The sequence below is a fragment of the Cololabis saira genome, chromosome 8 (assembly GCF_033807715.1).
Source record: "Cololabis saira isolate AMF1-May2022 chromosome 8, fColSai1.1, whole genome shotgun sequence".
Taxonomy (NCBI): domain Eukaryota; kingdom Metazoa; phylum Chordata; class Actinopteri; order Beloniformes; family Belonidae; genus Cololabis; species Cololabis saira.
Genome location: NC_084594.1, coordinates 26,408,527 through 26,542,011, shown reverse-complemented (window position 1 = coordinate 26,542,011; position 133,485 = coordinate 26,408,527). Strand labels below are relative to the sequence as shown.

At 39.5% G+C, this 133,485-nt stretch overlaps 11 protein-coding genes and 4 non-coding genes across 23 annotated transcripts; 4 read left to right on the top strand and 11 right to left on the bottom strand.

Moving 5' to 3' along the window:
• Positions 1–16,219: 16,219 nt before the first annotated feature.
• zgc:113184 (uncharacterized protein LOC553745 homolog) lies at positions 16,220–20,592 on the top strand. The gene is made up of 4 exons (XM_061728290.1): positions 16,220–16,452; positions 17,903–18,031; positions 18,110–18,468; positions 18,570–20,592. The coding sequence occupies exons 2-4, from the start codon at positions 17,920–17,922 to the stop codon at positions 18,753–18,755; spliced, it is 657 nt and encodes a 218-aa protein (XP_061584274.1). The 5' UTR covers positions 16,220–16,452; positions 17,903–17,919; the 3' UTR covers positions 18,756–20,592.
• A 1,072-nt stretch (positions 20,593–21,664) lies between these two features.
• On the bottom strand, positions 21,665–28,628 carry nab2 (NGFI-A binding protein 2 (EGR1 binding protein 2)). 2 transcript variants are annotated; one of them, XM_061728568.1, is made up of 9 exons: positions 28,505–28,628; positions 28,101–28,177; positions 26,813–27,751; positions 26,545–26,678; positions 25,338–25,389; positions 25,138–25,252; positions 24,862–25,041; positions 24,021–24,092; positions 23,109–23,222 (listed from the first exon to the last, which is right to left on the bottom strand). In XM_061728568.1, the coding sequence occupies exons 3-8, from the start codon at positions 27,701–27,703 to the stop codon at positions 24,067–24,069; spliced, it is 1,398 nt and encodes a 465-aa protein (XP_061584552.1). In that variant the 5' UTR covers positions 27,704–27,751; positions 28,101–28,177; positions 28,505–28,628; the 3' UTR covers positions 23,109–23,222; positions 24,021–24,066. The 2 variants fall into 2 exon arrangements, with proteins under 2 accessions (XP_061584549.1, XP_061584552.1); XM_061728565.1 differs by lacking the exon at positions 24,021–24,092 and having other exon boundaries at positions 21,665–23,222.
• A 4,920-nt stretch (positions 28,629–33,548) lies between these two features.
• dnajc14 (DnaJ (Hsp40) homolog, subfamily C, member 14) lies at positions 33,549–47,197 on the top strand. Of its 3 annotated transcripts, none has more exons than XM_061727451.1 (7): positions 33,549–33,800; positions 36,178–37,675; positions 37,815–37,921; positions 38,212–38,331; positions 38,451–38,611; positions 39,327–39,429; positions 43,183–47,197. In XM_061727451.1, the coding sequence occupies exons 2-7, from the start codon at positions 36,389–36,391 to the stop codon at positions 43,475–43,477; spliced, it is 2,073 nt and encodes a 690-aa protein (XP_061583435.1). In that variant the 5' UTR covers positions 33,549–33,800; positions 36,178–36,388; the 3' UTR covers positions 43,478–47,197. The 3 variants fall into 3 exon arrangements, with proteins under 3 accessions (XP_061583435.1, XP_061583434.1, XP_061583433.1); XM_061727450.1 differs by having other exon boundaries at positions 33,549–33,897; XM_061727449.1 differs by having other exon boundaries at positions 33,549–34,036.
• Positions 47,198–47,626: 429 nt separating this feature from the next.
• Positions 47,627–56,053, bottom strand: inpp1 (inositol polyphosphate-1-phosphatase). Its single transcript, XM_061727452.1, has 6 exons — positions 55,848–56,053; positions 52,271–52,516; positions 52,120–52,180; positions 51,828–52,028; positions 51,560–51,734; positions 47,627–49,652 (listed from the first exon to the last, which is right to left on the bottom strand). Exons 2-6 carry the CDS (start codon positions 52,472–52,474, stop codon positions 49,166–49,168), a joined length of 1,128 nt encoding a protein of 375 aa, XP_061583436.1. The 5' UTR covers positions 52,475–52,516; positions 55,848–56,053; the 3' UTR covers positions 47,627–49,165.
• Positions 56,054–58,886: 2,833 nt separating this feature from the next.
• LOC133448682 (bile acid-CoA:amino acid N-acyltransferase-like) lies at positions 58,887–69,777 on the bottom strand. 4 transcript variants are annotated; one of them, XR_009782976.1, is made up of 12 exons: positions 69,542–69,777; positions 68,803–69,015; positions 68,347–68,446; positions 67,849–68,039; positions 67,527–67,702; positions 67,293–67,409; positions 67,040–67,125; positions 63,443–63,536; positions 62,391–62,471; positions 62,040–62,175; positions 61,782–61,943; positions 58,887–59,308 (listed from the first exon to the last, which is right to left on the bottom strand). XR_009782976.1 is itself a non-coding variant. In XM_061727446.1 (12 exons), exons 1-11 carry the CDS (start codon positions 69,645–69,647, stop codon positions 61,843–61,845), a joined length of 1,401 nt encoding a protein of 466 aa, XP_061583430.1. In that variant the 5' UTR covers positions 69,648–69,777; the 3' UTR covers positions 58,887–59,308; positions 61,804–61,842. The 4 variants fall into 4 exon arrangements, 2 of the variants coding, with proteins under 2 accessions (XP_061583430.1, XP_061583431.1); XR_009782977.1 differs by having other exon boundaries at positions 58,887–59,305; XM_061727446.1 differs by having other exon boundaries at positions 61,804–61,943.
• On the top strand, positions 59,235–61,081 carry LOC133448683 (protein S100-B-like). The gene is made up of 3 exons (XM_061727448.1): positions 59,235–59,320; positions 59,442–59,585; positions 59,908–61,081. Exons 1-3 carry the CDS (start codon positions 59,315–59,317, stop codon positions 60,058–60,060), a joined length of 303 nt encoding a protein of 100 aa, XP_061583432.1. The 5' UTR covers positions 59,235–59,314; the 3' UTR covers positions 60,061–61,081.
• Positions 69,778–75,638: 5,861 nt separating the features above from the next.
• On the top strand, positions 75,639–81,004 carry sys1 (SYS1 golgi trafficking protein). 2 transcript variants are annotated; one of them, XM_061728563.1, is made up of 4 exons: positions 75,639–75,779; positions 76,844–77,104; positions 77,204–77,271; positions 79,056–81,004. In XM_061728563.1, exons 2-4 carry the CDS (start codon positions 76,943–76,945, stop codon positions 79,294–79,296), a joined length of 471 nt encoding a protein of 156 aa, XP_061584547.1. In that variant the 5' UTR covers positions 75,639–75,779; positions 76,844–76,942; the 3' UTR covers positions 79,297–81,004. The 2 variants fall into 2 exon arrangements, with proteins under 2 accessions (XP_061584547.1, XP_061584548.1); XM_061728564.1 differs by having other exon boundaries at positions 75,642–75,799.
• Positions 81,005–84,372: 3,368 nt separating this feature from the next.
• trnat-ugu (transfer RNA threonine (anticodon UGU)) lies at positions 84,373–84,446 on the bottom strand. The gene has a single exon. It is a non-coding gene; the product is annotated as a tRNA-Thr (tRNA).
• Positions 84,447–87,565: 3,119 nt separating this feature from the next.
• On the bottom strand, positions 87,566–87,639 carry trnat-ugu (transfer RNA threonine (anticodon UGU)). The gene has a single exon. It is a non-coding gene; the product is annotated as a tRNA-Thr (tRNA).
• A 2,081-nt stretch (positions 87,640–89,720) lies between these two features.
• Positions 89,721–89,794, bottom strand: trnat-ugu (transfer RNA threonine (anticodon UGU)). Its single transcript has one exon. It is a non-coding gene; the product is annotated as a tRNA-Thr (tRNA).
• A 1,717-nt stretch (positions 89,795–91,511) lies between these two features.
• trnat-ugu (transfer RNA threonine (anticodon UGU)) lies at positions 91,512–91,585 on the bottom strand. Its single transcript has one exon. It is a non-coding gene; the product is annotated as a tRNA-Thr (tRNA).
• Positions 91,586–107,391: 15,806 nt separating this feature from the next.
• On the bottom strand, positions 107,392–112,100 carry LOC133448680 (MAP kinase-activated protein kinase 2-like). 2 transcript variants are annotated; one of them, XM_061727443.1, is made up of 10 exons: positions 111,733–112,100; positions 109,765–109,904; positions 109,138–109,202; positions 108,970–109,049; positions 108,747–108,873; positions 108,512–108,587; positions 108,298–108,422; positions 108,001–108,086; positions 107,823–107,903; positions 107,392–107,723 (listed from the first exon to the last, which is right to left on the bottom strand). In XM_061727443.1, exons 1-10 carry the CDS (start codon positions 111,949–111,951, stop codon positions 107,508–107,510), a joined length of 1,215 nt encoding a protein of 404 aa, XP_061583427.1. In that variant the 5' UTR covers positions 111,952–112,100; the 3' UTR covers positions 107,392–107,507. The 2 variants fall into 2 exon arrangements, with proteins under 2 accessions (XP_061583427.1, XP_061583428.1); XM_061727444.1 differs by having other exon boundaries at positions 107,823–107,900.
• Positions 112,101–112,845: 745 nt separating this feature from the next.
• On the bottom strand, positions 112,846–120,751 carry uroc1 (urocanate hydratase 1). Its single transcript, XM_061727441.1, has 19 exons — positions 120,550–120,751; positions 119,733–119,863; positions 119,179–119,272; positions 119,026–119,085; positions 118,807–118,935; positions 118,658–118,719; positions 118,503–118,569; positions 118,225–118,368; positions 118,035–118,123; positions 117,159–117,221; positions 116,879–117,058; positions 116,683–116,780; positions 116,522–116,594; positions 116,187–116,376; positions 115,990–116,088; positions 115,780–115,879; positions 113,917–113,998; positions 113,717–113,816; positions 112,846–113,612 (listed from the first exon to the last, which is right to left on the bottom strand). The coding sequence occupies exons 1-19, from the start codon at positions 120,673–120,675 to the stop codon at positions 113,472–113,474; spliced, it is 2,028 nt and encodes a 675-aa protein (XP_061583425.1). The 5' UTR covers positions 120,676–120,751; the 3' UTR covers positions 112,846–113,471.
• Positions 120,752–121,520: 769 nt separating this feature from the next.
• Positions 121,521–124,162, bottom strand: LOC133448681 (mitochondrial intermembrane space import and assembly protein 40-B-like). The gene is made up of 3 exons (XM_061727445.1): positions 123,956–124,162; positions 122,617–122,715; positions 121,521–122,494 (listed from the first exon to the last, which is right to left on the bottom strand). The coding sequence occupies exons 1-3, from the start codon at positions 123,975–123,977 to the stop codon at positions 122,157–122,159; spliced, it is 459 nt and encodes a 152-aa protein (XP_061583429.1). The 5' UTR covers positions 123,978–124,162; the 3' UTR covers positions 121,521–122,156.
• Positions 124,163–126,898: 2,736 nt separating this feature from the next.
• Positions 126,899–133,445, bottom strand: sec61a1a (SEC61 translocon subunit alpha 1a). Its single transcript, XM_061727440.1, has 12 exons — positions 133,325–133,445; positions 132,655–132,722; positions 131,752–131,817; positions 131,162–131,240; positions 130,954–131,085; positions 130,755–130,864; positions 130,303–130,456; positions 130,030–130,190; positions 129,737–129,934; positions 128,562–128,753; positions 128,383–128,459; positions 126,899–128,028 (listed from the first exon to the last, which is right to left on the bottom strand). Exons 1-12 carry the CDS (start codon positions 133,329–133,331, stop codon positions 127,842–127,844), a joined length of 1,431 nt encoding a protein of 476 aa, XP_061583424.1. The 5' UTR covers positions 133,332–133,445; the 3' UTR covers positions 126,899–127,841.
• Positions 133,446–133,485: the final 40 nt, after the last annotated feature.

Here is a 133,485-nt window from a genome sequence, read left to right as displayed (position 1 = left end):
AGGGCTCATAGAAGGGCACTAGGTGGTCTCATAGACATTCTCGGGTGTTTTTAGGTGTGTGTTTGAGTCATTATCCTGTTCTATGACCTGCAAATGAGACCAAGCTTTCTGACACTGAGCAGCACATTATGCTCTATAATGCCTTAATAGTACCAAGATTTCATTGTACCCTGCACAAATTCAAAACACATTGTCCCAAACGCCTCAAAGCAGACCCAGAATATTGAACTGAGTGACCTTTGAGCTGATGTGACTCCAAACAACATTCTCCAATAAGCTTTGTGGCTTGTCAATCTGCATTTTTGGAAATTTCAGTCTGCCCTTTTTTTTAATGCTTTGCAGTGATGGCTTAAGAGAGCTGTACTGTTGTACCATGACCTCAGAGTTCACTTTGAATCTCTTTGGAAACCATTCTGGGCTCTTTGGTTACCATTTGTATTATCCTTTTCTTCAATTTGTCATCAGTTTTCCTCTTGTAACCACATCCAGGAGCTTGGCTTCTGTCCCATTCAAAACTTTTGAATGAAATTTTACAACTGTATTCACAGGAACATTGAGCTGTTTTGAGATATACCGTAGTCTTTACCTTTAATGCATTTGTCTATAATTTTCTTTCTGATCGCCTCAGAGAACTCTCTTCTTTGATTTTTCTGGTCCATGTTCAGTGTGGTGGATACCCAGATGTCAAGCAGCGGCGTGTTAACTTGTCAACTTTTAAATAGACAGACTGACTGAAAGATTGATGACACTTATGGTGCTAATTACAGGACACACTTCAACAAAGGTCTTAGAAAATGTGTACATCTTTAGCACAAAATTCAGGAGCATATTGAGGCTTTTCTCTGGGTTTGTGGGATGGTGGAGCCAGCAAAAGGACGTATATGATGTATATGATGCACTTTTCCTCTAGTTTAATTTAAGGTGGGTGGCAGATCATATTTATCATTCCTTTAATCAAGTTTAGCACTTAGATAAAGGTGTAGATTTCTTGGTCAAAATGTATTTAACAACTAGAGTCTATACTAATACTATAATACTTTTATTATATTTCATTATATATTGATAAATTATATTGTACAACAATCTCTGAACCACAAACCAAACAGCTCATAAAGTAGGCTATTCTAGCTTCGGAGTCATCCAGGTTATATTTATCATAATAAAACTTGTAAAGAAGGCATCTGGACTTCATTTGTTGTCTCTTAAGGATATTTTACCTCTCACCTGAAGAGCCCAACTGTTGAGAAGTTTTAAACTTACAGTATATGATGTTGTCCTGGTATTCAAGTAAAATATTAATCACTGACTCTCTTTATATTCATCTATTATCTATTACTTTTTGTCAGTGTATGTTGTTTACCTGTTTAGCATATGATATGATTTAGTTACACAAGCCAAGATCTGCCTGGCTGTGAAACACCCTGGTAATGAGAGTCATGCCTGAATTAGAAGTAGATGCCATGTCCTAGCTCTCTTCCCTGAAGGTATTGTTAGGTTTGAAATGCACTAGGATATTTGGTTCAGTTCAGTTTTGCTCAGATATTCCTGCCACATATCGAATGACTGTGTTATATCGTATTCTGTGTTTTCATAAACTGAATCACCCATCAAATACATTGGTAAAGATAACCTCAATTTATCACAAATCTATGAGTCTATCCTCTGTGTTTGCATTTGACTCAAACCACAAATATGGACTTAATGCTGGCATTACATGCATCCATTCTGCACGCTCCTTTCATCCTGTCCAAGCAGCTTCTACTGGGGGCGAGAGGGAGTGTGCAGTGCACACCAGACACATCACTAGCAACACAGAGCAATATCATGTCATCTTTTGGATTTTGAAGAAACTCAGCACCATACAGTTATTTCTTGATCTGACAATCCATGTATAACAGCGCTACTGTACAAATTAGCAGAGGTGTGAAAGTGAGAGTGTATGTGAGGTGTCTACAAAATACTAATGAAGACCTCCATAAATATTCAGGCAGTAATTCAGTAACCCCATGGCCATCATTTGAGGATGACAGATAAGATAGATAAGATTGAGGTCCAAGATCAAGGTCATGTGTCAGTTGTCCTTCACATAAATCTAATTAGCAGAGTGATGTTGTGAACTTGTACATAAATGGTAAAATGATAGAAAGAAAAGCTAATAAGCCATTTTAATGTAATTGAATCGTTTCCCACATGTTGTTGTGTGTGTGTTGGGTGTGTGTGTTGGGTGGGTGGCCGGGGGATGCAGGGGGTGGGGGGGGTGAGGTTGGCGCTGGGAGAGCGTGCTGATTGCTGGAACTTATTAGGGGGAGGAAAGCTAATAAGTTTGTTTGTGAGGATGCTGCACCTGCTGTTTGTTGATGGATTGACCTTTAAATAACTCAGTAAAGCTGTTTAGTGGTCTGTAGGGAGTGTGTTTCTCCAACTTCTACTCTTTCCCTTACACACACTTGCAGATGTGACTCAGCAGCTACACACACACACACACACACACACATATATATTGGTGTGTGTGTGTATGTGTGTTTTTGGGTAATTCAACAGAATGCATACACATGAAAATGTGGCTGTGATGAAGTTGCGTATGTATGTTTGTGCAACAGTATTAGGTTGTATGTGGGTGTGTCATTCAGTGTGGAAAGCCCTATGAGTGTATTTATAGCAGGCAATTGTTAAGCCCACAGAACCTTTCGTAATTGGATCTGGTCTCTCTCACTGAAAGTGTGATAAATGAGAGGGAGGACGTCATTGCTCATCCTTTTCCTCTGATACCTTGATCCCACATCACTGACTTCAGATCTTATTCCCAGCTGGATTTAATGTATAAGCGAATGGTGAGCTGGCTGAGTTATCATTCTGAAGTGTGTGAGTGGACGGTGGAAGATGGTCTGTGATGTGCTTTAAGCATCATTGCTTAGACACCCATGAAGTGGAAAGACTGATGTGTAAACACATATCTGATACCCTTCAAATGCTCAGGAAACACAGAAATAAGAAGACTACACCCATAAGGCTTATAGATTTTCATTTTACCTTGAATGCTGTGAATCATCACCTATTCTTTTATACATTAGAATTTTTGGTACTCAGGAGATGCTGTAGTTTGAGAGTGAAATTCTTGAAATGTATTGCTCGGCTGAGCATTTCAGCTGCTCAACACTTCTAGGCATCTTTTGTTGTATTTTTGGTTTCACAACGTGCCAAATGTTTTCAGTGAGTGACAGCTCCTGACTGCAGGTGGGACTCTTTAGCACCTACATTCTTTTATGGAGCCATGCTGTTGTAATATGTGCAGAATGTAGTTTGGCATGGTACTGCTGAAATAATCAAAGCAATCCTGGACACGCTCTCATACCAATAAGAGCGTATGTTGCTCTTAAACCTTTTAGATCTTATTAAAAATGAATGGTGTTTCAGTGATATGCGACGCAATCATTTATATGTCACTCATGTGTGCACACATATACCATCATCCATGCTGGCATGTGTAATTGTATCTAGCCAGGTGCTTCCTCGCTACTTTTGCCTGAAGGACAGATTGCCCTTGATGTCAGGTTTTGAATTAAGAGACTCCATGTATATATTGTATTTAACTTAACTGAAGCATTTTATCTTGTTTAGAAAATTAGCTAGAAGTTTAATCACATCCTCTAATTAAGGGTTATTAGGTGGGTCTGTCTAAGATTTTTGCCAGTATTGTTTATATATATTTATTTTCACAGTTAAGTTATAACTTGCATTTGTCAATGCAGTGACAAACTGTATTCACATGTTTTATCAGCAGTTTTCTGAACTTTTCAGTTCCCAAGTCTTTTTTGTTTGGAATTCTGTGCTCCCTGAACGCAGAGAGAGTACAGCCAGTCATTAGTTTCCAGCATCAGCCTTTCCACACATGAGACGATTAACCATATACACTCACACTCACTCCTACATTCAACTTAGATTCAGCACCAAACCTAAAGGCACCCTTCTGGAGTGCAGAAGGAAGCTGGAGTGCCCAGAGAAAAAATATTCAAACACATGGTGAACATATAAAGTAGACACAGAAAGGCCCCATCTGTGATTTGAACATCTTGATGTGGTGGAGCAGGAAGTTTACTCAAAGTCCCTCCAGAATAGTGAAACTTCTCACCCTATCTCTAAGGGAGAGTCCAGCCACCCTGCAGAGGACTTCATTTCAGCCGCTTGTACTGTATCTGCTATCTTATTCTTTCTGTCACTTCCCATAGTTCATGACCATAGGTGAGAGTAGGAACATAGATTGACCAATAAACAGAACATGTTGCCTTTTAGTTCACCCCTTTTCACCACAACAGACCAGTACAAGGTCTGTGTTCTTGAAGATGCTGCACCTATCCACCTTTCGCTCCATTCTCCCCTCACTTGTGAACAAGTCCTTTAGATACTTAAACTCCTCCAGATGAGGCATCACTTCATTCCAACCTGGAGAGGTGTTCCACCTTTTCTGACTGAGAACCATTGTCTCAGATTTGGAGAGGCTGTTTCTTATCCCCACAGCTTCATACTCAGCTGCAAACAGCTCCAAGGAAAGCTGAAGATAATTCAATTCAATTCAATTTTATTTATATAGCGTCTAATACAACAAAAGTTGTCTCTAGACGCTTTCCAGAGACCCAGAACATAAACCCCCGAGCAATTATTACACAAACAATGGCAGGTAAAAACTCCCATAGTGGGAGAAAAACCTTAAGCCAAACAGTGGCAAGAAAAACTCCCCTTTAGGAGGGAAGAAACCTTGAGCAGGACCAGGCTCATAAGGGGGGACCCTCCTGCCGAGGGCCAGACTGGGGGTCGGGGACGTCAAAAGCACAGCAGGCAGGTGGAAGCAGCAACGGGATGACCGGGGGTGGGGACCGCAGGCCAGCACGCAGCTCCCGAAGCTCCGGCCCAATCAGCAAGTCCCAGGTTGGGGTGCAGGGTCGGGGAAAGGTTGAGAAGGGGCAGGGCCAGGGAGAGGAGTCTTGACGGACAAATCTCTCCCCCGCCTGCCCGGGCCGATAACAGCTCAATGAGGCTAACAGTACCACATAATCAAAAGCACAGATGCAATCCTTTTGGCCTTCAAACCGGATCCCCTTGACTGTGCCAAGAAACTGTCCAAGAACTTTTATGAACAGAATTGGTGACAAAGGGCAGTGCTGACAGAGTCCAACTCTCACCCAGAACAAATCCAACTTACTATTGCCAGTTCAGACCAAACTCTTGCTCCGTTTATACAGCAAGTGAAAGGCCGTAGCAACAGACTCAATCCCATACTCATGGAGATAAGCCCACAAACTATCCTGGTTAAATGGCTTCTCCGAATCCACAAAACACATGTCCACTGGTTGGGAAAACTCCCATGATCCCTCTGGTATCCTAGCGAGGGTAGAGAACTGGTCTAGTTTCACAGCTGGGACAGCACCCACATGGTTCGTCCTGAATCTTAGGTTTCAACGACTAATTGGACTTTCTTCTCCTCCTCTGCGTGGACCGTACCAAGGTGGCTGAGGATGTCTCCCCATCTTAAAAAGGGGAACCATCACCCAAACCTGCCAGTGCAGCAGGACTGTCCCTGACCTCCACACGACTTACAGAGGCTTGTTAACCAAGAAACCCCCACAATAATCAGGGCCTTAAGGAACTCAGGGAGAACATCATCCAGTCCCAGAGCCCTGCTTTTTAACAACTTAAGAAACTTTAGCTCAAACAATGGGAAATCCTAGACTCCACAAACTCAGCCTCCTCTAGAGAAGACGCGTTGATTCGATTGAGATGATCCACAAAGTATTCCTTCCACTGTTTAATGACATCCCAAGTGGAGGTCAACAGCACTCCACCCCCACAATACACAGTGTTTCCCAGAATCTTCTCGAAGGCACTCTCCATGACCTCAGCAATTCTGTCTCTTCAAGGCTGCAGGCTGCTCGGCCTGCTGGTACGTGTCAGCTCTTGGAATCCATCAGGCCGACCGAGCTCTGTAGGACTCCCTCTTCAGCTTACCGGCCTCGCACACCTGGGCGTCCACCTGCAAGTTTGGTGATTATGGTCAAGGGAGGCACCGATGCAACCATAGTTCCTGGTAGCTGCACACTGAGAAACATTGTTCTCTAACTGTGTAACTGGTGTCCCACTCTTTGACAAACACCTATAAATCTTTAATTGTCGGTTTCTTGGATATTAAAAAAAAAAAAATCGGATCATTTTACTACTAAGATGTTGTAGAATAGTCAGTTTAAGTATTATGGGTGTTTCTGTGTGTTTTACAAAATGTCCAGTCTATTCTTGCTAAATCTTTTGTTAGCAACAGTTATTAGTTAGAAAATAAAAAATATCACTGTCATCCCACAACAACAAGGTTCCTGGCTGCTGCTGTTTGTCTTTCTGTGTGGAGTTGTTTGTTGTACTTTTATCCTCATGGGTTTTCTCCAGGTATTCCAGCTTCCTCCCATAATCCAAAAACATGGCTATGAGGCGTACTGGTGATTCAAATGTGTTTGAGCTTCTTTCTGTCTCCATGGCCCTGTGTGGACTGGCATCCTGTCCAGAGTGAAGCCTGCCTTTCGTCAGATGACAGCTCGGATAAACTCCAGTGACCCTGAACTGGTTGAAGGGGTTTTAGAGAGAGGATAAATTAATTTATGTTGCATTAAACATGGTTAATTTCATTTCTTGCATTCTTGTTTGTTAACCTTTCAAACTCTCTGATTGAAACAATCTCTGAGAATATCTGTTTTTATGAGACTACAGTTGATGTGTTTGTATTTGTGTGCTTTTTTAATTGCAATGTTTAAAATCACTTATACAAACTTATTACACAAATTACAGAGTAATGCTTGAAAATATTGGGGGATCACAGTTGGCTGTTGGTGCATGTGTGTGTGTGTGTCTGCGTGCGAGTGTGTGTGTGTGTGTGTGTGTTTATGTGTATGTGTATGTGTATGTGTGTGTGTGTGTGTGTGTGTGTCTGTCCGTCTGTCACTATGTTGGAAACTTCTTTCTGCTCAGCCGGAGAACATGAGAATGTTACAATTATAAAACAAGATTGACAGGATGGATAGTGTTGCACTGGCAGATGACAGAGACTGGCTGCCTGCCTGGAGGAAGTTATTCACAGCACCCCCTTACCACCACACACACACACACACACACACACACACACACACACACACACACACACACACACACACACACACACACACACACACACACACACAAACAAAGACTAACAAACACTTCAGAGAGCCCCCAACTCAAGGATCAAAGTGGTGAGAGAGGGGGCGGTCCTGGTGGATAGGGTGTGGTGTGTATGTGTATGATGTTGTGTGACTTCAAGGTCAGAGCAAATGCATGGTGCAAACAAGTAAAGGCTGTAGCACATGCAGGTGGTATGAGGTGCTATAAAGTACCAGAAAAAAGTATAAACAACTACATCAGTCAATAAATCACATTCTTATCACAGAAAAATCGATAAAGTGTCTTTAACTTTTGAATGGTTTTAAAATTATTGATAATATTTATTGAACAGAACTGAAAACATTAACAGCTTCAGGTATAAGCATCGACAACGTGAGGAGCCGTTAAATATTGGTGTTAACATACGGGTGTTGGATCAGTTTTGAGACAGCAGCTACAGATACTTTAGTCCAGTGAATTCATCACTGTTTGAGTCATTCACGGCTGACTTGAAAACTACAGTAGCTGCATAGTTACTTCATCAGTTTGTTTTCATACTTTCTGATAATCTTGCATCATTAACAACTTGTCTTCACTAGTAGCTTTGGCATTAAACCAGTGAATGTTGCACTCAGGATTACTAGAGTGATATAACATGCAAGGAAATACCCCTACTTCCATTCTCACTGTTGGATGAGCAGCGTTATCGTAGCTTAGTAATAACACTAAAACCGAGAGAAACAAGTATCTCTGTTTAGAAAATTTTAGAAGTTTAGAAAATACACATGCTTTTTTTTGTTTTGTGTTTTTGAACATTCGTTTTATTATATATTTTTTAAATTATACATGTCCAGTGCAGTATGTATACAAACAATTTGAAATACTGTATGTGGCAGATCCAGAATACATACACAGCAATGATTCCTAAGGTCCTCAGTGAATCCAACAGGTACTCCAACACTTTGCCAAATCTTGCTGTAAAAAGGCACCTCTGACCACTAATTCCAAATCTCAGTCTTTCCAGAGACATATAGTTCGCTATCAACGACTTCCACAAATGTGTTGAGGGAGGTTTTCTCCCACCCACTTAGTCATAATAGCCTTTCGGCCCAACATAAGCAAAAACTGTATAGTGTTTTTATGCCGTCTTAGTGATTCAGGGATACATCAAATAGGCATAGTAGTGGGTTAGGCTGTAATTGTTGTTCGATTATCACACTAACCTCATCACATACAGTTTGCCAGAAACGTTGAATCTTTTCACATTCCCAAAGACAGTGCAATCTTGTTCCTAAAGTAGTCTTACATTTTTGACAGTTTGGAGAGGGCCCTGCTGTATATTTACTATACATATATGGAAATATATAGACATTTTGTAGAATATTATATTGCATTTCTCTGAGTCTGTTGCATATGGATATTTTCGAAGGTAAGAGTAAAATTTCCTCCCATGTATCACTGTCTATTGTTCTTTTCAACTGAGTCTCCCATGATTTCCGTAAGACGGATAGTCTGCCTGTAGTCAAGTGTTGCAGCTTGGAATAGAATTTTGAGACAAAGTGACCTTGTTTAAGACTATCTAAGAGTGTTTTTTCTAGTAAATGAAAGTCATCTGGAAGACTGAGAGTATTCATTTTTGTATAGACATAATGTCTGACCTGTAGGTATTTGTAAAACTCTTTTGTTTGTAGTTTGTATGTGGCCTGTAATGATTCAAATGTTTTGAATCTTCCCCTATCGTAAATGTGGTGAATTCCTGCTTCATACCAGTTTTGGAAGTTATATCCAGCGCCCCCATCGGTTAAATCGGGATTATCTGTCATTGTTGTTACACAGCTCAATTTATAGATAGAGTTCCAGTATAGAGTTCCAAGAAGTACTCACATTAGTAATTACAAAAATTGTCTCTCGCCATGATTGGTTGTTCACTCTTACTTTTATCAGGTAAATTGACAGGAGAGTACAGTTTGGAGAAGGTTGCTTCAATCTCGAATCATGGTGGCTTTGGTTGATCAGTTGCCCATATTGAGATAATCCTGGCTTGCATTGAGTTTGTATAATTTGTAATATTGGGGAGGCTGCATCGTCCATGCTCTTTCGGCAGTTGTAGTGTATAACTAACTTAATTTTAGGCTTTCTGCCAGCCCATATGAAGTCGGAGAGAGCTTTATTTATATATTTAATGTTGTTTCTCTTCAAAGATATAAAGAGCATAGATAAAAAAAAATACACATGCTTTTAACCTTGTACACAAATAGAAAGATGAATTAATTAAGCCAAATTGGCTTTCTCATAAACGAGGAACTATTCTGTCATATGATTTTAACAGAAGATACACAATATATGACATATTATAACAATTAAATCCCAACATAATGAGCAAAAAGATGATAATTTGTATGTGATCCTCTTGAAGAAGAGGAGACGTGACACAGACAGGCCCACACATACAGCTGCTTAAGCAGCCAAAAGTAGAGTTAATGGACACACCACTGATATCACAAGATGTTGGCTGTGAAGTGTTGGCACTGAGGGCGAAATCTGCAGCTCCTCTTTTCTGGATGGATGAGGTGGAAAGTAGTCTGCTGCCCCTTACAGCTGCTGCCTTAATGTTGATCTATTTTTAAATCCATATCAGGCACAGCACATGACTGAAGCCCCACAGTGCTTCACATGCAGTGGAGAGACATAAACATAACTGAACCAAGAGATAACTTTAAAAACCCTGCATGTGACCAATGTAGCTATCGTAAATTCTGTAACGGGACTGGTTTAGTTGAGCACGGTAAACACGAACTAAATCCATGAGATGACAGAGTCATCAAAGCTAAAGTTCTCCTTGAATATGCTAATGTTTGTTCAGGACGGGGATTGCACCAAATATAAGATTTGTAGATCTCTGCCTGGTTCCTTAGCTAGACTGTTTTTTGTTTTGTTTTGTTATGACATGACAATGGGGGAAATTTGATTTTGGACTGGGATTGGATTATGAACTGCAATGAATTGTATAATGCATGAATTTCAATGAATTGGAATACAATTTGGACTTAATTCTTAATTCTTAATGCTCAGTTCAAAAAGGCGTAAAGGGCCTTTCTGTGTGGAGTTTGTCCTCCCCGTGTTCCCTTGGGTAGCTGATGTGAGCTACCCTCACAAAAACATGCAGCAGTCCTGGGCTGTACACACTGTACTGTATATAGGCGCCCAAGGGGCGTCTATATACCGGTACATCTATAAAGGCGTCTATAAAGATATCTCTTGGATCTGGCTGGAATAATGTGATCTATCCACGCGCTACGTCCAGCCGGGGAAGCCCCACCCTGTTGGGTGAAAAGAAGGACCTGCTCACTCCTCAAGCAAGAAAGAGGCTTGAGCTCAGTGCGGGGCCCTCTTGGGGTTGGCAGAGGGAGAGCACTGCCCAGGATTGTTAGATTGTTACTTATGTGGGAGCCCTGGGTGATAAAATGGGAAAAAATTACGGGATAAAAAAAAAAAACTGAGTAAAAAAAAAAACAACTAACTATTTTATAGTTCAGTCTAGTCTTTTTTAAAGGCTTAAGACAATAATCCATGGTCATTTCTTTCAACTGCTGATTTACAAAAAGTTATGCATGCTTCTGTCTACTTTCGCCTTGCCTACTGTAGTTCATTAGGCACCAGGGGCCTGTACTACGAAGCGGGATTTGGGGTTAGCGAAGTAACTTCAGGTTTAACCCTGGGTTTTCAGGACTACGACGGTGGTTCACTTCTTACCGGGGTACATCGCCATGGTAACTTATGCTGAACAGCTAACCTGCTCCGGAGCAGGTTATGTTCGAGATACAGATCGCCGGGTATAAAAGCACCGCCCGCTGACCAATCAGCTCTCTTGGAAAATGGCATGCCCTTTCGAAGAGAATCCAGTGGAGCTCGGTGCGCGGATCGTGAGAGGAAAAAAAAAAAAGAGTGGGCTGACTTTCAACAAAAAGAAACTAAGCAATTCCTTTCATACCCAAGTATCAACACTTTATCATTTCTTTTCTCCTGACAGAGAGGTATGCGAGTACGTTTGTCTTTGCTGTAGATACCCTCAATCCGTCTTTCTAAGAAAACTACTTTTGCAAATAAACCTTTAGGCTATGTACAAACTGTAAATATACTGTAGAAACAAGGTATGAGTCATTTGAGAGAGGATGAAATGTCAGACCTCGTTTAATTTGAACACGACATTAACTTTTAATTTCAAGTCTAAATATTAAGTTAAATCACAGTGTAATTTATCCTTTGCTCTTCGCTACTGAAATAAGCGGCTCTGACAGCGGACTTCTCCATGCTTGCGATTGGTCATGCGCTGAAAACACCGCCCCTTTTATGTGCACGCGCTCATATCCAGATTGGAGAAACCTGGGTTGATATACCGAGTTGATAACCACCGTCGTGTGACCTGTTAGCGTGATTGCAATTGTCCGGGTTAGTGAATCTGGATAAGGAAAAGATATCCTGGGTATGTTGAACTTGCTTCGTAGTACAGGCCCCAGGTATCAGACTGGAGTCCTTCTGTTATCTCCATTTAATTCAAAATGCTGCTGCAAGACTCATAACTGGTCCAAAAAAGAAGGAGTACATCTCCCGAGTACTTGCTTCCCTCCACTGGCTCCCTGTTAGATTCTACTGATCACCTTCAAAGTCTTACATGGCCCTGCCCCAACTCACATCTCAGACCATTTGACCTGTTATGTGCCCTCTGGTCCTCTGAGATCCACAAATAGTGCCCTTCTCTATCCCCAGATCATGGATGTCACAAAGCAAGCATGGGCTTTTTCCATTCGGGAACCCACCATATATGGACAGTAACAAGTATATGTGTATATGTATGCTTTAATGCGTGTACAAATATCTATATGTGTATATGTATGCTTTAATGCGTGTACAAATATCTATGAGTAAGAATGCTTGTAATGAATAAGATTGTACAGCGGTGTATATAAATTCACATCATAAATAATGTATGCTGCTTTCTTGTATAGATGAATATAGGGACATATAATTGTACATGGCAATAATCACTCACGTATCTGCTAATTTATGCTCAAATACACCACAATTTATATTTAGATTGTGTAAAATTCTTACTATTAATTCATGTAACTTCTCAATACCTCAAGATTTTTTATATCTAATAACAATGGTCCATCTGAAAGAATATTATTGAATCGAAGTGATAGGAATTCATACTTTTTTTAATTCTTCCTTCCCCCTTTTAAACAGTTCAAGACTGCTGTTGCTGCCAAAAAAATGGTTTATCTTGCATTCATTGTTTAAATGTTCAAGCATGTCTGTTACCTTACACTATCGTGTCGAAATAAAGACTTGAATTGAAATGAATTTAATAGAATTAAATTGAATTGTATTGTATTACATTTAATTTAATTGAATAAAATAGAATAGAATTTAATTGGATTGAATTTAACTTTATTATTTTATCTTTTAGGAATTCTGTCCTAGAATTTCTTCATATCATATTGTTTTTTCTGCTGTCTCAAGTTGCTTTACTGGTTTCAATTCTCCAGTGCTATGTAAAGCACTTTGTAACATTGTTTAGAAAAGTGCTATCTAAATAAAGTTTTCTTTCTCTGCTTCTTCGTTATCCCCTCAGACTTATCTCCCTCTTTTTACTTTTTTAAATGTTTTGTAGCATCTGTTCACGAATTTTGAACTTTTACTTTGAAGGCTGTCTTGTTAACAGGAAATTACACATTTGAAGGTTTGCCTCGACATGCGTGCCTGTGTTGTGTTAAGCCTGATTTATGGTTCCGCGTTTAATCGACGGCGTAGCCTACGGCGTAGGTTACGCGACGCCGCGGACCCTACACCGTAGGCTCTGCGTTGGTGTAACGCGGAACCATAAATCAGCCTTTATAGTGTTGAGGGAGTGTATTTACTTACTGCAGATCCATACTACCAAAACACCGCTCCACAATCGTCTTCACCTGCATTTTGTTTAAGAGAGCTCGAGCTCTGTAAGAGTAAGTAAACGTAAACTTGTATCATTATCCAACTTACTTCAAGTGTTTTGGCATTGATGTATTAATATTACATTTTTTGGTTGGTTTTTATGACAACACGAGAAAAACAAAATTAATTTTAGTTCCGCATTGTTCAGAAATAAGGGAGCCAACAAGCACCGCGTTTCCTCAGTCAGGACAAGTTACACAGTTACTACTTATGTCAAAAGTTAACTTTGTTAGACCATTTGGCCATAATGTCCTCAGATGAGTTCATAAACAAGAAAATGAGTCCTGTTGAGTGAAGCAAAAATGAAAAACCAAAGTGACTATATGAGAAAGGGGTAGATTATTGTTTGGCACTGATTGACCTGCCTGTCCAGGTGTTGACCAATCATGAATTACCAACTGAATGACACCAAAATAAATGTTATTGGAGGATATACACACACACACACACACACACACACACACACACACACACACACACACACACACACACACACATATGTATGTATGTATGTGTGTATGTATGTGTGTATGTGTGTGTGTGTGTATATATATATATATATATATATATATATATATATATATGTGTGTGTGTGTGTGTGTACTTAAACTTACCACAACAAGTAAGGACATTTGCCTCTGGTAGATGATTTATTTGTTGTATGAAATGCTTCTTGGTAATAAATCTTATACTGTTGGAAAGCCTGTTTGTTAAAAATGTTATTTCACTCCATCAAAATATTATTTTAAACTAGAGAAAGCCTTTAGATGAAATAATAAGTATTTCTTATTGGTGTACTGTAATAATACAACTTAGCTTTGATTATGAGGAGTTGAGGTGATGAGTCACATCAGTGTTCTTCAGTCCTGGTCCACAGGGTCCACTGTCCTTCATGTTTCAGGCATTGCTCCTGTCCAACACGCCTCATTTAAAAAGTTGGATTGTCATCAGGCCGTCCCGAAGGTTTACACTAGTCTGTTAAAGCAGCACAATGTAACTTTCAGCTTTTGTTGAGTTTGGCGACTCCTTTGGATAAAAGCAGTAGTGCTTTACCAGAAAGAACACTACGTTTCCCATGAGCACCAGCGCGTACTGCCGGAAAACTCCTGTCCCCGTCGTGTGCATTTGTTTTGATAGTGAACGAAATAAGACGGGACAGACTTTCAAAACTACTTTTCTGTTTTCAGCGGTCGTTGGCAGGATGGATAGCGAAGAGGTAATGTATCTATTTTTGGCTAAACAATATAATATGACGATGTTGGAAGGTGGAAAAGTTACATAGTGCTGCTTTAATGACCCACTAATTTGAAACATGCAGGGCTCTGAGGACCAGAACTGAAGAACACTGGGGCACATGATAATTAAGCTATTCAGCTTAATCATGGCATAAAAAAGCCTAAACTGATATCTGGTCTGTTTTATTCAGTTTATTTATTGATGCAGGACCTGAAACATGAGTGTGGAATATTCAACCAACAAATAAATTCACTGTGATGTGACATCAAATAGGAAATAGTGGGTATAGATGATGTCCATCCATCCATTTTCTATACCTGCTTTATCCTTTGCAGGGTCACGGGGGTCTGCTGGAGCCTATCCCAGCTCATTACAGGTGAGAGGCCGGGGTTACACCCTGGACAGGTCACCCTTCTATCACAGGGCCATATACAGACAGACAAACATGCACACTCACACCTACGAGCAATTTAGAAACATCAATTGAGGTTTACACTAGTCTATACATGTTTTTGGACTGTGGGAGGAGGCCCACGCAAACCTGGGGAGAACATGCACACTCCACACAGAAAGACCCCCACTGGGCCCGGGAGTCCAACCAGGGACCTTCTTGCTGTGAAGCAACGGTGCTAACCACCAAGCCACCGTGCTGCCGGTGTGAGTACCAGATTGTATCGGGCTGAAATATTTTCCCCGGAAGTGTGCATTTTTTCCCCGCGATGGTATTTTTTTGCCATGTTAAGCTAGGAAGGTAGTTTTTCACCATGTCTTCACATTCAAAACATCTTTTTTGGCAATTGCGGATTAATCAGTGAGCGCTTAGTTGACGTTACATTTTTTTAATAATATTTATATAATGTATAATGACTATTTTGCTTAGACATTTACAGATTCAACAATGATAACATATAGAGACATACACTTCTGTAAAGTCAGAAGCAGCAGATCATAGTGGAGGTAAAAGGGAGAAGAAACATATAACTGCTGTTCACGACACGACCTTCTTTCAATGACTTCTCTCTCTCTCTCGGCTGCTGTAGTCACTCTGTTCCTGGTCTTTTCACGCAAACGGTCAAAAGCCAATCACATGACGGAACGTCATCACGTACGGGAGACCTCCGATTAAAAAAAAAGCAGGTGGGAAAAAAAAGCACCGACACCGGTATAGATGATAGATGGTTAGAATATTTGGTGTCAAAAAAAAGTTAACATAAACAAGTGTTTATAAACCACTGTTTCAGTTAGTGATGAGCTGTGAACATGTTTGATTATCTTAACCAGTTCCACTTAAAACAAAACAACAAAAAAAGAAAAAAAATCTCAGTCTCCAGAATCTGGGACACAATATGTTTGTTTGTGTTGGCACTTCTCAGTGATGACAACTTTCCAGAATTAAAACGTTTAGCCCAAATGTGGATGCCATATTTGACAGCAGACACCATGAGTCAAAACAAACTCAAGAAAATGCTGCAGGACAAGAACGAGCTCAGAATACACCACAACTGAAACACACCCACTCCCAAGGGACAAAAAAAACTCTCCCTTGATAATGTTGTCCTTTAAGTTAGATCACACCAGATACCTGGACTTAATTGTCTCCTTTACAAGCCTGAGACTGAAACTGTACTTTTTGCTCTTTTACATTGACTTAGTGCAAACGTCTGCTGTGTAGATTCACTTTTAACCTTCTCAAAGATGGCTCTATTCCTCTTTATACCAAAGGAGTTTCACTTCCCTGTTTTCAAGAGCCACTTCCTTAAAGTTTAACATTTTTCATTTTCAGTATGTATGCTGTTACTTTAGAGAAGTAAATGCTTCACTGGTCAACATGAATAGAAATGTTTGCGGATGGGATTTGGATTTGCTGCAAACGAAGAGTGGATTAACAGCAGGCTGTGTTTTTGTTAATGGACTACAAGTCTGGATTTAAACTTTTTAAAAGGGCAGCTGTTTCTTGAAGTTAACTGGAAACACGAATGAGGTTGAGGCCTGAGGGGAGAAACGTCCGATTGTAGCTTCTCTCAGGACGGACCAGAAGTGCCTAGTCTTGTGAGTATTGATATCTAAGATGCAGCAGGGTCAAATAAAGTATTCTAATTACTTTATTGAGTGAGAGTGAATGAGAGAACTGGTGGGAAAATGCAATGTCACAACATTATTCATTGTTTCTATCCAGACATTTTTTCCAAACTGATGTCCAAGAGGGTACACTTGGACTTATAACACCACACGACCGTTTCCATTCCTTAAAGTCCAATGTTTATGCTCTTACTTAGGTTAAAGACAACAAAGGCCAGGCTGTACAACATTGAATAGTTGAATAAAACAGAGTAATTCATAATAATAATTGAGGTTCTGTTTGGGAAATTGTTTTTAGAGCTGCAAGATGTGGATCTTGTTTCTTTTCTTTTTTTTTTGTTTGAGGTTCAAATTTTGAATAGTAGGTACATGACTTCACATCCTGCTCTTTCTAAAATAAATAGTTAATGTGATGTCACACAAAGGGGAAAAATACATGCCAGACAAGACCAGATCACATTGAACATTTATTAAACCAAATGACTTTGTAGTAGTAGAAGTGTCTGGGTGTCTAACTACCCCGCCTGCAGTCCAGACTTCTCACCCACGGAACCATTTAGCACATAATATTAATGAAAATAGCAGGAACTAGGCACGGGCTGGTATGAGAGGGTTTGAGAACATAACTACTCTATTTATTTTACCATTCCAAACAAACATTTATCTTAAGACAGTACCACCTTAAATTTGGTAAAAGAGTGATGAGTGGTGCTCACATACATGCGCGTTCATGTTGGAAGTGTTACCTCCTCTGGCAGCAATGCTTCTTAAATATGACTCGCAGGCCTTCATCCTCAAATCAAGTCCATCCGGGTATTTTTAGTATTTGAAGCATTATTTGTTTTTTCCAGACGGGTGAAAATACGATGGTGACTTTATCTGTCAACCACAAGAAAGCAAATGAATGCTCACAGTTCACACCACGAGGCACGGAGAGGTTGTGTTCCTCTGCGCTGCACATGGTTAAAGGGATCCTTACACCTTTTAAGACAAAACAGTGAGTTTTGGTTTTGGTTTTGAAACTGTAACGGTTTCAAAATCGCAATATACTGTGATACAGATAACTAGTCATCCCTGCCAGGGAGACACCGAAGGGTTGAACAGGTTGGTAAGCTGTTTACTTTCAACTTTACAGAAATTGATTTTGTCACTTGACAAACTCTAAATCAGTGGGTGCAACACAGAAACATGCTTGTTGCCCCCTCCCCCCTTTTTTCTTCTTCTTTCTGATGCGGTATGCTGCCTGCATCAAATTCCAAATTATCTTGGATATTGAAAAAAAATATCGCTTTGCAAATGTTTTGCCATGTTTTTGTGCTATTTTGAGTTGGATTACAAGTTTTGATTGTAATAACTGCTTTCTGTATGGTTTTGATTTTTTTTTTTGTTTAATTGCCTTTGTGATGTATACTCACAACAGGTCTCTGAGTTGGTGAGATGGAGGAAGCTTACAATGAGCTGTACCAACAATTTCTTCTCCTGAGGTCGATTTGCTTGAGGCAGGCGGCTCTATTGCATCAACTCACAGCAGCTCCGCAGAAACAGCAAGGTCTGCATTTGAAAATCATATGCTCACTATAAGTCTCTCAGTCATGATGCTTTAAACACATTTTTTATTTGTATTCAGGTGCTTCTGTAACTAATGGAGAAGTGAGTGATATGAGTTCCATCCCTGTCCAGTGCACCAATGAGATCCCCGTATGTCTCTCTGAAGAGCCTGAGCTACTAATGCCTGGAGCGCAAGACCCTGCAGCACTGTGCAACACTGACCACCGCTACAGAAACGTGGAGACGGGTTTTGGTCTCCTCACTGAAAACATGTCCAAGCTCAATGTGGAAACGAGTAGTCAGAGAAAGCAGGATGGAAAGACAGAGAAAATAAATCCATTGTTTTTGACTTTGGGCTCCTCGAGGTGCAACGGAGCCTCGTCCACCCAGTCAAAACCCCATCATCCTGCTGAAGGCTGGGCCCTTTATAATGTGAAGGTGATTGTTTTCACTGGATGACAATTATCCTGTCTCTGGCTTTAGTTTGTTCTCTTGAAACTTTTCCCTCTAATTCATGTTTTTATTTATTTTTTACTCAGATGCCTTTGACTCACAGCCCCCATGTGGCCTGTGACTTCCGAAGCCTGTCTGGTACCATCACAGCACCACTGATGTCAGAAGTTGCACTACAGTCTCACGTGTGTGAGTTCTGCCAGGCTGTTTTTCCTGGAGACGCGACCACAAGGGGAGAGTTCGTACGACATCTCTGCACTCATGTCACCTAGACCACACACACTCTGGTGCATGCACAACTAAGTTAACATATCCTCTGGGAACAATATTGGTGGGGGGTCTTCTTTCTGATTCGCTTTTTGGCTACGAATAAACTGTGCAGATGTTGACAGAATTTTTTTTTTGTGCCAAAGACGAAAAAGTGATGAGTAAAAAGGGAATTGAAAGCTTTTACTCTTTACATTATACAATTGTGTTTCCTTGTTCTCAAGTTCCACATGCATCAGCATCTAATACTACAGTATGTCTATGATTGTATGTCTCCATGGGTCTGGCTGCAACACGTGTGCTGAAAAAGTTTGCACAGTATTGAAAACTACGAAAAGAAAAACAGTAATTTTTACAATAGTTTAGGGAGACTGAAATAATCCAACAACACTGGTTTTTCTCATGTTAGCTGATGAGGGTTTTAACTGAGAGGTTGCTACAGTACATGTGCAAATCAATGGTATTTTATGTGATGCTCACATGGACTTTCCTCCCAGGGCTGCATCCTTTCTCTTCTTTTATTTATACTGTACACTAAAGCCGATATGATGGGCATCGGCTTATTACCGGTATGTTTGCTGACCACCCAGCCATTGTGTCTGTGGACCTTGACCACAGACCTATAGTATGGATCTTCATAGACGGCTGTGAGTTTGATTTTTTGAGGGAAAATAAGTCTCCTGAAATATGGAGATGATAGTGGGTTGTAAGAAGGATCCTTCTGTTGTTTCTCCATATTTAATTAACAGTCTGTTGAGCTGCATCAATATATATGTCTGCAATATAATTGATCATTTGACCTTCAATGCTGTGTGTATTAAAAAAATACAGTTTTTATATTAGGCTTCTTAGCAGCTTTTTACTCTTGTTCTATTGAATCTGTTCTTATATTTTCTTTTATTTCCTTTTTTGGGTCCCACACCCTCAAGAATAAGAACTGATCATTAGACACAAGGTTATTGACTTTGATGAAAGCTCAGTCAGACTTTGCTGATCTAAACAACATTGTTTTCAAACCATTTTATACAGCTTCAATATGGTCATATATGGTCTACCAAAATAAATAACAGACATAAAAATGCAGTTGTTCCTGCTGTCAGTAACACATCTTTGTGATGTGTCTGGTATTAACATGTTATACTTCTCTGTACGTGTGTCTGTCACATTTCCTCTTAGGGATAAGAAAGACATCTAAACCAAGATACTTTGAATTGTAATTCATGGCAGACGAGAGGAAGCTAAGATACTACGTGCTTTGTCTGATCTTAATATGGTGTGGTGGTTAGCCCTCAAACCAAGAAGGTTCCTGGTTTATATCCAGCTGGAGACTTTGTGTGGAGCTTACAGTATATGCTCTCCTCATGAAGGCATGGATCTTCTCCAGGTACTTCCTTCCACCATCCTAAAACAAGCATGTTAGACTGGGATATAGTCCCAGTGTGTCTGAACAGGATGAAACTGTTGTAGAAAATGGATGATTGGTTCCAGGACACGTGGAAACGTACAGAGACAGGAATCAATGATTATAGGCGTCCTCAGATGTGAAAATGGTCAGTCTGGCTTCCATTACCATAAAAAAGTTTAGTTTCTAAAACCAAATATGAATACTCAGGCAAAACTGGTCAAATATTATAGGTTTTAATCTGAATGTTTGAATTTGATTATCGTTCCTGAGCCATAAAAGCAAACATTTTCCAAGGTGTTCATTTTGGCCAACACGTAGGCTAATGCAATTTATTTATATATGTATGTATGTACCGTATGTATAACTTTGTGTGTTCTATTCATGATGGAAGATGCGTGTGTGAGATTGTTATCCGATGTAACTGATTCAAAAAACGTCTAGAAGTATAAAATAATAATGAGTTCAAACCAAATAAATCCAACTTGATTCCCTCCCTGATTATCATTTTATTTTATTTTTTTATACTTTTGTTTATAAATGTTTTAGATGTTTATTTGGCAGGGACTTTACTGACACTCCTTGTGCTTTTAGTTGCAAATTCACTTAAACTGAGAGGATCCTGGAAATAAAAGACTTGAGGACAGATAATGTAACTTCCTGCTTTCATGATATCTAACGATCATTCTGCTGTTTGTCGTCAGATCAGCTGTGTGAAGCCTGACCCTGTTACTGAGGAAAGAGCCAGCACTAAGAATAGATGCAAAGATTTAACTCCCCAACAAGCGGAGCTGATAGTTGACTGATGAGGACAGCTCCCACTATCTTGCTTGTTGCTATAAAATTACCCTGAAGAACACCAATCTGGCTGCAAATGTTGTTGTATAATCTTGATTTAAATGCATTTTTACAAGAAGTTCACCAGTAACGCTGTAAACACAAATACACCTCAGGCTGAAGGCAGTGTAGATAAATGGATAATTTGACTTAAAGATGGTTTGGTGAAGGAATTTTTCTTTTGCAATAGCCTACACATTAATCTCAAATGAACATTAATGCCTGCACCAAATTCCTTTGAATGCATCTCATAATGGTGAATACATTTCAGTTTGCATTTACAAGCTTACTCAGGTTGTAACTGCAGTGAAATAAACTAAGAATCATTCGGTTCTGAAACTATAAGGCTATATTTAGATTGTCCGAGGTCTCGTTTGTGTGTCTTGTCTCTAATTGTCTGTGTGGACGAGCGCCTATGGCGTCACAGGCACCGGTGACTCATGGCAGCATTGATGCCTGATGCCTGAAGCGTCAGTGCCGCCAACAAGACGACAGCAGAGCTGTCACCGGCTGTGTGACGCAGCTCAGCATCTTCCACACATCGGAGCTGCCAAGAGAAAAAAAAGTGACCCTTTCTCAAAAAAAGAATGCAACGCGGATTTAAATCAGTAAAATAACATTTATTAAGATGTAACAAAATAAATTATCTGTTTTGCAACATAATAAAATGAGGAGGCAAAGAATGCTCAAGAGATGTAGCTGATGCACAGTTAGGTACCTCACTGTTATGATCTGTGATAAGTCAACAAAAACTGGAACGTTTCAATCAACGTGAAATGACTGAGAAAATGATTAATCCTTCTTATGAGCAGACGAAACAGGTTTATGAAACTTGAAGGAGCCGTTGTATCAAAGTCAAGCACTGTAGGTTTCTTTCTGTAAACTTCAGCATGTGTTTTCTTTTGCTTTTCTAAAATGCAATAGGGACAACAGGACTGTTTTAAAATAATTATTACCTTGTTAATCTAGAACTACTGAAATATTATGCCATCATATCACAAGTTTTCATGTCACTAAAGAAAAATAAATATTGTCAAAAATCTACAGTTATCACTCCATTTCTAAAAATGACATGGTATTTTCTTTTTTTTTAACATTGATTACATGTCAAAAGTCTTGCAATGCAGTTTTGAATGCAATTTCTTTTAAACGCTATTCAGTGGTACCTTTAGTACAAAAAAAAAAACATCTCCAGGTGGGAGAAGAGCCAAAGTCAGCTGAAGAAGACTTGCCGTCACCAACAATGTGTTTTTACTTCACGCAACTTGGATCGTAAAATTAGCATAGTTCATGAAATTAGAAAATAACAATATGTATCTGATTAGAATCCTGAAATATCAACAATAAAACACTACATCAGCTGTTTGTGCAGCACATAGATGAGAGCAAGTGGATGATGAAGACCCACGTCTTCATATCTTAAAGACCTCAGTCTGTTCAGATCTGATGGCCTCTGGTCCTGATGGTGGTGTTTATGCATAACACTTCCTTAAATCTATATCAAAACATGCTATAGATGTTCTTTTTACTACGTCAATATCAAACATGAGTTCGTCTGATTCTACCACACAGAACATCGACTTGTTTCCTGAGCTTCAAGGTATTATATTGTAACTTTCTAGAACAGGGTAAAAACACATTTCGTCTACCCAGCAACAGACTGCTGTTCAAAGCAGAGGACCTGCAGAGAGCATGTTCCCAAAGTTGCAGTGCCCCCTGCTGTGTTGAGCCGTTTCATCTGAGGCAGGTCAGGCCTCCAACAGACAGTGATGCTTCTAGTTATATAATCCAGGTTTCTCTTCATAGAATCAGTAATTATTTATTTTAATGGCTAAGCACTGCAAGACATGTAAATTCATGTGCTCAAAACCCAAAAAAACAAAAAACATAAAAAAGAAATTGATATCTGCAATATTTGGAACTGTATTCACAATTGAAGTGTTTAGAAGTCACAGCAGGTGTACAACATCAGTTGCTGGTAAATTCTCACATTGACTGCGTTGGTTTTATAGATAAGAAAAATCCTCTGTCCATCAGGCGTCAGTGAAACACGTGTGACCTGTATCAGATTGTGACAGGAGTCCATTGGCGTGACCAATCACAGTTTCCCTGAAAACCGCGGTACTTCATTTCCCTCTGTGGTTGGAGTTGGCGGCTGGATCTGTGGTGACACAGGGGCTACTGCTTCTGCATGCTGTTATCAAGCTCTGCCGCCCCGCTTTACTGTCGTGGTCTGTGGAAATACGTAAAATTTCTAATGAGACCTGCTCCAAAAGTGAACCTAGGGATCAACAGGAAATGTTAATCAGCTAATCAAAAAGAAGTTTATGGAAACCACCTTTTGTTTTGTTTTACTTTAAGGCTTCCCAACAAACTCTGTCATGTTTAATCTGCTCTGAATGTAAAGTTAGCAGCACACAGTTTTACAGGGATGGGGGCAGACTGAATCATAGCGAGACTGAGGATAAATAGCTGCTCAGATCCACCGGTAATGAAGTGGTGATTTAAGACCTTTGAATGATAGTTTGGGGAATTCTTGCAGGAAACTCTCCCACTTGCAGTGAAGTCATTGTGTTGTATATGACCAACCCGAACTGTTGAATGAATAAATATCTCCAGTGCTGCCGTGTTAAATGTGTGGTTGACTTTAGATGAAGCAACGATGAAATTGGAAAATCAGGTGAGCAAGGCAGATAATAACCAGAATTTAATGTTGATTGTGTAGGGACAGTTGCACTGCGATTTATCATTACGTTTCAAAAAACGCGGAACAACCACAATGTTTTACAACATTATCTTAACGTTTGAGATCCAGATTGCACCCGAAGTATTTCCAGTTGTGTTTAAAAGCCAAAACAGTTTCCATTACATTGTTTAACAAAATAAACATGATTGATGCTATTTTTAAGAATCCCCTCACTAAAATGATCAGCATTATCAGTTAGCAAGTTTAGATCAATGAGTGTTCCTGATCTGTGATGACTGTGAACAATATCTAGACGACAGAAGGTGACAACAGCTGATAACTTACAGCTGAATGTGGTGACGCTTAAAGGAAGTGGCGATGAAAGTTCAGCTCAGTGAGTGAGACGCAATGAGGAAACTTGGATGAGTGAGAGATAGGGAAACAAGAACACAACAAAGTGAAAGAGATCAACACCAGAGATAAAGCATATGTCATTTTTTTATTATTTTCGCAGTCCTTTTGGTAGCGGAAGAAGATGTATAAAAAAAGACTGTGCCATTTCCCTGCCCACAGGTTTTATTTTTGTACACTGTCGCTTGGTGAGTCAATGCAACGCCCCTCCAATTACCTCCCACTCCACCGCCCCCACTCCCCATCCATCACGCCCTTCAGCCCACGCGCCTAACACACTCTGACGTCAGTCACTGCTGAGGAGTTGGGGGGGTCCGATTCCGTCGCCCACGGAGTACTTCCTATACCCTCCTCTCCCTGCCCCTCCGTGTCTTTGCTGGTTTCCTTCACTTCATCTCTTCTGCTGGTTATAACAGCTCAGATCACTTGTTTTTTCTGTTTTTTTCTTTCCACGGTTCTTTTTGTGAGAAGCTGCGATGCATCACAAAAGTAACACAGCATTAAAGAAGAGCTATAGCAGTGCTTACCCCCGCCCACCCCCCCTCCACACACTCTTCCTCTCCACCTCCCTCTGTTTCCCCTTCTAACGTCTATCCTCTCTAATTTACAGTCTGGTAAAGATCAGCTGCACATGGTGGGAGGCGTCACCTCAGAAATATTATGACTCACCAGGGTTCAAACTCTAGAGCCATGAAATATTCATTGTTGGGAGACGTTGCCTCATTTACTCTGAGTTCATTACGAAGCACATGCAGTCACACATAGGTCAACTCACCTGTAGAGTGCATTCCCTCTGGTATGAGCTTTGCCGCCCGATCATGTGACACCATCCGGGCCAGTCGCAGCCCTTCGTCCATTAGAGTTTGCTGTATGAGATGCCGACTCCAGTTGGCTGGATTGGAGGTCTCAGTGTGGGGACGGGGGGACGGAGACTGGTTGCACTGTGATCTGGTGTCTAAGAGGAAAGAGAGATCTGATTTTAATGCATGTCCTCGTGTGGATGTTCATATACTGTACATACATATATATATATATATAAATAAAACATTACCATGTGATACACTGTCAGGGCTTTCCGCAGACAGGCTGTCATCATCTCCTCTCTGAACCAAGCTCTCGGATCCCTCCGCTCCGAGAAGTGACGACACGCTCTCGTGCACAATCACCTAAAACACATGACCATTACAAATGAAAGTGCTGAAGGTTTGGCCAGATATTTGTTCATTTGTGGCATCAGCAGTGAAAACTCACCTCATGTCTTGCTCTCTTCTGAAAAAGGCCGCCGTTATCATCTGGATTTGACCTGCAGGAGGAAAATAACTGCAAGTGAATGTTTGCACCTGTCGCTTTAAATAGTATTTTGACAAAATAAGTGAAAAAAAGAGAACTAAAAACCAACATGCACTCTATTCACAAAATATACCTAAAAGGTCTGGATTACATTTTTTTTTGAAAACCAGCACACAAACCTCATGTTTCACAATCAAGAGACAATGTGGTTTCATAAAAGAAAAGAATTTACGAAACAACTTCTCATTAAACTTTACCCCTGTCACAGTTTTTACTTATTTAATGCAGCTTTTAAACTACATGTTCATGTGATATAAATTACAAGTGAGTCTACCAGTCATATTCTGATGAAAATGAGAGATGAAACAATTTTATTTTGAATCCCCAGAATTAAATAGAAATGCGAATGTCCTGTTGTCCATCAAATCACAGCAGGACAATGAATGAAATATGACATCTTCAAAATCGTATTACCACACTAAAGCTGTGTTACGTCAACATTGTTCTCAAAATAAACAAAAAATAATATTTTACTTAATTTGGCTCAAATAGTCTGATGCAATAATGTGAATGAACTGGGATAGATTTTTGTTTTAATCCATTGAAGATTAAGACAGATAAACATTTTTGAATCAGGAACAAACATGGGCTTTTTAAAATGTATTATAGGTTCATACCTTGAAAATCTAATGTGTACCTTTATGAAGTTAGACGAAAATGTTTCTTGCGGGGCAATGATTAATCTGTACAAAACTAGCTATTTTTGTTGTCCGTAATGGCACACAAAGGACAACAAAATAAATATATCTATGTATATATGTGCATATGTGTGTGTATATATATATATATATATATATATATATATATATATATATATATATATATATATGTGTGTGTGTGTGTGTGTGTGTGTGTGTGTGTGTGTGTGTGTGTGTGTGTGTATAACATGCTAGATATAATTAATCAAATCCCCTTATTAATCCCCTTATTAACATTTATTTCATTTATGTCTTTATCTGAAGCCTTGGATGTGTATCAGGCACAATCTGATTGAAATTCAATTTGAACCTTTAAAATATCTTCCTTCTGTTAAAATTAGCTTTTTTATGAAGGCATTGATATGGCCCATCAGGTGTGAGGCGTCATGGGTTGCAGCAGATGCCCTTACCTTGAGTGTTTTAGTGTGGAGGTGTACGCACACTTTCTGGCCACTTGGCGAGCCAGAGAAAAGAGCTCCACCCGTCTCAGTAGAAGGGCATTGTCACGCATGCAGAACTGAGCTGCAGCCTCATTGATGATCAGCTGGGGAAGCAAAAACAAAGATGTGAATGACATCCAGATTTTAAGTTATTTATAAATTGAGAGTAAAAGCTTCCCACTGGCTGATGTAATACATTATAAATCATGAAATCAGTTTGTGTCCTTGATGCTTTTACCTCATGATGTGTGAGCTGCTTGCCCTCTCTCCGCTTGGAGTCAAAGCGTCCATATATAAGACTATATTTCCGGATCTCCTCTTCCTTGTTCACATCCTGGGACCCCATTCTGAAGATGTGTCCCACAGTCTTAGACATCTTCTTGTTCATCCTCAGCAGAGTCTTCACCTCTGCCGGATCTGACCTGGGCTGGGTCTTGAAGAGCCGCTCCACGCTGTCCACCACTGCCCTGGCCGTCTCCCCATCCAGCTGCCCTCCAGGCCAAGCTGACAGGGCCGTTGGGGCAGAGGATGCGGAGGGGACTGGAGATGTGGAGGGACCAGGGGGGCTGGGCGGCTCCTCTTCCATTCCAGACGCAGAAGCCAAAGCGTCGTTCCCATCGGGATCTGGGCTGAGCCAGTGGGAGTCCATGGGTGACAGTTTTTCTCTGTAGTGTGTGTCCGGTGGCTGTGGAGAGGCTTGGGAGCAGGGGCTTCTCGGGCTCCCACAGTGCATGGGTGTAAGACAAGCCCGATCCTCTCTTTCACAGGGGGACCCTGGCTGCCCATTACTCACAGATTTTCTGTGTTCACCAGATGATCCACTTGTCCCCGTCCCATCCACTTTGAACAGTGGGATACCCCCGAGAGGAACGTTAGCGACGGGCTGGCTGAAAAGGGCAGGGTTAGCCGCCCAGTCTCGGAGGGCCTTCTGCAGCCTACGCACATGCAGCGGCTTAGTGGCCATGCCAACTAGTGCCATGATTTCCAGAAACTCCTCCTCCGCTGCCTCGCAGAGCTGCTGCACGTCATCACCACCCTGCTGGATAAAGGTTTCGTAATAGGCCAGCAGGTTGGCCCTCTGCAGCACCCTGTAGAGTTGCAACTCCCCAAGTGTGCGTGGCAGAGACATGGCACACACCTCTGGAAAGTTTAGGCAGGACGAAAGAAACACGTGAACCTGCAGGTGGAGAAGATTTAAATAAATAAATAAAACACAAAATAGACACACTTTTCCCACCTGGTCCAAAACTACAGTTCTTGCTTTCAAATGCAGTTGACTAGTTTTTTTTAAAAATAATCTTACGCCTGTTTTGAAAAGTATTCCTCTAAACACAAAAGAAAAAAAAAACACCACATCATCATGCAAGCTCTTATTAACTATACACATACTTATATTAAAAAAAAATATATATATATATATAATACAAAAATATAATATAATAAAATATAATAAAAAATAAATAATACAAAAATATAAAAATGTATATATAATATATATATATATATATATTTTTTTTTTTTTTTACCTTCTTCAGATCAGTAGGTGGATGAACAGAAAAGAAACAAATTTCTTCAGTGTCTTCAACGAATTCCCGGGTTGAGCCTGACAAAATAAAACATTTGATCACTAGTCAGCGTGGTAGGTTTGACAGGACTTCAGCAGAAATACTTGGATGACTCTCGGCTCTAAATAACACCGTAAAGGCTGATTTATGGTTCCGCGTTACACAGACGCAGGACCTACGGCGTAAGTACGCGGCGACACGCACCGTACGTTGCGCGTCGCCGCGTACTTTACGCCGTAGGCTCTGCGTCGATTTAACGCGGAACCATAATTCAGGCTTAATCCTGCTACTCCTGAGCCAGATGTTAAAGGAGGACACTCTGCCCATCCGTACACCGCGGCTTTTACCCGATTCCTTTCTCTTACCTCTTGCCGAGAGCCTCCACGCCGCGGATTGCCGTAGTAAATCCCCTTTGCGTGTATCTCCTCGTCTGAAATCACTGGCAGAAGTCCTCCTCCGGCGCAGCGCATTGGCTGCTGGCTGCCTTGCGCCGTCTGTGTGGGCTGGAGAATGACGGGGGCGGACTGCAGCACGCCATCTGACCGAAAAAGAGCCTTCCTCTCCCGGTAGGGAGGCGGCTTTCTAACTCCACTTGTGGGAGGTGATGGTGGGGGCTCGAAAATTAACCCTCTCTACATCTTCAAGATGAGTTGTTTATGCAGAAGCTTTGGGGGGATTCCCAGGGTCTCACCTTCACTAAGACCCTCTACGCAAGCGAGCAAGCGATGAGACACTGTAATGCAGATTTAGGGAACAAATAAAGGATGAAGGAGTTTAGCTGACGTGTTTTTGATTTCTCTAATTCGCTATGTGGGTGGTCGTAAATTATTCCGAGGTAGCCCACAGGTAAAACTTTTTTTTTAATTGCTGCTTGTTACAGTAGTTTGCAATTTGAGTGACTGATGGTTCTTTGCCTGTTTGTATTGTTTGGTTTAGTTGCCTATAATGACTGCTATGCAGATTTAATTCTACACTGCAAAAACTCAAAATCTTAACAAGAATATTTGTCTTATTTCTAGTTAAAATGTCTCATTTTTTGTCAAAAGAATCTCATTACACTTAAAACAAGACTCATCACTGGAAAAAAAAAAAAAAGCAACAATTTTCACCTGTTTTAAGAAGGTTTTCACTTAAAATAAGTAGAAAAATCTGCCAGTGGAACAAGATTTTTTTGCTTGTAATGAGAAGATAAATCTTGTCCCACTGGCAGATTTTTCTACTTATTTCAAGTGAAAATGTACTTGAAACAGGTGAAAATGATCAAAACAAATTATTTTGCTGGTAATGACTCTTGTTTTAAGTGTAATGAGATTTTCTGACTAAAAATGAGACATTTTAACTAGAAATAAGACATATTCCTGGTAAGATTTTGAGTTTTTGAAGTGTAAAAACAGACATCTATCCCTTCCATGAACTTCATCAAAACATTTATGAAGTATTACTTACTACACAGGCAAAAGCATGTGTAAATTATACATAGCCTACCGGTAAATGGATGGTTTGACTGAAAAATGTATTTTGAAGACTGTCTTAATGATATAAACAACATTTCAAAGCTGTTAACTGACAACGTCTGTTTTGTTTACTATCAGCTAAAGATTACGGTAGTTTATAAATAATGCTTAATTAAAGCCACTCTATGTTCCAATGTCCCCTTTGGCCACATGGTGGCAGCATATCACAAGAAAGCTCAAGTGTCAGCCCTTGGAGAAATGACAATGAAGTGCACCACGCAGTGGAATTACAAGAAGTGCCGGACAATCCCGACTCATTTGCACAAAATTGTCAGCGGTTCTTTTCTCAACATGGTTGATCTACAGTATGCCTTCATGTGCTCAGAAAGGCTAGAGAGTGGCTTTAATTATTAGTTACATATGAAACCAATGAGGTAAGAATCGGAGATGTCTTACCTCAAAATAATTTTTCATGTTCAAATATAAGCATCAGATTGAGCTTTTTTTTACTTTATTTTTAAATATTTCTATATTTCAATATTAGGCCTACAACAAAAACGGAACAGTGACATAAAATCAAAAGCAAAACAAAAGAAAGAAAAATAACAAAAGTGCATGGACAGGGACAACAGGTCAGGTCAGTGAGCCACTCTGATATCAACAGCAAAGGAAAAGCCACATGGCAAGCATTGGAAGTGCACCTCCATCAAAAGTCCCAAACATAAATCCTAGGCCATCAATTAATCCTTAGGGTTATGTTACAAACTTAACAAATCTGTTTTGTTTTTAAATCTCATCTTAAAACTCATTTTTACTCACTAACTTTTAACTCACCATGATTGTTGCTTTTCATTTATGTGTTTTATGTTTTACGTTGTCCTGTTTTCTTTTTCTTTTTCTTTCACTTGTAGCAACTTGGTCAGTTGTTGTTGTTTTTAAGGTGCTTTATAAATAAACTTGAACTTGAACGTGAACTAGCCCTCAATTTTTATATAATTTTCTGTGACCCTTAGGGTTATGTTACAAAATTAAAAAAACGGACATGTAATTTGAACTGTATAAAATTAGAAAGGCACAGACTGCAACTTTCAAATCGCATCTCAAAACTCACCTCTTCCGAACAGCTTTTAATGTGTGATTTGTTTCTTATCCTTTATCTTATCTTTTATCGCCTATCTTTTTTATCCTGTATATTTTAATTTTAATTTTCTTGCTCTCGATGTTTTATCTTTGTGTCTGTGAAGAGTCTTTGAGATCTTTTAAAAGCGCTCTATAAATAAAATGGATTATTATTATCATTAATATTATTACAGATTACTGTACGCAAAACCTCCAGACACAGAGACAGTTTCTTCCCCCAAGCTGTTGCTCTGATGAACTCTCATCACTCATAGAGTCTCAGAGTAATCAATCACTGTGTAATAATAATAGTAATAATAATAATAATAATAATAATAATAATAATAATAATAATAATAATAATAATAATAATAATAATAATAATAATAATAACACACTGTCTGGACCTTTCAATAACCATGTCTACCTCATACTGCTGCACCTTTCACTTTTTTAAATTGTATATATTTTGTATGTATGTATATATATATATATATATATATATATATATATACCGGTGTATATATATATATATATATATATATATATATATATATATATATATATATATATATATATATATATATATATATATATATATATATATATATATATATACACATATTATATATATATATATATATGTATATATGCGCTACAGAAGGTCCTTCCTCCCTGCAGCTGTGAGACTACACAACCAGCACTGCTCCCAGTAGACCACATACATAACAACCTGACAATAAATGTACATACTGGAAAATAATGTGCAATATCATTCACTGCAACGTGCAATTATGTAAATATCCGTCTGTTATCTATTTTATATACCAGTATTTTTTATTATTATTATTATTATTATTGTATATTCCAGTACTGTTTATAGTGTGTCATACTCTGATATTATTATTGTATTATTATTATTATTATTGATGCCTCTTGTTTTGCACTATCCCCTTTGCTGCTGTACACTGCGAATTTCCCCGCTGTGGGACTAATAAAGGAATATCTTATCTTATCTTATCTTATCTTATCTTATCTTATCTTATCTTATCTTATCTTATCTTATCTTATCTTATCTTATCTTATCTTATCTTATCTTAATAAGAGCTGTCATTTTTCTATTTACTGTACAGTGAGCGAAAAATAACCGAGTCAAATATCCTGTCTTGTTTGACCTGACTTGGCCAAAATAAACATGATTCTGATTCTGGTAAATGATCACATTTCAATCTGGCCCCACCCTGGACGGAGACAGCGAAGTGTTGTTTGTTCACTACTAGGTGGCAGTAGCGCCCTGCTCTTCATCCACAGCTCTCTGGATAAAACCGAGAAGAATAGTTGGAGGAGGAAACGGAGTCAGAACCTTCTATAATACATCCATGGTCAGAAGTTCCTGCCCATGTAGGGATAGAAGGGAATGAATGAAGGAGTGGATATTTTGGCCAAACAGACACTTAGATCACACATTGTAGATACTGAAATTCCATTATGTAGGGCAGAGGGAAAATCAATGATCAAGAAGCATGTGGGGAAAGTGTGGCAAGAATACTGGGACTTCCAAGACACGGGAAGACACCTTTACAACATACAGAAAACAGTTGGGTTGGGAAGAAGGAGGGGCAGGAACCGGAGGGAAGAGGCAATCATTACACGACTCAGGATAGGGCACATAGGACTGAACAATACACTGCAACAAAATAGGTAAACACCCTGATGGCAGATGTGACCAATGTGGGCAGGCTGAATCTGTTCAGCATGTATTGTTGGATTGTGAAGGATATAAGGTGGAAAGAAGGACACTAGCAGCAGCAGCAGAGGAAGCCAGGATGGCTTTAAATGTGGGGAACTTGCTGGGAGCAGAGTCAGGAATTATGCTCGAGCACTTGATGGCATATCTCAAAGATACAGGGTTACTGGAGAGGATTTGATTTCCTCATTTAGTTTTTGTTTTATTTTATTTGTTTATTTTTATTCTTATTTTTTTTTTATTATTTTGTCTGCTGGACTACTGTTCAGGGGCGTCAATTCAGTATGCCAAGGTATGGCAGCCGCCACACCTTGGCTTCAATACATTTATCGAATTACTCTTTTACTCTATTTGTGTCTATTTGTATTGATTATTCTATTACTTAATACATATAGAATAACTACAAATGCAAATCAGAACAACATGATTGATTTCACTAGTTATTATACACTGCAAAAACTGAAAATCTTAACAAGAATATTTATCTTATTTCTAGTTAAAATGTTTAACTTTTAGTTAAAAAAAACTCATTACATCTAAGACAAGACTCAAAAACAACCATTTTCACCTGTTTCAAGTAGATTTTCACTTAAAATAAGTGGAAAAATCTGCCAGTGGAACAATATTTTTTTGCTTGTAATGAGAAGATAAATCTTGTCCCACTGGCAGATTTTTCTACTTATTTCAAGTGAAAATTTACTTGAAACAGGTGAACATGGTAAAATAATTAATTTTTCTGGTGATGACTCTTGTTTTAAGTGTAATGAGATTTTTTGACTAAAAATTAGACATTTTAACTAGAAATAAGACAAATATTCCTTTTTTTTGAGTTTTTGCAGTGAGCGAGACTGCATTTGAAAAAGTTCCAATTTTCTTGACCACACAGATAAGCTACATAGCAGACTTCTGTGATGAGTATTTGCTGGATGTGTTGATTGATACTCTAGTTAAGTTCTGTGACTCGTAACCTTGCCATACCGACTGAATTGACGCCACTGCTACTGTTCCACACTCCAGTCCAGTAGGTGGCGGTAATGCACCTTAAAGTTGGTTTGCCAACCGCCAATAAACACCATTGAAGAAGAAGAAGAACAGGGAGCAGAAGAAGAAGTGGCTATAAATAATAATAATAAAAAAATAAAAACACGGACATTTACCTCTCTGTCGGGAAATTGGATCATACAGTTATTTCAAATGCAAATGTAGTTTGTGTGAACAGAAAAGGGCAGTGATATGCCCAGTGGACGGACTCGTCCTGCCCACAGGAAGAGGAAACTCGTCCCGCTGCTGTCACTGCTAACAGCTGTTTATCTGTGAGCTGAGGCGTCAACGCTGGTGCTGGTGTGTGTGTGTGTATATATACATATATATTTATATATTCCCAGTGGTTTATCTGTTTCCGAGCCCTCGCGGAGGACGTGTGTCCAGGTGGACCAGGGTGAGATAAATGTAGTCCTGTCTGTCAACCTGCTTCCTCATGCTAACACCTGCTAACACTAGCCCCCGCAGAGACAGAACATTCACACCAACCTGAGCTTTTAACCCCTAACATGAGCCCTGGCCGCAGATACACCACCGTGAGTACTGGGTTTATTTTATTTATCGGTTTCAAACTTTATGCCGTTTGCTTGAGATACTCTTGTTGCTCCCGTTGGGGAAATGCTTTACAAATAGCAAAGTCTGATCTGTGAAGTACTTTTGCACGTCTCCCTGTTTAACCAAGATTAAATGGCTTTTTATGTGTTATGACTGGCGACAGGAGCTGGACAGAGAAAGTAATGTACAGAGGTGTCAAAAGTATTCACATTCATTACTCAGGTAGAAGTATAGATACTAGAGTTTAAAAATACTCCTGTACAAGTTGAAGTATCAACTCAAGTCTTTTACTCAAGTAAAAGTATAAAAGTACTCGTTTCAAAACTACTTAAAGTATAAAAGTAAAAGTAATGTAAGGGGGATAAAAGCCATTAAGGACAAAAGCCATTGAAAATGAATGCATCTTAGTATAATGCAAATATATTGAAGAACCATAAATGTGTACTATTGAGCATTAACATGTGTTTCAGAGAGCAGGAGATATGATGACTAGTTGCCTATAAGTATTGTAATGGTGCGAAAAGTCAAACTTCAGAGGCATGTTATCATTTATCCTAACCTTTATTGGAATGTACATCCAAGTTTAGTTGCAGGAATCTGAGGGCGACGGATGTAAGAACAAAACTGGACAAGAACATCTGAAACAACCACAACCAAATTCACTCTATCCGGATGGAGCAATTTAACTGGATAGTTTTTTTTTAAAGGCCGTAATGAAATAAAGTAACGAGGCTGCTTTTAAAATGTAAGGAGTAAAAAGTACAGATAATTGCGTGAAAATGTAAGGAATAAAAGTAAAAAGTCGTCTGAAAAATAATGACTCCAGTGAAGTAAAGATAACCAAAATTTCTACTTAAGTAAGGTAACAAAGTATTTGTACTTCTTTACTTGACACCTCTGGTTGGGATTGTAGATACTCTTGTTGCTCCCTTTGGGGAAATGCTTTAAAAATAGCAAAGTCTGATCTGTGAAGTACATTTGCACGTCTCCCTGTTTAACCAAGATTAAATGGCTTTTTATGTGTTATGACTGGCGACAGGAGCTGGACAGAGAAAGTAATGTAGCTTCAATAGATAAAAGTTAACCATTAACCAATGACACATTTCAGGTTCTTCCTTTCTTTGATTTAAAGAAGTGTCTTCAAAATAATTGTTTTGCAGTAGTTCACCTTTACTTTGCTTAACAATTAATGCCACGCTGCAAAAGTCCTGCATCTAAAACGTTGTGTAACTTATCACTCGGTACTAATAAATAGTAAAATGCACCTTGTCCCTGGTAAATTTAAGTTTATTATCAGTGATTTGTTAGCGTTAAAATGAAAAAACTCTATTTTCAGTCTCACTGTAGCAATAACTGTCATCAAATAATCCAGTCAGTTCTTTATATTTGTTTAGTTTGTGAAAAGTGATCTAAAAAGATTGTAAAGGCTCTGAACCATTGGGAAAATAACTGACACATTTCAAGTCAATACATTTTTGACTTGTATAGCATTAGCACTTACTGCTTGCTCGTGCAGATTTTATTATTTAATATTTAATATTGATTGTGTTTATTAAAAACAAACCAAAAAAAAAAACAGCCTACTGTATATTCCTCTTAGATGTAATGAAATGGAGTGGCAATAAAGAAGAATTAGTTCCGATTTATGGCTAGTTATATTCTACTACTTCTCTAGTCTCAAAATATTTGACCCAGAAATAATTACCTTGTAGAAGCTGTGGTAGCAGGGTTGTAAAATCAAATATTTATTACCTATTTCTCTTCAAATGTTCACAGGGCTGTAACCAACGTTCATTTTCATAACTGATTTATCTATCAGTTGCAGACCAGCTCTGCTCAGATAGCTGTATCCTACTCTTGTTATCTTATCAAATGTAATATAATGTGATGCAAAACCATTAAAAAGAAAAAAAAATCCAGTTAAAAAAAACAAAATTCTAAATTTTGTCATCACATTGTGTCATGAAGGAGGCGGGGGATAAGATGAGAATTATTGTTAAGAATATTTACTACCTTGTAAAACTTACATTGAAATTACTACTACTCTTAACATTTTTTTGGAAGGTGGAAAAATGTGTTGTGGGTTACAAGTGCTGATTTAAATACATTTTTCCTTTTTCAGGTGACCTGATGCATCACGAGAGTGATGTAAAACCATTTTAACATCTCAAAGTGGCTGCTGGCATGGTGGACTTGAGTCCGGCTGTTATGAGCCCCCAGACTATTTTTTCTGGGGAAACTGGATAAAATGCTTCCACAGATGATGGATTTAGGATATCTACTTTCATGAAATTCCTCCTTTACACTTATTTAATCAGACAATTGTGAGGAAGATGGAGAAAGAAGCAGCTGAGAAGGAGAAGGATGACGGGGAGATCCCTGATGGGGATTCTGTGCCAGTGACTGAGTTCATTCAGTGCCCCAGCAGAGAGGCAGGGGATGGTCGCAACTGGGAGGATAAAACAGCCTATTTCAAATCTCAGGAAACCCCCAATCCAGCCCCTGCAAAAGACTCTGGAGCTGGTGAAGCACCGCATTGTGAATCCACAGAGGCTAAAGAAGATACTGAGGAGGTTTCAGATGGGTATGAGAACGGCAGGAGTGCAGTTCATGAGAACTCAGAGGTTACAAATCAAGAAGATGATGATGATGAGGAGGAGGAAGAGGAGGATGATGAGGAGGAGGATGAGGAGGAGGAGGAGGAGGAGGATGATGATGATGATGATGAAGCTGAAAAGGAACAGCACATGAATGGGGAGTCTGGCTGGAGGAACATGGGAAGTGGAAAAAGGTGCAAATTAAAGAGCAGTGGATCAGTGTTGGAGCAGAGCAGTCAGAGCGTGTTTTCCTCCTTCCAGAAAGCCAGTGTTATGTCAAGTGGTGCTCGGCATAAACAGACCCGCAGACGAAACCACCACCACCATCAGCAGAACCGGAGTCGCAGGCGGACAGGAAACCAACTTGTCTTGGCTTTCAAAGAGATGCTGTCAGAATCTCTGAGCTTCTGGTGCATCTCATGCATTCACATGTTGATTGAGATTATTGTGACTTTAACTTACAATTGTGGAGTTGGAGTGGAGATGGGTGTTGTGAAACTTTATAACTTTGGGCAGCAGGTTCTTGTAAAAATCACAGATATACCTGGAATGAAAGCAGATATATGTCGAATTCTGAAATGGACAAAATGCAGAGGAGTTGCACTGGTGGATAAAACTTTGAGGTCAATGAAGTGGGTTAAGACAGCTGTCCTATCTTGTTTTAGGCTTGTCTGTACTATACTTATTCTCAGTTTCCATTGGGCAAGGGGGTTGTTGTGCCGCATCGGTGGAGAGAGGGGAAAACATTTGTGGACAGCATTTCAAGAGTCAAATTTTTGGAAGAGAGTCGCGTCCCTGCTGGGCAGACTTCGAAGCATGTTCAGAAGGGATGTCCATACTCCTCCATTCTTCCCTGAGTCCCCTGGAAGAGCAGGAAGAGGTGAGCCAGGCCAGGAGCTGGAGAGACTGCTGGCATTGGCTGAGGTCCCAGAGGAGGAGCTTGACCCCTTTTCAGTGCTTGGTGTGGAGGTTCATGCCACAGAGACAGAGCTGAAGAAAGCCTACAGACAACTGGCTGTCCAGGTGTGTGCGCTGGACACGAGAGGATCAGAATTGCTGCATACTGAAATCCTTATTTTGGATTCATCTAGTAATGACTAATAAATGGCATGTTTTTCATTCTTTACTCAAGCAACATTTTCCTTTGTCCTTTCTCTTTCAGGTCCATCCAGACAAAAACAAACACCCACGAGCTGGAGAGGCATTTAAAGTACTAAGAGCAGCCTGGGATATTGTCAGTAATCCTGAAACACGACGAGAATATGAGTTGTAAGTACACAGAAAACGTGTACATTTGAACACCACATGCAAAATGACAGCAGAACTAGAAAAGAAACAGTACCATTATACATAGTTTCCCCTTTTTATTTTAGAACTTTTTTCATTTGCTCGGATATACTCATCATTATTATTTTTTTGAAATACTCAGTAAGCCCTCAGTTTTCTTTTCCAAGATTATTTTTGTTAATAGGCTTAAGATGATTCATGGACTTATATTATATTGACCTATATTACTTGTCTATTTTGCATAAACAAACTCTTCTTTCATTCCTGTGCAGGAAGCGGATGGCAGCGACTGAGCTGTCGAAGTCCATGAATGAGTTTCTCACTAAATTGCAGGATGACTTGAAAGAAGCGATGAACACCATGATGTGCACCAAATGTGAAGGCAAACACAAGTATGTTACTACATACCCAGCATTATCTTCACTGATATGTATCAGTACTGTAGCCAGATAGTCTTCTGTTACAGTTTAAATTTGCCCGAGTGTTATTTCTTTCATGCCTGTGTGTGCAGACGATTTGAGATGGATCGTGAACCTGCTGAGGCTCGGTTCTGTGCTGAATGCAATCGTTGCCATAGTGCTGAGGAAGGGGACCTGTGGGCGGAGTCCAGTATGTTGGGCCTACGCATCACATACTTCGCTTGTATGGAAGGAAAAGTATATGATATTACAGGTGAGCAACTTGTACTTTTCAGAGGATAATTCACTATCAGTATCTGTCCTTGTGATGTTTTTAGAGGTCAACGAAAAGCTTCACCAGTTGTTTCCTTCCAGTTGTTGTTTAAATTTAAGTTAAACATTTGAAGTGCCACCTCAAAGAAAATGTGTGCATGGTCGATACAATCCTTTACCCAACCCAAAGGTGCCATTATAGACCCATGTATACATGTTTGTAGATCAGTGGGTACTAAGTGTAAACAGAAGAGGAAGAAGATTATTTTAAGACTGCACTAGACTCTTTTAGTTGACTCTTTCTTGAAACTTCCCTCTTGGCTTTAAGATGACAAGAAGTTGAGAATTCAAATATTATTGAGCTCAGGAAGAAATAAAAAAAAAATTCAATTTAATTGCATTGTTAGGATTAACATAAACCCAGATGTGTCAATAAGTAGGCCTAAAGTAAATTATAGTGTAAAATTGTGGGTGGGAGCTGATTAGGTCTCCACCAATCAGCAGGAGCAAACTTCCACCCTTGTTTTCATTTACTGAAATACAAATGATATTTTTCACAAAATAAAAAAACATTTGTATGGAAATATTTACATAATTTCTGAATTATACAGTTTCCATGAAAACCTTGTTTCATTGTATAAGACTAACTAGTGTCAATGTTGCTTGTTTATTTTAAACTCAGTCCAGTGACTGTTTATGTTATTGTCATATTTCAGAGTGGGCAGGCTGTCAAAGAATAGTAATTTCTCCTGACACGCACCGTGTACCATATCACATCTCCTTTGGTGCAAAGAACAGCAGCAGTGCCACACGACACAGGTACGTCCCCTCAGGTGTGAGTTTGGGCACTATGGACAGTAAGAGACATCTTTTACACACTACAGAGTTGTGCATGACGTCAGAGTAATGTAGTGTGCTAAATTACATTACTTGCTCTTGCTCTGATAACCAACTTGCACAGTTACAATTTAATGAGTAAGTTGACAAGTGAAGAGCTCACCTTCAAGTAAAACACTTTAAGAATGCTTAAAAAATTATACAAATGATCTGCGGAGCCAGAAATTCACAACAGTTTTTTTGTTATTTGTCATGTTCACACAACTCATTAAATCCCCCAGTGGGTGGGGACACAGGAATTATAGTTTGCTGAGCTTACAGTACTTATGTTATTTAGAAATGTATCAATTGGATTTGGCTACTTCTCCCTTTTAGTTATTACTAAATGTATTTTTATCTCTGATTTGTTTGAGTGGTAAAGATCATTTATTTTCCTTCAAATTAGTTGTCAAATATGGCTTATGAATTTATTTGCAAGCATTCATCAACTGTGGGCTCAGGACCCTCCTGTCAGAAGTTGAGTATGGGAAAAATAATATATCTGTTGGTATTTCTACTGATTTTAAGTCATAAAAACAAAATAGTGTAGCAGGCTGTGGTTGTGTTGACTGCATTGCATTATGGGTGTTGTTCCTTGCTTTGTGTTCAGCAAGGCTGTGAGTGTATTGTGTTTTGTACAGGTTTGTGTATAGCTGTAGAGTAGGGTTACATTCTTTGTTCATTTTTGTATTTTGAGAATTGACCCCATAACTGAAGATGGAGGGGCAAAAAACGGACTCCTAATTCCACCTTTTTACAACGAATAATTGTGATCTTGCCTGAACTCAAGTGTACACGCAGTGACTTACCTGCTGAGGTCATTTTTATGCCATTACTATCAGAAGTGCAACCGTGCAAAGAACTACAGCGAATTCTACACGGTGTGAAATAGCAGAGTTGGCACACTTCATCATTGCTAAATTGAAGAATATTTTGTTGACATAAAAGTCTGTGAAAATCTGTTCAGCCAGAGTTTGGGGATATTTTAAGGATCTTGGTTTTATCCCGATTAGTGGTCCCATAAGGCCAGCATCACGCTGCTCAGGGATGCCTGAGATATGACCGACCTGTCAGCAACTCCCGCTGAAAGGTTTATGTCGCTCGGAGCTCAGCAGAGATCCAGAAGGATCACTTTTAGTAACCTAAATCAGCTGATGATCCAGGCTTCATCCTGAAGACGTGCTCCCTCAAAACTCTTCAATGTCTTTTAGTTGCACCAAAGCTTCCACAGTAGCACAATTATATGCAACTTCACACAGACATTTACACATTTATTTATCTAACCTTGTCATTATAGAACTAATCTCATGTTACTCGTTCTTAATTAATACGACCATCAACACTGAGAGTTCACTTCATATCATATGATGAACGTCTGTGTTCCTCACAACCGATCTCCTTGACATACTAGCATCCTCACTTGAAAGAAACACGGAAAACGTATCAGTTTTGGATTTAGCTTGTGGTAATCGCTTTAAGGAATAATACACATGGGGAAATTAGGTTACATGTGTTTTTTTTTTTTTTTTTGTTTGGGTGTAAATCAAAAGTGTGGGAAAATCTCTTAAGTAAGGAGATCTGGAGGAACATATTTTGGTCTATAAAAGCGTATTTCACTGCTCTATAGTTGGGCACTGTCAGCGTACAAAATTTACATGGCAGCACACACATTTTTATGCCAGGTGGGAAATGTGCGTGGTTGTACGCACAAATTCAAACAAAGTGGATTTAGGAACAGCTGACCGTGAGCGTGGAAAATGGCAAAAGTTTTTTGTGTGCCCCATTTTTTTGTACGTGAGGCCCCAGTTGTAACCAGTTTTTACAATTTTTGGAGGGGGAAACAGAAAAGAAAATTCAGTATCTGTTTATGGTAAAAACTAAGGACATTCCATCATTCAATAGGTTATACAGTGACCTTTAGCAGGATCAATCTGCACTAATCATTTTTTTTTTGTATGATGTTAGTTTCTCAGATTATCGTGCACAAATGTTGTCTACCTCCTCTTGCTGTGTTGCTTCAGTTCATTGAGATTTGCAGTAATTTAAATGCACAGTTCTCTGAAGGTCCTGCTACAACACCTCTGCCAGGTTGAGGTCTGGACTTTGGGCTGTTGCAACATCTTGATTCTTTTCTGTTCCATCAACTCTGTTGCAGATTTACTGGCTTTCCTTGGATTGTTGTCCTTTTGTATAATCCAGTTTCAGCCAAGCTTTGGCTCTGGGACACACACACTCGTATTTGACTCTTAATAAAGAATATTTTCTTATCAACTACAGAGAAGTTCATGGTTGACAAAACAATCCCTAGACCTTGTTTGTGTCGAGGTGATGTACATGGGTTGTATGTAGCTTGGATAGGATTTTTGAGCTGATGTTTTGTTTACACCAAACATAGCCCTGTGCATTTGAACAAACATCTTCACTTTCATGGTTTGTTCAGATGTTGGGTTTTTTTTATTTAAGCAATTGGGACATTTTATTTTTAGAGAGAAGAAGCTCTGTCAAAAATGCCATATTCAGATTTTTTTTTTCTGCTTATCTTGCTGTCAATCTACTGTCAACTAACGAATGCTTTCCAGTTGTGAATAATCTTTCTGACTGAAGAGTGATGGACTCCAAATTGTTTGTAAATTTCATTATAACTCTTCCCAGATTGATGGACTGCAACAGTTGTTGTTGCAGGATCATTGTCGAGGGTGTTCTCCTTTGGCATTGTATGAAGACAATGAATGTGTTGAGGATGTTAGTCACTTCCACAGTGCTGATGTGTAGTCTGCCTAGTAGACCAGTCTGTGCATTGTTTTTAAAATACGTATACCGCTATATTTAAAAAATCTCAGAATCGCTTTAGTTTGGAAGAAATTTTTTTTTTTTGCTTGTTGGTGCTACAACTAGTACGGATTCCACATCAGTCAGTCAGTGACGGACGCTAAACCCAGTAGATTAATATATCATTGATCATTTCATACACACAAGCACAGCTGCCTTTAATAATTCCAATGTTTATGTTCACAGGGGATATATTAATTTGTAGGATAAATCTGATTCTATAACTGGATCTTGTAATGTATTTGTTTGTTTTATTTGAGCTCTTAACATTCATTTAAAAATGAACCTTAAATTTGATTGTTCATCTTTTGAGTTTTTTTTTTTTCTCAATTAAGTTGAACCCAAGCTGCCCGTTGTTTCATCATGGGGCTCTAAATTGGATTGTCTGTTTTCATTCAATACTAACAATAATACAGACACAATGTCAACAGTGTTTGGGCAGCATTTGTTATTGAAGTGGGAGGCCACATAGTCACAGACACACATTTGATTTCGCACAAGTAGGACAATAAAATCTGACTACTCACAAAACACTTTTCATTATAAAATGTAAATTCTTTGTAATACACAATGTAACGCTTTATATATTATACATAACGTATTTTGTTAAGAAAAAATAAGTTGACTTGTAAAGCAACTAAAACTGTTGGTACATTTTTTTTAGAATATGGATAGAAATAAACATGTAATCAATGTCCACACATTGTAATGAGGAATACATTTTTCCACCTTTGCACCATGTGCATTTTTTATATACTCGGATGTAAGAACCCCATGACCATATATGAAGGCAGAAAAAGATCATAATTTCACTGTTTCAATTTTTCAAACAAAAGAAATCTCAGGTCTTTCCTTGTTTCCTTTTAGGATGCCCCCAGAACAGGCCACAGGTCCAACAAACCCAGCAGATTTACAGGACTTCTTCAACAGAATCTTCAAAGGAGGACCTCCCAGTGATATGGCTGCCAATGGAGGCTTTTTCCCCTCAGGTCCCCCTCACCATCAGCCACCTGGTGCTGGAGCAACGTCATTCTCCACTCCGCCTGGCCAGACAGGTTTCTACATGCCGGGGGGGCATCGACCAGAGTCCAATGAGCCATGGGCTGAAAGTGGGAAACCACCCAGAAGGAGGAAGAAGGTCCGCAAACCCTTCCAGAGGTGAAGTCTATTGACTTGGTAGTTCATCATAACGGCAATGTGGGGATACCATGAATAAATGGTCATGTTAGTCTTTTGCCTGCCTTTTTGGCGTGCCAAGATCTGAACTGGAGACAATTCTTGGCTATGAGGTTGCAGTCAGACCGGCCAGAGTGCAGAGAGACTGGATAATGAAAAGGAGCTAATTGACTGAAAATGAGTATTGAAGGCTGAAGAGGTAGAAGCGATGGTGCTTTACCTATCCATTCACCTCATTGTTTTGTTGGATTCAAAAGATAACTGTAGCCTTTGAAATTGAAATCCTTGTAAGGATGCTGTAATGAAACATTTTCTTTTTCATGATTTCCTGCCAAATCCATTATCACTGCATGATTTGTTTACCTGCATTTTAATGCTTCAGTTCTCTCACGTTTGTTGTTAATTTTGTGTCTCGTTTGTTGAACACATCGGCTTTAGGCAGGGTGACAGTTGAGAAGAGGTAAAAATGATTTATGGATCACTGTGACTGAGAGAGATAAATGAAGATGGGGCCAGTCAGTGTTGCTGGTGTTAGTGGTGTGTGGATCTGCCCCTGGAGCCGCTTTTCACCCACCACGGTTCAAGAGTTTGTCCAGCCTAGCCAAACTCAGCACGTCTGAACCACATTAACAAAGAAATGCCACAGCTACAAATGTCTCAAATTCATTTTAGTGAATACTAATAGTCACATTTGTTGGTGGATTGGTCTAAAAGTTTAAAAGTGGAAAAAAAAAAAAAAAAAAAAGAAATCTCTCCACTGACGTCCAGGGATATGATGTGCCTCTAGTTCTGTGGCTTTTTTTCTTTTAGTTATTTCTAATTATAGAAGAAAATGTTTTATTTCTTTTCAAAAATACTTTATTAATCCCTAAGTGGGTACATCCTATCTAAAACTTAAATGAATACATTTGCTTGTTTGGCGCTTTCTTTATTGTGAAAGTGGTTACATGTAGCTCCTGCAGAACGTCCATTAAGGCCGTGTTTCCCAACCCTGGTCCTTGGGGCGCACCGTCCTGCCCCGAGGACCAGGGTTGGGAAACACTGCATTAAGGTGACATCCATCCGCCCATTCATCCATCCATCCAGCCTCCATCCATCCATCCATCCATCTTTTATACTCGCTTAAGCCTGTACAGGGTCACTGGAGTCTGCTGGAGCTTATTTTCAGCTCATTACAGGCGGAAGGGAGGGGTACACCCTGGACAGGTCCAATAAGATAACAATGCCATCAAACTGATTTTAACTGAACCAAACAGACATAGTCATCTACTAAGTCTACTCATTCAATTAGATATTTTATAACTGGTGCAAACATTTGCGTGCTATCCTTATAGCACTCATTATAAAAACTAATTATTAAAAATTTGCACTATAGGCCAAGCAGTTATGTAAGTTAGTTTTGGACATTTCAGTAAGTGAAATTAATATTTGGTAAAATGAATATCTGTCAGATTTGCAAGAGGAAATGAAAGTGTTTAGCAGAGTAAAAAATGATTTAAAAGTATGTTAATACAACAGAACACAAATGTTCCATCTCCTTGTGTTGTATATTTTTAAGATCAATTCAGCTGTGACTAATAACTATAGTGCTGTCAAACCTTTTCAGCTTCTTCTTTTAATATCTTTTTTGTTCTTGGCATTTACAAGCAACAGAAGGTTGATCAAGACAACAGTTGTGTTGCTGCTACATGGTTTATTTACATGAAGCAGCTGCTGAAAAAGGAATTTCCTAATCTCTAAATTTTGCCTTGTTTTTTTCACCAAGTTCTGGGTTGTTCAAAGCTATTTGATGTGTCCGATGTTCTTTAAGAGTGTGTTAAGCCACGACTCTTCATTTGCATCCAGCTATGTGGTTATGATAACATGCAAACTTATAAGCTGGCTGCTCGTTTCTGTTTCTGCCTGTGATGCCGTCTCCACGTCTACTTAAGGCTTTTGCAGAGATGTGCTACAAACTGTTATTTAATTCATGTGGTTCAGATTTCTGTTTCACAAGTTCACAGAAAATCATAAATATCTAAACACCTTTTTTCCTTTCAGTTTCCCCCACTGATTGCAACAAAATGAAAGTTGATGAACACGAGTTTTTCATTAAAGTTCATTATTTAATAAAATAAAACCGCTGTTGTTTACACCTGATGTGACAATTGAGAGATGGGGCAATTGCGTCAGAAACGGCTTTTGATAAAGGCTATTTTTTATATTGACAGTCGGTTACAAGTTTTCTATTGTGTTAACTTTTATTTTTAATTTGCACACCTGCCACCATTGGAAAATGAAAGGGATTGTGATCACTCATCGGTGATTCAGCCAAACCGGACTCCTCCAGCTGCAGTTGAGTAGGAGGCGTTGCTTTCAAAGCTAACAGCTCATGTGTTTTGTTGGTGTTTGACCAGTTTCCTAGATATGGAGGAAATAATTACACCAGAAATAGCTTCTAAGTTTAAATGGAGCCAATTTAAAAAGAAAAAAAATAGTTCCAGATTTAGTTCTTTTGGTTAAAAACATTGTGTTTTACCAAACATGAGCTGGGAGAGCAAAAATTATTTGTTTTAATCAAGTTATTAGTATGATAAACACAGAAAACAGTAAAATAACTCTGAGTAAATTCTTTCAGTTATGAGTCTTGAGCAGGACATTTAAAGAAAATCTTCCTTATCGGGTCTCAGAATTGCATAAATACAACCTCAGATAAAAAACAACACTAAACGCTCTTTTTGTTTGACAAAAACTAAGCCAAAATGGTAAAACATGGTCTTGTGAACGCTGTTGCCTCACAGGAAAAAGGTTCCCTTCCGTGTGAATTTTGAGTGTGAGTTTTCTCCTGGTACTCGTGCTTCCCCTCACACCTGAAAACCTTTCACGTTACATATATTGGTGATTCTAAACTGACTCGAGGTGTGAATGTGCACATGAGATGTTAATCATGTTTGACTTTGTGCCTTTACCGAATTAAGTAAAATGTGGTTCGCCTTATGCAAGCAGCTGCCACGTGACTGGCTTCTTATTATACTGTAACACAGCTGCTCTTATGGTGGTAAATAAGTCCTGACGATGACAACTGAGATGGGATAAAACAGGTGTAGATAATGGCTGAATAAGCCACACTACAGGAGCAGTGTGTGGAAAAACTAAGAACACAGTTACTGTTTCCATAGGAGCTGTGAGAATAAGGAGCACATAGGTGTTACTTAAATGCTTATTATTAGTCGGACACCAGCGTGTCAACCTATGTGCCAGTTTGTTGGTCTGAAGCATGGATGAGTGCAACACAATGACGTTACTAACGATCCTAGAGAATGGGTCATGCAGGAGAACAATGATCTAAACCACAAGTAAATCTACAAGCAAAAAAAAATTAAAATCCTCAAGTCACAAAGACCTAGTCAAGGTACAAATCTCAACCTGTTTGAAATGCTTAAGGGAGCTGTACATCCATAAATGCTTTTCAAAACCTCAATTAACTGTAGTACTGTTGGAGGGCTGAAAATGTCAGAGTGGAAAAAAATTACTAATGTTAAAGGCCACACCATAAGATGTTGGGGTGTCATAGTGTTTCACACGCTGCTTCTGACTTTTGGGTTATTATTGTTAAATAATTATACAGTGTAATGTTTCAGAGCTTGTTAATTTGAGGTGGCATCATTTAAATTTAAGACCTGGTCAGGGGGCGTGCCTTCATAACACCCCCCCACATACATGTATCACAACAGGGTCAGATATGCTTATTCCTCGTCCACTGCCATGACCATGTTAAACATGTTGCTACGGTTTCCACACTTGATTTGGGAGTGGCGTTTTGCCGTGTGTTAAGCGTTAGTTCAGAGTCCAAGGAGTCAATGAAAGAGCAGACACCAATTATTTTTTTCTTTATAGAATATGCAGAGTTGTTGCAAATAATAAGACAATCATCATGATCCTTTGTTGGGAATTAAGAGGTGATTTCATGGCTGGCAAGCAGTTTTAAAATGTTTCTTTCCCTGGTTTTCAAAATAAAGATTTTTTTCTTATATGCACAATGTTTGTTCTGTTTTCTCCTTACTGTACATATGATTTGTCAGTTACAATAATTTTATATCAAAGTTGACATTTGAGAGTAAATGTGTAGATTGAACAAAAGTTACACACACAACGGCTGCCGTCTAAGGAGGTCCCATCCTTCAACCTGGCCTAATATTTTATTGAAGTGTAAACCTACAGTGAGCATTTCAGCTCATTTCTTTTCCACTCGCTGACCTTTACCCTACTCTTTTATGGCTATGAAAAGAGGGCAGCGCTTGTGTTTTGCTCTGCTCCTTATAAGGCTGCATTACAGCGAGACCGTTTGGATTTACTTATTTCCATTTACATGCTATAATTAGCCCAAAAATTGCTGAATCAAATTAACTTCAATCATTTAAAACAAATGAGATGTGGGTCAGTCAGAAGCACTCGTGATAGCTGATTACATTTCCTCAAGCAGTAAAATGTTCCTCATCTGTCCAGCAGTGAGCGATCTAGCTCGCTTGTAACATTTCTGTACTTAACGCAGGGGGGGCTTTTAAACAATCTCAGCAACACTCATCACATGGATAGCAACGCTTAAAACTTTACAAAATAATGCTTACTTTGTCGCACACGCAAAGAGGAAACCAACATCGAACTGATATGGAAACTACCCACAATATTATAAGTAAATACTTTTCCTTTTATGGCTATTTGAAACCTGAACTGCTTTTTTATTCTCTTAAATGGTTTTTGAAACAACAAATATAAGATTCTAAGTATGTTTAAAAGTAATTGTAGTGCAAAACAGGTTTTGTTGTTGTTCATGTTGATCTATTTAAAGGGGACCTATTATGAAAAACACGTTTTTTCTAGCTTCAACATATATAAAGTGGTCTCCCCTCAGCCTGCCAACTCAGAGAAGGAGGAAAGCAACCAAATTCTGCAGTGTCTGTACAGCCGCCCGGATGAGCCATCCAGTGTGATGTGGCTTCTACGAGCCGTTCAGATTCTGCTCCTGTCGTGACGTCACGAAAATGCAATTTACATAGGTTGGCCTCCGATGTGTGAAACCACGCCCACAACTAACTCCACCTGCCGGAGCTTCCGCCATTTTTTCGTAGCGGTGTATCGCGTCATTCAGGCAGCCAATCAGCACAGAGCCTCATTATCATAGCCTCCCCGCCCACTCAGAATCCAGCATAGATAATGAGGTTAGAGAATGGGAAGATAAAGACATGGCTCAGAGGCTGAATTTCTTATTTATTTAGCAAAAACAATCAAAAGCTTGTTTTTAAGACATTCAAGGCCTGTTTAAAATAGGTATTAGATGCCATAATAGGTCCCCTTTAAATCTTCAAAATCAAATCAAACGTCGTCCTTTAAATGGTTTTCACTTTTTTGGATAAATTCTTAAAACCTGAATACTGAAATGCTTCTGATTATCACACCATTCCTGTTTGTTTACTGTTTCAAAAGTTTTGGGGTTTTTTTTAAGCTTAATAGAAGTATTATTTGGCCCAGACCACATTCACTTTATAATGGGTACACATACTTCCATGAACATTTGGTTAAAAATAAGTCAGTAGCATTTATTCCTAAAATATTTCACTGCTAATCTCACCCATATCAATGGAGTAATATAGAAAATATGAATATGATCAAAAATGCAACATGACATGTCTTTCACCTACAGCTTGCCTTTCAGAGCCTCAGTGATGCTGTGGAGCTGGGAGGAGTTTTTATAGGCCACCAGGCCTCCACGGTTAGCCCAGCGCTCTGCTCCCTTGCACTCAGCGTACGGCTGGTGGTACGTCAGTTCTGTCTTGCAGTCGCATCCACCACAACTGGACTGCAGACTCTTGCTCAAGTCCACCACTCCCCCTCCGAGGGCTCGGAGCAAGGCATGAGGAGCGCAGGAGTCCCACTTGAATGTGCTCCGCTCCGAGAGGACGTAAGCATCAGCCAATCCCTGGATGACACACAGGATCTTGTAGCCGGCTCCCGAGGCGTACATCAGCTTGTCGGGGCCGCACAGCGAGGTCAGGGCTTCCTTCACCACCGGCTTCTCACTGGAGCTCAGCACCACAGACAGCCCCTGTCCATCTTTAGGTCGTGGCGCTGAACAGACATTGATGTTGCCGAGGGAAACGCCCCAGTAATGCTTCCCACTCCAGCTAAGAAAAGAAAAGAAAAGAAAGAAAAAAAACACTTGTCAAGTTAGAGGACCCAACCACAAGTTTGAGGATGAAGTCAGTGAAAAGAAAGTACATCATCTTTTAAAGTTTAACATATGGATACAATAACAAAAACAATATCTGTTCCCAGGTCTTACAATTCGGTGGCTACTGTATAAACCCTTGAACAACGACTCATGACAAAACTAATCAAAACTAATCCACAACGCAAAAGAATTGTGTTAAAAACTAAGTACATTCTTACTGCTGCTATGTTGATCAAAATGCTCCTCAATATTTTAAAAACAGCAGGTGTACACACCTCCATAAGAGCTTATGTTTTATCAAATTGTTGTTCTGAAGAATGGCACGTGTTAACACAATACCAAAGAGGAAAGACATCAGCAATTATCTTAGGAAAGTAATTTATAAGTTAATGGAAATCATTAGTCTGGGAAGGGATATAAGGCTATTTCCGAATTAGAGTCCATCATTTGGCACTGAAAGTGGAAAATAATTTAATTAGTTGTCAATTTTCACAAGGATGGATGTTTCAGCAACCTCCCCCCACGGTCATTCCTTCAACACTTAGAGAAAAATGCAAAAAAAAAAAAAAAAAAGGACCAACATTTTTGAATCTACAGCTCTCCAATTGCATGTTAACAGTTCAGGACAATACAAAATTACTGAACAATTATTGTTTGGACAGGACAGGAGAAAGTCTTTTCTTTAAAAAGACCATACCAGCACGTTGTAAGTTTGCCAAGTTTTATCTGAGTAAACATCAAGAAGTGGAGACATTATGCACACGACCATGGAAGTAAAAAATATTGTGTAAATTATATAACTGAACAACTAATACTGAATGGATTTAAGTATACAATCGCAATAAGTATTCAATGAGCACATGTGAAAACAAAATCAGTGAGTTGAACACATGACTTTATATTTCAAGCTTAATCTTAAAAGCAGTGTGAGTGTCCGCAGGAGAACGGTGAAGTCTCACTACCAACATCAGGGAGCTGGATTTGATCTTTTGTACTGAAAAATGAATTGATGGCTCTGATGTTTAGTGGTGCGTCTATGAGAGGTTAGAACAGGCATATAGAAGCTCAAAGCTCAAGGGTGACTGGAGGACACATTCTTTGTATTATACTTCTATACTTAGTACACAGATAAGGAATGATAGAAGAGGAGGAGGGTGTGTCTGGAGATCAGGTATGAGATAGGAGGTCAATGCCGAGAAAGAGTATTGGCAGACGTCGTATTCTAAGTGAAAAACAGGAGTAACGTTCAGTTTATGTTTTTTCACTGACACTTGGTGCAAAACCTCTTAAGGACTTGAAGCAGTGAATGAACACAAAGACATCCAGGATAAAAAAGTGAAAGGTCTGTAAAAATAAGTCAGTGAAAACACTTGAAATCAAAACCAGGTTGAAATCATAAAGAGCAAAGTTGTTAAATCATAAAGCTCAACTTTTGTCCCTAAACTGGACTGAACCACTGCTGAAAAGCTGTTATTTTTAACCACATAAATGGGTTTGGATAGTTTATAGTTGCATACAAGCCACTCCAGTGACATCAGAGAGTCAATCCACATACATCCAGTGCACTAGATTTCAGAAAATGTGTACATAATTGATCTTTTGCAGTGAAAAACAGAAAAACGTGCTTGTCCAGTCTTTTTACTAAAGAAAATAGAAACAGAAACATCACTTTGCATCTCCTTTGTTTCTCATACATGAAAGTGATAGGAAGTGTGACAAGGACTTTGAAGTTAGGTCATTGAAATGGTTTAAAAACAGACAATGGAGATAAATCCCTGTTTAAACTTGCTAGACAAGTGCTGCAGGAAGAGCCTATAGAACCTATACATCAGTACCTCTTTTGTTTAGTGAATTACTCACCCTCCTCCTGTAGGACTTTTGTGGTTAAACGGCTGGTTGATAACACCCATGACAGGCTCGCCTGTGCTCCGGAGGTACACCCCGATCAGGACCAGTGCACAGTGCAGACCTGAGGGAGACAAGTGGCCCTCCGTGAGCGCCTCCTCGCGACCTTCTATGTACTGGCTCGTGGCATCTTAATAGTTAAGGAAAAAAAAAAAAAGAGAGTAACAATTAGTCAGCTTTTATCTCAGGATGTTGTGTAACTGACAAATAGTGAACTTATTACCTATGGGGTCAATCCAGATGCCGAGCTCAGCGGGACTGACGGGGATTGTCAGGCCGTCTGTGCTCAACTCGATGGTCTCTGGGTCTTGGTGGATGGCTCGAGCCAGCAGAGACGCCGCTGTGTGGTCACCGTCTAACACCGTGGCCAGCAGCGTTGCCGTCTCCTCCACCGTGCTGCAGACCGTGACGGTTACACTCTCTCCTGGAAACATAATAAGGCTTTAATTACATTTCATAGGTCTATAACGCAGCTGACCTAATCAAGTGTGCTATGTGTCATGTTCATAAATTACCAAGTCCATTTTCAAACTTATTAGATTCCTCCCCCTGAATGAAATCAGCCATTTCAGGGAACTGCATGAAAGAAAAGCAACATAACACAATTAAAAACTCCAATCCAGCTCAGCTTCATTCTGCCGGTTTTCCATTTTGGTATCTTCCCACCTGAGCGCCCACATCATGCCGGATCATCTCCTGAATCACCACATCGGCAAGCGTCTTGAAATCCTGCACAAACTTCTTGTTCTTGTCGTCTCCAGTCTTCTCCTGCACAAGCAGCTCAAACAGAGGAGCTTCCTGCCTGCAGACCCGAGCCACGTTTGCAGCTTTCTCAGCCACCCGGAGCAGCAGCCTCAGCAGATCAGCCATGCTTCAGCAGAGAGGACACAGTGGGAGTGATGGAAACCCTCTCTGTGACAGAAACAGAGAGAGGGAGAGATGAGGGAGGTCACATTTGTACAAGTCGGTCTAATTATAGCCTCAGAATGAAAACAGGGCATCTCTGAAAAAAGAAATGTGTGAGGAGGGAGGGATGTGGCTTCAGGGTTTTGCATGCAAACCAGAGGAAAAAAAAGCCACACGTATGCAACTCACAACCCTGCTCCCATCCAGGGGCGAAAATCCCGGGGGGGACAGGGGGGACAAGTCCCCCCCATTAGTAAAGCTGTCCCCCCCTAGAATAATTTGAGACAGAATTAATAATTTTGGAACAATGCAGTAGTATTTAGTAGTGATGCACCAAAATGAAAATTTGTGGCCGAAACCGAAATAGAAAATAATAATAAACAGTAAAATCTCATTACACTTAAAACAAGACTCATCACTGAAAAAAAAACAACAATTTTCACCTGTTTCAAGTAAATTTTCACTTGAAATAAGTAGAAAAATCTGCCAGTGGAACAAGATTTATCTTCTCATTATAAGCAAAAAAATCTTGTTCCACTGGCAGATTTTTCTACTTATTTCAAGTGAAAATCTACTTGAAACAGGTGAAAATTGTTGTTTTTTCCAGTGACGACTCTTGTTTTAAGTGTAATGAGATTTTTTTTAACTAAAAATGAGACATTTTAACTAGAAATAAGACAAATATTCTTGTTAAGATTTTGGGTTTTTGCAGTGTATTATGTCAGATGTGCTGTATTATTGCCACCTTCCACCTAATACCATTGTTTTGTATTACTCTAAGAAAGGTCTTCTGCCTGTTTGCGAGATAGAGATGGAAATGTCAAAATGCTGTATTAAAGGAAGGCTAAAACTTTTATTCCTTGTCCCCCCCTGGATTTATTCTCTAAAATGTTACTGTTTATTGTCCCCCCCAACTATGAAACGGGATTTTCGCCCCTGCTCCCATCTGCAAAAGTAAATATTGTAAAAATTTCTCCAAAAACATAAATAACTCATACTTTTATGTAAATGTTTGCATAACATCCTCGACACGTACATGTAGTGTGAGGATGGAAAATAACATCACTGTTAAGTGTAGATCAGTGGCGTCCCTAGGCTAAAACATTCGGGGCTAAAGCCCCGGATGTTTTTTAATTAGCCCCGAATATGAATTTAAAAAAAAAAAAAAATCTTTTTTTTTTTCTTTTTTTTTTTTTTTTTTTGTGTTTAGGTTAATCTACGGTCCTCTTATGTTGATGCTTAGATAAAACAGTGGACAGATTTGAGTAACAATTCAATTAACAATTATTATTATTATTATTTATTTATTTTTCAAGCCACTTCTTTGGCTTTGGCGCACAAGTGGTTAACACCTCCAGGTCGCACGACGCACGTCGTGAGTCAAAACAGCAGGCAGCAGGCAGAAAGCTGTTCAGATGACTTGTATTCGGGATGTTACAGAAAAAGATTTCCACGTTTTTCTCCCCAAAGGTGGTCAGCAATAAAAGAGGTAATGGGAATAGAAATTATGTGGATGTAAAAATGTATGTAAAATACAATTTTGAAAAGAGTGTTGCAGCTTGAACTATAGAGGGAATGTAGTTAGCTAGCTAACAGCTAGTTGATATTACATGAGAAAAACGATCTTTTATTAGCATCTGTATGTAAATGCAATTGTAAAGAAAGAAAGAAAGAAAGAAAGAAAGAAAGAAAGAAAGAAAGAAAGAAAGAAAGAAAGAAAGAAAGAAAGAAAGAAAGAAAGAAAGAAAGAAAGAAGAGAGTGGGTTTGAAAGAAAGAGACAGACAGACAGACAGACAGACAGATAGAACTGAAGTTACTGTGTGTGAGCGTCTGTGTGTGTGTCTGTCTGTGTGAGTGTGCATGCCTGTGTTTGTGCGTGACTGACTTGTCAGAGTTCAATTCGTTTCCTATGGACATACTGCAGGCATCAGAATCTTCCGCGGATCCGCGGAATTCCGCGGATTTTGGTCTCAGCAAAAACTTTCCGCGGCTTCCGACGAACGGGGAAAAAAAAAAATCCCCAAACAACGGACTCGAAAACGCGCTGCGCCAGGCCAGAAAAGAAAAAAATAATATGCAAAAAATAAGCGACGTATCTATTCATCCATTCAGAAATCAAAAATAATTTCCATTTGGGAGCCTCTGTGCGGCGCTGAATATGCAATGCAGTGTTTTGCGGTGTGCTTCTGCTCTTGAAATGACTGGAGGCAACACGTTGCGGCAGTGAGTGAAGCCTGAATTATGGTTCTGCGTTAAATCGACGCAGAGCCTACGGCGTAGGCTACGCGGCGACGCGCACAGTACGGTGCGTACCGTCACGTACCCTACGCCGTAGGCTCTGCGTTGGTGTAATGCGGGACCATAAATCAGACTTAAGTCCCTTTAGGCTAATACTGTGAGAAATAACCTCTCATAATAGCGGTACTACAGTTAATAAATGTAATGCTTGACAGTGGCTCAACTCATTAGTTTACTGTTTTTGTTGTTATTATCTATGCAATTGTGAAAAAAATGGCAAAATAAATGAAAAACTCTGAACAACCGCATTCTGTAGGCTATTCGGTACTCAGTATTCAGCCAAGTCTTTAAATTTTATTCGGCTTCAGGTTCGGCCTCCAATTTTCATTTCGGTGCATCCCTAGTTTTTTCGGTGGGAAAGGGGGATTCTGGCCATTTTAGAAGTTTAAGATATAATTATCTTCATTTCAAGATTTATTCGTGCATGAAGAATTACCCATGATGATGAATGCGTGTTATTATGTTATCAAAATGCATCATTCTTTGTAAAAATTCTGATTTTTTTGTGTGTATTCTAGCATTGATAAAAGATGTGATTATGGAGCTTTGAGACCACCAGAATGCACCATTTTGAGTCTATTTTTCAAAGTTTTCCGGGGGGGCATGCCCCCGGACCCCCCTAGAGGGTTCGGGTGCGTTGCGCCCTCAAATCGTCCACGTCGAGAATTTTCCTCTTTTTTTAGGACAAGCCACCAAAAAGTTACAAACAAGAAATTAACAAAGACAGTAGGTGTAGAAGTCAGAATTCATGCAGAGACCTAATTGTACGTGATAAATCAATGTCTCTATGTCCAAAATTTTCGGGCGCGCGCTCTAAGTGCGCACATCATAAACTTTTCAGGGCTAAGCCCCAGATGTGTCACAATCCTAGAGACGCCCCTGGTGTAGATTTACATTTGTTTTGGTCTGTGCCTGTCAAGAATGTCACTCTACTCTGCTTTACTTCAGCTGTAATGAGTCACCACCTGGTCCAGGAAATTCAAATGGACGAGGAAAAAGAAGAAAAAAAAAACCAGGGTGAAATGAGTGAAAGCTCACCAATCCCAGGTTTAACACGGCTGTCGTCCCACTAGAGCAAACACGGATATTCCGAGAGTCGGGACGCGCACTTTTTCGTAAAATCACAATATTTGGAGTGTAATTAAGACTTGTAGCGGCTCTGCGGTCTTGACGTCAGTTTGCTGTCATCGGAAGGGCGACGACTAATAAACCGGAGCTGAAGGTTTGGTCGTGAAGTCGTGAAGGCAGAGACAACAGGAAACTCAACGCGGTGCGTTCAGGTGCAAGCAGAAATCTGAGTTTCAATCAAGTCGGAAATGACCAAAAACTATCAGAGGAATGTTCACAGAGAAGAAGGGGCTAAAATCTAAGGGGAGAACTACATTTTAGAAAACAGAGTACGAACAACAATGAAAAGCATGTGCATATCGAACTGTGGAGTGACTCTGTGGAACAGTTTGGAGCAGGAAATGAAACAAAGTAACATAAATCTGTTTAAAAAGAGATACAAAAAAATATTTATAAATAGGTATATGGAAGAGGAAATGGGTTAACGATGAGTGTGAGAAACAAATAAAATAGGGAAAAAGGTATATTATACTTGCTTAAGACATGTTTAGATATTTATGTGTGGATATTTATGTAGTATATATCATATGTTCAGAGGGATAGTTATAATAAATGTAATATATGTTATATATTTATTAGGTATGTAGCATATATATATATATATATATATATATATATATATATATATATATATATATATATATATATATATATATATATATATATATATATATATATATGTGTATATGTATATGTATATGTATAGGGATATTTATAGGGATATTTATGTAGTTTATATAGTGTATATTTATATACATTTATATAATATTTGTATTTTCTATATATTGATATATTTATGTAATATTTATATTTTCTATATACTCATATGGATAATTATGTAGTAATAGGCATGTTTACGTAGTATTTATATAGACTATATTTAGATGGATATTGTGTATATATAATAACAATAATGTAAATTCATAGTTATAAAGGGGTAGGAACTAGGAAAAAGTGTATACTTCTTCCTACTCCTTGTTTCGAAAATATGTGAATATGAAGATTTTACTGTTTTTTTTAATAATTTTTTTTATACATGTTCAAAATAAAAATTAATTAATGAATGAATTAATTCACAAACGATACATTCTTGCATTTTTGAATTTACACGAAATAATCTTTCCCTGCACGTGCCGTGTGGGCAAACTTTGAAGTTGAGGTTATTATTTTATTATTTTATTATCTGTGTTAATTCATCTTTCTGGGTGTATACTGTTAAACAGGTTGTAGGCATGTAAAATATAAAGATGTGGGACTCTCGAAATTATTCAGGTAAACAAAATGAGACGGCCTTAACTGATGAATAACGGGAAATAATCATCTAAATCATAACTGGGCTCATTTGGCTAATATCTGAATTCATATAAGGTCAAAAGTAAAGGACAATAAAAAAAACAATTCTGTTCTATAAAATAAGTTTATAGTCTTCTGTAGACCTTTTGATGTTGTTTGTGTGATTAAAAACTGATAAATCCTTATATGTGAAATGTTATATTTTGGATTTTACTATATTTCATAAGCAAATAATACTTTAATTATATCTTCAATCTTAAAAACAAACATACACAAAAACAGAGATGAGCTGACACAGAACAGGAACATATATTAAAACACTAAAGTGATAATAACAATATGATACATTAAAAAAAAACTATGCCACTGCTAGCAACATTTTTGCCATTGTTGAGGGGAGAACTACTTTAGGCCAATGGCAAAAAAATTAACTAATACAGAAAGAAGGAGGAATTAATTACTATCTATTATTAGGTTAGCTTTTTTACCCTCATGCATTCACATTTAAATGAGACACGCTTATTAGACGTGACACCTTCAAGGGAGAATTTTGTGTCAATTTTGCACCTTATTTTCTCTTGAAATACCCTGAAGTAAAACAGAAGGATATTTTTTGTTGTGTCTCTAATAGCAAAGTCAAAGCAGAGGTTTCTCCAGCACCTAGTGTTGTGTGTAATCACACTCCGATGCACTGCTGTACCACATCTGTCTGATTTGTATGAATTACCAGGGGGACAGTGGTAATTCAACAAGACAGGCCTTTTTGCACCATTATGGCACAAAAAATTTGTGTGAAAAATGTTACATTATGCCCTTTAGTTAAAAAGTTAACAGTTTCCCAAAGTACTGATGAAATATCTTCGTCATGCCTTGGTCAATGTAAAGTATGAAAGCAGCCATTTCAACCATGTACACATTTGTTCAGAGCACCAGGTTTTAGCAGTAGAGTGACCTAATCGACTCTTGCTTCCTGTTTTGTGGAGTGCATATCCTTTGAAACAACTATTACGGTTTGCACTTCTCCCTTTTGAGGTCCAGTAAATGCAGGATGGCATGAAAGTTGCTAGAAATAAAGATGGGGAACCTGGATTTCTCAACTCTGACCTGTGTCTGAGGTCACAGTATCCTGAAAATCTGTTACTGCTAATTGAATTACGTTTTGTCCAAATTTGGAGGCTCTGAACAAGATGTCAAGGTTGAGTTATATCAGAGTTTTTTTTTTTAAAACGCTCACTTCCTACAGCCATATACAGTATGCTCCTACAAAAAAAAAATAAAAATATATATATATATATTTTCCTGGTTTCTCTTCACATTACTTTCCAAAAAGGCATTTGTTTCATCTAAAAAATTGAAATGAAGCCAGAGACAATGATACCTTATAATTTGAAAATGTCAATCTCACTCCGCTTTAGTTTTCTTTTCTTTTTTTTTTTTTTTTTTAAATCGACCACTGCCTCCCCATATTTCTTCCTGTTAAAGTGACAGAAACCGCAAATGTAGTGCAGGGTGCTAGTCACTGGAATATGACACAAACTGCAACTGTTCAATATCAGTTTTCAGTATTTTACGATGACTTATTCAGAAAAAAAATCTTATAGTTTAATTTCTCATATAAATTTGCTTCACAAACACTGAAATACTTTCATTCCACTTGAAAATGTGTTGAATACAAACAAAGAAACATTTTATTTCCACCCACTATGTTTGTTGAAAAAACAGACAAACTGTATGACAGCGTTGAACATGATGTCCATTCTGTGCGAAAATAAATCAGAAATCAGAAATTTAAGACTCAATGATCTGACTCCTATGGATCTTTTCCATGATCAGTTGCATGAAATGTAAGGGGCAGAGCTGAAAAAATAAACAGAAATGTGCACATAGGGAAATTACAATTTTATGAGCAAAGTGGTTCTGGTCAGAGCTCCGACCACTGGTGTCCATTAGATGTGCATTATGTAGTGGTGAGCAGCTCCCCTGTGGTTGATCAATACAGCTCTGTGTCGGGCGAGGCCGAGAGCGCTCCGTCAGATGAGCCTCCAGTCGCACTTGGGATCCTTACAAGACAGAAGCTGCTGGACATGGAGGTAAGTACAGCTAAATAAAACACATTTTATTCCATTTCTACAGTTTAATATCATACTGCAAGTTTCCAATGCATGTTTACAGTGTAATAAGTTAACTAGTCGTTTAAATTCTTTGTTTCAGGCCCCAAAGGATGTTATGTCAGACTTGGAGAGTGGCATGGCCACTATTATTCGTGTTTTCCATCAATACTCAGGCTACAAGTGCAAACTGAAGAAAGCAGAACTTAAGGCACTTATCAACAATGAGATGAATCATTTCATAATGGTAAATTTTGGATCTGAATGCCGGCATGTTAATGGTAGCACTTTTTTCAATAACTGTAGCTATGCTTGTGGCAACAATTCACAGGGAGGCATGGTGAGCAGCATGTATAATTTATTGTGTCTACTTTGAGATCATCATTCAGAAAAATGCACAGAATTTTGTACAGGAAATCATAACTGCTAAGTTATGAGTTTTAACTTGATGAAATAACCATGCAAATTCAATAAGTCACATGTTGCTGCAGACCTGCTGCAGTTTTGTCCAATTTATTTTCTATTTGTTGCAGCTGATTGACAAGTTATTCAATGTCCCTCCCAAACAGAAAATTCACGAGAACGAGACTCTGGATGAGCTCTTTGCTGATCTTGACCAGAATGGAGACCTGGAGATTGACTTCAAAGAGTTTATTGCCCTGATTGCCATGGTCACTTCAGCATGCCATGAATTCTTCAAACCAAACCATCATGATCATTAGCAGCATGTGCAACTTGTTTGAGGAACAAAAGGAACAGCATGTTTTTTCCCCACTACAGTGTGACAGAGTGATTACTGTCTATAAAAGTATCTGGAGATTGTGACCAATTTAAATGGTGAATTATTGGTAAATCTGCTGTTTAGTGTTTTGCTAAATAAAACACCTGAATGACGCCATACACTGCCTGTCCCAAAAAAAAGTCAGACTCTTACATACCACATATAGCTTTGATTACAGCATGCATTTGTGGTGGGATTGTTTTGATAAGCTTCTGCAATGTCACAACATGTATTTCCATCCAAAGTTGCATCATTCTTTTGTATGATTCTTGTATTGATGGTGAGAGATTCAGACTGCTGTGCAAAGTATTTTTCAGCATACCCCAAAGAATCCCAGTTGGGTTAAATTCTGGATTCATAGCCAATCTATGTGTGAAAATAATCTCTCATGCTGCTTGAACTACTTTTTCACAATTTGAGTCTGATTAATCCTGGCATTGTGATCTTGGAATATGCCCCCGACATCAGGGAAGAAAAAATATCCATTGATGAGAGAACCTGGTCATTCAGTATATCCATGTAGTCAGCTGATCTCATTCTTTGGGCAAATAACTTTGCTGAACCAAGATCTGACCAACCGCACCAACCCCAGATCACAGCCCTGCCCCTACAGGCTTGTACAGCAGGAACTAGGGATGATGAGTGCATCACTGCATCCGCCTCTCATCTTACCCTGATGCATCCATCACTCTGGAACTCCGACCACATGACCTTTTTCCATTGCTCCACAGTCCAATCTTTAAGCTTCCCAGCAAATTGAAGCCCTTTTCCCCCAATTAGCCTCACTGATAGGTGGTTTTCTAAAGACTACAGAGCTGTTTAGTCCAAATCCCTCTAGTTCACTACCCATTGTGCATGTGGAAATGCTCTTACTTTTACTATTAGTCAAAGCTGTGAGTTCTACCAATATTGTTTTGTTTAAATTTGTTTTTACCAGACGATGATTAAAGATTTTTTTTCTGACCACATTTCTTCCTTTTTCTTCCTAATTTCTTCTCTATCCTTCCCGTTTTTAATAATGCGTTGGAGAGTTCTTAACCAAGTTGGAGTTGTTTCAGAAATTTCTTTAGATGTTTTCTTTGCTTGATGTCAGTAATTTCACCCTTCTGGACCAAATCAATACATTTTTCAAGACCACAGGATGTGTCTTCTGACATGGTTGTTTGAGAAATGAAAAGTTACTCACTGCATCAGTTAGGGTTAAATAACTGGTTGTCAGCCGAAACATAATCATCAATGCAGTAATTATCCAACAGGATGCTCTTACATATTGGCTTAATTAAATCTAGGTGGTTACTTTTTTTGTGAAACTTCAGACTTTCAGATTGGATTACGCTATCTTTTGAAACATAATAGATTTATGGATGTGGGTACGTACTGTAACAGGACCCAGCAAAGTAAACACATTTTAGACAAAGTCGTCCGTTGATTGCTACAACTGCAAACAGCTTTGAAACATCTTTACTCTAAGCTGCTGCTATGGCAACTTCCCTCCCTCCATAACTGCTGGTGAACACACAGCTCTGACCCAGAGTAAACAGCAACCTCTTGTGGAAAATGTGCTACTTGCAAGATAGCAATGGAGTAATAAGCAAGTTGTCAAGATCGTTCAACAGCAGTTCAAGGAGACCCTTTATATTTGAATTGTTAAAGTATTCTCACATAAATTTAGTCTCCCACTGACCCATTTAAGATGTAATGTTTTCTATCTCAACATCCTGCTTTAGCGTCTTAGATGGCTCTCCATAAATTCCAGGATCTTCTTCCAGGAATCTTCCTGAGCAAAGGCATGTGGTGCAGGGTGACCTCCCCAAACAGTGATTACTGCAAGAGAAACAAAAAACCTTATATCATGACGGAGGGGCTCTTAAATACAATGTACAAAAAAGTCTAGAATCAAAAAATGTGGATGGGGCTCACATTTCTTAGGCTTGATGGACCACATGGATGTTCTTGAATTTGGTGAGTAAGGCGGTTCAATCAAGTGACCGGCGCCGGGGTATGACAAACGGGTAAAGAGCTCGGATTTACCTGCAGACCTCAGAGTCTCCTCAATCTAATGATCAGTGAGTGAATGTTAAAACAACTGTACAGCAAGTATAAAAATGCTATCTTACAAGACCATAAAAGGAATTTTAAAATGTTTGATTTACAACTGAAATGAATGTACCCTGGCTGAGCATGTCTGATAGAAAACATCAAAATGACCAACTGTTTTTCTTTCTAAATATAAAATCGACTATACTAAAAGCAATAAATTAGACATTTTACCACATCTGCAGTCTCTATGCTTGAAGCATTCAGGTCATCTTCACCCACTATGTACATGAGTGGACAGCTGACATTCTCCAACTGCAAAAACCCAAGACATCAGAGCAGAGTTTGTAGGCAGTGACAGAAAAAAGTAATTGAGATAATATTCATAAATGTTTGATCATTTGTGCATTAGCAGGGCTTTTCTATTTCTGATGCTTTTTGCATTTGGTATTAATATGTGGAAGCAGACAGATCTAAATGCCTCCATTTAAACCTGCTATTCAACTGAGTCTCAAGTCATCAAGAGTGACGGGAGGTGATTTCCAAACCCTCATCACACAGTCAGCAAAACTCTAAATTTGTGGGCTAAACAATATCTTATAGACTCAGTGATTAAGGTGTTTGCATTTTCCTGAGTCAAATTTCTTACAAAAATTACAAAAAAATAAAATAAAAAGCCTCCCGCCTGTAATGAGCTGGGATAGACTACAGCAGACCTCCGTGACCCTGTACAAGATAAAACTGGTATAGAAAATGGATGAATGGAAGAAAAAAATCCATTCAACATTTCAATGTTTTTATTTTCTTCTTTTTCTGTAGTAGATGTACTATGACGGAGAGGCAAAAGGAGCATGAAATGATATTGTGAGGGCGAATAATACATCCCTCCCCTCCTCCTGCAGCTTGGACACTCATAGATGTTTTCTTCACAGTCATTAAGACATTGCAGAAATTAATTCAAGGAGGAGCAAGGGGTTTATTTGTATGATGCATCTTTTTTGATTTACACAAAATCAAATGACATCCAGAGGAATGTTTTTCAGCATCCATTGGTACTCTGATCCCTGGAAATCCAAGTAAAATCCTGGAGAATTAGACTAATTATTTGCATTAAATAGGATAAGCGCTAGGGTGGCAGGCCAAGCTAACCTGTTATGCCTCTATGACAGTGGGACGACCACCCACAGTGTGGTTTGGGCAACAAGATCCCAATGCATTCCCCAGAAGCATTTTTCATAGTTATGATAAATGTTAATGCCAGGTCTTAAGTGCTTCGGTCACATCACCTTGATAATACTTTCAGGTGAAAGATTAGCAGGCAAGGAGAGCTCTTTGAAAACGACACGTCCTTGATCATCATAATTCCAATATTTCTGGGAACTGAAAAAGAGAACACATTAATCAACTTATTTAAAAATCAGCTTTCGTAAATATTTTTTTTTTTTTTTTTTTTTTATTGATCTTTTTAGAAGAAACAACATACAATGATAACATGGAAACATGTAATCAAAGATACGCATTATACATTATACATTGTCCCCTTTTTTTTTTTTTTAAACACACAAAACCGAACTAAGGAACAGAGTCTCTGTAGCGTTAAATAATAAATAAACAGATGAGCAAGAAATGATCAAAGGAGGAAAGTAATGAATGAGCAAAAGTGCATACAAAAAACAAATGCAGTGGTAAATGCAAATGCCCATCGCTGATATCCCATTAAATGGAAATAAATAAAACATAAAATGCAACATAAATAATAATAATAAAAAACAAATAAAGGAAATGAAAAGAAAATTAAGGGAGGGGGGGTCAGTCGGTGGGTATAGTCTTCAACGCGATAAAGTGATCTATGAAGGATTGCCATTTATGAACAAATTTAGCTGAGTTGCCTTTTACGGAGTATCTCACCTTTTCCAATTTGAGAAAAAACATAACATCACTAAGCCAAAGAGAAATAGACGGAGACTTGGGGGATTTCCATGAAAGTAAGATACGACGTCTTGCTAAAAGGGATGTGAAAGCCAATACTTCTGACTGTGTGGGGCTGATATGTGAGGAGTCAACAGAGAGTCCGAATATTGCTAAGAGAGGGGCCATAACAACTTTTTTCCCCAGAACTTTAGACATGATCACAGAATAATCACTCCAAAATTTCTGTAACCTAGGACAGGAGAAAAACATATGACTTAAATTGCAGGGAGAGCCCTGGCATCTGTCGCATAGGTCTGCAACATTCGGATATATTTCCGATAATCGGGATTTTGATAGGTGGGCTCTATGCAGCACCTTGAATTGAATAAGTTCAAGTCTAGCGCAAGGCGTGCTGGATCGTATGCTACGGATAGCTTTATCCCACAGCTCCCCTGTGAAGTCAAGGCCCAACTCCCGTCCCCAACCCTCCCGAGCTTTATCTACAGAATGATCATCAAATGTCATACACAGTGCATATATCTTAGATATCAGAGACTTTTGACTGAGTTTCATAGTTAGAAGATCATCCCACGGTTGGTTCGCAGGAAGGGAAGGGAAGCATGGAAACAGAGCAGAGGCACAGTGTCGAAGCTGGAAGTAGCGAAACAAATGGGAGGCAGGCAAATTGAACTTTGACCTCAGATCTGAAAATGTGGAAAAGATACCATCCTTATATAGATCCCTGAAGTGCTTAATGCCCCGGCTGTACCAAATCATAAAAGTGGTGTCTATTAGTGATGGAGGGAACAGATGATTCTTAGTAACAGGTGTATAGGTGGATGGAGAAGCAAATTTAAAGTGGCGCCTAAACTGTGACCAAACATTAAGGGAGGAAAGCACCACAGGGCTATTTGTAAACTTAGAGGGATTCAATGGTAAAGAGGAGGAGAGTAGGGCCGTTACAGAGGATGAAGAGAGTGACTGAGCCTCCAATCTGCACCATAATAACTCAGGAGACTGAAGCCAATAAATTAGTTTGTGAATATGCGCTGACCAATAGTAAAGCAAAAAGTTTGGTAGTGCTAGACCCCCATTAAATTTAAATTTTTGGAGAAGCAAATACCTCACTCTGGGTGTCTTACCGGCCCATAAAAAGTTGGAAACAATTTGGTCAAGTGATTTAAAAAAAGATTTTGGTAGAAATAAAGGAGTGCATTGGAACAAAAAAATTTAGGCAATACAGTCATTTTCACTGTGTTAATTCTTCCTATCAGCGACAATGGTAGGGAGTACCACCTCTGTAAGTCCGCCTTCACTCGAGTTACCACTGAGGAAAAATTAGCGGTGAAAAGAGAGGGCAGAGTGCGGGTCACATTAATCCCTAAGTATCTAAAGCCCGACGGGCTGAGTTTAAAGGGGATATCAGATTGTTTGAGTTGTAAAGCAGAGGTGTTTATGGGGAAGCATTCACACTTGTGAAGATTGACCTTATAGCCGGAGAAGGATCCATAATTCTTCAACAGAGATAATATTGATGCAATGCTGGTTAAAGGGTCAGATACATATAAAAGGAGGTCGTCTGCATAAAGTGACAATTTGAGTTCCACATTGGACCTAGAGACTCTGCGAAATAGAGGAAGAGTTCTTAAAGCAATTGAAAGTGGTTCGACGGATAGAGCGAATAGCAAAGGGGAGAGAGGGCAGCCCTGTCTCGTGCCACGTGATAATGTAAAATAAGTGGAGTAGTTGTCATTGGTGTGAATGCTGGCCTGAGGGGAAGTGTAAAGAAGTCTAATCCAAGATATAAACCTGTGTCCAAATCCGAATTTATGAAGTGTTGCAAAAAGATAGTTAAATTCGACACGATCAAACGCTTTTTCAGCATCAATCGCGATAACAACTTCAGGGAGTGGAGAAGAATCTTTAGAGAGAATCACATTTAGAAGTGTACGGACATTATAAAAGAGCTGGCGTCCCTTGATAAAACCATTCTGCTCCTCAGATATGATGCAAGGAAGGATCTTAATCAGACGAATTGCTAGTGCTTTGGCTAAAATTTTGACATCCACATTCAGTAAAGACAAGGGCCTGTAAGAAGTGCATGATTCAGGGTCCTTGTCCTTCTTCAAAAGGAGGGCAATGGACGCCTGCATTAAAGAGGGAGGCAATGAGCCAAGCTTTTGTAAATATTAACATTTACAATCTTAATAGTTAATATATACAGTATTTAATGTAATATTTATTGAAAATAACTTCAGTGAATATAAAATTAATATCAGAGAGCATTAATAAAAAAAGATGGAGAAAGGTTCACCTCTTTGTAAAAGCCCATGTAGGTAAAGGGTGCAACAATTTAAAAATAGCATTTCATAATGTAACATGACAAAGTAATGATGATGTCCAGATCTGTGGTGCATAATATCATTCAAAGATTCAGGGAATCAGGAGCATTTCTGTACACAATGGAATGGCTGTGAGGTTCAGGTTGTCAGACTGCATCAAAAACATTTCTGCAAACACTGCACGAGCACTGGAACATTTTTTCAAAACCACTGTCAAGGAACACAGCATCAATAAAAGTAAGTTTAAGTCTCACAATGCAAAGAAAAAAATAACCAAAAGAAAAACAGAACAACAACATAACAACACTCTGCCATCACTTGGACAGACGGATGAACTGAGATGAAGTAGAAAACGGCCCTGTCTTCTGAACAATCATTATTGAATCATTATCTGAACAATTAAGATAAAAAAAAAGAAAACAACATGTTACTAACTTGATATAGGGAGTACTTTGTTTAATTTTTTCACATGATTTTACACTTGTTTTAATTTATTTTAGTGCTGCTGCCCTTGAGATTATTTTCTCGGTTCCTGCGTCTATAAAGCTCTTTTTACTTTAGGTGATACATAAACAGAGTTAATGGATTTAAGAACCAGCTTCGCTATGAGTAACACCATCAACCACTTACCTTTCAAATGTTGCACGCCTGCCATCCTTATCCGTCAGCAACATTGCACTTCCAATAGGGCCATTGATGCAAATCACACAGGATGGCTGGAAAAGAGATGAAAACCTCATTCATCTATCTCCTTAGACTCAATAAGTTTACCAATAAAGGGCATTTGCTGAGACTTTTTGTATATTCCTTTGGAGAAACATATTAATTTTATAGGTTGATCGGACAGCAGGCTTAAGAACAGACAGTGAGCTTTGTTACCTACTTTAACTCCAGTCACAGTAGCGATCCGAAGCGCCAGGTAACATCCAAAGGAAAGACCAATGATCCCAACTCTGTCAGCAATCACCTGGCAATGATCTTGAAGTAGCTGGAAAGCTGCCTGTCCAATCAGAAACAATGGGAACATTTAAGGATAAAAATAATAAATTATTAAGCAAATTATGTTGTATAAAAGGCATCAAGAAGAGAGAATTGAAAGATAGAGAAAATCTTGCACCTTAAAATATGAATCCCCAACATTGACAGTGTTTGGTGGACCAGGTAAGTCTTTGTGCCCTATATAGGCAAGAGAAAGACTAGCATAACCCCTGGATGCAAACAGGGATGAGCGGTACTCTGGCAGTCCTCCACCCATTCCCCACATATCCAGCATGGCTGGACAGGGGCCTGGCCCTGCAGGAGACCAGACCAAGAGTTTTAGGAAAGTGTTCCACTACTCCCTAAACCCATATACGCTCACACAAGAATTGTGTACATCTAGTAGGGTATCTCAGCTCTTAATTGGTTACAATTACAAGGTGAATGTGTCAAATGCTTACCAGGAGGGAGGAATAATGTCCCTACAATTCCATTTTGAACAATCTCTATTCTCCTCACTCCTGGTGCCATGTACCAGCGTTCAACAGTTACAGCTGCAAGCTCAGCGCCCATTCCTTGACTGGGGGAAACGTGTCCTTCCAGTAAGGAAATATGCACATTGTAAGGAGTCTCCACATTTTTCTTCCTTAGCCTGTGATAAGAAGTGCATGTCAGTCAAAAAACAGCCCGGACGAGGACAATTACATTTCCCATAAGTGGTTGTACCAGTAGCTGAAATGTAGATGGAATAAGATCTAGATGTGGTTCTATGAACAACCTAATCATTGGATTTGCCTGTAGTTATATGAAAGGTGTATGGAAGGTGTTACATGGTTTGTTCTGCCTGTTTTGGCACTTCCAGGATTGGCTTCAGTTTAGCAAGCTGGGTGTAGCCCCTTGGTTGAATATCACTTTCTTTGATTCAACAGGCCCTTGGAAAGCTTGTTTTTATCACCTGCCTCAAGCCTTCCCTTCCTCCAGGAGCTGGCTCCATACCCCAGAAGAGTCCCATTGGCTCACAGCCCAAATAAGACCCTCCAACTGAATGATCACTGGTTACTAGAAGCAAGAACAAATAAAATGACAAACTGCCTACTTAAACAAAAAACAAAACAAAACAAAAAAAATCAATCAAAATCTCAACTTCAGGTCTTTTTTGAAAAATAATTTGTTATTAACTTGCAAATTAAGATCACAATTTATTTAATTTAAAGATACTATAATTTTAATGCTCACATTTGCACAGTGTAAAAACATGTCAAATACACAAACAAGAAAAATGATGATACAGTTCAGTGTTATAATTGTATTCATATTCACATCACATTAAATGTAATTTTGTTTAACAATAATTGGAGTAAGGCCTGTAAAAACTGCACAGTAAAAATTGTATATAGTTAATCTGTTTCACTCACAGGAAAGAGTGCCGCTTGCAGGCGTGTTATAATGCGCAAATGACTCCCACAGGTCCCCATCATCACTGTGCATTTGTGCACGTAATGTGACGGGGCAGTGCGGGGGCAGGACGTGGCCCCTGATGCTGATCTGTTCATCAATGAGGGAGCGAGCAGGAGCAGCGATCAACAGAGGGGCTGGCCTGCTGCTGCTGTTCCACCGCACTGCTCCTGCTGAATAATAGAATAGATACTCCCGTACTCAGCATTATAGATACGAGTCATGCCGATGTATTGGATTTTGAATTAAGTACTAGAAGACTACTGAACAGTTGATAAATGAAAAAAATATAGAAATGGGACAAAAAACAGGACCTTGTTTGAATCGATGAAAGTACATGAAGAGAATTACAGCAGCTATAATGACTTCTTTGCAGTGTATCAGCTGAACAAATAAATAAATATAAATATATAGGTAGTGCAAGTATGTAAAAAATATTTGTCCTACAACAGGTGACTTTTCTTCTTTTTCTTTTCCTAAATTCCAACACATTTATCTATTGACATAGATAAAGACTCTATTTTATCAGTCTTTAGACAGTCTTTAATCAATAGCGTATAGCTGAGAACTTCCTTCTAAAGCTACAGGTGTTGACCTACTTACTGCTTTAAATTGTCAAAGATTTCCTTTTTTAAACCCAAAAACAAGCTTTCTGTATGAACAATGTGAATAACACAACAGATATTACAAGAACCATACCTGCGCTCTGGTACAAACTTGTCACTTTCCCGCACACACTGAGCCGAGGTCGTATTGTCATTCTTGTGAACTGCTGTATGATCACGCTCCCACATGCTCTGAACATCGCAGGGTATCTGCCAACCTTGTAAACAGAAATCCACAAAAGTTTAAACTAAAATATATAAAAAGTGTCTTTCCTATTTGGTATACTAAACTGAGACTAAATGAATAGAGGTGCAAGGCTACATATCAAACCTACACACTCTGAAAAGCAAGCTCTGTCTGCCTGAAACCCGTTTGTGAGTTATTAAATAACATTAGACCTTTGTACCCTATAACCTTCCAGTAGAGAATTATGTTAGCAAGGAAAGACCTACGGTAAGAACTGGTCAGGTGCTGAGAACCTATGTACAGTAAGTTGCTTGCTGACGTTTTGCACAATATCATTACTACAGCCAATTTCACATTGAGAACTAAATCTAAAGTTTAAATTTCAATTCAGAATAGTTTAGATAATTCAGTCAAAGGCAGCCGTAAACAAATGAGTTTTTAACCTTGATTTAAAGGAACTGAAGGTTTCAGCGTTCCTGCAGTTTTCTGGAAGTTTGTTCCAGGTGTGTGGAGCATAAAAGCTGAATGCTGCTTCTGTTTGGTTCTGGTTCTGGGCAGACCTGAACCAGAAGACCTGAGGGGTCTGGATGGTTGATATGGGAACAGCAAGTCTCTGGTGTATTTTGGTCCTCAAACTTTCAGTGATTTATAAACTAATAGAAATACATCTGAGAAAACAACACAAGCAAGAAATATAACAAAGGGAAAATACTTTTTTTCTTTTTAAAAAAGGAGGACATACTAAATAAAAGTAAATTAAATTAAAAGAAATCCTAATGCAAAAATATAAAAATATGTAAGGATGTCCCCTTACCTCCTCAGATAGGCGTGCAGCTAGATTACCGGTACACCACACTTGTGCCCACATCTTCAGCCAGGAATCTTGGTGTCATGTTAGACAGCCTGCTGACTTTTAAGGAGCATGTTGCCTCGGTTTCCTGGTCTTGCCGTTTCACAACATCAGGAAAGTCAGACCCTACCTGACAGAACATACGACACAGCTCTTGGTTCAGGCTCTGGTCATGTCACGTATTGACTACTATAATTCCTAGTTGGTGTGCCTCCCTGCGTGCCCAGTTAAACCTCTACAGATGATCCACAATGCAGCAGCACGTCTGGTCTTCAATCAACCCAAGAGAGCTCATGTCACTCTGCTGCTAATCTCTCTGCACTGGCTTCCAGCTGCAGCATCAAGTTCAAAGCTCTGCTTCTGGCTACCAAACACTTACCCAAACAGCTCCTCAATACCTTCACTACTTGATCCAGAAATACACTCCCTCTCGACAGCTCTGCTCGGCCAGTGAGAGACGCCTGGTGCTTCCACCACAATGTGGAGTGAAATCAGTAGCCAGACTCTTCTCCCCCACTGTTCCCCGATGGTGGATTGACCTACCAAGCTCTGTCTGATCTGCAGGGTCTGTACCTACTTTTAAGAGCAAGCTAAAGACTCAGCTCTTTAAGGAGCACTTTGGCCTCTAGTAAGATGCATGCACTTACAACAAGATGGTTTCTTCTGAGACGTAGCTTTCTTATTTAAAAAAAAACAAAAAAACCCTCCCATGTGATTTTGTGCTTGTGTTGTTCTCTCAGATGTAAGTCGCTTTGGATAAAAGCGTCTGCTAAATGACAGTAGTAGTAGCAGTAGTTGTAGAATTGTGCCAGATTACAGTTATTGATTGAGTAGGGAGACTGCTGAGGGGTCAACTGTTAGTTGTGGTTTGGAGGACTCTGAGGCGTCTGCCAGACAGGATCAGTTCAGTGCAGGGTGAGAGGGGTTTTTTACTTGTGTGTTCAGTGTCAAAGTGTGTAAAGTGTCTTGAATGTGGACAATAGTGCCTATAAAATACAGTAACAGAACAAAATGTAAGCTAAATAACAACAAACAGAAGAAACAGATAAATAAACACAAAGTGAACTGAAACAATGTGAATTGAAAGCAAACTGATTGCACAGACGTATTGCACTTGACAGTGATAATGATGATACTGATCGTCCGATAATATTGTACATGAAATAAGTCTGTTAATTATGTATCCCTCCTGCAGAAGGGGGAGGAATTATACCGTTTGATTGCCACAGGTAGGAGAGACCTCCTGTGGTGCTTTGGGGTGCATCTTCATGGTCTCAGTCTATGTAGCCTAGTATAATGTAGACTAAACAATTCAACTGAAGATAAATGCTTAGATTAGTTTTTCAAGATTCTGCTGAGAAATTACTAGTCTAATCGTGGAAATGTTGTTCAGGTGATAGAAAGCTGACTAGAAAGCTTTGTAATTGCTATCTCTTGGACACATCATATGCCTCCACAGACTTCTCTTCCACTAATGCGCCGATGACACAAAACTATACATCTCGACCCAAAGCTCGTCTGTCTTCTGCTCAGGACTTCTCCTTTGTAATGGGCTCCACCCTCTCCTTCAAATCCCACATCAGTAACATCACCAGGATATCATTTGCCCGTCTTTGTACCTCCCTCTTTAATTTTCGCTGCAGAAATAACCTCTCAATCACCTTCAATGGGTCTTTATCCAAAACCACATTCAGTTCAGACTTCTCCTCATGTCCTACATAGCCCTAAATAACCTTACCCTCCCCTATCTCGCTGACCTTCTGCACCACCATCCCTACCCAAGGTCTCCGATCAGCTGGTTCCAACCTTCTGACACCTACCACCAGGACCAAACATTAAACCTTAGGGCCTTTACTGCCGCTGTCCCTACCCTCCTACCACTCCACATCAGAAACTAACTTGCATCAAACCGTCAAATCACCTTCAAACCCACCTGTTCAATCTGGCATTCCCATAGTTTTTAACAGTCATTGTACTTCATTCTCTTGTCAAGCATCTCTGAGTGTCCTGAAAAGCGCTATATAAATTTGTTGTATTATTATTATTAATATTTTCCCTAAAAATCATTAACTTTGTCTCATTATGTTTACATTTGTCATTAAAACAAACTTTGTAAGATCTGTATGGTAGAATGACCTATTAAAAGATGAACCTAATTCCTTCTTATGCTTAATGGCTTTTCTTTCACTTACTCTTGAATTACTCATGTTGGAGATGTATTGAAGGACTAGTTTTAAAGTGTGACTCTACTGCTAACCTGCAGGCTGCACAAACATAGTTTGCGACAGATCTCATGACTACACAGTACCGACAAGCAAAGAAATATATTAATGACCCCTTTGATTCACTCTTAACTTTATTTACTCAAAATATTGTTACGTGCCACAGAGGTAGGATTTTCTGTGGCTCTGCATTTCTCTTCCACCTTCTCCTCCCCTCCCTACCACTCATTCTCTGCAGGTGAGGTCCATAACCAGCAGCCATTCACCACCCATCTCCCATTGGCCAGCCTCTGGTTCCCTGTCTCTGCCCTCCTCCAATCATCTCCACCTGTGCCCTCCTCCAATCATCTCCACCTGTACCCTCCTCCAATCATCTCCACCTGTACCCTCCTCCAATCATCTCCACCTGTGCCCTCCTCCAATCAACTCCACCTGTGCCCTATAAAAGGGCTGTTTGCCTGTTCCTGCGGGCTCTCTCTCATAGCAAGTTGATGGTTGCTTGCTTGCTTGCTTGCTAGCTAGCTAGCTAGCTAGCTAGCTAGCTAGCTAGCTAGCTAGCTAGAGTCCAGAAGCACATCCTGCTGTTATTGCTATTATTCTGCTTCATAGTCTGGTGTATATGCCCTGCCTTGGGACAGGTAAGACGGGGGCCCCTATACACAGGCATCACGTAGTAGAATCTATGTTTAGTCACATTAGGTAAGGGATGGTTGCCACTATTGTATTTTTGTCCCACTGGTTAGTGTAGTTAGGCAGACAGGCTTTTGGTTTCCTTATTAGACAGTTAGATAGAACTGTGTTCATCCTTAGCTGCTTATTTGTTATTTTGGCAACATCCACGTCCCCTGGCAGTGGCATACTTTTGTTTGGTCATTTTGTACACTTGTAAATATTGTAAATATCTTGCTGGGGTGTAAGTAAAATCAAGCACACCAGTTTAAAACCCTGTGTTGTCTCTGTTATTTGCACCTTTTTATGCTTGGGTTCCCTACTGGTTTAAATGTCATGCTATGTGACCCTTGGTCTCAACACCTGTACATGGCCTGACCAGGGGTTTTGTAACAATATTCAATATAATTTCTCAAACTTTATTTAACGTCTGTATAACTTATCCAACAAGCTGCCTTCATCAACAAGCCCTTACTGTCTGCTTCTTTTGATTTTCAGTTACCAAATCAAAATGGTGACATTTTAGGATCAGATCCCTCACAAAGAGCCTGACAATTAATTGTATCTCACTTTGGTAGAGTCTGAGCAGTTAATATTGCTTAAATTAACCTTTGGTGTAGTTCTGTTGTCCTCTTTTGTTCAATGTCAGGATATGTCTTTCTGTCAGATCTTAGAATATATTTCTAGGTTTAAAACTATCAATGATCTGATGAAAACTTGAATCTTGTATATGGAATACACCCAGTTTTTAATATAATCATATTACTTTTATTGAAACATTGAGTTTTTGTTTTCAAGACCTGTTGAAACCATTTTCTATTGTACACTAATAAACTGCCTGAAAACCATATTTTTCCTGTGGCTGATTAGTCTCAGACTGTTGACACTAAATGTTTTTCCCATCACAAGCCTCAAACATATCACCAGTCTTAACTAACCTTTTTTTTAAAATGAAGAACACTTATAATGGACTTTATGTAGAAAGCAATCGTACATGTGAAGTTTCTAAATTTCACATTCAGAAATGAAAAATTCTTAATAAGAAAAAAGTGAGCTTAAATAAAGTGTGAAAATGCAGTTTTGTCTTTTCATCCATAAAAAGAATGGATGAAAGGGAAGGTCTTCAGCGAAACTGAGCTGGTGAACTTTATACATTTTCTGGTGGATACCTGACTTGAATAGTTAATAATTAATCACAATCCTTCAAATGATTTTCTATAACTTTTAATTCAGTCTTTCTTTGTCTTCTTTTTGACTGAAAAATTACTTCCATTAATGTTTCGTAGAGAGCAAAGGTGAATATGATCATATTGTCTTTCAATGAAAGTCTTTTGGTCATGTTTTTTATTTATTTTTTTAATGTCTTTGTAAAAATCAATTTTTCTTGTTTATTTTTATTTTTTGTTTACATTTTAAAATCATGCTTTTTATTCATTTTTGTAATGCTTTTTGTTTAATGCTTGCTGGCTACCATAACTTGCTTGTCAGAAAGACGTCATTGGTGTAAACATATATATATATATATATATATATATATATATATATATATATATATATATTTTTATTTATTTATTTATTTTTTTTCAATCCAAAAAAAAGTGTTCAAATGCAATTTTTTGGGTCTCAAATATTTTTTTGCATTCAAAATATTTTTTTCAACTTCTGAAGCAACTTCTTTTTTGATTAAATGATAAAGACACAAATGTCCTACCCATAATATGGCCCAAACACAAAAAAACACTACTTCAATCAAAAAAGTTGCTTCAAACAAAAAAAATTTCACTTCTATCAAAGAAAACATTTCCAATCAAAGAAAAACATTGTTCAAATGCCTTTTTTTGACTCTCAAATATTTGTTTGCATTCAAACACTTCTTTTTCTTTGATTGAATCCTTTTTTTTATTGAAGTGGATTTTTTTTAATTGAAAATATATTTCTTAATTGGAGCAATCTTTTTTTTAATTGAATAATTAAGACACAAATCTACCTTTTTTTTTGATTGAACAAATCTACCTCCATAAAAGGGCACACTCACACTTTCAAATTAATATTTCTATATAACGAAACAGTTTAAATGTTCAAAACTGACAAAAACAATAGTGCAGAACAAAAAAAAGTATATACATCCTTTGAGTTGGACGTAATTTAGCAAGGGAAAGACGAAAAAAGATACAAAAACACATAGGGTTGCAATAATACAGCAAGTGTATTTTAAGTTGAAAGAACCTTTACATTTCTAAGTTTTGTTTCCGGTTCAGGGCAGTGACGCCTGTGTTGTGAAAAAGGTTTAGCTCTTCTAAAACACCACCATCACGATCCACTGAAGTCTTAGGGCATTACATCTTCTAAAACGGCCAACAGCCACAAGAGCAGAGGACTGAAACTTCCCTGGTCCAGCATTGTGGTGTGTATCATCTTTATCTGGTAAATGTTGAAAAGGCTGGCGCTGATAACACGCCAACTCACAATGCTCCTCTTCCGTGTTGTTGTTAAGGCTGATTTATGGTCCCGCGTTAAATCGACGCAGTGCCCACGCCGTAGGTTACGGCGTAGGGTACGCGGAAATCAGCCTTAAGTCAGGTCGTGATCGCCTCTGACAAAACGTGTTTTATGGTCACTTTAAGAGATTGTCTTTCGGATTTTACTAAAGCATTTTCTGACTGAAAGGTTATTACCAACAAGGGCTATCTTTTTCCAAAAACATGTGTGTTTGGAGATGGCTAGACTCCCTTCGTTTTAGGTTTAAAGCTTTAGGTAGTTGATTGTTTTTGTGATCGATTAAAGGATGAGTTCAGCTACTCACTTGACTCATAATATTCCATCTGTGAAAAGGGTGTAGGTAATGTTTGATTTCATTTTAAGCTTGGGAATGGCACCTATGATATCCCACAGTTCTCACATTCAGGCTGCTGGAGCTTATTAGTTATTTGTTTTCAATAAGAGATGATGTTTGCAGTAGAAGACAGCTGTGTTCACATAACATTAATACAACTGGCTTTGGTTTTACTAAAATAAAATTATCCAACATTTATTGTTCCATTTTCCTTTGACAAAATTGTTGAGCACAGATTTCAAACAACAGATGTTTAGTAATTTATTGCATTTCATCTTTCTTTTCTTTCTTTTCATCTTTCTTACAAAACCCCATATTGTACATTTCTGTCTATATTGTTCATTTCTGTTTATACATTTTATCTATCATCTGTCATCCTACGTCACTTTTTGTAAAGATTCATATCTGGCACTTTTTAATCCTCATATTGTACATTTCTGTTTATTTCTGTTTATAGATTTTACTTTATTCTATCTCTTATTTTATCTCCATATACTTGTTTGCTTTTATATTTTTATTTTTATTTTTACTTTTACTGTATTGCACCAATCACCACAACAAAATCCTTGTGTGTGTTAACAAACTTGGCAATAAACCCCCTTTCTGATTCTGATTCTGATTCTGATTCTTTTCAGATTTGGAGATCCCCCACAGGACACACCGGATGGGCCAGCTGGTGACATTTGGGGTCTATTGTTAGCATTCTTTGGGCCTGCTTGTGAAACATCAGTCAAATGGCCAGCAACTTCCGCAGCTACATCTGGGACCCGGTTCTCATTGTGTGTCAGATTGTATTGATGCAGTGCATCTACTACAGCTTCCTGGGCCTGTGGTTGGCTGGTGTGGACAGCCTTGTACAAAGTGGTCGGTCACTGGATCAGATCTTCAGCTATGAAGTAAATTTCATATTGCACATCTGTAAACATTTCTTCCTAGTACACCTGCACTTTTAAAATGTTATGTTTTTTCTCCCCCCCCCTCTCTGCCTTTGGTAGCTTCTTGGTTTTGCAACAATGCAGGGTAGACTCTCAATGATGGCATTCATCTTGAACTCTCTTACCTGGTGAGAAATATCAACAGTTTTCATTGCACACAGATAAAAGCTGTAGGACTGCTTAGTGAAATGCTATTGTTAAACAATGTCAGAATATAAATACTGTATATGAGACACTAAATATTTTTTCCACACTTGTGCAGCACAAGAGCACAAGGGGAATTATATAAAATGAATTAGATATGGATAAAGCATACAAAACATTCATGAGAACAATTAAATTATTATTCACAACTATCCAATAACTCAAGCCAGCAATAGACACAAAAACAGAGGCCAAACATGAATGACAAAGGCATTACAGAATGTACTGAAAGACAGAGAAAAATACACTATTTACAAGAATTTCCAAAACAGAAAACTTAAGAACAAAACAGTAGGTATGAAATAATATTCAAATAAATTAACAAGCCTTAAAAGGGTATGCAGAAAAGCATAGTCAATTACTGAATAGTAACAAAAGCATTATTATGGGAATATGGAAACCATTAAATAGCATAATTGAAAATAGTCCTGATCAAAGAGATTACCTTCAATACTTTATAATCATATGAGAAAAAGACAACATGAATAATGTAGTTAAAAGTTTTATCAATTACTTTGTTAATGATGGTCCAACCCTGACAGATAAGAAAAATCCATACTCACTGCCATCAGATGATTTTTATAATAACTTGGTAGAAACTCAGAATTCATGTTCCTCACAGCAGTGGACAAGAATGAAATAGTTTAGATTGTACATACATTTGAAATGTAAAACATCTACTGATTGCAATGATATCAGAAAAGCTTAGAATTATTAACTTACAGCTAAAACCAGAAGTTTACATACACTGTGAAAAAATACAACCTTTTTGTTTCACTGTCTGAAGTTAAATCAGACTAAACTTCTCCTGTTTCAGGTCAGTCAGGATCACCAAAATTATTTCATTTTGCTAAAAGCCACAATAATGAAAGAGAGAATTTATTAGATAATTTTATATTACTTTCTTTGAGGTCAAAAGTTTACATACACAGAAAAGTACTATGTCTTTAAATAACGTGGGGAAGCCCAGATGATGAAGTCATGGGTTTGGAAGCTCCTGATAAGGAAAGGTTTAGTCTGATTTAACTTGACAAAAAAATGTCATGTGTCTTTTTGCACAGTGTATGTAAACTTCTGATTTCAACTGTACACCTGTAATTTATCATTTCTAACCAGTACATTTTCTCATAAAATGAAAATAGCTCAAGTTGTTCCGCTATTTAAAACCAGGGATAAAAATGAGCAGATTAAATAATCAAATGACTAAATAAATTGAATCAGTTCTTGAATATTATTCTCTGATTGTCAGTGGGCTCCAGAATATTGTGATAAAACTCCAGCAAGAAGTGCATTATTATTATCATTATTATTATTATTATTATTATTATTATTATTATTATTATTATTATTATTCAAAATAAACATTATTTAAAAGATCCTGACATTTTTCTGTGATGATTGTGTTTGGAGGATGTATATCTTGTCATTGTCACAGCACACACCTGAGTAATGCACCAGAGAACTATATACCAGACTATTTTTTATATGTTTATATGACACAAATATTGCAGCAATAAATGTTGGGTGTATTTACTCTGCCATCCATTTTTACTTACTTAAATTGTAAAATTGAGTGTTGAACAAGATCGATTTTAATTGTTCAAATATGTAGAGAAAAAAAATCTTTGGGTTTTCATTAGGTATTTGATCACAAAAACATGAATGATAATTAAACTTTTTGTTTGTGTTTGTTTTATCGTTTTAACAGTGCACTAGGTCTGTGGTTTTTCATCCGCCGAGGGAAACAATGCCTGGACTTCACCGTTACTGTCCACTTCTTTCACATGATCGGTTGCTGGATCTATAACGCTCATCTTCCCTCCGCCTTGTCCTGGTGGCTTGTCAACGTAGCCTGCATGGCACTGATGGCTGTAATCGGAGAATACCTGTGCATGCGGACTGAGCTCAGGGCAATTCCCGTCAACAGTGGACCAAAGTCTAACCTGTGAATTTCCCTTGACGCCACACAAAAAAATTCTGACTTACATGGAACTCACTGACAAAGCTTTCCATTGTCGCTGAACACAAAGGAACTCCAACTTCCATCAGCATACATGTTGCAATGTCATGAACCTTTTTTTTTTGTCAAGTGAGCCATGAGTTGACTTGAAAATTTTTTTTTTAGCTGCTCATTTAACGTCAGTGTTAACTCTGTAGCATATTCAAAACATATTTTAATGCTATTGAAAGTACAGTAACAGTTTATTTTCTCAGTTCATCTGCAATAGCTAGTAGACTCGCATGGACATCTGGGCACCCTTCCTCTCTGTCTGCATCCCGTGTCTGAGTTTTCAAACACAACCATTATGATATGATGCACGCAGTTTAATTTAGACAGTCACATGAACTTGCATTGTTTTGTGCTGTACTTCTTAAAGTTGTTTTTAAAGTTCAGTGTTGGGTAACATGTTTATAGTGTCTCTGCCACTCTGTTCAATCATTTTGTTAACCAAAAAGAAAGGGAAACATCTTGCCTCAATATTATAGCCTATATAGGCCTGACGTATGCCTGGCTTAGTTTTATCTTTCTATATAAGGTTTTTACCTTCAGTCTGATAATGCTTGTATGGTTTTTTTTTTTTTTCATAGTTGGCCACATCTAATTTTTTTTTATCTTTATCTAGTCTTATTATGGAAGCTTTTGAGTATTTTTTGAGCATTTAGCCATCCATCTGAAAATCACCGGAGCCATTGTGATGGGAAAACTCCTGAAAACTGCAGCACTGGTGCTTTCTGGAAAATTATGTCTCCTCACATGCAGTGGTAACTTTTTAATTTTTCAAATGTCACAGCTCTTGTAATACATGCTTAAATCTTTTCTCATTGGGTGGTAACTTTCATATCAAAATCTTTGCAGCTTTTTTAGTGTGGATTTTGCCGTTTATTGCTTTGGAATAAGTTATTTGAAGTTTAGTACAATGACATGCTTATGATATATGAAGTGTTCTCTGATGTCTTGCTTATACAGTCATGGTGAGAGGTAGATGAGAAGATTAGCTCATTAATATCTGCTAAGCTTAAATTAAATAATACACTATAAACATGGAAAAACGAAACATCTGTAACCTTGCACCTCTAGAGGTAACTAACCGACTAAGTTAAAGCATAGCTTCCTGGAAACCCCAAGTTTTTTTTATTGATTTGTTGATTAGGAATACATGCCAGCTTCTGGGCTTGGTTAGTTGGACTTTTTATATTTCCCCACATTCCAGTTTTATTCTTTGAGCTAAGACAACCAATTGCTTGCAATAGCTAAATATTAAGTGTTTCAATCAACAAACTGAATGAACTTTTGAAAATGTGTTATGTATATGATGATCAAACTCCTTACTACTCTTTCTAAGCTGGTGTCGTTTGAGAGAATGTCTGCTGATAAATTTCACATGCAGGTGCACATGCAACTTTTTTTTTTCTTTTAAATCTTTGGTGTTTAAAACCTAAACTACTAAACCATACTGATGTCACACCTAGTTTAGATGTTGTTATCCAATAATATCCGTATAACATATAAAAAATGTGTCCGTTATACCATAATCCTCAAATACATATTTTTTTTAAATACATAAAAAAATAAAAATCTTTACAAACAGGTCAAAGTAAAAGTACAATTAAGAAAGTAGTTTTAAATAATAGTCCATTCAAAACTTTCCCTTGCTGAACTGTGCTGGTCGGAATTATTGGCATGAACAGAATTTATATAATATAATGACATAAGTTATTGTACGGCGTAGAGAACACCGTGCTGTCTACCCTTAGCTATAAATATTTTTTTCATTTATTACAGTGGTGGGTCCTCCACACCCTCTATAGAGACGGCTCATATCATATGGGTCCCAGAGGCATGTTATGTCATTTACATGCTCAACGGATTATCTTACAGGTAATGATTTCTCTCAATTAAAAAAGGGGATTTCCTAATTCATAAAAGGTCTTACGGAAAAAGATATTCAACATTCAATATTTTAAGACACAGCAAGAAAGTAGGAATTTTAACAAACAAAGACATTTTGCTATGTCTGCTCTTTTAAAGAGGCCTTAGGTTTTAGACTGAAAACAAAACAATCAGAAATTGAACATGTAATGGAAAAAGCACAGAGTGTGCTGGAGAATCTACAAAATAAATTGCAACAAGACAATGAGATGTTTAATGCTTAGATGAGTTCATTTAAATTAAAATGTGAATCAAATCAAGAAAGGTTTGAACTGCCGTGGCAAACTTGGTATGAAAGTCGGTCTAAAATTTACCATGCAAATACACAACTTAACTCTTCGACAGCACAGGGACATGACAAACATGATAACAAATAAGCTGAAGTCCAATGACACCACCCACATGTCTTTATCACAACCCGTTCAAAAGTTATGGCAGAGAAAATTTTTCTAGGGGGCGCTGTTGGGCCATTAGGCCACGCCCATTAATGCAAACCATGAAATATCAAATTTATCGCCAGGCCTGGCTTGCGTGCAAAATTTGGTGACTTTTGGGGAACTATCAAATATGGACCAATCAGATGAAGGGGGGACGCACTTTGCGCCAAAATTACGCAATTAATTCAAAATGTTCAAAATGGCTGACTTCCTGTTCGGTTTCGGCCATGGCGCCAAGAGACTTTTCTTTAAGTTGCGACATGATACAGGTGTGTACCGATTTTCGTTCATGTACGTCAAACCGTATTGTGGGGCCTGAGGCACAAAGTTTTTTGATACACGGAAATTAGATACCGTGTATCATTGTGCTTTGCGCTTTATCACCGGCTGCAGCTATCAGGTACATCACTGTTTTTTGTATGCTGCTGCCAATTGTCCTTCTTTGCCTGTCCGTAGACTCTCCCACTGGCTGACTTTTATTTACAAATCCATTTTGGGACGTCGCCCTACATATTTGTGCGTGCACATGTGTAGAAACATCAGCCATTATGGCCTGCGCTCACAGAACTTTATTCAGATGCAGGTCCCGAGAGCCAGAACTGAACTGGGTAAAAAGGCGTTCAGGTTTTCTGCCCCCTCAACTTGGAATGATGCGCAGAAGGACTTGAAATTGGTTGAGCTTGTATCCTTGGGTAAATTTAAATCCATTTTAAAAGATAATATATAAAATATATATATTTTTTTTTTTTTCTGTCTGAACCAATCAGATGAAGGGTGGGCGCGCTTTTTGGCATCTAGCGTCGCCACGGTAATACTTTTGAAAGAGAAAAAGTAATGCGTGGTGTCGGAGGATGGAGACGCACATTTTGATGTATAACACACCTGGGTGCATGTTACGGTTCGGGCCGTATTAACTGCTGAAGAAATGGCATAAATTTCGCCAAAATGACAAGATTAATTCAAAATAGCCGACTTCCTGTTCGGTTTCAGCCATGGCGCCAAGAGACTTTTCTTTAAGTTGCGCCATGATACAGGTGTGTACCGATTTTCGTGCATGTACGTCAAACCGTATTGTGGGGCTTGAGGCACAAAGTTTTCTAGGGGGCGCTGTTGAGCCATTTTGCCACGGCCATTAATGCAAACCATTAAATATCAAATTTTTCGCCAGGCCTGGCTTGCGTGCAAAATTTGGTGACTTTTTGGGCACGTTTAGGGGGGCAAAAAGGCCTTCCTTTCGTCAGAAAAATAATAATAATTAAAGCTGCAAGCAGCGATGAACGGGCCCTCGCACTCACGGCCAACGCCCCCCATAAGCATATCAGAAATGACACCACCCACGACTTCCTATGTTAAACCATTCAAAAGTTATAGCAGAAAAAAGGTACAACCAATCAGAAGAATGGGCGGGGCTAATTCAGGCCAATGAAAGTCAAGGACTCCATACAGAATCTGATGACACCACCCACGACTCTCTATGTCAAACCATTCAAAAGTTATAGTAGAAAATCGGGAAAACCAATCAGAAGAAGGGGCGGGGCTAATTCAGGCCAATGAAGCTCAAGGACTCAATACCGATTCAGGTGACATCACCCACAACTCTTTATGTCAAAACATTCAAAATTTATGGCAGGAAATATGGACAACCAATCAGAAGAAGGGGCGGAGCTAATTTTCACCAATTATGGTCAAGGACTCAATATCGAGTCCCATGACACCACCCACAACTCTCTATGTCAAACCATTCAAAAGTTATGGCAGAGAAAAGTATTCTAGGGGGCGCTGTTGAGCCGTTAGGCCACGCCCATGAATGCAAACCAGGAAATATCAAATGTATCGCCAGGCCTGGCTTGCATGCAAAATTTGGTGACTATCAAATATGGACCAATCAGATGAAGGGGGGGCGCGCCTTTTGGCGTCTAGCGTCGCCACGGTAACGCTTTTGAAAGAGAAAAGTAATGCGTGTAGTCGCAGGATGGAGACGCACATTTTGATGTATAACACATCTGGGTTCACGATACGGTTCGGGCTGAATTAATTCTCGAAGGAATGGCATATATTGCTCCAAAATTACGCGATTAATGCAGAATGTTCAAAATGGCCGACTTCCTGTTCGGTTTCGGCCATGGCGCCAAGAGACTTTTCTTTTAGTTGCAACATGATACAGGTGTGTACCGATTTTCGTTCATGTACGTCAAAGCGTATTATGGGGCATGAGGCGCAAAGTTTTTTCTGTCTGAACCAATCAGATGAAGGGGGGGCGCGCCTTTTGGCGTCTAGCGTCGCCCCGGTAACGCTTTTGAAAGAGAAAAGTAATGCGTGGTGTCGCAGGATGGAGACGCACATTTTGATGTATAACACATCTGGGTGCACGTTACAGCTCGGGCCGTATTAACTGCCCAAGGAATGGCATAAATTGTGCCAAAATTACGCGATTAATTCAAAATGTTGAACTTCCTGTTCGTTTCGTCCATAGCGCCAAGAGACCTTTCTGTTCTCTTAGAAGAACTTTAAGACTGGAATGTGTGAATTAACTTTGGTTAAGAAACCTTCAATGTGCCTTTCTATTTTTTTAAGCTACATATCATTTTTCCATTTCACCACCATGGTTGAACAAGACATCTATAATCTTTTTTTCATCCAAAGATGGATGAGTTTAGAGGCTCTGCTGGGATTTGAACCCAGGATCTCCTGTTTACAAGACAGGTGCTTTGACCAACTAAGCCACAGGGCCTAAACAAACTCTCACTTACCTCGTCTCAGACTTAAAAACAGTGAGACCTTTAGAGGTGTGACATGCTGGAATGAGAAACAGAAGCCATTGATGGACCACACGTCCTAAAGGACAAGGCATCTGACTTTGGATAAGAAGGTTGAGAGTTTTAGTCCCTCTGTGGTTAAAGAGACTTGAGACAGTAAGTTCTAGTGTTCTACCTCACATTCACTCTTTACAGGTCACTTCAGTTTAGCTACCGTCTCGGGTTATTGCAAATATACGGACAGAGTACAGATTCTCCAAAAACTTGAACTCTTCACTTCAAATTTTACATTTTGTTGACTAATGTTTCTGATTCAATCAAACATACACGTTTATTTCAGCTTTACAGAATTGATAACTGATGTACTTCCAGTTTATGGACACTTTTGTTAAATGGATGAGTATGTCAGAGAAAGTATATCCATCCATTATCTATACCCGCTATATTCTTTGCAGGGTCACGGGGGTCTGCTGGAGTCTATCCCAGCTAATTTTCAGGCGAGAGGCAGACCCCTGGACAGGTCAAATACAATTTTTATAATCTGAAACTATCAACGTGTCCCGAGTTTTAGTGGTAAACAGTTTGGCCAGTATGGGGACTGACCCCATGACCTTGGCGTTATTAGCACCAGGCTCTGTCGTTCTGAGCTAACCGGCCTTCGTGGTGAGTGTTTCTTTTTCGTATGTACGTATATGTGCATGTTTGATCCAGGCCTGGTTTACAACATCTTGAGTTACATGCACAGTCTCCCAAACCAAGTAGAGAGCTTTTTAAGTGAGGTCACACTTGGAAAGTAACTGACTGTCAGACACACCATGTAAAGAAATACACATTTGGTCAAGAAGAATTGGAGGAGTACCCCACCTTGTGGCACGAGTGAAGAACAGCAAAGCATTAAAGTGACTAAAAGGAGAAGAACCAGACATTACCTCCCTCTCAAGCAGTCCACATCTCTTAGAAGAACTGTAAGACTGGAATGTGTGAATTAACATTCAATGTGCCTTTTTTTTTTAAAGCTACATGTAATTTTTCCATTTCTCCACCATGGTTGAATGAGACATCTATTTTTTTGTGATCAACTTTTTATTTATTTTTCATTTATATATATAGAGAAGCGTCCCCACAGTCCAGGGAGAGAAGAAAAAAAAATAAAAAATACAACAAAACACCACCTGCTCAGATGCTTCTTCCCCCTTCCTTCCCACACCCTCCCACTCCCACCAACCCACTCCACCCCCACCCCATACCCCCCCAAATAATGAATCCAAATGCAGAGAGCCAAAAAAAAATTAAAAATTAAATAAATAAATAAATAAAAAAAAAAAAAAAAAAAAAAAAGAGAAGCACAAAACAAAACACACAAAACAAAAACAACAGCAGCAACAAAACACAAAGCACGTACACCACTCCCAACCCCCTCCCCTTGCCATCCAGGAATCCCATGACATTCCCATTCACTAAATAAGCCATTCTAAACATAAAACCAAACAGACAAAGATCATGAAACCATGGACGAGTTGGACCACAAACATTCATAACCTCTCAGAAATTTTCTCTAATAGATTTGACCAGCAATTGATATTTGGTGATTTGGCATGATGTAGGCGAGCTGTAGAAAGCTCAAGCTGTGCAATATCCCGGTAAGCAAAAAGCCATTCCCTCACTGACAGTGCATGTGGTGGTTTCCAGCGACAGGCTATCATTCTTTTAGCGGCTGTAACACCAGCCAACAATAAACGCTTGTTGTTTATAGTTAGTTTTAGAGATGAGGTGTCATTAAGTAAAAGCAAAGCTTGTGAGTGAGGAATGGCCTTTCCAGTTAAGTTAGACATGATACACGAAACATTATTCCAGAAACTATTTACCTCCGGACACTGCCAAACCATATGATAGAAAGTAGCAATGGTATTGTCTGGACAAAAATCACAGTATGGATTATCTCTGAATTTCATTTGTTGTAGTCTCCGAGGAGTTAAGTAAGACCTATGAATGAATTTGTAGTGTATCATTTGATGATCAGGATTTCTGGAAGAGAAAGATACATTTGACCATATAGTTTGCCAATCTAGATCTGAGGGAGTACTAATATCCGTCTTCCAGAGTCTATTAAGAAATAGAGGTTTGTATGACGCCTTGGTTATGAATTTATATAAATCAGAAACAATACCATTGTTTTTGCCTTTAGTGTCAAAAAGAGCATGGAGAGGATGGTTTTCCAACTCAGTGCCCCACGGAACACCTTGAGCGCGCATTGCTGCACGTAACTGTAAATAAAAGTAAAAAGTACCTGGTAGGTTGTAAGACCTATCTAAGTCATGGAATTCACGAAGCCCACTTCTTCCTATGATGTCTTTAAAAACCCAGACTCCTTTATCCCTCCATTTTGGGAAAACAATTGGTTTTTTCTCGATTAGAAGAGAATAATTAAGAAAAATAGGGGATTGAGCAAAGAATTGATTGTGAATTTTGGCAAATCGCTGGACTTTATGCCATACTATAAAAAGATACGAAATTATTGGCCCAAAATCGCGTTTTACTGTCCTCTGGGGTATATTGGAGTATATCAGATTAGACAGTTTGTGTGGATAGATTAGATGCTCTTCGATAGGGCGCCATGACACTAGAGTCTCTGAGTTCAGCCAAGTAGTAAGTGGACGCAAAATAAAACACCATGAATACCATTCAAAATTGGGCAAATTAACACCTCCTGAGGATCTATACCTTTGCAGAGTAGCAGCTTTGATTCTGGGTTTCTTTTTGTTCCATAAGAATGTACTAATAATGGACTGGAGCTTCTTCCAGTAACCACCCGGTGGAGCTAGAGGAATCATGGAACTGATAAAATTAATGCGAGGCAGTATATTCATCTTGATGACTGAAAGTCTGGATGAGCGCAACGTTCCCGCCTCGAACTGGCTGTGTGAAAGGGGCTTTAGAAGAACTGTAAGACTGGAATGTGTGAATTAACTTTTTTTTAAGAAACATTCAATTGGCCTTTCTTATTTTTTAAGCTACATGTCATTTTTCCATTTCACCACCATGGTTGAACAAGACATCTATAATCTTTTTCTCATCCAAAGACAGATGAGTTTAGAGGCTCTGCTGGGATTTGAACCCAGGATCTCCTGTTTACAAGACAGGTGCTTTGACCAACTAAGCCACAGGGCCTAAACAAACTCTCACTTACCTCGTCTCAGACATCAAAACAGTGAGACCTTTAGAGGTGTGACATGCTGGAATGAGAAACAGAAGCCATTGATGGACCACACGTCCTAAAGGACAAGGCATATGACTTCGGATAAGAAGGTTGAGAGTTTTAGTCCCTCTGTGGTTAAAGAGACTTGAGACAGTAAGTTCTAGTGTTCTACCTCACATTCACTCTTTACAGGTCACTTCAGTTTAGCTACCGTCTCGGGTTATTGCAAATATACGGAGAGAGTAGAGATTCTCCAAAAACTTGAACTCTTCACTTCAAATTTTACATTTTGTTGACTAATGTTTCTGATTCAATCAAACATACACGTTTATTTCAGCTTTACATAATTGATAACTGATGTACTTCCACTTTATGGACACTTTTGTTAAATGGGTGAGTATGTCAGAGAAAGTACATCCATCCGTTATCTATACCCACTATATTCTTTGCAGGGTCACGGGGGTCTGCTGGAGTCTATCCCAGCTAATTTTCAGGCGAGAGGCAGACCCCTGGACAGGTCAAATACAATTTTTATAATCTGAAACTTTCAACGATAACCCAAGTTTTAGTGGTAAACAGTTTGGCCAGTATGGGGACTGAACCCTTAACCTTGTCGTTATTAGCACCAGGCTTTGACGTTCTGAGCTAACCGGCCTTCGTGCGGAGTATTTCTTTTTTGTATGTATTTATGTGCATGTTTGATCCAGGCCTGGTTTACAACATCTTGAGTTACATGCACAGTCTCCCAAACCAAGTAGAGACCTTTTTAAGTGAGGTCACACTTGGAAAGTAACTGATTGTCAGACACACCACGTAAAGAAATACACATTTGGTCAAGAAGAATTGAAGGAGTACCCCACCTTGTGGCACGAGTGAAGAACAGCAAAGCATTAAAGTGACTAAAAGGAGAAGAACCAGACATTACCTCCCTCTAAAGCAGTCCACATCTCTTAGAAGAACTGTAAGACTAGAATGTGTGAATTAACTTTGGTTAAGAAACCTTCAAGGTGCCTTTCTTTTTTTTTAAGCTACATGTAATTTTTCCATTTCACCACCATGGTTGAACAGGACATCTATAATCTTTTTTTCTTTTTTTAAACTTTCAACGATAACCCAAGTTTTAGTGGTAAACAGTTTGGCCAGTATGGGGACTGAACCCTTAACCTTGTCGTTATTAGCACCAGGCTCTGACGTTCTGAGCTAACCGGCCTTCGTGGTGAGTGTTTCTTTTTCGTATGTACGTATGTACGTATGTTCATGTTTGATCCAGGCCTGGTTTACAACATCTTGAGTTACATGCACAGTCTCCCAAACCAAGTAGAGACCTTTTTAAGTGAGGTCACACTTGGAAAGTAACTGACTGTCAGACACACCATGTAAAGAAATACACATTTGGTCAAGAAGAATTGGAGGAGTACCCCACCTTGTGGCACGAGTGAAGAACAGCAAAGCATTAAAGTGACTAAAAGGAGAAGAACCAGACATTACCTCCCTCTAAAGCAGTCCACATCTCTTAAGCCCCTTTCACACAGAGATTCCGCAATATTGGTGTAAAGAAGTCCTGCCAATACGCCGCCTTTGTTGGTTCACACAGAACCATACAACGCCGGCATAACGCCGCTCCCGTCTGTAAATTCACACAGCATGCCGGCGTTCCGCAATCAGAGGCGTGACGACAGCGTCAGTCCGACCGTCATGTCAGCGGCATGCCGGCTGTGTCATTCACACAGACCCCGTTTCGTCTCTGTGACGGCTCTGTGACTACCTCCGCTGCCGGCTTATTGGTGGGGCCACTTGGCCCCCCATTCCGCCTCCGTGACTTTCACACAGAACAGCGAGGCGGCTTAAAGGCGCAACGTTCCCACCTCGAACTGGCTGTGTGAAAGGGGCTTTAGAAGAACTGTAAGACTGGAATGTGTGAATTAACTTTTTTTTAAGAAACATTCAATTGGCCTTTCTTATTTTTTAAGCTACATGTCATTTTTCCATTTCACCACCATGGTTGAACAAGACATCTATAATCTTTTTCTCATCCAAAGACAGATGAGTTTAGAGGCTCTGCTGGGATTTGAACCCAGGATCTCCTGTTTACAAGACAGGTGCTTTGACCAACTAAGCCACAGGGCCTCCACAACCTCACACTTACCTCGTCTCAGACATCAAAACAGTGAGACCTTTAGAGGTGTGACATGATGGAATGAGAAACAGAAGCCATTGATGGACCACACGTCCTAAAGGACAAGGCATCTGACTTTGGATAAGAAGGTTGAGAGTTTTAGTCCCTCTGTGGTTAAAGAGACTTGAGACAGTAAGTTCTAGTGTTCTACCTCACATTCACTCTTTAAGTCACTTCAGTTTAGCTACCGTCTCGAGTTATTGCAAATATACGGAGAGAGTAGAGATTCTCCAAAAACTTGAACTCTTCACTTCAAATTTTACATTTTGTTGACTAATGTTTCTGATTCAATCAAACATACACGTTTATTTCAGCTTTACAGAATTGATAACTGATGTACTTCCAGTTTATGGACACTTTTGTTAAATGGATGAGTATGTCAGAGAAAGTACATCCATCCATTATCTATACCCGCTATATTCTTTGCAGGGTCACAGGGGTCTGCTGGAGCCTATCCCAGCTAATTATCAGGCGAGAGGCAGACCCCTGGACAGGTCAAATACAATTTTTATAATCTGAAACTTCCAATGATAACCTGAGTTTTAGTGGTAAACAGTTTGGCCAGTATGGGGACTGACCCCATGACCTTGTCGTTATTAGCACCAGGCTCTGACGTTCTGAGCTAACCGGCCTTCGTGGTGAGTGTTTCTTTTTCGTATGTACGTATGTATGTATGTGCATGTTTGATCCAGGCCTGGTTTACAACATCTTGAGTTACATGCACAGTCTCCCAAACCAAGTAGAGACCTTTTTAAGTGAGGTCACACTTGGAAAGTAACTGACTGTCAGACACACCACGTAAAGAAATACACATTTGGTCAAGAAGAATTGGAGGAGTACCCCACTGTTGCGTGTGGCCATGACTCTCTCTCCCAACACACAGCATTCTCAATAATCTAATTAATCTTGTCTCCTCCCATCTCAGAATACCACACCTGGACTGGCACACCTGAACTGATTCCCATCAGCTTATAAAGCTCCTCTCTGCTCAGTGTGCCAGGAGACACAGACCAAGCAACACCAAACTGGATGCTCTTTTGTTAGCGTTTGTTTAATTCTGATCCTTAGTTTAGTTTAGTTTGGGCCTGGAGATGGCCGGTAGTCTTTATTTTAGGTCGTTTGCTCATTTGTTTATAGTTAGTTGGGTTTTGAGTTAGGGAGGGGGTTCCAGCTTCGACGTCCCTTTAAAGGGGTGGGCTGTGCCCCCCCCATCCTCCTTAGTTCAGCCGGCATCTCCAGGTCCCTTTTTTCCTTATAGTGAGTATTATGATTTCTGCCAGTGTATTTATTTTTGGGAGGTTTGCTTAAATAAAAGCTGTTAAACTTGTGCTCTTTTGTTGGTGTCCTTCATGATGTTGTGGTTTCCATTTTCGAGCCATATTCCAATGTTTTTTGTGTGGAGACCGCAACACCCACCTTGTGGCACGAGTGAAGAACAGCAAAGAATTAAAGTGACTAAAAGGAGAAGAACCAGACATTACCTCCCTCTAAAGCAGTCCACATCTCTTAGAAGAACTTTAAGACAGGAATGGGTGAATTCACTTTTTTGTAAGAAACATTCAATTGGCCTTTCTTATTTTTTAAGCTACATGTCATTTTTCCATTTCACCACCATGGTTGAACGAGTCATCTATAATCTTTTTCTCATCCAAAGACAGATGAGTTTAGAGGCTCTGCTGGGATTTGAACCCAGGATCTCCTGTTTACAAGACAGGTGCTTTGACCAACTAAGCCACAGGGCCTCCACAACCTCTCACTTACTGCTTAGAGCCAGGCGTGTTTCCCGGAAGGGGGGCTCCTCCTCCTTGACCCAGCGCATGTTCTCTGACGATTCCCGGCAGAAGAACTCAAGCAGCGTGATGAGCTCTCCCGCTAGGGTCCATTCAGCTTTTGACTGAGAAAAGTAATGCCCATCGTTGCATAAATTGCGCCAAAATTACACGATTAATTCACTATGGCCGACTTCTTGTTTGGTTCCGGCCATGGCGCCAAGGGACTTTTCTTTAAGTTACGACATGATACAGGTGTGTACCAATTTTCGTGCATGTACGTCAAAACGTATTGTGGGGCTTGAGGCACAAAGTTTTATCTGTATGGACCAATCAGATAGGTGGAAGTAAGTAGGTGGAGTTGGAGCGAAGCCGCTGTGACGTACTCATTTGTGCGTTTGTCTGTTTTGATAGAGATGCTGCTTTTTATGTGGCGTTTATATCGTACTAATATGCAAAGTGGGGAGAGAAGGCTTCAAGCGGCGAGGGAGAACGCCGTCGAGAAGCACAAGAGAGTGCTGGAAGCCATACAGTCCTACCAGGAGGAAGATAACCGGAGGAAAAGGAAACATGGTCGCGGAATTAGCATGGTAAGCTAATTGCAGATTGTTTTTACTCTACTAAAGTCATAAAATAAAGGTCCAAAGTAACGCTTTTATGTCTGCATGTTATAGATGTTAAGTATCAAAACAAATGATGTTCTGCCTGTTTTAGATTGCTGTGCGGGAGCAACTTAATCGCCGCAAACCGTCAAATCAATCTTTTCATCATACTGTGATTCTCGATTGGTGGGAAAGTGATATGTACAAATTGTCTGCTACTATTGTGGCTTTTTTTCTGAAATTATTCTTCTAAAAACTGCTCATGTACATGGAAAAATCCTTGCTAGAGAGAAAAAACACAGTGATCTGAAGAAAGAGGCTGAGACATCTTATTTTCTTGCATGCAAGGGTGGGCGCACAAGCAGCGAACTACAACGGTCCTGCCCCCAGCAAAGTTTATATAAAGACATGAAAAAATGGGTGTGTATTTACAGAAGAAAAGGGTGTAGATTTCAGAGTACAATCAGGAAGTAGGCGTGCTGTGGGTGTGGTGCATGTATCTATAATATTAACTGGATGGAACACCGAAAATGGCCACCCATTCATTTCAATGTAATTTGCACTTCTGAAGGTTGGACATGCTGTTCTCTGACCCTGGTCCTCAGGAGCCAGAGTCTGGCCTGATTTAGATGTTTCCCTGCCTTAACACACCTGATTAGATCACCACCGCCTTTCATTTGCGGTCTCCACAGGTCTGTCAGTGTCGGCGGCCTCCACCAGTTTGAGCCAGGTGTGTTAGAGCGGAGGACACCTGAAACATGCAGGACAGCTGCTATTCTTATATTTGTATGGTTGGAAGCATGTCCTGTGATGGACTGGTGACCTGTCCAGGGTGTAACCCCTGCCTCTCGCCTAAAAATTAGCTGGGATAGGCTCCAGCAGACCCCCGTGACCCTGCAAAGGATAAAGCGAGTATAGATAATGGATGGATGGAAGCATGTCTGGTTCCTGTTTGTCAGATTAATTTGTTCTCTTATGAACCTATTGTTGCTAGACACACTATTACAGACCACCGTGCTTCCAAGAAATGTCTGAAATATTTCCCCGCCCCAACAAAGTAAAAAAAGTCATACCAGAGGGTTATGACTTGTGGCGTTCTTCTGCAGAAGTCTGCAGAAGAACGTCACGACCACATGAAGTCGTCAAACGCAGTGAAAAAGGAAGAGAGGCACAGGAGAGCAGGCAGACTCTAGTCTGCCTTTTTATCGTCTGTTTTTGTTATGGTTTGGGTTTTCAGTTTCATTTGTTGTGTTTTACTTGGTCTAGTTTTAATCTTGTGTTTGGGACCTGCTTCCTGTTTTATTTTGAAAGTCTGGTTCCTTTTTGGACTATTACACTTGCCTGGTTCCAATCTCCCCTGATTGTTTGCAGCTGTGTCTTGTCAGCCCTGTCTCTATATGTTGTCCTGTTCTTTCCTTCCTCCCTGGAGGGCCGTCTGTGGGTTTTCCCTGGTTCTGTGGAGCCACCAACTATGTGCTTTTGCATGTGCTCTGCTCGGCCTGAGCTTTTTGCTCTGTCTTTTGGGTTTATTTTTTGTTTTGTTTGTGAAGCCTTTTTATGATTAAATGACTTTTGTTTGTACTCCTGGCATCTCCACCTCCTGCGTTTGGGTACGACAACCAAATAATGGCAGAATGTTATGTTGTTGAGCCCTGAGTCTGTATTTGCATTTGCCTTAGAGAGACTTTCTAATAATAGGTCCATTTCATCTTTTGTCCCCCTACTGGGAATGGACATTTTCTTTTTTTTTTTTACCCATTTCATCACCCAGTGCTCATACCTAAGTGACAGTCCTGGGCATTGCTCCCTCTGCCAACCCAGGGAGTTCCTGCACTGAGCTCAGGTCTCCTCCTTAACCTGAGGAGTGAGCAGGCCGCATCTTTTCACCAGACAGGGTGGGGTTTCTCCGGCCGGACGTAGCGCTTTGAAGCCGGCCAGATCCTCCCCACCACATCTGTTCCCCAGTTGGCAAGAGGGGGCAGTAGAGCCCAGGACTGTATGTTTTTTATGAGGGTAGCTCACATTAGCTACCCAAGGGAACACGGGGAGAACATGCAAACTCCACACAGAAAGATCCTTTCTCCAACCCCACCCAGGGTGTGGTGCGGAAGTCATGGGGGAACTAACACGCACTTCAGCGTCCCCGGCGGGAATTGAACCCAGGACCTTCTTGCTGTGAGACGGCTGCACTACCAGCTGCCCCACCGTGCCCCCCTGGAATGGACATTTTCAAGTTATTTTTTTCTTTTGTCCTATCTGATTTGCTATCTGATGAAGATGGCGTAGCAGAAGAACATGCATTGGGGTCTCCACTACTTTCATATTGCTTGATGTTTTGGTTTTAAATTGTTTTTGTGGGCTATGAATAAAAGTGGCTTTGTTAGTGGGAATGGGAATTTCCAAGTCCATTTTCTTTTCTGAGGAGCTCTTAACTGAAGAAACGGTCTTAGAAGTGCTCACAAGTTTGAAGTCCTGTACCTTTTCCCGCCTCTTACATGTACCTTCTGAACAAGCAACCTCGATATTCTGAAAGGACTTAGACAGACTTTCTATTAATGGGTCCATTTCATCTTTTGTCCCCTTACTCGCTGGACAAACAATCTCAGTCATAGGAACATACTTAGAGATGTTTGCTGTTGCCAAGTTATTTACCTTTTCGATCTTCCTCCTCTTTCTTGGTGGGAATGAGATAGCTGTGATGCTGAACTCTGAAATTTCACTACGATGTCTTTTTCGACAAGAGCTTTTTTCACAAATTCTGATTCTTTTTCTCGGTGGAGAAATGCTCTTGCAGATCCTGAGCTCTGCCGTCACTTCATCTGCTAATTTTCTTTTCTTTGCCCTCTTTTTGCTGCTTGTACAACATTTCTCTGACACTGTCTGGGGTGGCTCTTGAGTGGTTTTGTTCTCATCCTGCTCCAAGTGTGAATCCAAGAAAATGCTGGTGGACATCAAATCATAGCAGGATTTTACATGTGAGCTGACATGAAACAAGTCCATGAGATGATGCATTGTAATAAAAGGATGCTGCAACACCTGGCTGGGAGTGATTCTTTCAGCAGGATCTGGCTTTAACATCTGATTGATCAGGTCAACAAAACTCTCCAGATCTGCCTGTTCTGCCATGGCGTCTGCTTCTGATTGATGACTGCCCTTGGGTGCAACAGCACTATTAGCAATCCCTGAATTCTGAAACACGCTCAGAGATTTTGCCACGTGGTATAAAATTGGCCGTATCAGTTTCAACTGAAAGCAGGAATTGTTCCTTCTGTCCATTAACTCCTTAAATCTGACTTTCAGCTGCTCTAATTCTTGACACATCTTGTAAATGACTTGTATTTTGTTTCTCTTGTATGTGATGATTGTCCTCTCAGCACCAGCACCAAAGCTGAAATGAGTCTCTGAGAGTTTGGGAATGTTTATATAAGATCCCCATGTGCATGGCGCTTTATTGCATCATAATGGAACTCTAAATGGAAGCTAAATCCAGATTTGGATTGTAGTCTTTCAGACAGTTTCGCATCACGTATGCCGACCACAATCCTATCTCAGATAATTTCCTCACGTAGGACGCCATAGTTGCAATGTTCAGCTAACTTACTGAGATGATGAAATTCTCTGCAGATTCGCCGACTTCCTGACATCTCATTAAACTTGGCTCGTTCAAAAATTACGTTGTGCAATCCCACGAAGTGTTGATCAAAAGCCTGTTTCACTTCATCATAGTCATTTTGTTTGTCTTCTGCCAGCCGCAGTTACGAGAGGATATCATCAGCTCTATGACCCATTGTGTAGATGAGAGAGTTCCCCTGGCACGCTCCGTCTTTGTCTTTAATCCAGACGCGAGTCGGAAGCGTTCAAACTTTTTTATCCATGCAGGCCACAAACTCGGCTCAATGTCGACCGGTCCCGGTGGTGTGATGGTGAATATGTGGTCCATGTTGAATGTTGTTAGCTTGCCGATAGCTTGTTAGCATTCGCCGACTCGCTCATTCATTCCTCTTCTCCACAGGTCACCTCACCGGTAAGCAGCTCCGACTAGTTGTCTGTGCCACTAGACTCTGTCTGTCGTGGATTCTCAACTACTGACACCATGTATTGTTCCTCTATACTCTGTATTCAAGGACACAACGATCAGGATGCTGCAAGATAACTTTTATTCTTCTTCGGCCTCTCTTTACAGGTCATGACCTCATACTACCAAGCTAAAGGACAATATAGTCTAAGAGGAAAATTACATTTTAAACAACCATGTGTACGCACTACTCTTAAAACCATGTGCAAATCAGTCTGTGGGGTAACTTTGTGGAATGGTCTACATGATGAAATCAAACATAGCACTAACTCTATACAGTTTAAAAACACATACAAGAAAGCAATTCTTGACAAGTATTAAAATGGGGACCTCTAAAGAAAGTAATTTACTTTACATATGTATTTCTTGATTATTATTTTGTTCATTGTGGATGGATTATATAAGATACAAATATAACTGCCAGCATTCAAGGCTGTTCGTGGATCATTGTAGAGGTGACTGGGAGATTGGACTCTTTAATTTAGGATATTGTAGGAGACCGGTTCAATTATGATTATAATTACTGATATTGCTTATTGGTTGTTTGTGTTGTATTTATTTATTTTTTGTTATTTTGTCTTTTTCCTTTCTTTTCTTTTCTTCTCTTTCTTTTCTTTTAATTTTATTTAATTTTTATAGGTTATATATGATATGATATTGTGAGGAAGGGACAGGACTAAATAAGCGTTCTGCTTCCTCCTGTTCCCTCTCGAACACATTGTTTTGCTGTGTGTTTTATTTTTGAATGAGACTGTTAAATTGTTTTGCTTTTTTTTTATATTTTGATGCTTTTAATTTGATTGGGTTTTGTTGTGTTCGAGACAAAGCCAATAAAATAAAAAAAAATAAATAAATAAATAAAAAATACTAGTGCGACACCTCCTGGCTATAACTCACCATTACAAATGGCAGCTCCGCCGACAACCTGTACGTGTGTGTGTGAATGTCTACAGTGTAAAGCGCTTTGGTGCTGTAGGAGTACAGCTGGAAAGCACTATATAAGTGTAAGTCATTTACCATTCTCCAGGTACTCTGGCTTCCCCCATTCATTTCAAAAACATGTTGAATATTGTAATAAAAATGTATGCAAAATTATTTATGTTTTATAGTGTCTGTAACTATCATTATACTCACAGCATTACAAGTGGAAAGATACTGTGAAAATGAGTATTGGAAGCGACTTTGGACCTATTGAATGGAACTACAAGACTGTGATTGATAGTCATGATTGAATCTGATAAACATTGGAGACAACTGAATGCTATCAATATGATTGATTTGTAACTATGGAGTATATATATGGTTTACATCTGTATTAACTTCAGTAGTCAGGAGGAAGCTGATGCTTGGTGTTAAGCTGTCTGTCTACTCCTTGTACAAGTAATAAGATTGTTGAATCTAGCCTCTGTCTGTCTTATGTCTTCATTCTTGCAGCTGCAAAGTTGGAGTGCAGAAACAGATTTCTCCAACAAATATTCTGTTGTAACAGATCCAAACCCTTTACTCTTAAAGAAAATGGATGGATGGATGGATGGATGGATGTTTCTTATTGCAGATATGCAGATGAACATTTTTTTTTAAACAAGTGTGTTTATTAATTTTTCAGAGTAAATATTCACATACAACAAATAAAATTCAGGTGCAGAACAAAACTGTCACAATAAGGCTCTTCTTGAATGATCCAAACATCATAGGGCAGTAGCATGTGTTATTTACAGTCCAAGAATCCAGATAAATAATAATCTTGAAGAAAAGCATTTCAAATAAAAAATAAAAGAAGTGAAAAAGAAATAAACAATCAGACGTTTAATAAATATATGGTAATTTTGCTTGTTGATGGCTTACATACAGGGGGAAACTGCCTCCAATGCTTTCCTCCCCTCCAAGAACACCATAAAAGATCTCCACATACTGTCAAAGATTAAATATTTACCCTTTAACGTGAAGGTGAGTTTTTCCAGTGCCAGCGAATCTGATAGTCCTGCAAGCCAGACACTAATACTTGGCTTAGTAGTGGATTTCCATGACTTTGCTATAGTGTATTTGGCTTGTAACATGCAAAAAATAATCATAGATTTAATTGCCTTGGTGAGGTTAGGGTTAACAGGGAAAATACCCAGAATACAAAGTTTGGGGTCTAATATTAGTTTTACACCTGTAACCTTCAAAATCATATCTATCACTTCACTCCAAAAGGTCTGAATCATTGGGCAATCCCATAGGCAATGATATAGTGTGCCTTTTCTACCACACTTGTAGCACGTGTCAGGGTTGTTGGGGTTGAATTTATTTAGTTGAGTTGGTGTTACATATAACCTCATTATCCACTTATACTGAAGTAGTTTAAAATGGGTATTTATTGTTTGTGTTTGGGATTTTAAGCAAGTCTTTTGCCAATCCTCAATGGAAATTACTGAATTTAAATCCTCACACCATGCCAATCTTTTCCCATCTGAGGAAACCTTTGATCCTTCCATGATTGATGCATAGAAGCTTGAAGTCAGTCCCTTCTTAGGGTGTTGATTTGTAGCTATTTCTTCTATAGGGCTAAGAGTAGGTATAGATAAAGACTTCTGTAACTTAAATATATAGCTTCTTATCTGCAGGTATTTGAAAAAATGATTGTGGCAGGTTGGAGAGATGGATGGAACACGCACCTGTGTCCCATCCGCCTGAGTGGCTGATTCTCTCCACCTGCCTGCCTTATAAGGCGGAGCTGGACAGCAGCGAAGGGTCGGAGGAGCTGCTGTCTGGGTGATGCTTGTGCACATGTGGGTGTTGTGAGAAAAAGCGGAAATAAAAAAGGGTTTGCACGATTCCTGTGTCTCTCCGTCCTTCGGTCGGGCCCCCCGTGGCACGCACCCTGCCACATCTGGCGCCCAACGTGGGGCTTCGAAGGGCGGAGGAGGGGACGCATGGAGCGGGCCCTGGACGCGCTCGTCCAGGCCATGGCGGGCATGACGGCCATGTTCCGGGACCAGGGCGAGCGGCAGCTGGCCGCGATGGAGGCGCTCGTGGCCGCGGGGAGACCCACCCCTGCGCCAGCAGCGCGGGAGGAGCTGGCGGCGACGGCTCCCGAGACGGCGGGACCGACGGAGCGACCCATCCCTGCACCCCGTCTAAGGTTCGCCGCGGCAGCGCTGTTAGCGCAGCAGCTTTGGGGCCGCGAGGCAAAAGCTGCGGGCCGCCAGGCGACGGTTCCTGGGATGGAGTCAGCGGCGGAGACGGAGGCGGAGTTGGCTGGGGAGGAGGCTGCGGAGGCGCAGCCTCCAGCGACGGCGGGTCCCGCGAAGACGGGGGCGGACCAGCAGCCCGCGCAGGGCTGCGTCGCGGAGGAGGAGGAGGCGGTCCCGGAGGCGGACCGGCAGCTGGCGCGGGGCCGCGTCACGAAGGAGGACGTGGTCCGGGACGCACCAGCTCCAGAGCGGGGCTGCGCCGTGAGGGACGCGGTCCTGGACGCACCGGGTGGCCCGAGGCCACCATGGGCCCGGCCCCGAGAGCGTCTTCCCCGGCGGGCGGGCCGACGCCGGGGGCGACCCCCGCGACCGTGCCGCAGGTCAGGCCGACGCCGGGGACGACCCCCCGACCAGGAAGCCCGGAGGGTTCCTCTCCCGCTCCGAGGGGGCGGGGGGGGGGGAGTAGGCTCGGCCGGACTGACCCCGGCTCGAAGTTGGCGTTGGGGGTGTGTGGCAGGTTGGAGAGATGGATGGAACACGCACCTGTGTCCCATCCGCCTGAGTGGCTGATTCTCTCCACCTGCCTGCCTTATAAGGCGGAGCTGGACAGCAGCGAAGGGTCGGAGGAGCTGCTGTCTGGGTGATGCTTGTGCACATGTGGGTGTTGTGAGAAAAAGCGGAAATAAAAAAGGGTTTGCACGATTCCTGTGTCTCTCCGTCCTTCGGTCGGGCCCCCCGTGGCACGCACCCTGCCACAATGATTTTGTTGGATGTCATATTTTTGTTTCAGATCAACAAACGACAAGAGAGTGTTGTTGTCAAATAAATCTCCGATTTTACTAAGACCTTTGTTTGCCCAAATTTTGAAGCCCATATCTTTATGGCCAGGTTTAAAATCACTATTTCCCCAGATTGGTGTAAATTTAGATATCACAGGTATCTCACCTTTGTGTTTATGAACCTCATACCATACTAAGATTGTATTCTTAACAAAGGGGTTAAGTGTTGAAGCTTTTAATTCTTTTAATTTAGCTGAATATAAGTATAAATTGAGCGGTAGAGGGGAAGACATACTTCTTTCCATACTCATCCAGGACTGTGCCGTTTTTTGCGAGAACCAACAGGAGGCAGTAGTGAGTTGGGCAGCCCAATAATACCATTGGAGGTTTGGGACTTTCAAGCCTCCTCTATCGTAGGGGAGATAAAGCAAAGATAAGCGAAGTCTAGCCCGTCTGTTGTTCCATATAAAATTACAAAACATGCTTTTCATCTTTGAAAAAAAATTAATAGGAGGACTAAGAGGAATGGAATGAAAGAGGTAAAGGAATTTCGGAAGAACATTCATTTTGAGTATACTGATCCGCCCTATCATGGAAATTGGTAGCAATGACCATCTATTAATTGATTCTGAGACTGATTCTATCACTGGATTGTAATTTGTCTCTACTAAATCTACAATTTTAGGAGTGATTCTAATTCCAAGGTATGTGAAGCTATCCCTAATCACCTTGAATGGGGTTTGAACAGAGGGTTTTATTCTTTCTGAATGTTTAAGGAAAAGTATAGCAGATTTAGACTCATTAATTTTGTAGCCGGACAGCTTACTAAAAGAGCTAATGACATTAAACATGTGGTGCAGTGATTGTTCTAAATGAGATAAAAAAAATACAATATCATCTGCAAATAAACCTATTTTGTTGTCAGTCTCATTTATTTTTATTCCTATAATATTTTGATTGCTCCTAACAGCAATAGCCAAGGGCTCAATTGCCAACACAAACAAAAGGGGTGAAAGAGGGCAACCTTGGCGTGTGCCTCTAGTGAGATTAAAAGAATTGGATATAATGTCATTTGTTAATACAGATGCTACTGAGTTGTTATATAGGACTTTAATCCAATTAGAGAAATAATGACCGAGGCCAAAACGTTCGAGTACTTTGTGGAGATATTGATGCTCGACTCTATCAAACGCTTTTTGTGCGTCAATCGAGAGCACTGCTGTATCTGGATGTTCTGTCTTTGCATAAACAATATTGAGAACCCTACGAATGGAGTGGAAAGCTTGCCGCCCCTTAACAAATCCATTTTGGTCTGGGTCAGAGAGAAAAGGCAGGTACTTCTCAAGCCTTCGTGCCAGTACTTTGGCAAGTATTTTAGCATCAGAGTTAATCAACGAAATCGGCCGATAAGAATCGCATTTTGTTGCTGGTTTTCCAGGCTTCAGTATTAGAGTTATAAGTGCATTACACATGGACGGAGGGAGTTTGCCGGAGTTGAAGCTTTCTACAAACATATCTAACAGTGGAGATAATAACTTATTCTTGAACATTTTGTAGATGTCGGTAGGTAGCCCATCTGGGCCAGGCGCCTTTCCCCCTTTAAGTTTGTCAATTGCTTCAGATATTTCAGCTAGAGTAATAGGAGAATCTAAATCAGCTTTAGCCTCCTCGGTAAGAGAGGGGAGCGTTAATTGATCAAAAAAATCTTGAAATGAGTCATTAGTCACTGAACATTCCGATGAGTATAACTGTGTGTAATATGCTTCAAATAACGTATTAATTGTTTGAGGGTCTGATGTTTTATCTCCATTGTCAGTGATAATCTCCGTAATAGTTCTTGCATTTTGCTCTGTTTTTAAGCGCCAAGCAAGTAATTTCCCTGCCTTCTCTCCCTGGTCGTAATAGGTCTGCTTCAGTCTAATTAATCCTGCCAGGGCTTTATTAGTGGATAACTTATTGTACTTAGCTTTTAAAATCGCTAATTTCTGTTGTTTTTCTTGACTAAAGTTTTCAGTTACTTCCACTTCAAGTTCCTTTATATCTCTTTCCAACTCCAGTATTTCTAGATATTGTTTATTCGATTTATTTCTTGTATATCCCATCGTCTGACCCCGAATAAAAGCTTTAAAGGCCTCCCATCTTACTGAGGCGGAAGTCTCTGTTGTATTTAACTCAAAATAGTCATCAATATTCTGACCAGCATAGTCGAGGAATTTGGGATTTTGTAACCATTGTGGCCTAAGGCGCCAGAGTCTTTTCCCTTTGACAACAGTTGTAGTTGAATAGTTAAGCATAAGTAAAGCATGATCGGAAATGAGAATACTCTTATATTCACAATTATTGACATCTGGAGCAAGCAATTTGGACACGAGAAAGTAATCTATGCGACTGTATGTATTATGTGTAGCTGAATGACAAGAATACTCCTTCTTTGTCGGGTTTTTAACCCTCCAAATATCGATTAGGTTAAGCTCCTCCATAAATTGGTGAATTATCTTCCTGCTTCTTATATGGGTTAGATCTATGCCTGAAGAGCGGTCAAATTTTGGGTCAAGGGCGCAGTTAAAATCACCCCCGATTATTATGATTCCCCGAAAAGAAGAAATTTGCAAAAATACATTATTATAAAAGTTTGGCTCTTCATTATTAGGACCGTATAAGTTCACAAGAATCAAGTCTTGGTTTATTAATGAAGCTTGTATAATAATATATCTGCCCGCTGGATCCAGAACTGTCTTTTGAATACGAAGAGGAACAGACTTATGGACAAGTACTGCAATTCCCCTGGCATATGATGAAAAAGAACATGTGACTACTTGACCTGGCCACCTTTTCTTTAAGCGACCTGTTTCATTAGAAAGCAAATGTGTTTCTTGTAAGAAAACTATTTTGGGATCATATTGTTTGATCCGATTCATAACTTGCTTTACTTTAACTAATTTCCTTAGGCCTCTAACATTCCAAGAAATTATCTGAAGATCTAAACTCCTATTCATGTAATAATACTGTGATTATGGCATGGCCCTGATGATACTGTTTTGCCCTTACTGTGAAAAAAAGCACCTTACATTTCAAATACAAGAACATTATAACACAACACAGAACTCTTAACCCTTCCCGCCCCCTGTGATCAAATACACAGAAAAACCCTCCCCACTTGAAGTGACCCGGCTTTGTTCTCTGATCCTTCAAAAAGGAGCAAGAGAGAAAATAAATAAAAACAATAAAACAACAGAAAGCGCTCCGATCCCAGTGAATAATAATCATGTTTTCCGTCACCCCCATGAACAGTGGCGTCCCTAGGCTAAAACATTCGGGGCTAAAGCCCCGGATGTTTTTTAATTAGCCCCGAATATGAATTTAAAAAAAAAAAAAAATCTTTTTTTTTTTCTTTTTTTTTTTTTTTTTTTGTGTTTAGGTTAATCTACGGTCCTCTTATGTTGATGCTTAGATAAAACAGTGGACAGATTTGAGTAACAATTCAATTAACAATTATTATTATTATTATTTATTTATTTTTCAAGCCACTTCTTTGGCTTTGGCGCACAAGTGGTTAACACCTCCAGGTCGCACGACGCACGTCGTGAGTCAAAACAGCAGGCAGCAGGCAGAAAGCTGTTCAGATGACTTGTATTCGGGATGTTACAGAAAAAGATTTCCACGTTTTTCTCCCCAAAGGTGGTCAGCAATAAAAGAGGTAATGGGAATAGAAATTATGTGGATGTAAAAATGTATGTAAAATACAATTTTGAAAAGAGTGTTGCAGCTTGAACTATAGAGGGAATGTAGTTAGCTAGCTAACAGCTAGTTGATATTACATGAGAAAAACGATCTTTTATTAGCATCTGTATGTAAATGCAATTGTAAAGAAAGAAAGAAAGAAAGAAAGAAAGAAAGAAAGAAAGAAAGAAAGAAAGAAAGAAAGAAAGAAAGAAAGAAGAGAGTGGGTTTGAAAGAAAGAGACAGACAGACAGACAGACAGACAGATAGAACTGAAGTTACTGTGTGTGAGCGTCTGTGTGTGTGTCTGTCTGTGTGAGTGTGCATGCCTGTGTTTGTGCGTGACTGACTTGTCAGAGTTCAATTCGTTTCCTATGGACATACTGCAGGCATCAGAATCTTCCGCGGATCCGCGGAATTCCGCGGATTTTGGTCTCAGCAAAAACTTTCCGCGGCTTCCGACGAACGGGGAAAAAAAAAAATCCCCAAACAACGGACTCGAAAACGCGCTGCGCCAGGCCAGAAAAGAAAAAAATAATATGCAAAAAATAAGCGACGTATCTATTCATCCATTCAGAAATCAAAAATAATTTCCATTTGGGAGCCTCTGTGCGGCGCTGAATATGCAATGCAGTGTTTTGCGGTGTGCTTCTGCTCTTGAAATGACTGGAGGCAACACGTTGCGGCAGTGAGTGAAGCCTGAATTATGGTTCTGCGTTAAATCGACGCAGAGCCTACGGCGTAGGCTACGCGGCGACGCGCACAGTACGGTGCGTACCGTCACGTACCCTACGCCGTAGGCTCTGCGTTGGTGTAATGCGGGACCATAAATCAGACTTAAGTCCCTTTAGGCTAATACTGTGAGAAATAACCTCTCATAATAGCGGTACTACAGTTAATAAATGTAATGCTTGACAGTGGCTCAACTCATTAGTTTACTGTTTTTGTTGTTATTATCTATGCAATTGTGAAAAAAATGGCAAAATAAATGAAAAACTCTGAACAACCGCATTCTGTAGGCTATTCGGTACTCAGTATTCAGCCAAGTCTTTAAATTTTATTCGGCTTCAGGTTCGGCCTCCAATTTTCATTTCGGTGCATCCCTAGTTTTTTCGGTGGGAAAGGGGGATTCTGGCCATTTTAGAAGTTTAAGATATAATTATCTTCATTTCAAGATTTATTCGTGCATGAAGAATTACCCATGATGATGAATGCGTGTTATTATGTTATCAAAATGCATCATTCTTTGTAAAAATTCTGATTTTTTTGTGTGTATTCTAGCATTGATAAAAGATGTGATTATGGAGCTTTGAGACCACCAGAATGCACCATTTTGAGTCTATTTTTCAAAGTTTTCCGGGGGGGCATGCCCCCGGACCCCCCTAGAGGGTTCGGGTGCGTTGCGCCCTCAAATCGTCCACGTCGAGAATTTTCCTCTTTTTTTAGGACAAGCCACCAAAAAGTTACAAACAAGAAATTAACAAAGACAGTAGGTGTAGAAGTCAGAATTCATGCAGAGACCTAATTGTACGTGATAAATCAATGTCTCTATGTCCAAAATTTTCGGGCGCGCGCTCTAAGTGCGCACATCATAAACTTTTCAGGGCTAAGCCCCAGATGTGTCACAATCCTAGAGACGCCCCTGCCCATGAAAGATGCACAAGTGAAAGCATCCAAGCATATTCAACTGTAATGTGCAGGATCAACGTGGCAATATTCTTAACTGTCAAACTGTCAGAGCGTGACTCATCTGACCACTAGGTGGCCAAGACGTGATGTGTTCTATTTTGACATAATGCTGACAGTTGTTTACCCCTCTCGTTGCTGACGGATCCGTTGAATGAATGCTTCCACTTCTTCTGGTGTGTTGAATTGGTGCCGGCTGCCTTTATGAAAGATCTTCATCTTTGCGGGAAATACGAGCCCGAAGTCCAGCTGCAGCTCCCGGAGCTTCAGCTTCACATCGTTGTATTGACGGCGTTGTTTCTGAACCTCCACAGACAGGTCTGGAAAGAACATAACGTGGTGCTCCCGGTACGTCACTTTTCCTTTTTTACGAGCTGCTCTCATCACCCGGACTTTGTCTTGATAGTTGAGGAACTTCATGATGAGAGTGCGCGGGGGTCCGCTCGGGTCTTGTCGGCCGGGCAGCCGGTGCGCACGTTCAATAACAACGGGACTCGGGAACGCGTCGGGTCCGAGGACTTCAGGCAGCCAGGTTTGAAGAAATGCGACCGCGTCTCCCCCTTCAGTTTTCTCGGGCAAGCCGATCAGCCGTAGGTTTGATCTTCGGTGTCTGTTTTCGAGGTCGTCAAGTTTCAATGTAAGCTCTTGAACTTTCTTTTGAAGGGACTTTTCCTTGCCAGTTAGCCCCGAGATTTCGTCTTCAGCTTTGCAGATGCGGGTCTCAGCCGTGCTTAGCCTCTCAGAGAAAGCACCAATTGCTTCCTTTATCTCTTGGTTAGACGAGACGACTTCGCGCAGTTGGATAGTAAAATCAGCTCTCAACAAACGAATGGCAGCTAAAATATTAGCACCGTTGTCTTGGTGAGCCTCATTAGCATCTTCCAAGTCCACCTCGTCATCCACCAACGCGTGGTCCATGCTGCTAGCTTCATCGTCTTCGTCGCCGTCCGTCGCCAATTTAGTCTGGTTATGTTGCTTCCTTCTTGGCATTTTTGTTCAGAATGTTAACAAGAAGCCTTTGTAGAACTGAGTGGGTTAGTTGAGGGTCGACTTGGCAAAATGGAGGTGCAAAGTGGGCACACGGGATCGGAGCTCGGAAACCTGCTGCTGCTCAGGCAGACGCCATAACCGGGCTCTCGCAGATGAACATTTACGTAGAACTCTCTTCAAATGACTATCATGCTTTGACTAATGTCAGCGCCTCAAGGAGGTAAACAACTGAAATCAACAAAATGTCTTTCAACTGAACAAAGAGAAAATGTGTATTGTTTATGGTGGTATAGAAAAGATTTCAATAAGCACTGATCACCTCAAAAGTTATTAAAAACAGTAAAAATAAATAATCTGGGTGTGATTCTAGAAAAAGGTTTTCATTGTCAGAGCCCACATGATAATTGTAACTAAATAATATTTTTGGTATTAAAAACACCCATAATGAAAAATATTATGTCAAAGAATTTCATGTAGGGTAAATTACTGTAGTGGCCTCCCAGTGAGAGCATTAGACATCTGTAACTCATTCAAATTGTTGCAACAAGAATATTCTGACAAGCGTCAGGAGGAGGGGACGTATCACTGCAGAATGTAGATCCTTAGACTAAAATTCAATCTAAGGCTGCTTTATCGTCTCTAAATCAATGAATGTTTAGGGCCCAAAATGCCCTGTATCTGCAGGGACTGTTCAAACCAATAAGTAGCCTATTCAATATATGTAATAATAAAAAAGAAAAACGCAACATACTTCAACCACAAAATTTAATACAAGTAGCAACAATCAAAAAATACATGAAATTGTTTGACTATTGAGTGCAATGATACAAAGTACAATATGTGGATACAAAAATACTGGCTTTTACACTACTTTTGTTCAGTGAATGTAACCCCTCTGAGACTGTTAGACTCTACTCCTCCGTGACCGTCCCCTCTGCCGGCTTCCTCTGCTCCATCAGATCCTCCGGCCACCGGCCTCCTGCGTCTCTTGTTCAACAGAGGGTTGTTAGATATGTCCAGGTCTTTGATCTTTACCTGGTCATAGTCTAAGCGCATGGTGGCCAGGGCGCTGGTCATTTCCTCCTGTTGAAACAGTTCATGCTGTAAATCTGATCGAGCACTTTGCTGCCGCTCTGTGGCCACAGTTAGAAAACAAACAGATTTGTGTAGAACAATTCTCACTTTTACGTCGTCCCAGAGCTCCTTGTCCTCTGTCAAAACCCAAGAAGTGTGCAGAGGCGTTGGAGGGACCACCATTGACTGCTGCTGTGTAAAAGCATAAACAACCCGTATTACACGTCTTATACTTATAAGTCTTATACATGTTTACACACTCAGGGCTTCGGAAGTATAAACATACACTAATCCAAGGATGATTCATGAATTGCCCAATTGTCATCCTCTCACTGGGGTCTGTCTTCAGTAACTGAACGATGAGCTGTTTGGCTGCAGGGAACATGAAATTAAGAATTAAACAAACCGACAGGTCTTCAATGCAACGTGCACCCAATAATGTTACAGCTTATCAACATGTCTTAAATGTAAAAATATGTGAATTTCCAAAGGTGTAATATTCTAGAGCAAACAGACTGAAAAAATCCAATTTAATACATCCAACACTATTGAAATTAACAGAAATATCTGTTTTTTTCCTGACCTTTCTCTGAAACATCAGCCCACTCTGGGTTTGGAAACTCATACTGGCCCAACCTGATCCTCCGTTTCATGCCTGGAGAGATGGCCTGCCCTGTGTTTGAGTAGAATGGAGGAAACCCGCACAATCTGGCAGAAAGAGAGGAGAAGACTGGCTTCTGTTTATGATATAGTCCTATTATTAAGTTGGATGAGTCACAGGTATACATGATACTCACAAAATGTACATGATTACCCCCAGAGACCACATGTCACATGACTTGTCATATTTCTCTGGTCCAAGCACTTCTGGTGCTGGATGACAAACAGATCCGGAAAAACAAGCAACAAAATGATGTGAAGAATGAGAGACTCACAAACGTACGACCTACATACAACTAAATGTCAGCAACCCAGTTAAATAACCATGATGGTAACGGTACATGAATGATTATATTTTTTCTAAATGCTCACCGACATAATATGGAGTGTAACAGGGGGTTTGTAGGGAGTTGTGCAGTGTCGTCTCCTTAGCAAAGCCAAAATCTGTCAGTTTCAGGGTAGCGTTACTCTCCTTGGTGGTATAGAGCAGGTTTTCAGGCTGAAACATAAATTAAATGAGACAAAACAAAACAAAATGCATAACTACACATTCTCTTGCAGTTTCTGCAAGGGCTTATTTTGTCAAGAGCAATACCTTAACATCTCTGTGGGCAATATCCATGTGGTGGAGGTATTCTATGGCTGTGCCAATGTCATGCATGATCTCTGACACCTCTGATGGACACATGCAACAAAGATATGAAAGCAAACACAACAAACGTAAACTGCAATACATAGATGTGAACTGTTAACTGTGACTCACCTCTCTCTGTGAAGGCCTGGTCCCCTCTGGCCTGAATGCGACTGAACAGCTCCCCTCCCTCCATACTGAGACAAAGTTAACAGAGAGATCAGAACTGGGACAGTGAGGGAGCGCTTGGCAAACAACCACCGCTCTCCACAGCAATCACATTTTTATAACAAAGCAAGTCATTGTGTCTAACTCTAATTTACTGCTCAGATGAGTCCAGTCTTCAGAGCGGAAGCAGACTCAAATGACTCGAGCAAAAAACAGACATTTGAAGAAAAATCCAGCTACTGTAATAGGAAGTGTACACTACTTATTTAGTTAACATAATTTCAGACCAACAACTAAAGTCGAGTTAGTCTGAGGTCCAAGTTTGTGTTTTTGCAAATTATTACTCAGTTATATAAGCTTTATTTGTACATCAATTCCCCTCAGGGGATTAATAAAGTATTTTGAATTGAATTGCATCTGATATTTACTTTCTGAGATGTTGCCCTTTTACTTTCTCTGAGTTTCAGCTTGAGGGGCTTATGGTGTTGCAGCTGTTGCATACTGCATCAGCAGGACTGATATCTAAAATAGTGATTAGAGTATTTGCTAGATTTTTTTTCTAGAAAACGACATCCTGCTGGGTATGCTTACCATTCCATGACAATGAGCAGACATTTCTTCCCCTGGTGCATGTTCTCATACAGGCTGAGTATTCGCACAATGTGGGGGCCTCCAGACGCTCGCCAGTGCAGCTCAACCTCCCGTCGGGCTTTAGGAGTGTCATAGAGAATCTGATTCAACATATAAATAAGACATTTTAATGAAATATCTATGCTGTAAGAATGTTAAAATTGTTCAAAAGCATGGCTTCACAACATTTTGCAAGGCAGATAAACGCTATTGTTAATCTACATTCTTTTAGATCAGCAATTCTACAGAAAAATATGAAACTGATCACATTACTGAAGAGTGCATTCAGTAATGTGATCCATATTTAAAGGCTGCAGTGCTGCAACTGAAGTGCACGTGTTTTCTTCTGAATGTGGATTCTCATCTGAATTGTCCTGCAGAGGACGGTCCATTCTGAATACTAGAGGAGGGAGGACGGCTCAAATACTGCATGACTTTTCTCTTCATGCCACCAGGCAGAAACTGCTCACACATTGTTGCTTAACCAGGATGACTCTTAACATTTCGTCATACTTTTTTGGTCATGGCTAACCTTCCAAAGAAAACACATGACTGCACTTCTCATTCATTTTTCAAGGGCTTTTTATTTCTTTGGTTGCATTTGAGCTGACTTCTGAATGTGTCTTATAAGATGAGAGAAAATTTAGACTCCAACTTGTATTAAATGTAAGCAGCAAACATGGTTATAATTCATTAACAGAGAAAAGATTATTGTCCAGACACTAAACAGAGAGGAAACTGTCTCAAAGCATGCCAGACACTGTCACTGTCTGGGTTGCTCAAAGCCATATTTGTTTTTTAGGCTACTCCTCCATCTATTCAGTGATCAATAAACAGGAAGAAGCAGGATCCTTCCCGTTTATTGACTAATAGAAAAGGAGCTGGACCATGCAGGGCAGCCCTCCTCATTTGCATAATGTAGCAGAAATGCATAAGGTAAAGTAAAAAGAGGAGAGGAGGGAAAGGAAAAACAAGGACTGCAACAAAATGTATATATTTCTGCTTTTTTTTTCAATTATGTCCGTTTTGCTCCTCCATACTAGATCAGCGAGAATTACATCAGGCTACTGTTTACTGATGTCTAATTAATAGTTTAATGTGCTAAATGCTAAATCGATTTATCAATTCAGATTGATGGATCATGACTGATTACGTTTCTATCCAGTGACAGAAGCCGTGTTCATAGCTACAGCATAACAGGATAATAAACAGAGGAATATGTTATATGGCATGTAAATCCACACTAAGGCCTATTGAGATTGCATACAAACAGTCTTTGAAAATTCTAGATAAAAAGTCCAACACGTACCATCATTGTGCAGTCTTGAAGAAATATGAACTTTTGAGCTGGGACAATATAATGAAATACTCAGATTGCATCCTTGTATATAAAATCATCCATGGTCTGGCTTCACCTCCATTCAATATATTTATAAAGAAAAACATGAACAGGTTAACCAGAGCAGGATCTAGAGGTGACTGTATTGTCCCATTCAGAAAAAGTGCTTTTGGGCAGTCAGCGTTTTCATACCGAGCATCTCATACATGGAACACAGAACCAAATGTCATACGAGACATACCCACCCTCACCTCCTTCATTAAACACTTAAGAACATGGCTTCTAGAGAATCAAGTCTGCACTGATATTACATTTTAGTCAATGTTATTGTATGTTTTATCTTATATCTTAGTGTATTGTATTTTCTTCTATTGTGTATTTATTAGTGTATTTTACTGCTGTGTGTCATCTTTTCTTGGACTGTATGTAATGTATGTGTGTCCGGAACCTTCTTTTACATCAACCTGCCCCAAGGACTAAAGATGCAAATTAGACACTGGCTATAATCTAGCATATTTACATGAAAATTGTATTATTAATATGTACTGTCCCTGGTTCTTTTCCTTTAAAAATAAAATACAAATACACACCTTGAGGGCACATTTCTCCCCTGTTTTCTTACAGTAACACTCCAGCACTTTGCCATTGATTCCCAGACCAAGAACTTGGGTGGTTATCTTGTAGTCCTCCGTGACTGCGTGTCTGCTGAACTCCAGGGAACAGTATGCAGGTGGCGGGTCGTCGGCGAGGCCGCTGAGCGCCGCTCCACAGGCTGACTCCGGGCTCTGCTCCCACTCGTTATCATGCATTTTTATTCCCTTTTAATTTCTCAGTAGCAGCGGACCACAGTGGGAACAAAATATGTCACCAGGAAAAATGTTTTGCTCTCAATGTGATTCTTCAAGAAGACTTTCGCTCCTATACTGGCAAATTTCACTCTCACTCACCCCCCCCCAAAAAAAAAAAAAAAATTAAAAAAAAATGCACATGCAGGGCTGAAATTGAGCGGTGCCCTTATGTTGCCGCAGACAACTTAAACTAATCCAATTTAACACTGAATATGAAGAGTGAAGAAAAGAAAGAATAGATTAAAAATCGCCATCAGGAATGTGGTACCCCTTCCTGGTCCTCATCACGGATGTGTGTTTCGCCTGAATTATGGTTCCGCGTTAAATCACGGCGTGGCCTTTGCGCGTCGCCGCGTACCCTACGCCGTAGGGTCTGCGTTGGTGTAACGCGGAACCATAAATCAGCCTTTAATCGGGAACGCCGACCTCTCCGCTGCCCTGACGTCAGCGCCGAGAGGCTCAAGTTCATCCACCGTTGTCTTCTTAAAGGAACAAGCGTGCGTAAAGACGCACGGCTGTATTACAATGAGGACACGGCTGAAGACCGGAGACTAAACGGAAACTTGATCTGCTAAAAAAATAATGAGGCCATTCAGTAATGCAGTGATTCTTCTGGAGTGTACATGAAGTCTGCTCTTGCAAGACAGAAACATGTTCTCATAGTTTGGAGAGTGAGTTTCTCTTGTGTTTTGATCAGAGTTGGGCAATATCGGATTTCCTGGTATGAGCTTTTAATGAGACAACAACAACAACAGGCGTTTAGCTGTGAGCAGATACGCCTTTTTCCTCTGCATAACTCTGTTCCAAACACGGGAAATGAAATACAAGAAATACAAATAACTGAATTTATGATTCATGCATGCCTTCAGTTTTATTTTCAACACAACACACATATAATATAATATCGCAAATAAAATGATTAAAAGGTGCAGTAGGTAAATATTCTTTACTGAAATCTCAGTCACTGCTAACATCCTCTTTTTGGTTTTGTTCATGCAGGCTTATGAGCCTGTTTTGTGGTTTGGAGTTGGTCCATGAAGGCTTTCTTTCTCCATCTGCAGCCCGAGTTGCAGGAGTTGGGGTCCATCTGCACCATCCTAGGGTTAACTGATTAGCAGGAACTCTAGCTTTAAAAAAAAAAAAGATTAAATACTGGTACCTTTAAAACAGTCTAGAAATGATCATTGCTGCATCCTTCAGCTTAATATCTGACAGTTTATGGAAGATTTTTGACACCGATTAATTCAATGGTGTCAGGCACAGATATGCATGATTGGAAAGATTTCCAGTGCATAGAGTTTCCTTAATGTGTATCTTAAGTTTATGATTTGAACTATAAAGTTTTTTCAGATAAATATACTGAAGTAATTGCAGCTTCATGGACTGGCAAGGTGGAGAAAACAAACGGACGGATAAGTCTAACTGTCAAGTTTTTTATTGCTGCATGCCTGTACTGGCTGGTTCATATGCTCAAGTATCAGCTAGCCCTGCAAGGCACGGTCCAGTACGTGCTCATCCTGCACAGGAAATGGCATGGTGACACACAGCTGCCTGTTCTCCTCCATGGTGCGCTGGATGGTCTCATAGGCATTCACATTTCCAGACCAGCAGCGACGTGCCACCTGCAATGCGTAAAAGCACAGAGATTACTGTAAACAAGCAGTCAAACTATAAGCAACTGGGTAGGCTGGAATTGATCAACATGTTCCCCTTTCTGCATTCTCACCCCATTGGAGACATCCCAGTTGAGCATCAGACTGGCACGTTTAGCTGCATCCGCTGTGCCGTCCAACAGCAAACCGAATCCCCCATTCATCACCTCTCCCCTACAGATGTGATACAGCCATAAACATGCTGACTTCAGTTAAATAAGCCACAAAAGTCAGTCACAAGGTTAATTATATGCAGGACAACCAGTCTGCCTACCAGCCAACGCCTCCACCATTGTGCAGGGAGACCCAAGTGGCACCTCTGAAGGCATCACCTACAAAGTTCTGGACTGCCATGTCTGAAAAGGAGAGACATTGGGAACTGAGTTGTCATTTCTTGTTACTTCTGAAGTACCTTTGACAATATGTATGAGGACAAGAAAGGAAAACAGGTGGCGTTTATAAAAATGATGAGCTTAGGGGCAAATCCACAAATCTAAATGGGCTCAAGTTTAAAAGTGGTTCCTAATAGATTGCAGAAGAGCTGCCATAAAAATAGTTCACAAGAAGTTTTCAGAAATTCTAAAGTCAGGGTATTAAAAAACAAACAAACCTGCTGGTACACTGCACAGAGCACAAGTCATATCATCTATGTGTTTTTTGTACTAATGGGTTTTCCAAGTCAACGAAAACCCAGTATTTTAAGCCACTTTATGTAGCAATATCACTTGTGACCGCATGAGGGCATGAAGGGCAGCTGTGCACACAAAAATAACCACTGAATATGCTGTGCTAATGAGTGTGGATGTGCTCAAAGGTTTTATAATACCATGTAATGAAATAAAATCAATGACACTTTATAAATCAAAAATTCTATAACACAGATGGAGATTACAGCTGAAATTGTGAATACTGTTGTAAAAATAATATCATTGTGACTGGTACGACACTGTTTGACTTGTATTGTGACTTGTAATTTACACTGGAGGTGTCACAGACAAGACGATTGTATCTCTAACTAAAGCAAAATATTTCTCATGTAAATATCAGGAAACTCGATTCGTGGCCGAATATTAATGTCCATGGACCACTGATTCTTCGTATAACTGTACGGGTCATTGTCAAGTCCAACTGCCTTTAATTTAAGCCGAAAATCGGCTGCTATCCCGTCTTCTCCACTAGTTGCAGCTGTTTTTGCCACTCAGTGCGAGTAAGGGGGCTGGTCCAGTGGGGAAGTGACGTCAAAGCATACCCTCTATTAGGATAATGCCCAGATTAACCTTAGATTAAAGAAAGGTTTTAAGAAATTTGAAGGAACAAAATAAACTTGGCCTCCTTTGTAAAAATGTCTCTCTGTAGCCTCATACATCTTTTAATTGTGAAGGTTTCCCAAAAATGACAGAAGGTGTATGTATGTGTCGTTATAGGGGTTATATTAATAGAATCAGATATAATTTCTTCCTTTTTAATTAAGTAAAACTGTCCAGTACTGTCTCTATCTGTGTGTGTGTGTATGTGTGTGTTTTGTGATGCACAGCTTATATCATGTGCCTTGACACAGGCACAAAATATGATAGTACTATTAAGCCTACTATCTGCGCGCAAACTATGATAATGTGCGTCTTCAATGTAATTTAAGCACCCTGTATCATAGCAACATGCCTGACTTTTGCAACAAAGAGAAACCGGGGGAAAATCGCTTGAGAATCTGGTGAGTTATGGTCATTGTTATTCCTTTTAAACAGGCGAGTGAAGGGAGCTGACGGCCGGAGCGATATGGCGGCCACATGGCCCGTCAGCTCTTAAAGGCAGCAGCAGTGAATACTGCGTCTACTCTTTAGTCCCTTTTTATCACGTCTATGGTGTCTCATGCCAGGGGTTTATACATCATCTTTCTTTTGCTATTATGCCCTCATGTGGTCACACGTGTTAATGCTACTTAAAGTGGCTTTGTTTTTGTTTGTTTTTTGCCAGTTTGTTACAGGTTGTCTGGTTTTAGTCATTAATGAAAATATTACACATACATATTGAATAGCTATACAATTAGTTCTGATTTGATTGCTTCTATTTTTGTTGGTTTGTTTGTTAAAGTTTTTATATATTAGCTCTTAGCTGCATAAAACGGTAGGAAATTAAGTACCTGCACAGAAAGCAGAACCATCATAAACATTCGAAGTCTCTCTGAAGGGGCTGTCTGTGCCGCTAACATCATGATGGTCTCTGCTAATAACCACTGGTGCCTAAAAAGGTATAACAACAAGATACACTACTGAGAGGTCGGCTAAAAGATATCATTGTATACATCCCAATAAATGTGAAGGAGTCTTAGCGAACAGTCAACTCATCATACTGAAACTCTTCCATCAGCGACGGCCTGGTTGATAGCCAAAGCAATGCTGACTCTTCCTTTCTGGTCAGAGTAGAGGATTCTAGCTTGAGATCCCACCACCTGAAAAAGGAGAAAACACAGAAGAAATCAGAAATTAAAGTAACAAATATTGTGTTTTTACTGCTGAGATTTGCTGTGACAGCGTGACCAAAGCTGACCATTTTGTGTTTTCCAGCCTCTTTGATCCAGCGATGGTTGTCCTTGTATTGCTGTTTGATGCGATCCGACACACTGACACTTATTTCCTCCAGAACAGAAGTAGCGATGCCGTCGGTTACAGCCAGATCTTTGGGATCACCAGATGTGCACACCCAACGAAATGGACCAAAGCCCAGTGAGAAAATATCCCTGCAGGAAAGACAAAGGAAACGCAGTCACAGAACGTTATCAGCCCATCACTCCTTAGCTTTTCCAGGAGGTAACAAAATGTAAAATATATGTTAAAATATCTTGTAAGAGCTGCATAGCTTGAATGAAATACAAAATATCTCACCCCATGATGTGCTGAACATAAGAAGGGTAACGGAACTCTGTTGCTAATCCATCAACTTTTTTAACATCTGCACCTGTATAAAATAAAATACGTGTCTCTTCATTACTTATTATCCTGTCTGATGGTGATGCTGCTCTGTGTGTGTCTGTTACATTGCTCACCAGCTCTTTGGGCCTCCAGGAGAAACGCATTGCCATAGTCCCAGAAGAACATACCTGCGTCAGACAACTTGTTGATAGCCTTTATTTGTCTTCGGAGGCTGTGTTGGCATTAAAAACATAATACTTCATCCTCATAAACCAACCTTTCACAGATCAAATACTGTAAACATTTATTCAGATCAGAGATGAACCCAACCTCTCTTGGACAGTGCTTCGAAACCGTCCAGCATCAGTGGCCATGAGCTGGTTGGCCTGACGGAAGCTAAGTGAGACTGGGTAGTAGCCGCCATTGAAAGGGTTGTGCAGTGAGGTCTGATCTGAACCCAGATCCACCAGAAGTTCTCCGGTCCTTTCATACTCTAACAGGAGCCGCTCCCTGTTCACAAGACAGGTTTGACAGATGTTTCATGAGCATGTAGCAAAAAAGTGCCTCCTTTGCTGCAGTTCCAGACTTGGACTGTATCTGAAAAACTCACCACAAGTCCACAATGTTGCCATGGTAACCCATGCTGAGGGGAGTCTTGGAGCTCCTGGCATCTCTGTAAGACAAAGCAATAATTATCGTCTTTCAGAGCAGAATGGTTTCTACGGTTGTCCTATGTTTGGGCTTGAGGGTTTCAGAGTTTGGGTGCTGAACCCGGGTAAGTTTACTGCCCAGGTAAGGCATTTACAATAAATATCAAGTTTTCAGGCACTCTCAGGTGTGCCACATTGTGCTTTGTTTCAGACTGATCTTACAATTCGGATTGTTTGGGGAATTCTGTCTTTTCCTTTATTTCTTTTTCATTTTATTTTATTTTACAATAAGTAGTAAATAAATTTTTTATGTCTTTCCTGTTGGCTTGATGTTGTTGTGTCTCTGCTTTTAGTGAGTCAAAGACAATTTTCCATTACAGTAGACAATGGAGTTCAGTTCAACTTCATTGATTCGATTTCATTCAACTCGGGTTTATTTCATTTAGTTCAGTTCAATTCACTTCAAGCTCTTTGATCATTTGTTGTTTTGAAGTTACCCTATCTTTAGCTAAGATTTAGCTTTATTATTAAAATTTTCAGGAAAAAAAAAAGAAAAACAAACTATGTTATATATCTGATCTCAACACTGGCCACTAGATTATTGATTTAAATCATCAACAATCTCCTCATGGTCTCAGAAGTTTGACTTGTGATTATGTATCTCAGTGTCACATTGGAGCTGAGCAATGACAATATTCCACAACAGAAGCTTGAACACGGTCGTATTAAAACTCTCATGGACATTGACAGGTGAAATCAATGATCTTAAACTATTTACTACAGATTTGGACATTCTGTTCAAATTTCAAGTTTTCATTAATTCTAACAGTTGTTACCTGATACGTTTAATGCATTGATCCAAGCTGCTGGTGACTTCCATCAGCCAGCCTTGCTCATGTCGCTTTCTCAGCGGAACCTCGTCCACCTACAGATAGATCAGTCACACAATCACAACAATGCACAGTCCTTGCTCTGATTCTTCTCACTCATTGTCCACTGAGGGTTAATGACTGGAATCCGGCTGACCTCAGCAATCACTCCAATACAGCCAGAGATGACAGCAGCTTTCGCCTGAGCCCCGCTCATGCCCCCCAGACCAGAAGTCACAAAAACACGGCCTCTCAAGTCATCCGTGCCAAGGTACCTTCGGCCTGCATTCAGCACTGTCAGCTGCACAGAGAGCCACAAGGAAACATGCTGCTGAAAACATTTAGGCAGGTGCTACATCCTACAGCACAAAGGCATTTTAATTTCTGGAGAATATGTTGTGTGCAGCTGTTTTTTTTTCTTCTTTTTTTACAAACCATCGTGCCATGAACAATCCCCTGAGGTCCAATATAGCAGTAGCTGCCTGCTGTCATTTGACCGTACCTGCATATACACAATAAAGTACACGGATTAAACCACGCTCCTCATTTTAAACAAAACATATGTTAACGGTAACCTTGCAAAAACTTACATTGATGCACCCAATGCAAACATTTTCTCATATTGATCTCTGGAGGAATAGTTTGGAATAACCTGAGTGAAACAAGCAGGAAAGCTGTGAATACGTCATACCAGATGTCACTGTTACTTTATCTGGACGGACGTGTGCTGTGCCGTTACCATGCCGTTGGTGATGATGGCGCGAGGTGAGGACGGCAGGCTGGGGAACAGGCCCATGGGGTGTCCGCTGTACATGACCAGAGTTTGCTCCTCTGTCATCTCACTCAAGTAGTGCATCACAAGGCAAAACTGCACCCAGACAATCACAGACGAACACAAACCACTGAAGTGAAGGTGTTTAGACTGTATTCATTGAAGCCATGTTGATTCGGGGCTCACCTGGGCCCAGTTACTAAACACCTGTCCGTTCCCTCCGTATGTGACCAGCTCTTGGGGAAACTGCAGGATGAAGAAAGTTTTAGTTTCCAGAAATGGCAGAAAACCTGACACGTATAGCTTTTACTCCATAACACAAAGTGAGTAAGAATTCACCTGAGCAACAGCCGGGTCCAGGTTGTTCATGATCATTAGCATTATGGATGCTGCTTGACGTGTCCGACAGGGATACTGATCTATGGGGTAAGCTCTGAGAAAAAATAGAAAGAAACCCTGTTACTGCTGTGGCTAAATAAACAATCTACCACATTAACGTGAATGCTACATCTTCTCAGTTTATTGCTGCTGTGTTTTACTTGTTTAATTTTTATTTTTTCCTGTAATAGTGTGGGCTCATGAAACCCTTAGAAATTTGAAAACAATTAAATAAGATTACATGCCAAACATCACGGAATGTCAACTTTTTGTTCATTATATAAAGATGGAACAGACCTACATAGCAGCAGATTAATGTATTTGATTTATGTTGCATACATTTGCTGCGCAGTTACAGTATGTAAATATCCAGATATATAACTTTCCTTTGTCAACATGTCTCAAATAAATATAGGGCTATTGTCTATACTGTAACTACATATGGGGTCCTTTAGTAATACTTGAAATACCTTTTTTGGGCACTTAAGGCCCTGTTTCTTGTAAGGGTTCCTCACCTCAGCTGTAATGTGGGACAGAAGCGGTACATGTATATGTGCCCATACTGCCGCAGCTCTTGAGCAAATTCAGGAGCAAGAGTTGCGTGGTGGCAGGGGGGGAAGTAGCGCAAGGCATTTCTCAGGGCCAGCTAGAAGGAGGAATAGTTTCAGTGAGTTAGTGAAAATAAATGAGTTTTTTAATGACATCAAACAGACACGAGTAGATCTTTTACTCCTATTGCCACCCATCTTGTGCAACCGGTAAAGTTCTTCCCATATTTCTCTTAATTATTGACAAAGGTCTTTGCTCCACGTTTGGGCAATTGCTTTTGGACCTTTGAAAATAATCAATTTGTTTTCAGTATGCCAACAGGAGATGATGCAATAGACAAACAAAGGAGTAGGCACAATGAAAAATAAGAGCTCTTTAAAGCACATTCAATTGAAAATAAGCTGTAATGCTGTTTGGATCAGAGATTAATTTATAATAACATTCAGGGATTGTCTGTTAGGTTTTTTTTAAATGGAAAAGTTTACTGCCACCTACCTGGTCTTGGTTTACTGTGTTCAATGTAACTGTAATTTTAATATTTTCGATATTTTCCCACTGAAAGCATTTTACTTGCCATCAGGAGAAAAGCAGTGATATTAGAGATGATATAAAATATATATATATATATTTTTCAACTGATTATGTGAACCACACTTCAGCTCAGGATATCTAAATGTCCATGAGAGCTATAATTAAACATTGAAAGAACTATTCACCTGGATTACAAACTGTTAGATGTTTAAAACCTAAAATTGCAAAGGTATTTTTAGCATTTGTACTCACTCGTTCCTCTTCAGCTGTGAGGTTGGGAGTCCGAATAGGTGCATGTGGTACATTGGGATCTCTACCCCGGTTAGGTGGTAGGGGATCCAGAGGTAGACCACTACATAGCTTCTTTAAATCAGACATAGCACTGAGCTTCCACAGAGACCTGGAGGTAAAGATCAGACTGGACCCTGAAGGCAGCTTAAACCGTAAATGCAAACAAGCCTAGAGAAAGACTGCACATTTGTAAATTTTTTAGGTTGAACATTAACCTCCTTCCTCTCATTGGCTTGTCAACTTTTTTTGCCCCAAAGAAACCACCAATAGCACACCATGAACTAGTGAAGTGTGGTTGGGAATTATTGATTCCTAACAGAGTTTAAAGTGGTTCGTGCTTCAGAGGACGAACACTGAACCCGACCCCTGACCTGAAACATGAAATCACTGCCAAGTTAAATAAAAGTGCATACCACAATCCTCCACATGGATATATTAGCAGACATTTGTATGCTCCTGCCATCAGATATAAATTAGAAAGCAAACACCAGCAGTAAATACCATAAATAACCTGTTGTGGGAATAAACCAAAAAACAAAACTTCAACTGCAAATCTGAAGGTACACAAATCTCCGTACAAAGCTGCAATTTCACAACCAATTTTTTTCACAAGGTCAACAGAAAATGAGACAAGTTTGAGTCATCATAAACTTTAATATAAAAACTCTCAAGAATATCCACTTAAATCAATGCTGCACGCAACTGTTTTTAGGCATTGAGGTAAATGATTCAAGTGTGGGAACAGATTACAAGTGCAGTCCAACAGGTGAGATAACGGATTCTTCAGAACATTTATTCTTCACACCTCTGTGATTTCAGCAAATCTATCACATTTAAAAATAACCTTATAGTCAAGATTAATAAGCAGCAATTGTGTACAATAGTTATGACTAATATATATATATATTTCTAAAAAAAAAAAAAAAGGGGGGGGGGATGCAAACGAGACAACAGAGAAAAATAAAACATTTTGGTGTAACTTCAGTGTCCAATGTTTTCATGGTAAAGTGGACAAGCAGATTCAGCTGCAGACACAAAGTGAATTCACTGGTAATGCAAACTTGGTCCTGTTTGCTTCATGAGTAAAGGTTTTTTTAAACAGTTTGGGATGAGCACAACGGCACAATTGAACAATCTTGAATTTGAATCGTTTTTTTTTTTTCTTAAACAACTTCACTCAAACAGTATTTAATTCCATTTAAACATGACTTCTAATCATGAGAGCCACAAGAAAAGTGCATCAGGCCTTAACAACAATAAAATGGCATGTTTTTGTCTGCCAGAGTATACCTGCTTTGAAAAATCTAATTACCTGCCTCCTTTTTGGAAAAAAATATGCACACTGATAGATTCAACTGGTCCGTTCTTCTTCAGCTTTCAAACCAACATCATGCACACCTCTAAACAGCAAAAGTATTTCTTTTCATTTATTTATTTTAAGTAGTGGAGAACTAATGACAACCTTTTAAGAAAAATATAGGCATCAATTTAGTCCCATAAACAGATGACTGTGAACTGTGAATGTGAAATGTGATTAAGCCCCACGTCTCGCGTCAGAAAGCTCATCATTAGCTCCCCGCTGAGGTCTCTGTGCCGGGCTTCGTGGTATCAGAGTCCTGGTCAGAGGCAGGTGCTACGTCTGCACCTGATTGACCTACAGAGTCAGAGTCTTGTGAAGTCTGGGGGGATGAAGTGTCGTCATCTTCTTGTGGGTAGAGCTCTGGGTAGCGCTGTAAACATTCCTGCATAGCCCTGAACTGCTCCAGGCATTCAGAGCCCTTCACCTCCTCCTTACTGTAGTGGAAGCAGGAGAAGGCATCCTTAAATTCAGTCCCACAGGGACCGCTGGCCATCCCGCCCAGGCAGGGGCAGTTCCAGTTTATCTCTCCATTAGGAAGAATTAGACCTACAATGAAAGTGGAAGCCTTAATTCATACAGTAAAATGAAAATACTTTTGTTTTTTTTTTAATGCAGAGCTCCAGTTCACTTTGATGACAGATTTTCAATGCAGGTTTTCTTCCCCTCACCTCGCTCCTCATATGGGTCATTGGGATCTTCTTCTACAAGTTCAGCACTGCTGGGTGTTTCATGATCTTCTTTGCTAACAAAGATGATTTTATCTTTACCTGTAGAGTGAAAGAGAGGTTAAATAAAAAAATAAAAATAAATAGAACAGAGTAACGATCAATAAGACCAGGGGCGTCAATTCAGTATGGCAAGGTATGGCAGCCGCCACACCTTGGCTTCAAGGGAAAATGTAAATGTTTGTTTTTTAAATAAGTGTATGGAATTACTCTGTATCTATTTGTATTGATTATTCTATAACTTAATACATATAGAATAACTACAAATGCAAATCAGAACAACATGATCGATTTCACTAGTTATTTTATACTGCAAAAACTCAAAATCTTAACAAGAATATTTGTCTTATTTCTAGTTAAAATGTCTAATTTTTAGTCAAAGAAAATCTCATTACATTTAAGACAAGACTTAAAAACAACCATTTTCACCTGTTTCAAGTAGATTTTCACTTGAAATAAGTAGAAAAATCTGCCAGTGGAACAAGATTGTTTTTGCTTGTAATGAGAAGATAAATCTTGTCCCACTGGCAGATTTTTCTACTTATTTCAAGTGAAAATCTACTTGAAACAGGTGAAAATGGTCAAATAAGTTATTTTTCTGGTGATGACTCTTGTTTTAAGTGTAATGACATTTTTTGACTAAAAATGAGACATTTTAACTAGAAATAAGACAAATATTCCTGGTAAGATTTTGAGTTTTTGCAGTGAGTGAGACTGCATTTGAAAAAGTTCCAATTTTCTTGACCACACAGATAAGCTCCATAGCAGACTTCTGTGATGAGTATTTGCTGGACGTGTTGATTGATACTCTAGTTAAGTTCTGTGACTCGTAACCTTGCCATACCTTAGCTTCCACTGAATTGACGCCACTGAATAAGACCTTCATGAGTATTGTGTGTAATTACTGGTTGTTAAAGTACAAGGACTTGAAAGTCACTGTTGCCTAAGCAAACACAATGAGGTGCTTTGACCTACTGGTTCAGATAAATCAGGACATTTACATACAAGGCCTGCAGAGACGACAAACAGCCTACAAATTAGCCTTAAATTAATACAAAACCCTCAGCTTCACATTGACCAGAGGTTGTTGCTGGTCAAGGTTAAACGGTTAAACCCCGAGGGGACCATCTTTTCATTCGTGACAAACGGTTGCAGAATTGACAGTCCTTAGTAACGCATTAAACACTTATATTAACGGAGACACTCATGCTATCATTCAAACTTAATTCAACTTTAGTGTGAGCTTTCCAGAAAAGTTAGCCATCTAGCAGAGCATGCTTACCTTCCTCTCTAACAGAGCTCATTTCTTCACACTGGAACAGATTCAGATCCTTCTTTAAATAGGTCTATAACAACTACTATGAGGTCACCAAGAAAAATAAATAAATAATCGTAATGAGCAACTACACTACGCATGAAAATAGCACGTTTCACTCCATCATCTGCACGGTTGTTTCACAACTATCCTTGCAGGAGCATGATGCGGAGTTCTTCTTCTTCGCTCCTGATGCGATGATCGCCTCGACGTTACCGAACTCTCTGCTGCCACCTACAGGTCACAAACGTCAACACTGTTGTACAAATGTTACTATGTTGTTATGGAGGTTGATTTGTGTCATGATTCAATAAAAAAAAAAGATTGCTTCAATTAAAAAATATATTTTCAATTAAAAAAAAATTCACTTCAATAAGAAAAAAGGTGTTTGAATGCAAAAGAAATATTTGAGACTCAAAAAAATGTATTTGAACACTGTTCTTATTTGATTGGAAATGTTTTCAAATTTTTTTGTTTTAAGCAACTTTTTTGATTGAAGTAGTGTTTTTTTTGTGTTTGGGCCATATTATGGGTAGGACATTTGTGTCTTTATCATTTAATCAAAAAAGAAGTTGCTTCAAAAAGAAAAAAATATTTTTTACACTTTTTTTCTTTGATTGAAAATTTTGTTTTTGATTGAATTGAATTTTTTTTTAATTGAAAATATATTTTTTGATTGAAGCAATCTTTTTTTGATTGAATAATTCTACCTCCATATGTTGTATGGAGTTATTAAGTCCCTGAAACCAGAAATATTTTACATGACACATTATCACATGACAGCAACTAAATGCATCTAGGCATCTAGACATCCTCAAGACGATCTGCTGCAGGTCAAACAGAATGGGGGAGAAAGGTGATTTAAGTGGCTTTGAACGTGGCATGGTTGTTGGTGCCAGACGGGCTGGTCTGAGTATTTCAGAAACTGTTGATCTACTGGGATTTTCACACACAATCATCTTTAGATTTTACAGAGAATGGTCAGAAAAAGAGAAAATATCCAGTTCTGTGGGCACAAATGCCTTGTAGATGACAGAGGTCAGAGGACAATGGCCAGACTGGTTCGAGCCGTAACTTAAATAACCACTTGTTACAACTGAGGTGTGCAGAAGAGCATCTCTGAACGCACAACACGTCGAACCTTGAGGCGGATGGGCTACAGCAGCAGAAGACCACACCGGGTGCCACTCCTGTCAGCTGAGAACAGGAAACTGAGGACAAAAAATTCATACAGGCTCAGGCTGGTGGTGGTGGTGTAATGGTGTGGGGGAATAATAATTTCCTGGTGTAGGAGTGCGGGAAAAACGGAGTCACCAATGTAGGAGTGCGGTTGTTGTAGGCAGAGAAACGACGGAGATTAATTCCTCTTTGGAGAGCACTCCATTTAATTCAATTCACACAGTGAGTAACAAAAAACACAACCACAGAAACTGTCGCGCAGGTAATGACGTCAGCACCTCTGAGGTGTGTCTCTACTCTTAGGGTAGCACGTATAATTAAAGGAAAGAATATCACTTGTAAATAGAACAACAAGGCATTGTAACATGGGCGAGGTCGCCGTGAATTATAACTCTGATAATCAACAATTGTCCTGTGTGTATATCCACCACACTGGCACACTTTGGCCCCATTAGTACCAATTGAACATTGTGTCAATGCCACACCCTATCATCAACCAATCATCTCAGACTGGTTTCTTGAACATGACAATGAGTTCACTACTCAAATGGCCTCCACAGTCACCAGATCTCAGTCTAATAAGAGCACTTTTGGGATGTTGTGGAACGGGAGATTTGCATCATGGATATGCAGCAACTGTGTGATGCTATCATGTCAATATGGACCAAACTCTCTGAGGAATGTTTCCGGTACCTTGTTGAATCTATGCCATGAAAAGCAACATAAGATGATTATAATTTTTAATGCTTGGATGAACATTGTTTGCAGAACAACAGCTGCCTGAAGTTTGGAGCCCGTGAACATCACCAGATTAGGAATCCCCTCCCTGGAGATGCTTTGCTAGACTTTCACAACAGACAGCCTTCAGTTTGAGGGTTTTTCTGACTTCATGTTTGTCTTCAGTAACTGCATATACTCATTATTTAAGAATATTTAATTTCTTTGCCTTCAAAAAGTATTATGGAGCTTTTGTAGAATATCAGGGGTAATTTTCCATCTGCATTGTGCTGCTCTGTCCTATCAGTTTTGTAGTATTTTGCTGAATAAGAGCAGAGCATCGCCCTATACACCTCAGAACTGTTCTTGCTACTTCTGTCAGCTCTCACATCATCAGTAAATCCTGTTGCACTGGCAGCACTACATGCCCATACTGTAACACTGCCTCCACCATGCTTGATATGGTACAATCTTTAGTTCTTCCTGCTCTTCTCTTTGCCATTTTCTGACAAAGTGTAATCTTTCTTTACTCTTTACTCTAAATACAAGTGATTTACACCTTATTGAGCCTCATTATTTACATTTCTGAACAAATCTCGATTGGAAATTTCAAAGTTGATTATTCTACCTTCTCCAGGAATAACAGGACACTTAAGTTGTCTCTCATGGTTTTCCAGGCGTTTTGAAGTTGGTCCCCTGTACGTTCTTGTAATGAGTGTACCAAAGTGGTGATTTGGCTCTGACTCAGCTATATCTTTTCATATAGATGACTACACAAACATGAAATAAAATATTGAATATGCTTTGCAAATACTGCAAACTATATTTAAAAATCTGAATTCCAATTAATTCCCAGGTATCAGCTGACCTACGATATTGAAACTATACACTGTGAATTATTAAGCAGCCTTACACAAACAGACTGAAAAAATGAACACCACAGCATCAGAAAACAGCTAGTTTGAAGTGAGATGGAAGAGATTACTCAGAGCAATTTCATTCCCCACAAGTCTTTATTGAGAAAGTTTTTTTTATTTAATTTTTTTTATACAAGTTTGTTCTGAAATGCATTTATTTTTACATATTCAAAGACTTCATCTTAAACATAAGACAATTTCAAAATTATTTAATGCATGGCCTATGTACAGTAAATCAAATTTGTTTGAAAAAGTGATTGTATATGTAAAGCGGAGAATTCAAAACAAGAGTATGTGGGTAACAAGAATGAAAAAGAAATACGAGTTAATACTGTAGATCCTTGGGAATGCCATACATTTAAACAGGAACCCCTGCTTCTCCTAAAAAGGTTCACTAGGTGACTCTTCAGACCTTTCTGTTTGAGGCTGGAACCCAATGTGAGCTCCACATCCTCTACTTCCAGGACCCCAACCACAGACAAGCTCTACATAAGGAACATATACAGTACTTGACTCGGCATCTTGACAGTTCGACTTCTGGTCCACATTTTCACCTTATTGGCAGGTTAGCAGAAAAATAAAAATACATCTGACAGTAAAAGTACAGGCTAAGATAACACTAAGCACACAGCAGGCAGTTGACCGCCATCATACAAGTCAAGTATGCCTGCATACCGAAGCGCTCACTAGTCAGTTTGGACAGAAAAAAAGTGACCAAACTCCCGCCTTTGGGGAGCTTTAATCTGGAGTCACATATTTATATAAAATTGAAAAACAAAAACCAAAACCAACAACAGATGAAGTACAGTTGAAATGGTGGGTATTGCTTCCCTTTGGAAGATACGAAGTGGGAGCAAATGAAAGTCAACATGTAGTTTGACCAACTCGCAGTATCTCATTGCAACAGAGATTCCTAAAGGTTCCTCACATGATTGGAAACTGCAGAGGTGACGAGGCAGGGGGTTCTCCTTGATCTAAAATAAATGCGAGGTTGGTGATCCTAATAAAAGTTGGTAGAAGGTGACAGGATCGTGGCTAGTCTAGAAGAGCAGCGCTCCCACGCTGCCCACTTCACTCTGTTCTTTGACAAAAATTTCAAAGTACTGATAGATGATCGTGACCGCCAACAAGATACCAGTACCAGAGCCGATGGCACCGAGGAAGTCTGCCATAACTGATAGACCGCCAATGCAGAGTCCACCAAAGGCAGCTGCGGTTGGGATGTACCTTTATTGAGGCAAGAAAAAAAGAAAAAAAATTAAATTAAAAAAAATCTGAGAACTTTATCACAAAGAAAATGATATTTTATCCATACATCCTGATGGAAGATATTCAGATAATGTATGATTGTGAAACACAGAGTAAACTAGGAAACACTGAGCTTGAGAGAAAAAGGAATGGAGCTCAACATGTTTTTCAGTAAAGAGAAGTAAGGAGGTGAATGGTTACAACATTGAAAGATTGAATCACGTTCTGCTGCAACTTAATTGGTGATTACAATATTAATAAAAATTAACTTTGTGTAGCCCATGAAGATCAAAAGTGAGTAACAGTCTGTGTGTGGAGGATTTTCGATTGTACCTGTTCAGTTCGTGAACCATTGATGTTTCTCTGTGTCCCCTCATCACCATCTGTTGCTCCTTCAGCTGCTTTGCCACCTGGAAGATAATAAAGAGTGTTGCTTAAATCTGAAGTACCTTTGAGGGGAGAACTGCCCCCAATAATACGGCACTACTTGATAGAGAAGACTTATGACTTACATCTTTCGCAGATGAGCCTGAAACTTCAATCCAAGTCTTTGAGAAAAAGGCACATGAGCCGAGCATGAAGACGATGTAGATGATTGCATGAACCGGGTCATCTAGAACAGACCCAAATGACTCGGGGGGAGAGAGGTAGTAACAGAGACCCCCGACAGGATAGGCACGAGCTGGGCCGCCGGACGACGTGTCCTACAATCAACAGAAAAAATATTGTGTTCAAGAAGAAGTATAATATTCATTTAACAGTGCAAAACGAAAGGAGTAATTAATACCAGAGCTCCAGGATCAATAATTCAACTCTTAAAATAATCTGGGTCCATTTTTCATTTATTGTTATATTTCTATACCCCTTAGATTGACTGCAACCCAGATACTGTCAACGATTAAATGCCATTTGCAAACTTTTAAAACGTTTTAGCCACATTAACAAAAAAATATTTTTCTAAAGTATAAAATCTTCTGTCAGATTGTGTTTCACTGAATTCACTAAATTAACAAAAAGGTACCTTGATTTTAAAGTAACACTTTTTCGTCTTGTGTGTCTAAAGTACAACAGTAAACAATAGTGTATTTTATCCTGTTTTAACTGTATAAAGCTCTCTGGAGTCCCAGCTTTTACTGTGCAAAGTCCCTAGAAAAATACACACACTCAGTCACACCTAGAGTCAATTCATAATCCACACTTTAACACGTTTTCTCATTTGTAAGCAAAGCAACAGCATGCATACTCAACCTAAAGTTTCAAATCCAATTTATGTGAGAGTGCCAACTACTGTTAACATAATCTGCCATCAGACGTAAGAGCAAGTCAGTGTCACATACTCTGCAAATCTCAAACATGTTAACAACCTCCAACTGTTCATTAATGATGGCTTTGAAAAAATACCGTTATGATCTCTCAGTCAAGTTGATATATTTTGTCATCACTTCATTTTTTCTATGACAAATTTGAAAGGATGTCATATTTAGAATATAAATCCTTGAATGATCAAATCCGAGGTCAGTGATTTTGGCCTTTAAAATCATTTCATCCTTTGGGCCAAATGCAAAGGAAGAAATAAAACTCTCAAGCTGTTCCTAAGTCATTTGGATGGTCAAACTTAAGGAGACTCCTACACAGTAAACTGGTTATATACTTACAAAGAAATGTGAGAAAGCTTAATAATACTTACAGACCACGTTCCGAGCAGATTGACCAGGAAATTGCCACTGAAACGTGTGGAAAGCATCTGGGAGATAACGTACAAGTTGGAGACCAAGGCAGACTGCAGGATGATGGGAATGTTAGAGGTGTAAAACAGCTTGATAGGGTAGGTGTTGTACTGGCCACGGTAGCGAGCTGACTTGATGGGCAGATCCACTCTGAATCCCTGTGAGACAATGTCAATTTTTAGATAATCATGTATATTTTAACCCTTGATTATTTCAGAATGACATCACACAATCAAAAGGGACAGCAACTGACCTGAAAGTATATCACTACAGCAAATACGAATACAGTGGCAATGAGGTTCATGAGGTTGGGCAGGTTCTGTCTGTAGAAGGCCTCTCTTAGAGCACGCACTTTGTCTGTCCTGGTGGCGAGGAGGTGGAAAAGGGCGATGATGGCTCCCTCAAACTCGGTACCTGGAAAGAAAAAAGGTCATAAGTATTACAAACATGTGTCCAGACTGTTCCATAACATGCACACTTCTTAGGCCAATACAACTCTTTTTCAGGCCAGTCTGTGGCTCCTTACCCCTTCCAGTGTTCACAGTGGTGGGGCTGAAGGCCTTCCAGACGATAGTCTCACAAATGTTCGTGGCAATGAAGAGCGAGATCCCCGAACCAAGACCATAGCCCTTTTGTAGCAACTCATCCAGCAGCAACACAATCAGCCCTGCAACAAACAGCTACAAAAGAGCAAAACAGAATCAGGCAGGTGGAAAAGTGCTCCCCATGGAAAAATGTTTTATTGTTATGCATTTCTTTTCACTTTTTATTTAAAACAAAACATTAGACCATATTTTTTTATTTAATGACAGGAGATAATGATGCTTGTATGTGGTTTTAAGTTATTTATGTTAGTGGGTTAATTTTTTACATTTGATCACAATTGCATATTCAAAGCTCATATGCTGTATATACTGTACATATGCTTTATTGTTTTAAAATACATCATCAGCTATGAGTCCTTCTTGGTGTTCTCACCTGTATGATGATGAGCAGACAGATCCCTGCACCCATTTCTGATGGATCTCCATACATGCCGGTCATCACATACACAATAGCCTGGCCAATTGTGATGATCATCCCAAACACTGAAAAAAAAAATTAAATAAAATGGTTTGTTAGAAAAATTCTAGATTATAAAAACCTTTAAAGGAACATCTGATCCCGGATTATTTACATTTTTGGGCGCCGTTAAAGAGGGCTCTGTCCTTTGGTGTGTCTCCAACTTCAATGATCTTGGCTCCAGCAAGGAGCTGCATTATCAGGCCTGAGGTGACGATGGGTGAGATACCCAGCTCCATCAGAGTACCTGGTAGGAGATATTCCCAATTAGCCATACCAGTAAGACAGCACACTTTTAATCTCATTCAATATCTGACAAATACCTCTGTTTGAAGCTAGAATGACTCTCATCCAGTAGAACGGATCTGCAGAGTCTGAAGACATTATACCAAAGAGAGGAATCTGGAACAGCAGAAATCATAGCTTTAAATGCTGCTTGAACTACACTGTTAAAATACACTCTTTCTACAAAACCCCATTATTATTATTTTTTGTTGTTTGTTTTGGTATAGTCAACTAGATACTCAATCATGTATCAACATATATTTTTCCATTGTGCTAATTTTTCCACAGGTGGACATGAGTTAACTAGGCAATAAATTATAGAACCCAAATTGTCATCTATTTGAATTAGTGAGAAAATAATAAAATGTATTTCTATAGCACCTTTCATACAGGAATTGCAGCTCAAAGAGCTTCACAGTAGCAATATAAACATGTTAAGAAAATTGAGAAATAAACAATAATAGCAAATAAAAATAAAAGATAAAAATGATCATATCGAAACATTTAGGTGCAATACATAATTCTGACAGAATTCAGTTCTTAATTCCTTTATAGAACAATTACTAAGATAGGATAAAAGCAATGTTGAATATAAAAAGGTAAAAATACTGCACTGATTGGCTCTTACCTGACAACACACCAGAAAGATAAAGAGAGTGATGGCAGTCCATAGCACCTTTTCTCTGAACTGGATCTGTTGATCGAACACATTGTGAGGAATTCAAGAAGAGAAGATCAGCGTTAAAGTTTATGTATGATTACGTGCAGTACTCGAGTTGTAAAAAAAAAAAAATCAGGGGGGATGGTGGATTTTATTATATGGGGAGAGATAATTTGTGCTGATTACAAATAATATAATATATTATAAATAATAGCACTGACCAAAACACCTGCAGAAATACTGCAGGAATGACATAGCAGCAGTTAAATGCAGCCTTCTGTAAGCTTTAAATATCCACTGGGCTTACATCAAATACATCAAAACACAAAAATAAAAAACAGTTTTCTGAACTTATCAATATGCCTCTGTCCTTCACAGGATAAGTAAAATGGATCACTGCAAAAACTCAACATCTTAACAAGAATATTTGTCTTATTTCTAGTTAAAATGTCTCATTTTAGTAAAAAAAAAAAATCTCATTACACTTAAAAGAAGACTCATCACTGGAAAAAAACAATTTTCACCTGTTTCAAGTAGATTTTCACTTAAAATAAGTAGAAAAATCTGCCAGTGGAAGAAGATTTTTTTGCTTGTAATGAGAAGATAAATCTTGTCCCACTGGCAGATTTTCAAGTGAAAATTTACTTGAAACAGGTGAAAATTGTCAAATAGTTATTTTTCTGGTGATGACTCTAAATGTTGAAATAGCAGTAAAACCACATTCATTGATGAAATGACATAAGGGATGGAAAGGCAGGATGGCAGTTTTACAGGGGGGATGATTTTGATCCCCCCTCATCCCCCCTCAACTCGAGTACTGATTACGTGCAATTATAGTACTAAAATGAAAGTAAAATTTAAAATATGCACCTTTCGTTCAGGTTTTTGGATCTCTGGCAGCACTGCACAGAACGGCTTTATCACCTCCAAGAATTTGACTGAAAACAAGCAAAACATGAATGTTATTGACTTAAAAAAATAAAAATAACCGAGTATCAATGGGACGTGGCAGTGAATGGGGGTGGGGGGGCAGTGGTTTACGATTCAGGAACATTCAGCACAATATTCAATTAAACATTTTACATTGCAGTTTTTCATTCATTTTAACTTCACATTCAGTGTTCCTTGTGTTTCTAACATGAATGGGGCTGTTGGGAGAGCGGCAGCAGCAGATCAGCTCTTATGCGTCGTCATCACTAGACTGTCAGTGTCTTTGAATGAGTGGCTAAGTTAGCAGCAGCTTTCACACATCTCAGACTACAATGGCCGCCCTAAAACTATATCAAACGCGTGAAAATAGACTTATGAAAACAACACACAAGCAACAGATTAAGTCAACTAATGACTGCTAATCGGAAGGAGTTTATAATACGTCAAAGGCAACTATCAACCCAGCTAACTAGCAACGAAAGCTATAGCCGCCTGTTCTCAAGGCGAGCGATGATTCTCAGAGCTAACTAAGTTAACTGGCGGATTAAAAAGCAACACCACTGATCCTTCGTAGACAAGAGATGTCAGCATCAGGATAAGTTATACTCACTGCCCATGATGTCCCAATTGTTCCCTTATTCCTGCTCTTTGCGGCGTAAATGAGACCGGAGTCACTGACTGATGGAGCCTCCGGCAGGAAGAGGAGGGGGCGGGGCTAGTGCCAGGGGGCGGGCCATAGGCGGGTTGGGGGCGTGGTTATGACCAAGGGCG

Excerpts from the sequence above, each read along its gene's own strand:
- sys1 (XM_061728563.1), top strand. The coding sequence starts at position 76,943 with ATGGCCAGCAACTTCCGCAGCTACATCTGGGACCCGGTTCTCATTGTG. Across the intron at positions 77,105-77,203 it reads ATCAGATCTTCAGCTATGAA|CTTCTTGGTTTTGCAACAAT; the intron begins GTAAATTTCATA and ends TGCCTTTGGTAG. Across the intron at positions 77,272-79,055 it reads ATCTTGAACTCTCTTACCTG|TGCACTAGGTCTGTGGTTTT; the intron begins GTGAGAAATATC and ends TCGTTTTAACAG.
- dnajc14 (XM_061727451.1), top strand. The coding sequence starts at position 36,389 with ATGGAGAAAGAAGCAGCTGAGAAGGAGAAGGATGACGGGGAGATCCCT. Across the intron at positions 37,676-37,814 it reads ACAGACAACTGGCTGTCCAG|GTCCATCCAGACAAAAACAA; the intron begins GTGTGTGCGCTG and ends TTTCTCTTTCAG. Across the intron at positions 38,332-38,450 it reads AAATGTGAAGGCAAACACAA|ACGATTTGAGATGGATCGTG; the intron begins GTATGTTACTAC and ends CTGTGTGTGCAG.
- LOC133448680 (XM_061727443.1), bottom strand. The coding sequence starts at position 111,951 with ATGCATGATAACGAGTGGGAGCAGAGCCCGGAGTCAGCCTGTGGAGCG. Across the intron at positions 109,050-109,137 it reads CCAGGCCTTCACAGAGAGAG|AGGTGTCAGAGATCATGCAT; the intron begins GTGAGTCACAGT and ends TGTGTCCATCAG. Across the intron at positions 108,423-108,511 it reads GGGGTAATCATGTACATTTT|ATTGTGCGGGTTTCCTCCAT; the intron begins GTGAGTATCATG and ends TCTTTCTGCCAG.
- LOC133448683 (XM_061727448.1), top strand. Across the intron at positions 59,586-59,907 it reads AGATGAATCATTTCATAATG|AAAATTCACGAGAACGAGAC; the intron begins GTAAATTTTGGA and ends CCTCCCAAACAG.
- LOC133448681 (XM_061727445.1), bottom strand. The coding sequence starts at position 123,977 with ATGAGCTCTGTTAGAGAGGAAG. Across the intron at positions 122,716-123,955 it reads GAGCTCTGTTAGAGAGGAAG|GTAAAGATAAAATCATCTTT; the intron begins GTAAGCATGCTC and ends TTCACTCTACAG. Across the intron at positions 122,495-122,616 it reads TGACCCATATGAGGAGCGAG|GTCTAATTCTTCCTAATGGA; the intron begins GTGAGGGGAAGA and ends CTTTCATTGTAG.
- zgc:113184 (XM_061728290.1), top strand. The coding sequence starts at position 17,920 with ATGGAGGAAGCTTACAATGAGCTGTACCAACAATTTCTTCTCCTGAGG. Across the intron at positions 18,032-18,109 it reads AGCTCCGCAGAAACAGCAAG|GTGCTTCTGTAACTAATGGA; the intron begins GTCTGCATTTGA and ends ATTTGTATTCAG. Across the intron at positions 18,469-18,569 it reads GGGCCCTTTATAATGTGAAG|ATGCCTTTGACTCACAGCCC; the intron begins GTGATTGTTTTC and ends TTTTTTACTCAG.
- LOC133448682 (XM_061727446.1), bottom strand. The coding sequence starts at position 69,647 with ATGTTCAGAGCATGTGGGAGCGTGATCATACAGCAGTTCACAAGAATG. Across the intron at positions 67,126-67,292 it reads CTACTGTGACTGGAGTTAAA|CCATCCTGTGTGATTTGCAT; the intron begins GTAGGTAACAAA and ends TCTCTTTTCCAG. Across the intron at positions 61,944-62,039 it reads GTCCATCAAGCCTAAGAAAT|TAATCACTGTTTGGGGAGGT; the intron begins GTGAGCCCCATC and ends TTTCTCTTGCAG.
- nab2 (XM_061728565.1), bottom strand. The coding sequence starts at position 27,703 with ATGTCTCTGCCACGCACACTTGGGGAGTTGCAACTCTACAGGGTGCTG. Across the intron at positions 26,679-26,812 it reads AGCAGCTCACACATCATGAG|CTGATCATCAATGAGGCTGC; the intron begins GTAAAAGCATCA and ends TTGCTTCCCCAG. Across the intron at positions 23,223-24,861 it reads AGAGGGAATGCACTCTACAG|ACCACGACAGTAAAGCGGGG; the intron begins GTGAGTTGACCT and ends GTATTTCCACAG.
- sec61a1a (XM_061727440.1), bottom strand. Across the intron at positions 131,086-131,161 it reads CATTCTAGCTTCAAACAGAG|GTACTCTGATGGAGCTGGGT; the intron begins GTATTTGTCAGA and ends ATCTCCTACCAG. Across the intron at positions 130,865-130,953 it reads CTTTAACGGCGCCCAAAAAT|TGTTTGGGATGATCATCACA; the intron begins GTAAATAATCCG and ends TTTTTTTTTCAG.
- inpp1 (XM_061727452.1), bottom strand. The coding sequence starts at position 52,474 with ATGGCTGATCTGCTGAGGCTGCTGCTCCGGGTGGCTGAGAAAGCTGCA. Across the intron at positions 52,029-52,119 it reads TAAGTTTGAAAATGGACTTG|GAGAGAGTGTAACCGTCACG; the intron begins GTAATTTATGAA and ends TTATGTTTCCAG. Across the intron at positions 51,735-51,827 it reads CATCTGGATTGACCCCATAG|ATGCCACGAGCCAGTACATA; the intron begins GTAATAAGTTCA and ends TTAACTATTAAG.
- uroc1 (XM_061727441.1), bottom strand. The coding sequence starts at position 120,675 with ATGTCTGATTTAAAGAAGCTATGTAGTGGTCTACCTCTGGATCCCCTA. Across the intron at positions 118,570-118,657 it reads TTTGCATTGGGTGCATCAAT|GTACGGTCAAATGACAGCAG; the intron begins GTAAGTTTTTGC and ends GTGTATATGCAG. Across the intron at positions 113,999-115,779 it reads TGGTTCTGCTTTCTGTGCAG|ACATGGCAGTCCAGAACTTT; the intron begins GTACTTAATTTC and ends TCTCCTTTTCAG.